The sequence below is a fragment of the Falco biarmicus genome, chromosome 7 (assembly GCF_023638135.1).
Source record: "Falco biarmicus isolate bFalBia1 chromosome 7, bFalBia1.pri, whole genome shotgun sequence".
NCBI lineage: Eukaryota > Metazoa > Chordata > Aves > Falconiformes > Falconidae > Falco > Falco biarmicus.
This window is the reverse complement of record NC_079294.1, coordinates 69,113,930-69,255,547: the sequence shown is the minus strand read 5'-3', so window position 1 is coordinate 69,255,547 and position 141,618 is coordinate 69,113,930. Positions and strand designations below refer to the sequence as shown.

The following is a 141,618-nucleotide window of genomic DNA, read 5'->3' as shown; positions in this document are numbered from 1 at the left end:
TTACCAAGCCACTTCCATCCACTCAGCACCGTTGCTCACGTACCTATGGCATTTCCAGGGACATCTTTGGGCTCTGCCTTAGAGAAAGAGATGATGAAGTTCAGAAGGATGCAGCTCAAAGGCAGGAGGATGCGGAGGGAGCTTCATCTCTCCCCAGACCACAGCACCAGCCCTGGCAGTGGGATGCCACATCCACAGAGCATTGCGTGTCCCAGCCCCACTGCCCACAGCAGCTCATTCCCAGAGCAATGATGTCGGGTGCAAGGCAGCAACTCTCCTGGGACCTACAGCACAAATCCCATCAGCAGTGCCAGCCAGCACTGGTACCAGCACACCAGTTAATACTTCGTTAGGGACTGATCCTGCAAATATGAAGAGGAAAGGAGCAGAAGGTGAGCAGCACCAGCACTCTCGGCACAGGGATGCGGTCACTTCCCACGGCACTGGCTGTTCCTCCCTGCCAGACCATCACTGCTGCAGCCCTCAGGTGCTTCCAGCATCCGTAGACTTAGCCCCCAAGCCATTACTTGCCTTTCCTTTTGTTATTGCCACGATAACATTGCAGGCCAAAACTTGAGGGGACCGTAAACACCGCAGAGAAAAGCTGCTCATGGTAAGGCAGTCATTAAAGGTAGCCACGGCATCACCCACGTCACAGGGAGAGCAACAGAAAGAGACACACATGTGCAGAAACCCTGAGAGACAGCAGTCACACGACTGGAGCGTGAAAGACGATGGTGAGAAATCTGGGCTTTTCCCCTGCTTTGGCCCCCAAAGGGAATATCTAGGACACACTTACTGACTCAGTTTCCCACGTGCATAAAGCTTTCTCGAGGGAGCCCCATTCTCCAGGAGCAAAGGCTGCTCCCACCTCCCACAGGGATCACAGGAGCTTCAGAGCTTGGGTAATGTTCCGTGGGGAGCACAGAAACACCGGTGTAAAAGCATTAACGAGGCCATCATGTTTTTAATAAGAAAGTTAAAGAGTTGGCTTGTGGCTACCTGGGGTAGAAAAAGCTGTGCCAAGCTCCATGCCATGAGCTTCTGCTGCGTTTCGCCCTCAGCTCAGCAGAATCTTGTTCTTGCTGGCAATGCCAGAGTGCTGAGCAAATGGGTCTGGGTTGGGTTTTACATAGCAGAGAGCACTGGCACGGGGCTGCCTCCAGCAGCTGCGAGTGCTGGGTTAGCAAAGCCTCATTGTAATTGATGTGCTGGTTTGGGAACCCACAGCCCTCCAGGGAGCATGTCAAATCCACATCATCTGCCAGGTCTTACTGCTGGATCACTGCCGGGATCGCTGCTCACTTGTTTATCCCCCTGCCCACCAGCTAACCCACCTTGTGGGCTGAGATGGAGTGGTTTGAGGCCATTGCTGGGGAATTTCCACATCCTGTAGGAAACACACATGGACTTTTCTTTGCTTCTTTTGGGATGTCCTTTAAAGGCTGTCAGCCCTTCAAAGTGCCACTTTGCACCGGTTGGTGCAAAGGAGAAGGGCTCTGTACGTCCAGCTCACCAGCTGGGAAGCCATGGACCTCCCAGAAAAAGCCCCAAGGGATCAGGGCAGCTCTCCTGCTGCCATCCAGCTGCCACGTAGCTGGCAGGACATTTGCTTGATGCAGGATGCTGAGTTTTGGGGAGAAGCGCCTTGTTCCTAAGGCTGTCATGTGGATGATGAGCACTACTATAACACCTGAAGCCCTGCAGCCCCTCCAGCACCAACACAATTTCCTTTCCCAGGTCAATGAGATGGTAAACCCATGTTCATCCACATCTGGCAAGCCTCCTCAGGTCTCCGCTCCAGCCCTGGCGACCTGGGATGCAGACATTCACCCATCCCAAAAAGGAGGAAAAAGAAAACACATGCAGGTTTCCACCCCACTGTGTGAAGACGCTTCCTGGCCCCTGCCAGTGCGGGTCCCTTTATAGTGATGCTTCGCTTTGTCTGGAGCTCTTGACAGGTCCAGATGCGCTCCATGTTGACACATCTGGAACGATCTGCACCACCTGGATGGGACTCAAAGGATGGTAACAGTAATTCAGCGTGACGTGGAGATGGGGTCTGGCAAACCCACCCTTACAGCTGCTCATGAGCAGGAAAACAGGTCTGCAAGGAGGGTCCCATTCCCACACCCCCACGGGAGAAGCATCAACACCCCGATTAAACAGCAGCAGCTCACACCTTGGCTGCATTAAGGGAGTGATGGAAAACACGCCTTTACTTCCGAGCACCTGTCCAGCATCCCTGTCTCACCAGGGAGCCTGGGTGTCTCCTGGGATGGTGGACACGAAGCGCAAAGGTTGGTGTTAATGTCCTGGCTGGGCCAGTGCCCTCCCTGCTGTGGGTTGGGAGGCAGCAGGACGAGCAGCCCTTTCTCCTTTTGCTTTTTGCCAGTTTTGTTTCTGCAAGGTGCTGGATTAGCAACCCGAAGCCAGCGAGGACCGGTGACAGGGTGGCAGCTGCCCAGCTCCTGCCTTTCCAGCCGGTGGCTCCCAGCTGCTGACACCTGGCTGTAGGTGATTAGCAGAAACCATCAGCCTTATTTCACACATTTTAGTCAGACGCTGACGACTTGGGGTCACAACCCCTCGCTAATGAGAGGGTTTGTGTGCCTGACCGATGCCCTGAAGCACTTGGTCCCTCACGACGCTTGTTATTTCTACATGAAACTGATGCTGTGTGAGTTTTCTTACTTTTGGCAGAATTTCCTCCCTGTAAATACCAGCATTTACCAAAAGCGTTCCCGAGTGCAATGTACCCAGCATGGCTGCAGCAGCACCTTGAAGGAGAACCAGCATCGCTCGGTCGCAGCTGAGCCGAGATGCCCTGTCTCTTTTCCCTGAAAACACTGGGAGAGATTTTTAGCTCAAACCCCACGACCATGAGCAGCCTCGGTAGTCAGCCACGGAGCCTGAAACCCCTGTGCCAGGGATGGGGCAAGAGCAGCATGGGGGAGAACCCAAACAGCAATGCAGACCCCAACCAGCAATTAGTTATCTCCTTAGGTAGGCTGTGCTTTGCCAGCACTTTTGAGCGTCTCTAACTTTCAGCTAAAACATTGCAACACCTATTTATAAGACTGGGGACTGTAAAAACCTAAATTCAAGCCCTGGAGCAGCTCAGCCAAGGCAACCACTGAATGCATTAGCACCTCCCTCTCAGCCAGACCACACAAACCCGGGCTGGCAGCATCTCCCCAGCCCATAACGCACTGACCACACGCACCACCTGAAAAGGCCACACTGGCTGCAGGATGCGAATCACTCCCCTGTGCTGGGGATGCAGCACCATGAACCCAGGAGCACCCCATGGAGCCTCACACCATCCGTAAGGGACCTGCCACCAAAGGCAGGCTGCAGCAAAGCATCTCTCTGCAGAGGAGAACCATCCTGAGCCATCAAGACCCGGCTGCTGCTCCCGCGCAGAGGGGTCCCTCCAAAGCACAACTCTGCAGGATTTTTTTAGCATGGGGCCACACACTTATTGGCTTGCAGTTTAGATGAGGCTGCGCTCCTTCAATGTCCTTTAAAGCACTTGCCTTCTGATTCGGAAGGGAGACTTGAAATGAAAATTAAAAGGCAAACAAAACCAGTGTCTCCACTTAAAAGCCCTTTAAAGACTTGGAAATGATTAATGTGTTTAAACTATAAACTGTAGTTGTTTTAAGAGGAGATAAATACAAGATCAAGATTTTTGACTGCACAAACAGTGCGAAAGCGTAAGTAAACAGCTGTGACAAGTTTAGCGCTCTCGTGGAGACGGAGTTCTGCAGAGGACGTGTGTGCTCCATGCCACTGCTGCAGGATTTAAAGAGGAAGCATCAGGCTGACATCAAAAAGACTGATGTGCAATTAAGCTTTTCCTTAGCCGGCTGCACTGGGACAGGTCGGAGCACCCGGCTCATCCCGGGGTCTGGGGCAGCAGAGCAGCTGAAGGTAGTTTTCAGAAAGAAGAAAGCAGAGCAGCCACACTCCCACTCTTTGGAAAGGTTGATGACTGGCAGAGCAGAGCTGGCACAGAGCTTCACTATTTGCCTGGGGGAAAGGGTCGATGGAGATGGACAACGTGCAGGGCGGCACCGGCGTGCCTAGCTCAAGGCAGAACAGGCTCCTCTCCCAGCTCCCCAGGGAAAATGTCGCAACACCAAGATTAGTGGAACTTCTGCCCAAAGAGTCATTGCCAGCTTCTCCTTGCAAATCCACCCAAGCAAACACCCTGCTCCAGGTCTTGCCAGCACTAGTTCCACTCAGTCGGGGATAAAACCTGGACCAGGGTGACAGAGGAAAGCCACCTCTGCCTGGCACCTCCTGCCATCACACCAGGGGCATTTGCCTGGCAGGGGCTGGAGGGCAGGAGGTGATGCAGGTAGGCAGCAGCATGTCCCCTCTTTGATGGGAGCATGATGGCAGAGCTGCAACGCGCAGACGCATCGGCACATTCTGCTAAGCAGCTGCCAAGGCTGCTCGTCACCTTCACAATCAAACAAAAGGCACCACAAGCCAGGGAGGTCCAATGGAGGGCTGATGGACTGGAGATGTGGTGGGATGGGACAGGCAGAAGCCCCTGACCAGTGCCACAAGCACAACCCCACGTCCCCAAGAACAAAACACATTCTCAGTGGCACTGGTTGGTCTCTTTTGTATTAAATAGGCACCTGAGACAGAAAAACGTGTGTGTCTCCCACGTAGCCTTGGTGGGACCCCACTGCTCTCCTCCCCAGCCTGGCAAGCAGGAAATATTCCCCCCAGCTCTGGCAGATGGCGAGATATTCCAGGGAAGGAAGAAGGAAAACAAGCAATAACAAAGCCATTTCTGCCACAGTTGAATAAAGACCCCTGAACTCCCTCCAGAAAGGGGCATCGTGTCCTCCAGGCTGGCAGCTGAACTCCGAGCCTGCTCCTGAATCATCTGAATCGCCTCAGCACCAGCTCCCTTGCTGCCTATCTTGTTCCGTAATTGAGAACTGTGCCCTGGAAACTCCGGGATTTACATTCCCGTCTTGCTCAGTATCCTGGCACAGAGATGCTGTTTTGTTCCCGGAGCCGCCGTGCTGAGCTGCTCGCCCTGCTGGGAGCACAGAGGCAGTTTTCCCCTTCAACATCTGAAGAACCCCTCACCCTCTTTTTCCCCCCTCAGGAGAAGCACTAGAGCTGCTCCATTTAGCACAGCCTGCTCCCCACGCCTGCCGTCCAAGCCTCGCCTTCTGGAGGTCCCGGTGTGCTGCGTTCATCCTGAGCTGTACCCAGGCTCTCCGGTTTGTCGTATTCTTGGTGATCCAAGACAGAGCTGCTGGGACAAAGAAAAGGCACAAAACATAAAGACCATCAGGTCTGAGCACAGAGCAACTCCTTTATCAGCTTTATCCTAAAAAGCAGGATGCCGTAGATGAAGACGGAGCCCGTACTGGAAACCCCAGTTTCATATGGGCTTCATCCACGCAGCCCATAGCGACATCCCAAAACGAGACCAGTGGGAACGCTTTTAGGCACCAGAGAATGTGTGCACACACACGGTTGCAGGGAAGGGGCTGAGGCTTGCTGTGCAGCAGGAATAATTGCATGAGCATGGTGCGAAGGAGGTGGCAGTGCCTCAGTGCATGGAGGAAGAGGAAAGCAAACAAACATCAGAGAGCAGGGGAAGCAAAGCGATGCATCGGACTTTTCTGCTGAAAGATTCATGTTGAGTTCAATGGGCCATTTAGCAGGTAACCGTCACTTCAAACAACACGGATTATTCAGACAACAGGAGACAAGCCAGGGTAATGCTGCTCATAATCCTGTGTATGTTCAAACACTTTGACGGCTAGATAAATAGACTATTTAATTAAACCAACAAGTCATCGTTTATTTTCACATCACAATAGGTTAAATGACTTTTTATTCCCATTTTCCATATCAACAGAGCAGACTTTTTGGTAATAAAAGCTAAACTCTAATTAACAGCTGGTGTGGTTGTACTTGGCAGCATTGTGAGTAATTCAGTACAAAGCAAACACATTTACTACAAATGGCTTTTGATTGCAGAGACCAAGGTAATGGATGTTTTGCAAGCGGGTGCCAGCTACCGCCTGGTTATTGTTTCAGAGGCCTTGCGACAGGACGGAGGGTGAGGTCAGAGCGGGCATTGTCCTGGCCAGGAAGATGGAAGTGGGAAAACATCTAAAGAATTTATAAACAGGCCCTGGGACAGGGGCAGCACCCATGGGTGCTGCTGAAACGCCTCTTGGGGAGGGCGGCTAGAGCCGGCTCTGAGCACAGTGGGGTTTCAGGAGCCCCGTGGAAGGGGGCTCCCATTAAGAAGTGAAGACACTAGGACGAGCGATCATCCCAACCTACCCGTGGACACCCAGTGCAGTCTTAATGCCAGCCCCATCCCCTGGGGCTTGGACGGTGCTCACCCAGCAGGCAGGACCACGTCCTCCCTGTCCCTGGGATGCTCCACATCAGCTTTCCGCAGCCAGAGGAACAGCCATGCCTGCCGCTGCTGCTACAAATCAACAAATGCCACTTAGGGATGGGATATAAAATCTGCCCAGCTCATCATTTCCTATCATAACCTTTTTTTTTTTCCTTTTTTTTTTTTTTTAATTTGTTTCTTCCTCCTTTTAAATCAGCGATGCTTTAATAAGCGGCTTGCTGCTGGTAGTGCCAGTGAGGAAGGGGCTGATGCTGTCAGCACAGGAAAATAAATGGTGTGTCAGCAGCTTTACCTGCCAGCAGTGTGATTTGCAGCACCCCACACACCTCTCAACCCCGCCAGCCCTGAGGTTTATTCTAGGCATGCTGTCGGTCACGTCTACCCCTTTTTAATGTTTTTCATTATTTATGCAGAAATATTGACAACAGCTTGAAGTCCCTGGCCATAAAAATTATTTAAAATCAATCTCTCATGCTTCACTTACTGATTTCCCATTTAAACGGTCTCTCTGGTGATTTAAATACCACGTCCTCATCCAGGCCTCTGTATTGATCCGCTGCTCGGATGGAGCGGTCCCTGCACCAGGCAGAGCGTGATTTGTCCCCCCTAAGGTGGCAGCTTTCCTATAAGGTACAAGCAGATTTTCTCAAATTAAAATGGAAGGAAGGTTTATTCAGAGATGTTCTAGCAGGACTTTGACCCCCGAACTGCGGTGCAGGTGTGGAGGAGAGATGGATGCTCCCCAGGGAGCCACGTGTGCTCTCTGAAATGCAGTTTGGGTCACCTCCAGGGTAGCTGCTACATCTTTTTGGCTGGGAAGCTGGTTGAGGGGTGGATTTATTACAGTGCTGGGGAGTCAGCGACGGGGTTTTACCATCCCCTCTTACCCAAAAGCCCGTTCTTCAGCATTGCCGGTGCACTTAGCCAGCTGCGTTTGCTGGAAAGAAACTGGGACCTGACAAAACCAACAGCACTGAGTTAACAGCTATTTGGCTGGATGCAAAATTACGATGCAACAAAAAGAACCAGCATCTGCTTCCAACAGCAGCATGAAAGCAGGGTGGCTGGTGGCCCCGCTCGGTCGGGAGAGGGGGCACGGGGATGCAAAGCCCCTCCAGAACAGCAGCCCCGTGGGAAGGTGCTCCCCGAGGAGCTAAGGTGCGTGGGGAATCCAGGTTCAGCCTGGGAGCGCTTGCTCTTTGCCTTGAGCAATATTCTGAGCATTGCATGAAGAGCAGGAGGGCTTGGTCTGGAGCAGGGTCTCCCACAGGGTCCACGTGCAGGGCTGATCCCCCTTGCACAGAGCACACTGCACTCACGCCATCAGCAGCAGCCCGTCACTGTCGGGCACAGCGATGCCCGGACCCCCACCACCTGCACCCAGGGGGTCGCGCAGCCTCATACCGGGACCTCCTGTGCTCCAAGAGCGCTGCTGGCGTCCACCAGGCCGTCATACCTGGAAAGCATCCAGTGTGCAGGGAACCTGCATATTAAACAAGGGCTTCAGCACGAGCAAATCCTTTCTTTGAAAGCAAGAAAATATGCAATGTTTTCCCTTGTTTTTAAAGGAAACGTGAGCTGATTATTTTGAGCAAGACTAGCCACAGCAACTGCATAGAGCAAAAACCACAGTCTCTAAACCCAAAAACCACTCACAACTGCCGTTCTGAGCAAAGCCAGAGGCAAGCAGCCCAGACCCCAGATGAACCCCCCTTTCCCGTGCTGAGAGCCGCCAGCATGCTTGGACCAGCTCTGGTTTTCCTAGAGGAAACCAGAAAGCTGAGAAAACCTGCAGCAGCTGAAGGGCGGCATTCAGCTGGGACGGCACAGCGTAACCCGATGGAAACCCAGACGCTGTTCCCGGCGGTGGGAATGCTTTCCGGCCCCTGCTGCTCGCTCCCGCTTTGCTGAGAGCTGGAGGAGCAGCCAGGCAGGAGCAGAGCGATAGACCTGCCCACTCCCAGGAGCGCTGCCCTGGCACAGCCTTGGGGCCACCACTCCTGTCACCCAGGCTGGCCAGGGAGATGGCACCGGGCGGGGGGACAAGCCACCGTCTGGCCAAGACTCAGGGCTTGGGCTTTAGGGCACCCAGCCTCGCAGGACCCCCTCCCCATGCAGAGGGCACCGAGGGCGGCTCCGGCTCCCAAGCGCTGCCTTCCCCAGGCACTCGCCCGGCTCTCCCAGTGCCAGCGAGACCCTCCCAAGGCAGCTGCCACGGCCAGACAGCCCTCGCTGGGACCAGGGATCATCCAGGAGACACGTCCCCCTTACTAACAACAGAAAAGTCACCTTGATGTTAAGTGGAAGTCCCGGGGGACTGCGGTAGGGAGAAGCAGCTGCCTGCGTGCATGGAGCGAGCTCTCGGCGCGGGAGCAGGTAACCTTCACGTGGGAAAAGACAAAGGCAGCAAAACAAGCAAATCCACGAAGCCGGCATTACTGACCCACCTTCCATGGAAAGCACAGAAGTGGTGGCAGCCTCAGCTCAGTGTTCCTGGTCCGTTAGGATAAGCCTATACAGCTTCATTAGGGTTATCTTAATTTCTAGTGTACATCTGAGGGGAGAGCGGGGCTCAGCTCCCCGCCCACACAATAATTCCGGCTGTTGGAAGCCCTGGCACAGGCTCATTTTGCTTGTGCCACGTGGGAGGTGGTTGCAGGGGGTGCCCCTCGCCCAGCCACCTGCTCCCCATCCTGGCAGGACACGGGGCTGAGCAGCATCATGGGGACTGCCGGGCAGTGCTCCCCCACCGCTGCAGCCAGGGAGAGAGGGATTCATCTCAGACACCCACCATGGATCATTCCAGATGCTGTATGTCAACCCTTCATGAACTCCGGCACGTCTCCGATAAGCAAAGTGCTTTTGAGCAGAGCATCTTCCACCCCAGCAATAGGTCAGCTCGGTAAAATAACCATTTATTTTCATTTTGGGCCATGCACGCTGGCTGGCAAGCCTGGCTCTGCAAGGGAGAATAACCACTGGGCTCCAGCAGGTTTGCAAGAGGCACGGCCCTGCACATGCACCCGTGCTGATCGCATTTCTGGGTTGCACAGGCTGCTTGCTTTTGCCATCCCCTGCAAAACACGAGCTATAGGAGCGCAGCACAATTCAGGACAACAAGGCATGGATTTTTGCAAAGCCCCATGAGCTTCCAAGTCAGACAAAATGTTATTTGATCGTAAAGCTCCAGTTTCCAACGCTAATGTGGAAGCAGCTGGGTGCAGCGCACACGACACGGCTCGCTGGGTCATACGGGATGGAGCTGCTCCAGGGTGAGTGGATTTGAGGAGCCTCGTTAGGGTATAATAGCAGCTTTGTGGGAAAATGGTTAGAAAGGCATTTGGAGAGCCAGCCCCTGCAGCCGAGCCGCTTGGGCTGTGCACTTGCCAGAGGTAAGCGAGCCAAGAATGCAACGGGCTGTATTAGACTTGTCATCGTGGCTGGTGCTGGGGAGCAACACGCCGTAAAGAGCCATCGCTTTTGGAAACTCTTGTTCCCAGCAGCCTTTTGGGAAAGCGCTACCAGTTCCCCTTTCCAGCCCCGCTCCCAGTCCTTCCCCACACATCGGCATCTGCCTCCACCACCCTCTCGGACCGCACAGTACCCAGCATGTGGGGCAGGGGGTATATGGTGCTGGGTGGGATGTACAGCACCACATCCTGGGATGCTTTTTCCAGGGATGCAGCCACGTAATGGAGATGTGTTCTCCACATCCAGGCCAGTCACCCAGAGAAGGGGTCATGCTCCCATCAGGGCATCTCACCAGTGCTATCCCATAGCCGTGCCCGTAAACACCTGCTGCCCGTTACAGCGGTGTCTTGAAGGATGCAAGATCAGAGGGCAGCTTTAAGCAAAGCAAGAAACCAACAGGCAGCAGCATCAACTCTCAGCGTCCCCAGGAAGAGACAGGGACCCACCGGGAAGCTGCTGCCCTGGGACGGGGCAGGGAGAAACGACCACTTGGGGTTTTTCTGGTTCACTCTCCAGCAACTGGTCCAGTTTCTGCTGACCTTGGAGGCTGCGCAAAGGGGGAATATAATTTTGTGTAGACAGTGTGGATTCCCCCTCTTCCTGCTAAACAAGCTCTTATTTCTCTTGTCACCTTTCATTAGCTCTGTTTGGTTTTGAAAACCTGCCAGGAGAGAATAAGGAGCCGCATTCAGGGCGGATTACCCAACCTCAGAAAAACAAGGCGATGCTTTCAGAGCCACATCCACTCTGCTGATGAAGAAAGGCAAACTGAACGATGAGAGACAACTCAGGGAAAGAAAAAAAAAAAAACAACCACCAACCCACCTGCATTTACTTTGTGTGACCTCGAGCTCCAACTATCGCTGGCGTAGAATAAATACAGAGGGGAGAGAAAAACACCGTGTCCTAAAGCAAACAGCAAGGACAAGCTTGATGAGAGTATTTAAGCGGTTATTAGAGAGCGCTTGATTGCAAACCTTGTAGGAGCCCCACTGAGCATGTGATGTTTGTTTTACCAGCACTTAGCAGCTGTCCTGTTAAGGAAGAGAACAAAGTGTAGGTGTTATAAAGTCAATATTGTTACAAGAAGGCGTGTGACAAAGGGCCACCGAGCTGCAGTTCAATGAAATCACTCTCGTTGGGTTTATACAGCTTAGCTGAAGTTTATATTATTTCCCCTGAATTACTTTTCCAGATGTGTATGACATAAAAGATTAAGATCATAGACCCAACGTGATTATTTCCACGGATGAGATTAATGTGTGGGTTTGGGCTGGTTTCTTTGTTTTGTTTTTGTTTTTAATCTTGACTATAAGATGGGCTTTTTGATTGAATCAAAAATGTATTCCCAAATGGCTTCACAGCCCCCCAAAGCAGCAGCCTCACTTCAGGGGGGGAGCTGCTCTCCCCCTCCCATCCCATTTTTTCCCCAATTATCTTTTAACTTGAAATTTATCCTGTTGGTTGTTGCCAAGAGGTGTATTGAGAAAAAAGGCCTCAATTCCCATTGGCATCCCCCTGAATGGCTGACTCTAAATAGCAACCTTCAGAAAAATTAAAAAAAAAAAATATATATACTTTTTTTGCACCTGGGTCATTAGAGCATTAAAGTTTCTAATTGCCCATATATCCATCCCTGGGGCAGACACCTCTGAGCTGCTAGTCCATGGAGAGGTTTTATTTTAACACTTACTTTTTGATTGCCAAATTTTTGGTGGCCTTTGCCAGAAATGATGAATTGCAGTTAAAAAAAACCCAAACAAACAAACCCCAAAAATATTCACAGTAACACCCATGCCAATAAAATGAATATTTTCCATTATGAAAATAATTCCTTGTAAAATTATGACCCAAATCCCATAGAAAAAGTCCGTCCCCCCAGCACAGCTGTGCTCCCCCCAGGCGAGGCTCCCGCCCCGAAGCCCCCCAGCTCTGCCCCATTCCTGCAGAGGCTCCAGGGTTCCCACGTTTAACCTGGAACCATTGCACAACACCCCTGAAATAAAAAAAACAAAACCACACAGCACACCTGTATTGCCTGCTTCCTTTGCAGGAACTGCTGGGGCAGAGCCCTTCCAGTCTTACATGTTTAAATTCTGCTCCGATGCTGCAGCCCCAGATTGTGCTTTCAGGAGGGAGGATTAACTTTATCCTTATTGCAGCTATTAACCTCTGCCTGCGAGGACACTGGAGGTAAATGAGTAACTTCATTTCTTGGGTAACAAGAAAATATACAATACTGTCACCAACGCACACAGAGAAGTGATTTTCTTCCCATATGTGAGAGTAAACACTTTTTTTTTGTTAAGTACATGCTGGATTTTTTTTTTTTTTTTTAGAATACGCTAGATTTTTTTTTTTTTAAAGGAACTTCCCAGTTTTCAAATTTTCACATTTTTACCAGGCATGTGCATCCTTCTGGGGCTCGGTCTCCACTCCAGATCCACAGCCACATTTTCTAACCCATAACATTTTTTCTCCTTATAAAACCAGAGGTGTCAAACCCCGACCTTGAGAAGAAGGTGGAAATCCAGGCTCGAATCCTAACACTGCAGCCTGACCTCTTCACCTGTGTTTTATACCTCTGGAAATACCATCAGCTAAACCCTGCTTTTCCACTTAAGGACCATTTAAAGATGAAATTATCTCTAAGCTTCACCTAGAATAACACAAAGGCTTTGACATCCCAGCCCAACGTCCTTTGTGCGTGCATCCGAGGCCTCTGGACCACAGGGCTGCAGGGACCGCCCCCCCCCGCCCCGAACAGCAGCAGACAAGAAAACACGGCCCAAGAAACGGATCATTTGTTCTCATCTGAGCTTTGCTGCGTTTTCCTACCGAGCCAGTCCATCCCCCCACCCTGGTCTGCAAATAGCAGCTCTGCCTTGTTTATAAAGGCAATGCTGACATTTTGTTATAAACGGTAATGTCAATTTGATAAAGTTAATTACTTATTATTTGGAATCTAATTTGCATTGAAGGTTGAATTCATTAAAAAGCAGAACTTGTGTTTAAACATGAGGTGTCAGAAGCGGCAGGGGGGTGTGGGAGCGGGCTGGCCCAGCACCAGCACTGGGCACCCCCCACGCGTGCCGGCTCCGGCCGGGGGTGCTCCAGCCCCACTGTCAGAGGGTTTAGTAACACAACAGATGAATGTATTAACGTACCGCAGCTAAAAATTCCCAATGCAATAATGCATTCAAATAGTTCAAGCTCAAGTAAATATTTACTTCGTCTTATTTTTCAACTGAATTTCTCGAAGCAGCTGAGGAATTGTGCTTTCCAACCCTGCTCTGGTTTCAAGTCCACAGCAGATCAGCCTTCCTGCTCATGCTAATTTTAATATTGGTGTTATGTTTAATATACTTTTATTATTGCAACTTTTTCCCCCCATTGGTTCATTCTGAGGGCACATCTTCTAAACCTCAGAAACGCAAACCCTTGCAGAAGGCCCACTCTGCCAACTGTGCACCTTGATTTTCAAGCACTTATCATCCCTCCATCCCATAGCCCTGAAAATACTCAAACCAGTTGATTTTAGCGTATCGCACGCAGAGAGCCAGCATCAGACCTGCTGGCCCCTAATCCAGATCCAAAGCCACACACACGTCACCTGCCTCTCTATCTAGAGGCAAAACCACGTTTCCTAGTGAACAAATTTTCTTCCTAAACCCTCTGTACTGCTCGGACACCGTTCCTGAAGTCCACAGCGCATCCACCAAAACACTTCTCAACACTCATCTCTCCTTACGTGGCTGCCTGGGAGTAAGTTGGGGGATTCCAGCTGGAGGATACAACAAAACCAGAGCAGCCAAGCCCCCCCAAACCCCCACCTCTCCAAAACTCACCAGGCATCTTTGCAGGACCTGATCAAGCTGCCCATCCCCTGGGCTCCAGCCTGCTGCCTGCCCAGCCCTCCCTCCCTTGCCAGACCCCAGGGAGGGCTGGTCCCCCCAGGCTCGGAGCAGGGGAGGATGGAGGTAAGGAACTCCTGGTGCCCCATCACACGACAACCCTCCCCAGCACCCTAGGGCCACGCTGAGCAGCTGCAGCCAGGGTCCTGAGCAGCGGGCAGAGGTCAGGGCTGGGGGAGGCTCATTTCACCCCGAAAGCACCAAAATGCAAACAGTATATGGAAGTTGCACAGCGTGGTAAGCTTTGCAATGCTGACAGTCCACCACCTGCTGCTCCGCGTCCTGCTTTTTCCACCCACAGCCTTTCACCTGCGCACCCAAGGCCGGGGGTGCAGACACCATGGTGTCCCAAGTGCTCTTATCCTCATCACCTTGCACTGGCAGGATCCTAGTCACTGCTGTGCTGGATTTGTTATCAAACTGATTGTCACTAACATTTAAACCATCCGATTTTCCCTTTATCTCCTCCTTTAGCATTGTATCCATTAGTCTGTAACTCCGCACCAAGATCCTTCCACCTCGTATCTTTTAGTCTGTAGCTTGCTAGAGCAAACACAGCCTCACAGGTAATAGTCATTTTAATGCGATAAATACTGCCCAACACTACACATGCATAAGGCTTAACAACCAATTAGTGCCAAACAACCACACTTAATCAGATATATTCCAATCAGTGCTGGTAGCATCATAAAAAAGCCACCAGAAGGGAGCCTGAGCTGGTCTTGAGAAAAGATGCAACCATAGCAGGGAGAAGGCATGAGATGTTCCACAGCATCACCGCCACCACTGGAGCCTGGCCAGGGACCCAGAGGAGGAGGATGCTCATCCAGGGAAGGGACCCCCTGCTTCTCCTCCAGCTGCCCAGTAGAGAGGCTTTCCCTCTCCTTTCTCTCTCCTTGTTCCACCCCACACCCCAGCATGATAGGATGCTCTTTCATCCTGCTGTTACCAGAACAGCCTCCTGCACGCACTTCGTCACTCAGTGTAAAAAAAAAGTCCTTTTTTATTTTTATAAACCAAAGCCAAAGAAGGACTTTTGCAATCATCTTTTCATTCTCGGCAGCATATAAGGATTTTACTAACAGCAGGAATGAAGGCGTGTGTACAGCTTCACGGAAAAGACAGAATAGGGTCATCCCCAAGAGGACAAAAAATACCCCAGGGGTTCAGGGCCGGGGAGCACAGCGAGGGGCTGCCATGGGACCCCAAGCCCCCTGCACTCCCCTCGCCAGGCAGACGCAGCCCGAACAGCTGCCAGGACTTGGAGCAGCGCAAGGAAAAGCCTAAATGGTTTCAAAACATTTCCAAGTACAGCAGAAGGGCCAGTTCGCTTTGAAACACAGTAGGATACAAGATTTACTAGGCAAAGCCGATGCTGCTTACTGTACGTGTTCTCTGTAAAGGTTAAAGCTCTGTGAGCCAATACGGGTTTAGGGACTTCACCGTGACCTGCTGCTCCACATGCTCATTTAATTTAATTTCTCTGGCTTTTGTCTGCAGAACACCTTCTAACCCTTTCAACAGTAAAGAGCCAAAAGCCCAAAGCTAATATTTATGCCTTAGATCTCCTTGATGATGCAATCTAGTAACAAATCACTACTTAAATAATCCAGCCATTTAATCATCCAGAAATGTGTAGAAATAAGAGGATTAGCCTTCTATCCTAGGGAATTGTATTTTACAGGCTCTAGGTTTTTTCCTAATAAAACAACAAGAGCAGCTCGCAGTATTTTAAAAATAAACCCAAGTACTCAAAGCTCCAGAACAACCGAGCTGGTGGGGCAGGAGGAGGCTTCACTACCAGCTAAAACTCCTTGCTCGCTAATTAAAGAGTTTTCATCTGAACCACAGGTTAAGTAATGCGTTTAACTCTTGCACATCCAGTTTCAGGGAGCCAACACGAACTCTTGGTGGGGGCAAACCAGGAATCAGCCTGCCACCTTTCCCTGGGAGCTAGCTCGGGGCGATCCATCCGTGCCAACGCCATCCCTGCCCCTGCAGAGCAGCTCTGACCAAAGCAAAGGACAAACTTACTTCCTACGGAAAACAACTGTGCATCCCCGAGCACCCTTTTACTCATCTTTTTATAGGCACTTCGTCCACAAAGCTGACTATAATCAGAGACAATATAATTTTAGCATGTGGGAGGATTATTTTTAACGGCATCTGAACTCAACATAAATCAAGGCAGACACTGGAGACAAATGCTATTTCTGGGAAGCAAGGAGCAGTTCGTTGGAAAAGATCGTTACTTATATGTCATTCAGGCTGCCGGAGCAGGTCCTGCCTGAAGAAGGAATGGCCACCAGCACTGCTGGGGGATGTCTGCACATAAGCATCTGCCCTGTTTATGAGGAAGGATAAAGCCCCATCCTTTGGATGCAGATGCTGCCAAGCTGTCACAGACACCAGCTGTTTTTCACATCAGCTGCCCTCCCCAGTAAGATCAATGGTTTTGCCTGAAGTAGTAAGGTTCGAGGTGATTTTCATCATCCACAAGCCTTCAGACACTGCTCCCAGCATTGTCCCCACGCAATGCCATCCCGTTCTGCCAACACAGGCTTTGCAGTCTGCCAGCGGTTCATCTGCTGCCACAATTTCGTTAGGGTTGCTTGTGCCTGCCAGGATTACTGCTTATAATTATTCACGCTGTGCCATGAACAGCAAGCCTCTCAGAAGAAAAGCAACTCTAATTTTAATTCCTTTGGGCAAGCAAAAGCTGATTCCTGCAAAAAGTCAGCTTCCAGCCTTCACTTCATACCCAGCCCTTAAGTACCACTCACAGACCATCACGGTGGATGGAGCTGTGGGAAGATGGAAGCCACCCCGCCACGGACCACCCCAGGCCAGCAAGCACTGCCCGCACCACAGAGCCACAACACAGGCCACACACGCTCTGCAATAACCAGGGTCGGACATGAGAGAGAAGACCACAAAAGGGAGTGGAAAATAGAAAACAGTTCACTGGAGAAAGTAGATTAAAAGCAAAAATAATCACTAAAAAGCAAGCATATCCCAAGCAGCCAGCAGTGGCTGTCCTTTGATCCCAGCCTGTATTTTGGGGGATGCAGTGTTCGGAGCCAGATGAATTCCTGCATCCCTGTTATGTGCTGAGCAAGGTCTGACAGAGACGGGGCAGCTGCAGAACCCCAGAGTTGCCCATCACAGGTCAGCGCCTGCCCCTGCAGCCCATCCTGCCTCCCCATCACACAGCCAGGACCAGGCAGCAGCACGGAGAGCCCTGGCTCTCGTCCCTTCGGGCAGCGCCGCTTGGCGAGCACAGCCAACGCATAGATGGTCTGCGATGACTCCGAGGCAGAAGCTGACTCCCAGCCCAGCCAGCCTCCGTTACCCCCTAGACAGTCAGGGGTTTTGGCCATGCCTTTGATCCCTCTCTGCAAATAGCTTCCACCAGGCAACGCAGGAGGATCAGGAGACTGACAGTCCCCGGGTGAGTGGCCAGGCTGAGAACAGCTGTAGCCACGCAGGTCAGGGTCAGAGCATGTCAGCATGCAAGTGTGAAGCACGCACAGGAGCTGCCAGGTCCAAAAGCAAACGGGCTCCTCCATATCAGCTTTTTCCTCCCCTTCCCTCTGGCAGCCTGCCCAGCACACAGCCCGGGTTCAGCCAGAACACTTTTCACAGCAGCAGAGCGCAGGCACTTTTTTTTTTTTTTTTTTTTGTGAGGCACTTGGCAAAAAGAGCAGGCAGGCTAGCGAGGCAGGCGGTAAAACCCCGTTAACTTCACTGGGAAGAGTTCAGCTAATTCTGCAGGCTTCTGGGACTGACATCCTTAGCAGTGATTCACTGCTGCAGACACAGAGAGGCAGAACACGACCTGGAAGATCAGTGTCCTGAACTTTCGTACCCGATCTCAACCCGTTCTCCACCGCGGACTTTGGAACAGCCCCGGATCAAGACCAGCTCCACTCCAGCTCGCTGTATCTACATTTTCAGGGTTGAGCCTGCATATTATTCTTCTGCTTTTCATTACTCAGCAGATGCTGCAGCCAATTAATGCCAAGAACATCCAAGCAACACAGGCAACAGAGTCCAGAGCCTTCACCTTTTGCCAGTAGGAAACTGACAATCTGGAGCTGGCAGGGGGGTCAGGCAGCGTTAACAGCAGACTTCAGCCTTGTGGCTGGAATTGTTACCTCAAAAGGTAAACATGAATTCAGTTCTCTATTCCCGACAAATGCTAAGGAACTAAAACACAAGCAAACTGACTAAGATTCCTGTCACCAGGCTTGCTCACAGAGCAAGCTCATCACCTTCCAGAGAGAAAAGCAGCTGACTGGAAGTGCAGAAATTTTGCAGGCTTCCCTACGTGAAGCAGAAATCACAGAAACGAGCCTCAGAACAGAAGCGCTAAAGCGCTGTTTTCACCAGCGGGCTATGAGCCTTCACAGCACGGCATGATGCATCACACACGAGTATGGTATGATCCTGTTGGCCGACAGGACTGCCGGAAACAAGAAGGACCTGCAATGAACCCTGTTTAAATGAAGAAAATCACTAATCACACGAATTGTCGTGCCTTTACATCACACTGGTTACTTTGTTTGCATGTAGAACTGAACTCTCCTTGGCAACAGGTTCAAACATTCCAGCAGGCAGGCGAGTGGGTGCTGCCACTTCCAAGCCCAGAGCAAACAGATCCTGAGCAAACATCCCTGCTGCCGACAGCGAGACCCCAGGACGCCCTTGGGTGTAGAGCCTCTGTTCTATAAACTGCTACAAGCCCAATAAAGTGCTCTATTATTAGGCAATAAATTCAGAGCTAACTACCCCCCAAAAGCTTGCCCACTAGAAATTTGAACTTTGAGTTACTCCATCGGGCTACTTCCTTACCGGCTCGCAGGAAGCATTAGCTGCAACCAGTGCAAGGCTCAAGGGAATCATAAAGAAAAGTATACATACTCTGCAAAGAAAAAAAAAAAGCTGAATTTCCGAAGATGAAAATTTTTCCCAAAAGCCCACGTGCTTCAGAAAGGCTTTTCCATCCTCACTGACAGCAGACTAGTGGGAGCCGGCCCTGGCCAACATCAAGCAGGCAGCCTCGTTCAGCTATTTCACAGAGGAACGTTGGTACAGGCAACCCTCCTACTGCGTGCTGCTGTTTGTTTTAATGCTTCCCACTGAATGTCGATGGAGACTAAAGAACAAGTACACAAAGATACCCACAATAAATGCCAGTCCTTGTTAGCCGAGTAAATTGTGTGCTTAGCTAAGTCTTGGAGGAATCTTTGCAGAGTAAACACTGCCAGTACTATGTGCGAGAGTAAATATGTGAAGAAGACGCAAAGACATGAGGGATGACTTCAGAGGAATGTGGCTGAGTGGCACCAAACGCAACTCTGCTGATGGAAAAGCATTGCTAGACCTGGGCTAGGAGTGATGGAAAAGCGTTGCTAGACCTGGGCTAGGAGTGATGGAAAAGCGTTGCTAGACCTGGGCTAGGAGTGATGGAAAAGCGTTGCTAGACCTGGGCTAGGAGTGATGGAAAAGCGTTGCTAGACCTGGGCTAGGAGTGATGGAAAAGCGTTGCTAGACCTGGGCTAGGAAGCCGAGCTCGATGGGCACCTCCAGCCCCTCCTGCATTGCTGCCGCAGAGCCCCCCTGCCTCCCCCTCCCCAAGCTAACGGGCTTCACGAGCGGAGCCCCAGCCCCCATCCCAGTCCTGCTTCTCTCCAAACACAAACCCAGGGCAGCTCACAAAGCTCGTTCTCACTCATTAGGTTTCAATCTTTAAAGCTATCTATGGCACTCATCGCAGGAGGGAATAATGGCATTTGAGTAAATAAAGATGTAACCAAGGAAGATGGGAGGGCGTCGCAGCATGGCACACGGGTGGTGACCAGCCAAGACATCAAGCCAGGAGGAGCGGCCCAGCCTTCACCCGGCCCTGAAATTGTGCTCAGAGGCACAAAGCAGCACAGATAGCCCAGCCACAGGCCTCCAGGGCAGCTGAGGCACACCAGAACGAAACATAAGCTCCAGAGTAGTCATTACCATGCTGCCACCTTCCTCACAGCACCGGCAAGGACAGACACCCTCCTTAGCAAGGTCTCCTATTTGCACTTTTGATTAACCTTTATAATAGGACAAAGGGGCTGCAGCAACTATTTCTCTGTGCTTAACGGCTTTCTCCTTCAAAACAAGAAGTTTCTGAGCAAAGCTGTTGCAAAAACATTATGCATCAAAATACAGAACTTGGCAAGGACCGAGAAATAACACTTTGGCCACGCATCCCTTGCCACCAGCGATACAAACCCCAGCATTTTGAAAGCAAATTCAGAATGCCTTTCACATTGCATTCGAAGCAACCCAGTCGAAGCCACATCCTGTAGCTAAATACTTTCCTTTACAAAGTTCTCAGCATCAGTTTCTCATGTCTCCCTCCCAGGTTTCCCCAGTAACACTTTCAGTAAGACTTCACGCTGATGACAGGCTGATTGAATCCAAATCAAAGAGACAATGCATTTGACAGCTGGCTCATCATTAATGGTGAATTATTTTAGTGTATGTGAAGGAGTTAATTTAAATGCCAGAAGTAGGAATACGGCCTTATTTCAGCTTCTTTCGTTATTTCTGTTGGCTGCCCTTTCTATCCCTATCCTCCCATAAAGGCAAAAGGCAGGAAGATGGGTGGCCACAGGGAAGCCACTGCACGGGTTAGGGGTTTCCCAAGGCTCAGCAGCACGGAAAGGAGGAATTCCCCCCCCAGGCGGAGGGCAAAGCCTGCCTCAGCACAGGGCAGGGCAGAGGGCTCAGCCCCAGCCCCGATGGTTATTTCACACCATCTAGTGGCACCAGCTCACCGCGCAGCCACAGCCCTGCCGCTTCCCAGCGCCCCGTCACCAGGCAGCAAGGGATTTGCCCCTTGAGCTCACAGAACCATCGAATCGTACAATCATTACGGCTGGAAAAGACTTTTACCATCACTAAGCCCAACCGTTAACGCAGCACAGCCAAGCCCACCACTAAACCACGTCCCCAAGCGCCACATCCACACGTCTTTTAAACACCTCCAGGGACAGCGACCCCCTCGCTTCCCTGGGCAGCCTGGCCCAACACCAAGTTCACAGAAGGCTCCGTTTCTTCAGGCTTCCCCCCCTCCCCCCAATTTCTTCTTCTGTTTGCCACTTACGACATTAGCCATATTCTAAGACATTGCATTTAACTAGTCGGGCAGTAAATAAAAGCAAAACTGTACTTCACCAGCACCCTGACCACACGTTTAACAGGTGCCTGCCTGCCACGCAGAGCTCTCTGCTCAGAGCTTTCTGAAGCAGCTTTTCTTGTCTCCCAGACTAAAGCAAAAAGCCTCCGAAACCATTAAGCAGCACTGCCTGCTCCAGACAGTAGAATAATGCTCTACCTCACGCTTTCTCAGAGTGATTATGATCAAGCCTGCTCTTAGCGAGGTGAACGCTAAGCCTACCAGGGGCCAGCCATTACTGCCTCTGTACAGCTTTTGCTCCAGCTGTGGGCCTCTGACCTGCAGAAAAGATGGTGTTTCTTTAAGACTATAAACCTCTTCATAGACCGCCTGAAAATACATTTATTTATTTATACCTATAGGTATCAACTACAAGCCACAAACAGGCACTCATGTGCCTCGTGTGCTTAAAAAAACGTCCAAAGCTTCAACACCTTTTAATGAGGCAGTCACTCAAAATGGAACCAGCTACCCTTCAAAAGAAATTTGCAGACATGAAAAAAAGATATGTTTTGGACAACCTTAAACGTCCAAGCAGATTCCTTGGTTTAAAGTTCTGAAGTATCCCAAAAGGTGCATTCATTCACAGGCCTTTGCACAAGACACAGTCAAGATGCTGTGGTGCTTACCTTAGGGGCGTGCTAAGCTACAGAAACTAACTAACAAGAATACACTTAGCAAAAGACATTGAATAAATGTATTTATTTAAACGTGTTTGCAGAGTAACACATAGAAAGCTCTCACCATAACTCTGAGCAAATTACCTTTTACCCCTATCTACAGATGTAAAATGTAATTATTTACTTGCAATACAAAATAAAGTAGGTCTGATGTCATCACCATTACTCATCATATCAGTATTCTTGCTTCATTACTATGAAGGTTTGAAGACTGAAGTGTTTTCACAAGCTGACTTACATATTAAATAATCAAAAGAAACTTCTACAAAGAAATCCGTATTACCAAACTGTTGCTATTTATAATAAAATATGAAATGGCATAGAAACACTCTTAAAGTGCGTTACTCCATCTAAATAAATAGCAGCATTTATGCCTCTTCAGAACAGAGGACCTGTCAAGGAAAGGATAAGTGACCAGAACAGAAGTATTTTGAACTATAAAAAGCTGAAAAAAACACGCAAGGCAAAAGCCTTGTCTCATTAGCCTATAAAGATACAGCTTAATAACAAGGGCTTCATACACACAAGACAGGTGTTCTTCAGAAGTCCGGAGGACACAATGGCAGAACCCCCGTACATCTATTTAAGATATACACACCCACACATATGCTTCTTTGGGACTGCACGGAGTATCTCCCATTTAACCATTGCCTAGCACAGGCCATTATATAAAATATAAGCCTGTAGTAATAACAAAGCAATTTTTATCAAGTTTATCACTGGCAGCAGATATTACATCAGTTTGATAAAATCACGAGGTTTCCAACGCAGTACACTAAGTTCATGGTTTTCTTCGCCTAAAAAAAGGAAAGAAAAAAGCCACAAGCAAGTTTCAGTTTTTACACAGCAGCAGTTTTCCATAACAGTAGTCGGTAGCCTATTTACCTATTCTGCTGTATACGCAAGTCTCACATACCTCCCAAGAAATGCAACGACACAAGAAAACAAAGAGCTTATTTATCAGAAACACTTGTATTTTGCTTTCTTTTTTAGGCAGCCGTGAGCATAAAATAAAGTTTTGTTTAAATTATTAAATAAGTGAAAACAAATACAAGCTCCAACTTGCACAAGCGAACTAAAGGATTCGCTACAACGTTACAAGGCTGTAGGAAGGCTGCAAGTAGCAGTAGCCACCCTGAGCACATTCCAGTTTCTAATGAGATGTAATAAAGTACATGCTAACATGACGAAAGGCAGGTATTTGTCACCTAATCTGAAAGGGGGATTACAGAGTTCAGACACTCCAAAACACCCTTTCACCATAGTTCTAAACTTTTTGGATTCCAAATGCAGTAAGTTTAGTAAGTTAGTTGATTTTGGCTTCACAGAAACCTGTTTACCTCTCCAGCCCTCTCTCCCGCCTGTCAACATGTCTTGCAAACCTGCAAATTTTCTGTCCCTGAGCTGAACAGGTGCTAACAGTGCCATGGAAGTCACCTATCCACAAGAGGCCAAATCTGGATATTGATTTCTGTTCTGCAACACCTAGTTTAACAAAACTATCTTATCTGAAGCATTTCATTTGTCACTGAAGCGTTTTGTTACATGTGAGGCTCAAATATCGGCACTAGCCTTACAAACTGCAGGATCATTTGGGCTTTTTGCTAGAAATTGGGACTTCCAATCTGGTAAAGCTTGCATTTATGTGTGTAGCCGCCACTGATCCTGCCACGTTAGGGAATGATAAGACAGCCCGAAGATTCCACTGTTATCTATGCATTTGAAAAAGAGGCAAATTTCTTCCAGCATGACTAAAGCCCATGCTTCCTTAGTAGATGCCTCGACAATTACACAGCAGGTAGCAGCTTTAATATTAGCAATTCAAGTTATATATGTACATATACGCTCAAGTATACCATTAGGGAGTCCCTATGGTTGCCTTAGTTCCCTACTCCATATTGTAACTTTAATTTAAATTTACCTAAACATACAAAAATGAGTATTCTTTACTACACCAGCATCTAATAACAGCTAGGGGACAGAAGAGGGAATACAGCTTAGTACTTTGTCACTGCCACCCCTCACCCTATTCCACTCTGGACCTATCAGGCATCTTACGGTTCCCAGCTTTCTAGCCAAGATAGCACAAGATCAAACTTGACATTCTTCTCACTGCACTAAATGCCAGATTTCTATCCAGAAGACAAGTTAATAATTCTGCTTATCCATCCTGTCACCAGTTTCCAACACTGAATAAGCCTGCTTATCTTACAGTATTACAGAGGTATGCACACCAAATCTAAAGCGGGAAGGGCAGCAAGGTCAAGGGAGGGAAGAAAAAAAAAGTTCTCTCACTGTAGATGTTATCAGGAAAGAGAATGCAATACCCCAGCTACAAAGGAGAGATGCACTTACTTGGGCTGAGCATGATGCTGATATCCAGGTCCAAGAGCTGACCCTGCCCTCATCTCCAGTGCCACAGAACACTGAGAAGACACAGAAAAATCAGTCTCTGTTGCTAACCCCCAGCCCAGCTATCAGCATTACCCCAAACGCTCATCCCGACCAAGCACAAGATGCCCCCCTTCTTCTGTTTTGGCTTACTCTGGTTTCTACATCAGTGCATTCAGAGTCCGCAGCATCCTCGGGTGGTTCAGGATTGGGAGATGATCTTCGCTTTCGACTGCAAGAGGAGTACCCGGAAAGAGTTACAAGCATCACATACTTTAGCAGATTCTTGTACACAAGAGAATGCATTTTATACTTCCTAAATAAATACTTTGCTCTCAGCAGCAGTCCGGCCTTAAAAGCAGCTACAGTATGTATAAACCTCTCCAAGTTACTTTTGCATGATTTCAAAGTTAGATGCGACAACTTCCTGCTCAATCACATTTGGACCTAAAGCGGTTACACAGGCACTGCTGGAGTTATGCATCTCCAGCAGTGTCAGAACCTGAAATTAAGGCCACAACTCACCCAGTTGGAGATTCTTGCTTCAAAGTCTCTATTTCTGTGAACTGCACAGCCTGTCCACCACCTCTGGTTTTGAACACATCACCCTGAAAAGCAAAAGCAATTAACAAGGTACAGTCACTGGGTTAGTACAATAGCTACAGCACTGGTTTTCACAACTGCCATTTCCTTGCAGGTTAGTAGCCAGCAAGCACGTGTGCAAATACAGCATCCCCCCCATTATATATCTTATTATACACAGGACAATAAAGAGCAAACATCATCTACCCTGATGATCATGCAAGACACCCACAGAGCAGTCTAAGACAAAAATTTCTATATGATATTGACAACTAAGTAATACCACTGAACTGACGTCATAGGCTTAGTTTCAACAGTTCCATTCCACAGCATGAACAGGTACGTTGTCAGCTATGCAAGACTTTGCTTTTGGAAACGTCGCTACCTACAAGGTTACCTTACAGAAGTGAAGGCTTTTTTAAAACTTAAAAAGAAAAAAAGGCAATATTGGAAAAATGAACCAAATCACAAAGAGCTCTCAATTTGCCTTAGATAAATACAGTCAGTGTTTTGGGACACAAACATTGCAAGCATTCAAAGCCTAGGCTGTCTCACCAACTTGCTTGTCAGCTGACTACTAGAAATTATGTCCTGGAGCATTCGAGCATCCATCACTGCAGCACGCTCACCCATACCACTAGTGGAAATCAAATAACATGACTCCAACAAGACTGACTCCACAGGAGCAGCTGCAGCCACAAGTCTATGAAGCTTTCGCTACATGTAGATTATTGCATTTTACTAGAGGAAAGAAACCAACTTAATTACTTTCAAGGAATATGGTGACCAAGATAAACGATTACACGCTTGTTTATATGAAGTAACGATAAAGTTCAAGAACAATATTTTCAGACTCTAAAAGCTCCCTTGAATCCAGCTACACAAAACTTTCAAATGAAATCTCTTAGCAGACCGAGTCAAAGGTACCCTTTTGCAAGTCAGTAAGCCTGTAGCACAAATACATTGCCAGAAATAGGTTTTGACAGGATTATCACAAGTTTACGATGAAGGCGTTTGCTTTACCTTAATTAGTTTTGTTTCAATCTCCCCATCAGAGGCTAGCTCCTGGTGCGTCAGCATATACTTGTCACACTTAGCTAGTGCCTTTTCACTTGCAGCCGCTACTGTGATGGCATGAGGGACATGTGGCTGCATGACTGTTTCAGTGGGCAGGTTAGAAGGTGGCTTATGATCTACCCATCTCTCCCCAGCTGAGCGTGACCGTCTGTGTCTGGGACGAACTGGAGGTGCACTCTGATCAGGGTGGAAGAGAATCAGAAGAAATCAACACGCTGTAAATCTTTCAGAGGGAATCATTAGCAGAAGTAAACTGTGCAGGTCTGGTTAAGATGTATCTGTATGAAGATCAAAGCTTCGCTCCTAAAGTGCTTTCAGAGTGAATCCTGAAAGGCACCCTTACCAAGAGCCTTGCATAAAATTATTAATGGATAATTTCCGTGCCAATTCCTACTTCCTGTAATTTTTAGCTAAGTGTTATCCAATCTGTTGCATTCCATACCCAATAAAGATATCCTCCTTGAGGAAACTTTACATTTGGTAATGCCTCTCCAGAGTTTCCAAATCAAAACAGATTGCTATGAACATATTAACCAACCAGAAAAAAAGATAAATTTATGTTTCCATGGATTCATTCATGAAGCAAAATGTATTTGAGGTAGCAAAGCAAGCAGACCAAGCATGAATTTCCAACATCTCTAAAAGGATGCAAGACCCTGTAACACTCCTGAGTAAACAGAGCAGAGAAAGGATCCCCCGTGCTAGTGCTTCTGAACTCAGCTGCTGGAAATCCATGAGAAACGATTGATGTTCATGTGTTTTTATTTTTCGAACGTGAATGCTATTGTCAGTTGCTCAGGAAAATGAGAACATTCTGAGAACTTGTTCAAAAGCCGGTGTCCCTTCAAGATCTTTGAATGGGCTTTTGAAAGAGTATTTGTAGACCCTCTCTGCTACATTTACACACTAGTTTTTGAGATCTCTGAATCCTGGTGAGGTTACACAACCCAAACTTGGGAACACAAATCCCATCTACTGCATTTTCAGGTGATTAGCACCAATTAGGATTTCTTTCACCAGTAGACATGAGATTGGCTGTACCCTTTACAGGCAAGCCTCTTACAAGTCTAAAGCAGCTCTTAAAAATTAAACATATATAGGGGAAGGTGGCTTTTGCCAAAAATCTTCCATAAAAAAATGAATTTCAATACTTCTCCCCACCTTTTAGCGAGCAAGTACTTATTTTTTTGATGTTTTTTTGAAACAGTTCTGCCAAGGTACCTTAGAAGTTATGTTCTAAGGAGAGGGCACACTACCACCGGTCACATTTTACTGTGGCAGAAACCACACCCCTCGCTCTGCTGACATCGATTCATGTATTAGTTAACTAGAACAGCATTTTCTTAAAAGCATCTCCCTTACTTCTAAGGGCCAGCAGGAAATTTCGAGGACACTCTCCAAAATGAATCATGCCATGACAAGCTTTCCTCCTCCCAAGAAGCTCTCTCAAGAAGCGGGGGTTGTACAATTCTCTTTGATTTACCTGAGCCACTGCAACAGTGCTATAACATGACAGACGCCACCGATAAACATTTGCACGCATTAGTTCAATGAAAAAAACCCCAGTCCCCAACCTGTAAGGAAAGCCCCCAGTTTTAACACAGATGTGAAAATTAGGGAAGAGACTATTCAAAGAGAGTTCAAGTTAACAGTCACATGAGTGAGATGTTTGTCCAAGCGCTATTTCCAGTAGACATTTGCAGATATGGCTGATAAGACCACCTTTTAACCTGCCCAAACAGACTACGGTAAATTGCAGGCTGCAAGACAGATTCAAGGAGACAGACACAAGTTAAATCAAAAGGACATTCATAGCTAGAGAAAAAGTCTAGCTAGGTTCAGAGTTCCTTACAAGCACTATCTACATGCCAGCAAGAAATACACACGCTGCTTTTAAGGAGTTTCTAAACATCGAGTTAAGAAGTCAAGAAAGTAAGCAGCGAGACTCAGTTTGGAAACAGTATTGTCCTATGCAAAACACATTTAGGGGAAAGCTCCAGTCTGCATTAGGTATGCTCAATATAAGAGAGCAGCTCTAATGAGGTTTTGAGCCAGACTACACATCACTACATTTAGCTTTTGACAGGAGCAGCACTAACCCTGCAGCATCGATCCTCTTCTACTTCTAGCTCATCTCTATGCCTCGGAACCTCAATGACTCCAGTCCAGCACACCCCTCGCCTTCTGCTTGAGTTCTTATAGTCTCTACTTTGTTCTGGTTCTTGGTGTCTACTCCTTGCATTAGAAGTGCCACCGGTAATCTTGTACGAAGGGGTTTTCTGCTCCCATTCAATAACACAGGATACCACAGAAATGCTGCTACAAGAATTATAATGCCTATGCACCTGCTGGCTGCTCACGAGCTGCTGGCTGTTAGGGACCTGAGTAGTAAGGTTACTAGAAGGCTAGAGAGAACGGGAAAGAAGTTAGTGAACATACAGAACTGTCAATTTGTAAGGCAATAAAACAATGAACACTGACAATGTGCAAAGTGCCAATTCAGCTATTCAAGCTTAAAGTTTTGGAGAGGTATTGTGTTGCAGTGACAGCATTAAGAATCGGGTATTCTTCCAGCACCAGTAGCCTTAGAAGGTAGAAGCACGAATAAAGATCACCGACTGATAAATACAACAAGAGACAAAGAATTCAAAGCAAGTTTAAGTTACCTAGATTCTGTGCTTGGGAACTAATTTCTAGCCACTAAAAATAAGTAGCCTGCACTTTAGTTTGCTCTTCTAAATATGCTTTTCCCTAAATCAGGAGGTGTTTCAAAGGCCACTTACTGGTACTGGTGAAGGAGACACTGATCTCTGAACAGGCTTCTCTCTGTCTCTCTCCCGCGAAGGCCTCTCTGGCTTTTCATTTTTTGGTTCAGTAACAATGGCCTTCAGTTGCTTCAGTTTTTCATCTTTCACCCAAAGTTTGTTCTGCATTTCCAGCTGCTTTGCTGCTACACGACGCTCCTACAAAGACAAGCAAGGAAAAGTGTGAAGTACCTTACACAAAAGCACAAATAAGTGTGCTGAAAGTTTGAAGAGAATTGTATATTCCACATGGAACGAAATTCCTCCCCACTGAGATAGAAGCTGTTGGAAATAACCACACATCAAGCTAAAGAAAGACTTCCCAGATTATAAAATAATACCATGTTTAATGCCACAATCATTTTGCTTCCTAATTTATGACAAATGGGAACATGTCTAACCAGTTTTATCAATGATCTTGTAGTAGTAAACGGTCCTGCAGTAGTAAAAGGTAATCCTGCAGATTTCCTTCCCTTATCACTTGTCAAGTGCATAGCTGAATAGGAGTTTACATGAGGATAAACGGGAAATTCTGACAGTAGGCTTCCAGAGACAACTGACAGAAGAGAATCACTCCTTAGAGTGCCACAAACCCAAAAGAACAAATTCTACGTATTGAAGTGACACAGTGCTTAAGAGAGCTGCTCTAGCTGCATCAGAAGTCCTTGATGAATTTATCATACCTTACTACATTTATAAAAAGTTAAGTTCAAAATGTCCGTTAAGCCCATAATTAAAAGCTGAACATCTCCATTCTTAACGTTACTACTGTATAAAAACACTCAGGACAAACAAGCTGTCCAGCTTCCCCCAGCACTGCTCCATTACTCATTTCTAATGGATATGGCAGTACACTTACACACTCCTTCTCCCATTTCATGGCTGTTTCTGCCACCACGCCTTGCAATCGTGCCTCCAGCCGACGCTTGTCGGAAGCCTGACGTTGCAATTTCTGGCTCTTGCTTTCTAGTTCTTGCTGAAGATTACGCTTGTCATCTTCATAAATTGTGGTAGTTTTCTCCAAAATCTCAATCTGGAGGAAGAGAGGAAGGAATTGGCTATGCTGCTTAGAAGCGCAACCGTCTAAGCCCAGAATTGCTAGTTATATCTGACTTAACATATACTAGAATATATTAGCTGATGTACAAATATATCCAGGTAAATAGTCCACACTGCAAACAGTTTAAGAGATTTTACAACTTTTTTATAAGTTGTCCTTCTTAATGTTCTAAGAAAATCCTCACCTCGTAAGAAAGCCAAAAAGCTAAGTGTTCAGTAAAGCTCCCCTAAAAATACTACTTTTTTTTAGAATGATTTTAGAAACAAAATCTTGTTTCTAATATTCATCTTGTAAGCAACTTCTGATGTCAAGAAGCTTGCCAAACAGTACATAGAAAATACATTTTGTGCTTAGCTTTAGACAAGGAAAAAACTGACCTTGTATTCCAGAGTTTTAATTTTCTTCTCCAGGCGTTCTAGCTCCATTTTCTGTCCTGCTATTGTTTTTTCTTTTTCAGACAGTTTTCCTTGAATATAGTTTTCCTTGGATACAACACTGGAGTCAAATTCTTGTAGCGCTGTTTTAAATGCAAGCACTGCAAGAGAATTGATATATTTCATCTTCTCACTGCATCTCTGCAATATCAAAAGCAGTTCTGTTTTTATCCTATCAGTTTTACACTACCAGCTATTTCATTACCTCAGAAAAGGTTTTTTAAATGATCAGTCTAGACAACATACTTTTGTGTTGGTAAAGAGATGCTTTGAGTAGTAATAATGACACAAAATATCTAGCTCTGCACTAATGTTCAAATTCTTACCATTTTTGCCAAACTCCTTTAACAACATTTGTCGCATTTTATGGCGTTTTTCCAGGACTTCAATAAGCCTTGGAAGTGTTTGATCATCATTAACATCCAATAATTCACATGAAGGCAACGGTGGAAAGTTCTGCAAAAACATTTCTGTAACAGATTGCTCTTCTGTTTCTGTAAGATTTAGAGCCAAGAAAGTCTGTCAGCAAGCTACAGAACAGAAAAATCCCATTTGACAATGCTCAGTCACAGATCATTCATTCCACAGTATCACGAAGCAGACAGAACTTAAAATAATTAATGAGAACTAGACGTTTTCAGCAGAGATGACAGTCTTGAGAAAAAAATTAAAGGTGACGTTCTCAATTCATTGCTTTATAATAGCTCCAGGCAACTCCCGATTTCTAAAGTAGGCGTTAAGCATTCAAAAACATCAAAGCACCATCCTCAGCACAACTTCCTTTCAGGAGCTGCATTAACAGGACCATGAATTCAACTGATCTCCAATAAGAAAGAATCACTTTGAGACTTACCCAGGCAGGCAACACTGCAGTATGAGCAGAGCAGTACCAGCTGCAGAGAAGGCTCACAACCAACAGTTAAGTGAAGTTCCTTTTGCACATTCAAGCCTCAAATAATTTGTTTCAAAATACCTTACAGGAAAAAACCCCTGTGCTGTAATCACCTAGCATTCCAGTATTTACCTCCATTTTTCGGGCCACCCCGCAGCTCCAATTTCTGCGAGAGCTCCTCCCTGAAGGCCTGATTCCTAAAGCGCCGGCCCGGCGTTAAACCACAGAGTGGTCTGTCCACAGGTCTGGCAACTTCCACTTCCTGGGTCATTTCTGCAAAGCGCATGACTTGCTACAAAAGAACAAAACCAAGTTTAACAAAACTAACCAGACGCAGTCCAATGTAAGTTTAAAAGTGATATTTTAGGTCAATAAAAGTGTTAGAGAAGACATTATCAAGCTATAATCTCTGGTAGTTTCCAACTAGATAGCTTGGGATTCTGAAGTGGAGCATCCAGAAACTTTCCCAGTAAAACCTCCCCAACTTCAGCCCCGAAGGAACTGTGAAACAGACTGTGCAGACAGCTGAAGTTTCTGCAAGTGCTGTCACAGGAGGGATTAAGCACCTAAATAGGACTATTTGGACCTCTGTAAATAAGAGAAACCTTTCTTATTTTACAAGCAGCAGTTGTACTTTTTAAGAATAAAACCCAAGACTTGTAGGGCACATTTGCCCTACAATATTATACTTGATTATCTGAAGTGCACAAGCAACAAAGATTATCATTCCTCTCATCTACTAAAGTACAAGAATTCAGTGACAAACAAACGAAAAAAAAAAAAAAAAAAAAGGAGGGAATGAGGCAAGATCTGCAAGAAAGTTACCAAGCTTTCCTCGTAGTCCTCAGCTTTAGGATTAACGCACACAATCATACGCACTTTTCCTTCACCATCAAAGTAGTTCTTGAAGAGATGAGTCAGTTTGGAATCTCTGTATGGAACCATCTTAAAATAAAGCACACGAAAGATCTAGTAAGCTTTCATTACACCAGATCATCATCAGAAGACAATTAGATAATGGGCTGCATACCTTATTTGTTCCATACATCTGGTTTTCCCGCAGAACTTCAATACATGTTCTTAAAGTCATTAATGACTGATTAATATTACCTTAAAAAAAACCCACAACACAAAAAATTCTGTAAGCAGCCATTTGGATCATGTTCCCAAATTACTTAGCAGTTTACTCAAGAACAAATTGCTTGGACTTAAGTTGTATTTGTTACAGATAACTGCTTTAATGAACTGAAGCATCAGAATAAGTGCTACTAAAAACTTCCAGTTTCCAAACTGGAGGATTTGAGATCATCAAATCAGACAACTGAACACTGTAACAGAACACGTCAGTTCTTCCTATGATAGTCTTTAATACGAGCACGTAGAATTACCAGGCTGTCCAAAGGTGGTACATACCTGCTTCTCGCAGCCTGTTCCCTTCAGCTTTTGTTCTATTTGTTCTTTCACTTCCAGCCAGATCAACTAAAGACAGCTGGCTTAAAGTGATTTGTTCTTTCTCCTGTTAAAGAAAACAAATTATGTTAGGCTAATGATTAGCTCTATGTTCCTTCCAATAGAGTAAAGGGAACACCCCCTGCCCCCCAAACCTAAACCAGCATGCACACTTAAAAATAATGCGCGTTGTGCCTTTCATTTAAAGTCTGACTGCATTTTTACAGCCCTTAATGTAAGAAGCTGTGCACCAACGGCTTTTCTTGTAAGTTTCGCAGATCCCTTGTCTTGGGCCACAAGTTATGTCTGCACTCATTCAGATTCTCCAAGTTTTAGATCTTAAATAGTTTTTGCTCAAAAGCAGCAGAGGCTAAAACCTAAAGGAATAAGCAGCTTCACCCGCCATTTAATGCCCCATTTTCATTATGAAAAGATCAATTCTGAGAAAGACTCAAAAATTTAAATAATTTTAACTTCTGCCAAAGTGAAATTTCTAACCCTCAAGACACAGTAACTGTTTCAGTAGGCCATGCTGTCAGGTTCACCACCTTTTCTAACCTAAATATACATGCTTAACACACACAGCTCTCCTTTAACAGCCGGCCCCACAATTCACCTGTAGCACGTTATCTCCATCTGCATCCAGGGGTGCCTGAGCCAACTTGATTATAAAAACACCATGAGAGCGACTAGATTCTCGATTCAGCTGAGTGTGTGCAATACGCCTCTTCTTTTGACCTGTTCAGAAGAAAAATAATCCCTCCAAAAACCTGTTTTATTTAACAAACTTGCCACCTGGCAAAGACCAATCTGCTTTCAGCATGATAGTGTGAAGAATTACATATCTGTACCAAATTTAAGTAGTTAATTTGAAGATTTACCTCTCCAAAACACTTCAAAAGCTTCTTCTGTAGATTTCACCTCTACTTCTGTGCATCCTGTGACATACATGTTGTGATTCTGGTCTTCGCGAAGCATTTTGGACTGTGGAGGTCTTAAAAGACAAAGGGCAAATGAAAGAAAAAAAAGCCAACAATAAAACTGAGTGGAGTTTTTTGTACAACAATGCATGCCATGCAAATTTTTTTTTGTTTAAGTACAAAATTCAGAATGAATATGTCAATTATCCATACAGCAGATGGAAGAGGAAGTGCAGGTACACGGACACATACTCAGCCAAGATTAGTTACACTTCAGCTACTGCTTTAATTTAGAAGCTACATTTAATTGCAATTCTTACTGGAAATTATGGGTTTGGATGGCAGCTACTGTTTTTCTACATGCATACAGAAGCAAGATGGCTTCAACAGTGTTCTATATTTGCTAGTAAAGCAAGAAGAGAGAGGGAGTTAGTGTCTTTTCTGCTTCTACTAAAAACTTCACTTTTCAATATTGGGAATACTATGCTCATGCACATACATAAAGTCACCATTTCGCACAGGAGTGTTGCAATTGTTCCACCTACCAAAAAACCAGGGTTAAAAAAAAATTAAGTCATTTAGCTCGCGTCTACAATCTTTTCACATATACACTGTAGCTTCCATAAACAGAAATAATCCAAGGTTCCTCATCAGCTGATTTTTGGGTATAAGCACAAACACTAAACCAAATAATTTTACTTTTCTTTAAAAAGCATTCACAGGTATTCAAACCCCTTTTCAAATCAGTACCCTGGAGACAGCTCTTGACATTTCAGAGACAGAGCATGGTTTGCTCTAGTCTTTGCAAATCATCCAGTTCTTTAACACATGTGCTGATGGACAGGCATAGGGCTTTCTTTAATGGATTTAGAGTTTTTTTAAAAAATCTATTCAAAGTCTCATCTGCAGACTTTTTTCTGTCTCAAGATTTACCAATTTTAGACATCAGCCAAATACACACCTTTCTAAAAAATACCCAGAATTTCATTTACGAGACAATTCACTTCTGTTTTCATGGAAACTACTGACATAAGTGAAATAATAGGCAAATTTGCATTAGCTATAAAGCAACAAGAAAACAGCAGCTTTCACCCAATACACTGTTTCCAGGACAAATAATGTCAGCTGTGGAACAGCTTACTCTTCAAGCTATAGTCGCTCTAAGAACAGTACTCACAGAAAAGCATGAACAGACTTAGAATCTCAGTGGGATACAGTAACACAACACACTCCCTAACAAATAAAATATTTGCTTATTAATCTCCCATTATAACGAGGAAGGGAGCATCAAGTCTTAGCAGCAACAAAACCACCACCAGTACTGGGCACACTTAAATACTATAGTCTGGACCCCTTTGCCACCACCTTTTTCACGTGGCTTGTTTAAGTGATTCCCATGAATTGAACTAGACTTGCCAAGATTACAGCTGCAAAGACATATTGCAGTTCCTACAAAAGTGTAACTGAAGTAGCAGTAACGGTATTCATAACACTAACTTTGGTTTTATAGGCTCAAAGGGAGCTTCCTCCAGCAGGTCATATATGTAGTTGTTGTAGATCTCGATATAGGAGACAAAGACACTGTAGACATTATCTTCATCAACCTCTTCCACTTTGCAGTGATCTTGAACATTGATCATATCAGCAAATTCTGGATCTATTTGTCGCCTGTTAAACACACACAGTAAGCGATTGCAGCATCCACAGACAGCTAACACATCAGACAGAGACCACACAGTTAAAAAGCAAATCTACGTACAGATAGTATGATGTGAGTATAGAAATGCTCACACTAGCATTCTACAATTCACACCACAATCAGTCACATTACATTAAAAAAAAGCATTCTGAAAAGTTTAAGCAGATGAAGTTTCATCTGACACCACCGTACTCTGCTGCAGTAAGAAATGCCTCGCAAAATTCCTGCACAGTCAACACTTCTATCCTCCACTCAGCAATCTCACTATTTCACAAAATATCCAAGTTTAACTTCACAGTACTCCTACTCAAAGTCACAGCACTTTACTCATGGGTTAACTGGTACAAAAAATAGACTCCCGTTGCCTGATTTTAAGTCTTCCAATCTAAATACTTAACCATCCGATTGCTCAAACCACATGAAATATACTAACTTTCCATTAATATTTTTCTTTATTTTTTTCAAGGGAAGGATAAAGAGACCATGATTAAGCTAAAACCAAAACAACAGAGTAACATTTATATTAATTAAATTCATTCTGCCTGTTAACAATAGTTACTTACTTGCCAGATGGAATTTTTGGAACAGGCATGGCATCTCTTTTCTGGCGCTCTAATAGAGCATCTACTTCACACTGAACATCCACACCATTCTTGTCATCAAGCTTAAAAACCTGGAGTAGTGAATATATTTGGACAATATAATGACAAAAACTAGAGAACAGAAGGTGTTGGCCAGCAAAACAAATTAGTTGATTAAGCTGTCTGGCGACTAACAAATACCATGCCCCTCACTAACACTTGATCTGCTGGCTAATGCAAAGTAGATCTGACAGAAAACAGATATTTCCAAGAAAACAACATTTTGCAGAAGCTACCAAGCTAGTATGCTACCAAGGAAAAGACTTCCGGTATTATTTCAAATATATTTAGATACCAAAAATCCAGAGATGTTTGACCATGAGGAAAGCCTTGCATCTCCTGTATTATTTTAGATATGGTTTCCTTTGGCTTTTGTATCTTTGGCTAGATCTCATTCCCTAACTCAAAAAAAACCCCAAAAAACCAAGAGAGGAAGCTTCCACAGTAGTTAATTAAAGAATGAGCAACAATTATAAGGATAGCCAAACCATACATCTTCACAAAATGTCCATCCTAGCTACTATGCCTGTGTCCTTGGCCCTGCTCTTCAAATCTCAAGGGGGTGGGTTCTGTTTGGTTGAAGTGCTCCAGCCATATGAGTAGACAGGAGATAAACACTTTGAACAGAACATTTTATCTAGTGGTTTTAGGCTGTTATAAGCAACAGCATGGAGAATTCACTGCAAGACTACTCACAAATCGCTTGGCCTGGAATGGTCCTATGCTGTTGAAGATCATATCCAAACACCGTGGGAGGAGCCCTCCATCACCAGGAGAACCCGTCATGGTGTGAGTTTTCCCGCTGCCTGTCACACCATATGTAAAAAGGAGACCTAGGAGGGACAGGAGATTTATGTAATCATGCTCGCTGTCTCAAAGAAAAGCTCAGTTATAATCACATGCCCTGTCTTTCCTGGGTCAAACATATTTGGAAAAAAACAATGACTCCTTTTGAACAATTAACAGTAAACCATTCCAGCCCATCAAAAGCCACTGCCGTTGCTAGTGTTTGCATCTATCACCAATAGTCGCTTCAACTACAGCTGACAGTAGCTATCATCCTCTCTGGGGAGACTGCATTTGGAAGCCAAAAAATGGAAGGAATTCGCCAAGTCCCAGGTGTAGAGGGCTGATTTGTTACGACTGTTACTCAGGAGTCTGACATAAGCCAGATATTTCAAGGACCATGATATCAAACCCTACATAGTGATTACTGTAGTCAGTCTTTAGGTGGTAATCATCACTTTCTGCAGAAAAAAAGCTTCTCCAGTTAATGGCGTACAAAAAGATTAAACCGTGACACAAGTAACATTCGAGTCATAATGAAGGTAAATAGGTTTAAAAGTAATGAAAGGCAAGAAGAGCTTCCAAGGATGTTGTACAGGGGAGCTGAACCACAACCTTCCATTGCAAACAAGATACACGTTTTTAGTTAGACAAGCTAAGAAACCTTGAAAGACATGAAATCATAGCAATATAAGAAACTGTACAGTAGAGGTGCAGAGAAGTCGTAGAGAACAAAATTGCTTACCATTTTTCCCATGAATGAGATCTTCCACTAGAGGTTTAGCCACCACGTCAAAAAGCTCCTTCTGAGCAACAAGGGTGCCAAACACTTCTTTAAATGAATATTGCGTCTGAAGAAGAGAAGATACATCATCCTAAACCTTAAGTTTGCCTGTCCAGAAGTCCATTGCTTCATCCATTAGAACTGCTTTCTATCGGTTTACCAGAATGATAAAAGATTCTGCTTTAGGATTATACCAGTGTTTGAACCTGGGCAGTTGCTCCAATTTAACTATTCTGAGAATAAGATGTGTATAAAGAAGAGCAACAACAGTCTCATTTTCACAGAGGTTAAGTCCAGAAATAACCAAAACAATCACAAAGCCCAGTTACTAGAGAATATCACAATTTACAGTTTCAAGCTCAAATTTATTTGAGCTCCTACCATAAAATACGCAAGCATTGAGCAAACGGACACCTACAATGGCCAAAGTCAAGTTGTTACGGCATTTAATCATTTTGTTTTAAGCTTGTGTCTTTTTCCAGTCTAGCCTCAATTTCCAGTCATAGGTTTTCAATATGCTTTTTTTTGGGATAAATTTAATCACTTTTCAATCAAAACACCTACTTATGTAAATATTTGAATTTCAAGGTTCTGAGCAAAGGTTTGTTTACCAAATTTTTAGTCAATCTTTGCTTATTTTATTTAAGCCTCACTTTGTATACACAGCCTACAGCTCGGCCCCCGTCCTATACTATAAATAGGGAAACACTGCTTTTTGCCCGACTTCAACCGTTATTTCATCCGTGTCTGGCTTAGCTTAGAGCTGGTGCCTTTCAATCAGTCCTACATGAAGAAGTCCTTCACTCTAAATATTCGCCAGGTTTGCTTTTGCTCCTTTTACCCTCTTCCTCCACCTTGTAGAAGAAGCCTCTTCATATATGAACAATATACTTGATGGCTAAGGAAATGGTGCCTTTTTGCTCTAGATGGGTTTCTGGTTTTGAAAACCCACTTTTCTGAAAGCACAAACCAATTTGCACCCTGCAAGAGACACTGCAAGCCAGGGGAAAACATCGACCGCAGGGAAAAGGCGCCCAGTCCCCGCTTCCAGGCTGGAAGGCAGCCCCTTAGCTGAGCACTGCCCCACGGTGGGCACACGCGTGGATACGGGGCCCCACCGACCCCCAGGCCGTTACCTCCCGGTACTCCCCGTTGCGGAATATCCTGTATCTGTCGGGCGGGTGGATCTGCACGGTGGTCTCGTTGATCACCTCGATGCAGCCCTCCTGGTCCGGGCCGCTGAGCGGCCGCACCCTGCAGTACACCTGCGGGGAGAGGGCGGGCAGCGGGGGGACCGGGCCCGTCACCCCTCAGCGCAGCCCCGGGGGGCGGCGGCGGCGAGCCCAGCCCCCAGGGCCCCCTCCCCGGTGCTCCGGCGCCGCCGGGCCCCGCGCCCCCGCACTCACCCCCACCGGGTCCTTCAGGCTGGGGTGGGACGGCTTCTTCGGCGCCGGGCGCCGCGGCGTCCTGGCTCTACTGGGAGAAGGGGGAGGCGTGAGAGGCGGCCCCGGGCCAGGCCAGGCCGGGCCGGGCCGGGCCGAGCCGGGCGTGTGGGGGAAGCGACTTACACCGCCTTCATGCCGCGTGTGGCCGGGTATCACGATCGAGACGGTCGCGCCCGAGGCAGACGCCACCGCCCGGGCTCCGCGCTGCCTCCAACGAGCGGCCCGCGCGCGCGCGGAGATTCAAATGCAACGTATCAGCGCTCGCAGCCCCGCCGACGTCATCACGCCGCGCGCTGTCGCTGTACGGCGCCGCCGGCCGCCAGCGTTGCCACGGCGACGCCAACGGGCGCGGCCCGGAGCGCCAGCGCCCCCCGGTGGGCCCGGCGGACCCGCACTCGCGGCACGGCGGGACCCGCGCCCGGCGGGAGTGGCCGGAGCCCCGGGGCCTCGCTGAGGCCTGCTGCCATCCCCGGGGGCCGCGCTGGGGGCACTGCCGCCCGGGCGGGCCCAGGGCCGGGCCCGCAGGCTGGGGGCGCGGCGCTGCCGCAGGGAGAAGGCTGAAGCAGCCGCGGGGGCTCTGGGTGCCCCGCGGGGCAGCGGGAAGGCGACCTCCACCCCCGGGGCTGCTTTTCCACCCTCTGCTCGCCTGAGGCAGCTGGGGGCAGCGGGTGGCTGCGGTGCCGGGCCCGGGCTCCAGGCCCGGCCAGGCCACGGCAGCCCCCGCCCGGGAGGCCCGGGATGTGTCTGGTCTCGTATTTGTTTTATCAGCTCGGTTCAAGTAAAGGCTGAGGCTCGGGGAATGCGCTGTAACCCGGCAATTCTGCTGTGCCAGGCCCTCCCTGTTGCAAAGCCGCTACCTGCCTGGAGGTAAATTAGTTAATTCCTGTAGGAGATGCTTAGCGGTGGAAAACAAAGCCTGGAATGTGAAGTTTAGACACCCATGAAAAACCCGGCCAAACAAGTCTATTGAAAGACCTAACTTCCAGACAAGGAAATGCATTTCTAATTCCAGTGGGGAAACTGGGGTGAAGGGTGAAGTAACTGGGGTGTTAACCCTGGGTAGCAGTTCTAGAGGTGTCCAGCGGGTTGAACTCCTCTCTTAAATCACAGACTCCAGTCAAGTCTCAGTTTTAGTGCAAGTTAACCAAATCAAGTAAGCTTATCCTCTTAAGGGAAAAAAAAAAAAAAAAAAAAAAAAGAAGAAAGAAGATCCAGAGAAATCCCAACCCTTTTATTCTTTACTGTGACTGCTATCAGGAGAAGCCAGTGTCCTGGGCCAACCTTAATTTTTGAACAGTGTTTTAAAATACACTGAAACGGAAGAATTTCTTAAGTTCTCATAACATATCAAGGATACAAATGGTCAAGATCAAACGGACCTCCCCAGGAGCAGAAACAGAGACCCACGTGCAGTCCCACTGCCACGGAGCGCCTCGCAAGGCATGACCATCCTCACCCTGCACCCTGAAACTGCTAAGGTGGGGCTGCCACCCTAAAAACCAGACTGAATTCCCAAACAGTGTCTGAAGCTGCACTTCCCACAGCAAAAAACTCCACTCACACTTCCGCTGACTGCCACAGCAGCGGCTTGCTTCTCGTGGATCCCAGACCACTTAGGACTTAAATGAAACCCAGCATACTGATACCCACCTGGAAAATGATACACGCAGGATGGATGATAGGACGGTTCAGTGTCATCGCAGGAGGAGAGGCGTTTTAACAAGCAAGCTAACGATTCGCACACGGGTGCCTTTCCCAAGACTGAAGGTACAGCCAGTCAGACAACAACGCCTGCCTCGACTGGGGAGCTGTTCCGGAAGACAGTCCTAACTCCTGCTACAGTCATGTTCATACCCTCATTCCAGTTTATTTAAAGCCACATTGTGTGTTATAGTTTTCTGGAAACAGACGTGTATTTTGGATTAAGCGTTATTCAGGAATATTCAGATTCACCTTTTACCTTAACCAAGGGAACCTGATAGACCTAAAAATCTGCTGTATCTGCACAGTTCATCAGCGCAGTAAAATCTGCCTGGCTGAAGAGGAGATAAGTGATGATCTCTGGGATTTGGTCATAAAGTTAATGGGTTTGTTTGGGATTTGCTCCAGACTGGGCACAGACACACACTGAAACAACGTGTTTCAACAAATAAATATCCTGTATTATTTATTTGTAACAATTTGACACAGAATTTTTATTTCTTTATGTGAATAAAATTTAGTACATTGAGTAGATTTTTGAAGGCCTGTCTCCAACTGAAGAAGAAATCTGGCTGACCCGTGCTGCTTCGAGGTCATTCACTTGTTCAGTGTGTAAAGTATGTGCCAGACAAAGGGTCCATGCAAGGCACTGCAGGATCCAAAGGGATTATGGTAGTGTATAATATGGTGCTGCATTTTTTTATGTAGTTTTCCTACAAATAATGTCACCTGAGGAAGATGAGAGGAATTCCCAAATTCAAAAGTTAAATGGCCAAGAAGAAAACAATTCATGTAAATTTTACAGACTCTTCAATCATGCTTTGCACGCAGAGCCAGATTCCTTTCTGGTCACACGAGTACACAAGGTAAATAAGCTTTGCAATTATTAGCAATTATCTCCGAAGTGATTAATTTTCACAGACAGTATTTTTATGAAACTATACAAATCAGGTTAGCATATATCAGTGCGATAGTTATATTAGTTTTCTCTTTCAATGAATTAAAACTGTTGAATAAACAATTACGTTCCAGTGCTCATAAATATTAACATAAATCTTGGTCAGCTTTCAAAAGAAAGCTATTTTTCAAAAGACTTATTTGTCCCACAATATATTTAACGAGCCGTTGTATTGTCACTCAAAAGTGCATCAATTATACCTTGACAGAGGCAATTATACACAAAACAAATTATACACCCGTATGATTATCAGGAAGCTTGATAATATTCCCTAGCAGTAATCTTTGCATCACGTGTTCCTGTACCTCCTGCGTGGCGTTGGGTAAATCCAACATGACAGCCTCGTGGCTGGAGCCACCTGCCGAGCTCCCCCACGGGCTGCCTCCCCCTCGCCCGCACCAGGCTGAGGCCTCCAGGCTCTCACCAGGCCTCTCTGCTTCTGCTTCTAAAATCCAGATGCAGCAGCAAGGGAAAGCAAGGTGAGCAGAGGTCTAACTCTGGAAAGGCTTTAAAATTAGAGGTTTTGATCCCCCGTGCATTACCAGCTCAGCTGTTCTGCAATCCTGCCTTTCACCTAACAATGCCCCTGTCCCTACACTGTACAGACTCCCACTTCTTGCTCAGCTGATGTTTTATTCTCCCCAGACACCCCCATCTTATTCACTCATGACAAGAAAAACATTATTCTACTCGAGTGGGACCAGAAAATAGAGAGCTTCAGAGGTGACACATCTACCACCAGTCACACACTCAGACCAAGTGTCCATCTAGCCCAGTATCGTGCCTCCAGGAACACCCGGAAGAGGATGCCTCGGCGTGGCAGTCATGAATTTCTCAGCCACTGCCCTCAACAAGGTGTCAAACACCTTTTCTGAATAGCACGGCTTCACAGCCGTGTTAAACACTTGACACAAAACAGTGCTTTTAAGGAAATCCACGTCATCACCTCGTGGGTGCAGGGAAGATATTTCTTCCTCTGTTTACGTTTGATGCTACAAACAAGTTTAGAGAAGGAGCTCAACTGCGACTGCAGGACGGAGGTGTCTGGTGCAAGGGGGGAAGGACGGTGCCCCCACACCCTGTGCTTGGGGCTGTGTCAGCCACCGAGCACTTGCATCACCCACACAGTCGGGAGCTCAGCTCTTCCATGGGAATTAAAATCCCAGGACTTACCTACGTGAATTGGACCCCAAAAAAAGCTTTTCTGGAGGAATGTCACATGGAGAGTTCTTCCAGAATAACTCCTTCCAGGTAATGATTAAAAATAGCTGAATTTAAAATGTAGGCAAACTCTAGTCTCTCTCAATCCCCATCTGTCAGGCACTTGGGTTTAGCATAAGGCTGTGTAACATGGATATTTGAGGTTTTAAAATAATGCCACTTTCAAGGTGAAAACCTTAGTTAGGGGGCCCCTGGGAGAGCCCTTGCTCGTGCCTTCGCCGAGGAAGCTTGGCTATCGGTCTAAACTGGTGACAAGGACATCTGTGTCACCAGATGACCGGCATTACCCACGTCCACTTGCCTCCCCGATTCCTCTGTAAGGCAGACCTGATGAATGCCTATTGCTTTGGAAAGTATTAGCACTTATCTCCCTTTTACAGAAAAAGTTAAGATTATTTTAAATATTTCTTCTGGTGAAATGGCAACTTGATTAAAAGCATTTCATAATCTGTTCCTAGCTTTAAAGCTAAATGTACAAAAACCAGTGCAATATGTTTTGCTCTTGAGAAAATTTTGAATAAATATTTCCTCAGAGAGCATAGGCAAATAAACTCCTCCTCATCCATACCATACGTGTATTGTTTAGGGTCTTTCTTGTGGAGCAGCATAAATACTATCTAGACCCGAAGCCTAATGCCCGTGTGGTTTTTCTCTCTGCAGAGGCTCTGGCATGAAGCTCAGGGACATCGAGCAGAGCCCGATGACAGCAAGGCTCACGGCCATGCAGATGCCCATCGACCCGAGAGTCTGCAGGGAGGAGGGAAGCAGCGAGGTGGGCAGGAGCCGGTCACGGCGCTCAGACATGTCCATCATGATGGCCTCCATCTGGAAGTGCGTGCCAATGATCCCACAGACGTGGAAAACTTGGTGGCTGTGCCCTGCAACAAAGCCAAAAGCCAAGAAACTCCCTGGGCTTCATTAAACCACCACTGTGAGGGCTCAGCGGACCTTCTGCCTAGCATCCATTGCCTTTAAATATTTATTCTGCTAATTACTGTGGCTTTTATCATTGTACCACCAGAGCCCAGTGATCTTCCTCTCCAAAATGCAGCTGGCTCTAATGGAAATGAGGGATGTGAGCTCGCTGCTGCGGTCCTGGCACAGGCAGCATGCTAAACAGCACCGTGCTTGTGCACAGCGTGGCGAGGGGAACGGGGAAAACCCCGGTGCGGCCAGGACTGCCATCCATCCTCCTTGGTGGCTGCTCCTACAGTGCCCTGACATGGCACTGTGAAGCACCGTTGTGCCACAGGTGAGGGTTTTTTGCATGAGAAATGAGTGCTTTGTGGTCATGAAACCCTCTGTGAAACAATTTGGAAACAGCATGCTTCCGGAGTTGCTCCCACTTTACCTAGGCAGGAGACTGCTGTATCTCGTATGTAAAACTACATTTCAGATTTCCAGCAGGGAATATATTATAACCTCTGGGAGTCACGCATGCATTAATGCGCTTTCTTCCTGAAAATAATGAGAAAACAATGCCAGCTCACCCTTTGGGCACTTACCAATATAATCAAAGTGTCCTGGCGCAAGCCTCTCTGGCAGATGGCTAGCAAAGATGAAGCAAGTGAGGAAGGCAAAGACGGTGTGCTTGTAGTGGACCAGGATCGCAGCCTCTGTGCAGCTCTCCGCCGCGCACAGGTAGAACTGCAGCAGCAGAGAGGGGTCCGCACAGGGTTCCATGCAAGGGAGAGAGGAGAACAACACATTTCTAAAGGAGGCAGCACTGTTCCCTGAGCCCCCATCGCCTCTGGCATCACCCAACAGAAGAGCTGTCGCTTCCATTTCATGCAAATCCAAGCCCCACACCTCCTGCCCTTAGACCTCACTGCAACAAAATTCCCACCCTGTTCCAGTTTAGGAACTAGAAAACTTGCAGCTTTCACAGGCAGTAATATTGCAGCGTGGGCAAAGTTTGAGTGCAGGGCTTTGAAGTGGAAGGAATCTGCCTGTCAATAGGTGCAGGAAAAAATAACCAAATCTCTTTTCCTGCCGGAGTTTGTTTTGCTTTAAAAAAATAAAAGCTGGCATATTTTCCCAAATATTTTCAGACTAAGACAAAGCAGCAGATATTTCCAACCCTGCAGCACACCAATGTCTTGGTGCTGTGAATATGGGCTGTGGGAGGCGTACCCTGTAGAAGAGAGGGATGCTGTCGAAGAGGTACGGGTACACGAAGGCCAGGGTGCGGGAAGCCTTGCTGAACCTGGGCCTCTCCGCCTCCAGAAACCTAGAGGAAAACAGAGAAGGTATCTCACATGGCACGGCACGGCACATTAGGTTAACGTAAGCGCTGAATTCTGTTTGCCAGTTGTCTGCTGGGGACTGTGGATTGCAGAATATAGACTGCACATACATCCTCCCACGGATAACTGTGAATTCAGCCAGAGTAGCGCAGGTTTTGTCTGCTGAGAGTATTAAGGCTGTGACCAACCTCAGCTCACGTGGCTGAACCTTCCCTGACCAAACCTTGAGCCGGGGCAGGAAAGATTTAAGGACCACGCTCCCCTGTCCTATTCTCTGGCTCTCGCAGGTGCATCTCTGCAGCTCTGAGAACAATCTTTTTTATACTGTCCTGGCACGGGTGATTTTGCTTCTTTTACCATTGCTCATTAACTGTTACCCATCAGCAGCTAGGAACAGAGCTGGTCTTTAAACAGCTGCTTCCCCTGCAGTTGTTTTTAACTGAGTTTTCACTCTTGATTTTGAATCCCAGCTTTCTGAGCATGGCAATCAAGGAGAATACATCTGCCTTGGTTTGGAAGGCTTTGTAGGCAATGCAGCACCCAGGCTGTGATTGTCACTGTTTGTTAATTAAGCTGTATTGCAGCTTATGTCTGAAATGCATGAAATGTCGCAGCGTCCTTCTTTTTTACATCCTGCCAAGACTTTGTGATTGTCATTTCAGAGAATGCATGGAGAGAGTTACTGAGATCACAAACTAAATTAATTAAACAAGTTACTTTTTAATGACATCACCATTATAATGGAAGAAGCAGCCTGTTGGTTATAATCACACCGTATATGAGGAGGAAAGTGTATGTCTGGACAGGGAACACTATTCTGCATTTTGTTCCCCAGGAAATCATGCTGCTGAAATGTAGGACATACTTTGCAGCTGAAATCACAAAATAATTGACCATCCAGGTCCCCCAAAAAAACATTCTAAACCCTGGAGCTGCGTCGCAAGCCCTGCACCAAGCCCCAAGCCTGCTCTGGCTGCATGGGGACATGCACAACCCAAACAAAACCTGGAGACGGAAAGCCCAGGAGAGCCTCGAAGAAGCCTAGCAGCACACGCTGGCCTAGCCGCCAGCCATCCTGCCCCATGCAGCATCTCCAGCTGCCCGCAGCAAGACCGGCACAGGCACCATGCCCCACACCAACCCTTGCCCCTCCGGCGTGGGGGCAGCTGCGGGACAGCAAGGTGGGCATCAGGATGGGCCCTACCACGAGGAGGGCTCCAGCAGCAAGCCCATCACCCTGCCCTCCCATTGCAGCCACAGGAGCTCCAAAGTAGGAACAGAAAACTTCTCCCTCCGATGCTTCCCTGCTGGGAAAGACCAACTTTTACAGGGTATTAGCCCACTGTGGAAACAGGGAGATGAACTTGAGCAGAATTACAACAGACCTACCCACAGAGCAGAAGGGCTTTATCAATATGGCCCAAAATACAGGTTGAAACCCCCACAACTCAAGTTATACTCAAGAGCCACTGACTGATAAGGGCTTTCATCTTGCTCGTCCTCAGTTTAGCCATCCACCGTGGCTTGTGGCTTGCTCAGAAGACATCACGATGATGCTGGAGAAGCCTCCTGCTCTATTTTCCCCTGTATTTCTGCATGATTCCTGCTGTATTTTCTGACCATGGTTTCACCTGCCCAGTGCTGTTCTCCCATCCTGCTCACCTGCTGCTGCGCGGTGCTGCGCTCACCCTTGTCACGCATCTTCCTGCTCCTTCGGCCACGCACCGCTCCAACCTGCCCCGCTCTGTTGTCAAAACAGAGCCACCATATCACAGCCTGGGCACGTGGCCAGACGCACGGTGACCCTGGGGACAGTGCCCTATTCACGCAGGATGGCGTGAAGTGTAGCAGAGTTCAAGCATACTCTGTTCTCATCGTGAAAAGCACGTACAGGTTTTTCTGCTTTTGCGGGGATGTCTGCAGGGAGATGCCAAATCCTCAAGAACGAAAGAAACCTTTCGTGCAGCTGCTTATCATCGGGGTGGGGGGATGCAGGCGGATGCTCGCTATTTCAGTGCTACAGGGGTACCTAGCGCTACGTAAAGGATAAACATACTTATTTCAGTCCGTCTGCATGTGTTTCCCTGTATGGCATTTCAGTGTTCTCAGCGCACAGGATGCAAAAACCAACCAACAAAAATCTTACTGTTGACTCATCAACCAGCCATCTAGGATTGGAATTTTTTCCAGTGAATTTGGTAAAACTTGCTGCAGTAGCTTAGCAAATGCCTTTCTTCAGATGCCCCACTGCAAGTCCCTGCCTTCATCATGTTGATGCATCCTCCTCTGCATTAACCCCTGCTCCTGTCGACCTCCATGGGGTGCATCAAGAGGCTGGGCACACTCTGCTGCCGCGTCCGGCCGTGCTGCAGAAGCTCAGCCAGGTTCTGGTAGTGCTGACAGCCTGAGCACGAACCAGCTCCGAACCAGAGAGGTGTGTTGCCAGCCTCTCCCCTCGAGTGGCCGCAGTGCCAGAGAGCCAGTGACCCTCCCGGCTCCTCAAGCCAGCCCTGCCCAGGGTGCGGTTGGCGGAGCAGCCCTGACAGCATTGCCGGGTGGCTGCTGAGCCTGTGCCGGGCTGGGCAGGTCCCCTCCGAGTGCACCTGGCGCGGGAGCATCACCACCCATTGCACAATTCGGTTTCGGGTCCACTCCTGTCCACCCCCCCCACTTGGATGGACATTTTGGCTGGTGTGACTCAGCCGAGGATGACACCAAAGTGAACACAACCAGTGAGCACCACCCTGCGGTGGGAAACAGGGCGGCCCAGGTGCTGGTGGTTTCACAGGGGTCTCAGGGCTGGCCAGCCCTGCTGCCTCCCCATCCCCAACCCACCAGCTGTGGCTCAGGCACCGCGTGGTGCAAGCCAGGTGCAAGCCACTTGTGCAAACCGGGGAAGCACTGTGGCAGAGGCAGGTGCAAAACCATGCACCCTCATCCTCTGCAGCCCCACCAGTCTTGCTCTGCAAGAGAACAGACAGGAGAGGTGGGCGGCTGGGGGCTGCCCACGCAGCTGAGATACTCACAGGTGCGGGCATGTGGAGGGGACACTGGCATCCCAGCCTGCGGGGCACCGTTCCCATGGCTACCGTGGTCCCCAGAGGTGACCCAGCCTGTGCAGGGTGCGGGATGAATTACAGGGGCTCATTCTGTGCTCACCAGCCTGGGGGGTAAACCGGCAGCATTGCTGGCCCACACTGGGACGGTATATTCAGCATTCCTCCTCACCCAGGAATGTTTTCTGGATTTTTTTTTTTTTATTTTTAAGCCTAATTTGATGGATTTACTACTTCTTTAATGAAAATTACTGAGACAACAGGAATTGCTATTCTATCACATAGCGATAGTTGCATGTTTTTCACATACCTTTACTTACAGTTTTGTAGCAGAGAGATGCTGACAATTAAATTTGCAGACCAAGAATTTTTTTTTAAACAATCCAAATTAATCTGGAACTGATCTCAAGTTGCTGATATTTCCTAAATGTTATCTTCAAGTGGTAAGTACTAGGATTAGCACATGGTCAGTGAGCTTCGTTTGCTAAGCCCATCTAATAAGACAATAAAGAGACGCACAGGACAAAAATAAGAGGGGGAAAAGAGACAAAAAGAAAGAGAAAGGAATGAGGAATATAAGGAAAAAATAGCAAGTCCCAGCTGGCATCATCCACTGAGTGAGCCAAGAAAGATCCTTGAGTTTGCATTACTGCTTAGTAATAGCAAGGACAGGTCCAAATCTTCCACCCCAGGGAGTTACTCCAGCGAGTAACCCTCAGATCAAAAGGTGAGTAAATCCCCCCGTACTCAACAGACACTTAAATGAGCCAAATTTGCAGGATCCGTAAGGAATACCGAGAGCTCAGCACTCCCTCTCTCAGGAAGACACGGCGATGCTCAGCTGCATCCCACCCTGTGGCAGCCCCTCTCCTGCAGCAGAGCCAGCCGGGCAGTGTGATTTCTTCCTGCTGTGTTTGTCAGGACATAGGAGAATCTTCCTCCCTGCTGAGGCAGCATCATCAAAACACAGCCCTGTGCCGGGGGGGTCCTGGGGGCTGCCCGGGCCATGCCCAAAGGCCTCCCAGGGTTACGTGATGTCACGACAGGCGACCACATGCCAAAGAGCAACCACATGCTGAAGACACACCAAAATACAAAGACACCCCAAAACAGAAGGAAGGGATAATGCCAAACGATTCACGCTGCTTGTGAAAACAGGAATTGTACATTTTGCAAAGCGAACTGCATGTCGTCGTAATGGCAGACATGAGTGCTTTACAAACACAGCCTTCAGGGAGGTATCTACCATGAGTTAAATAAAAACCAAACCAGCTAGAGATCATGGCATGCATCACTGGAAATCAGCCAAGTGGTTTAAACATTTGAGATATTCCAAACAAATTGTCTAATGCCATTCAGGAACAAAATACAGCACACGCAATGCTGCTCATGCTTTAAAAATTAAGCAATTGACTGCAAGAATGCTGAGGTTCCTCCTCTGCAAATTTGTTGCCCGCACCTATAAACACACACACGCTCGCACACATATAAACACGCACACACAGCACTTAGGCTGATACATGCCTTTGGCACGACCATGCTCATGTATAAACCCAAACACGTGCTTAAATGTTGGGTGCAGAGGAACCCACCCCTTTTTGCAAGTTATGTTAGAAAAAACAATGGCCAAAAAAAGGTGGATATTTTCCTGCCAGGCACGCACCATACAAAATCACCTTTTGAACTTTCAAAAATTAAAGCTACTTCACTTGTTTTGCATTTTTGGTTGTCAAACTCTCCTAGTGCTAACATGCAACATGTTTCCCAAACCAAAAATCCCCTTCTTCCCCTTCCTGAACTTAAGGCTTGTATTGTTACAATACAGAAAGCCTTTATTAATAATACCAATTAATGATTATGCTGTAGCAATCATGGCAGATAAAGCAGAAGCTTACCTGGAATAGCAGGACAGACTGGTGCTAATGACAGTGTTAAAGACTGCAATGGGGACGTAGCAGTGGTGGAAAGTGCTGTTGACCCATTCTGCTGGGAAAATGTACGCTGAGTACGCCAGCGCAGACCCTGGAAATACAGGAGGTGCCCAGTTAGTTCCCGGTCCCACCAGGACCCTCAGCATCCTCCTGGGCCCAGCTGTGAACCTGCGAATTGGCGCTGGGCACTCTTAGGGAAGGGAGATATGAACAAAGGTAGAAGAGCAGCTCAGTTAAGGGGAGCATCGGGCAGACACCCCAACAGCCAGCTCCAGCAGACACCTTTCCATGAGGAACTGGAGGCGTGTTGTGCCATGCTAAGATCCCAGCTGCTGCTACGGCTGCTTACCCTGGGCTTGCTCCCCAGCGAGGTGCCACCAACTTCACTGACAGCACTTGTCTTTAGTGTGGGTTGTTTTCATTATTCTATTTACTACAAAGACTGAAGAGCATCACACAGCCAAGCCTCCATCCCGGGGCTGCCCGGTACCAAACCCAGCCCCAAATTATTATTTATGGTGGTGTTGGAGATGCTTCACAGTCCCTCCCAAGCACCAGGCTGTAGGGAGGAGGAAGAGGAGGCGCGGAAACTACATACAAACAGCCACTGTCCCCACTTGTCCCATGGGTACAAGCCATCTGAGCACCCAGGGTTCAGCCCTGTCCCTGGTGTCACCCTGTGCTTCAGCTCCTGCTGCCCCAGGGAAGTGCCAGCGACTGACACCCCACCAAAACCTCTGCCCGTCCTTACCCAGGCTGTACATGCTGAGAGCTGCGTAATCAAAGAAGTAGCAGATGTGCCGGGCACGGGTGGACATGGTGCTGAAGGTGTGGGCGCAGCTGGAGGCGAGGGGGTAGATGCAGCAAGTCAGCAGGTAAGCGAGGAGGGGCCAGGCGTGGGGGTCCTCCTGGCCCCCCGGCCCTCGCAGCCGCCCCACCAGGGTCCATACGAAGTACCTGTGGGATGGAGGAAGGTGAGCATCGTGCCCTCGCGTGTCCCTCGTCCCTGCTTCCCTAGCCTTGCTCCCCCCTCCTTGCTCCCCTGGCCTTGCTTCTACCACCTTCTCCCGTGGGTGCTAAAGACCCGCAGCACGGTACCTACCAGGCAGGCACAAAATGTGTCCAGATATTCAGGGTCTCGTTGGTCATTTGGAAGACGCTGAGGAGGCAGTCTGCTGCTGAGCTTCTTGGAGGGCGATACCCAAAGAGGATCCCCTGCTCCTGGTAGCCCTGCAAGGCAAGGACTGGCACTGGGGGCAGTCAGAAGAGAAGGAAGGACAGATCGGAGGAGAAGGAAGAACAGATCGGAGGAGAAGGAAGGTTGCCAAAAGGAGGGTGCCCATAATTCAGGACCCAGGACCCTGCTGTGAGGACAGAGTCATGTCCCTTCCATGGGAGGTGATCTCAGGGAAGGGGCGGCCACCCCGACACGCTGCTCCCACTTGTCACCTCCCAAAACCCCACCAAGCCTCGGACTTAGGGAAGAAAAACTCCTCTCTGACCTTAGGCACTTGGTTGATGCTGAGCAGCCGGGGTAACTTCAGGCTCAGCATCGTGTGGGTTGGGGCTCCGGCTCCGAGGGACGTTTTCGGCTCAGCTTCCCTGGGGATGAGCCCCGGCAGTGCCTCACACCCCGCCTGGCCACATCTCACACCCCGCCGGGGAAACGATGGGATGGGGAAGGGGCTGCCCAGTGGCAGCTGAAGCGATGCTCCCTGGGCTCAGGACAGGTGGCCTGGGGGAGACAAGCATTGGTGGGGATGTGGCAGAGTGTCACCATGCAAGGTCCCAGACCCATATGTGCAAACACCTCCTGGGGTGTTCCTGTGGCATGGGGAGGGGAGACAGCATCCACCCCTGCAGGGGATGTTGGGCTCCCTCTCTACCACCCATACCCTAAAGGGCAGGGGGAGAAGGACAGCATGTCCCTGTGTCTACTGCCCAGAGGGACTGAAACTCCCTGTTATCACCCCAATCGAGCTAGGGGTGATGTGGGAACAGCGCTTGTGTCCCCAGAGCACCCCAAGGTTGCACAGAAAGCCCTGAGCATGCGCTGGGGGTCTGTGGGGTACAGGCAGGTCCCCTCAGGGCAGCAGCGAGGACTTGGGGTCCCAGGCAGCACCTGGGCTGGTTCACCTCCGCCTGCTCCCCATCGAACATCCCAGTGCTACAGTGCAGCCCCTCCAGCCCCAGTGTCTCCATCTCTTACCCGCTAACACCTTTGGCAGTGCTGCTTCTCCCCCTCCCCCTCCACCTCTGGTCTGTGAAATTAAGGTGGGAAAAAAAATTATTTCCTGCACCCTCCTGCAAGGGACCGCCTGGCCTGGGGGAAGCAGGGCGGGAGGGGACCCCGAGGCTCGGTGTGCTGGGTCAGCTTGGTCACACAGGCATGTCACTTGGAAACCAGCAGACTGGTCCCCCCACGTTTCTGAGAGATGTCTGCAACCCTCCAGCCCACGGAGCCAGAAGGAAGAGCCTCCGCATCCTCCCGAGAGCCGCTCCCGGGATGGCATTTCGGTTGCCTCAGCCATCCCATAACTTCACACTGAGACACACCAAAATTCAGCCTTCGGCACACATTGCCAGTGCTGACAGACTTGCCAGTCCCATGTAAACCACCTCGCTGCCCTTTCCCAGCCCCCAGCCCCTGGCATTACTCTTTGCCTTCTCCTTCTCTTCCTCCCCGCCCAGACTCCCCCTCCCCGCACGGCCAAGCAGCTCTGGTGCAAACCAACATGGGCAACGCGCCACGGGCCACCGTGCACGGGGAGCGCCCGGAGAGAGGGAGGTGGCTGGGAGGTGGTTAGCAAAAGGGAAAAAATTAACGAGGCAAGAGAGCAATAAACCCAACGTAAAAAAAAAATTGGAAATGGCTTTAGTTAAAGATTAAATCAGAAGCTTTTTCTTGTCTGTTGAACTATAAGCATGCCGCCTCGAAGCTACCCAGAGCCTGCAGCAGCCTTCCTTGATGCCCGTTGGTATTCCTGAACTTCTCTGTGGTGGAAAGGGGACCTGAACCCTGCGGTGGTTTCCAGAGCCTCGGGACCCAGCTGGAGGGCAGGGGGCAAGGGCTGCCCTTGGTTATTTGCATGCTCCAAAAATCAAGGGCAGCCTGGCACCGAGCTCTGACCCCCACACGCCTGATACAAACACAAGTGAGGGCGATGATGGGATGGAACAAAAATAATGTCTCTTATCTCAGTAAAGGCGAGGAAGCCGCACAAGCCCTTCACAGAGGCACACTATGGGGTGTGGGAGCCCTGATTTGCAAAGAGCCTTTGGAGGGGAGCCTGAGCTGGGCGCGCTGGGGTGCAGCCCAGAGGGACCGTGTCCAGAGCCAGGAGCTGGCCCCCTCGTGCCCCGCACCGGGCTGCCTCCGCCGGGGGACGTGGGAAGCACCGGGCCCAGGCTTAACCAAGAACTTGTATTTTTAAGAGCAAAATGAGTCAGCGGAGCTGCAGCGAGCAGCAGCAGCCCGGGCACACCCTGCAGTCCCGTGTTTTCCTCCTCCTCCTTCGGTGGAGTTTTTCCACCCGGGGAGCAGTGCTCCCGTGGCAGTGGCGTGGGACCAGAGGTGGGGGCATGTCACAGCCGTGACCTCTGCAAACGGCTCCTTTGCAAACAGCATGTCACCGACTCCGCAGGCTCACCCGGCTGGCTGCAAACACACCTCTTCCTCCTCCTCCCCCCCCCCCTCCTCCTCCTCCCCCCCCCACGGCCACGCACAGAGCCCCGTGGGGATGCCAGGCACCACAGGCTTCAGGTCCAGCCCGGCAGCCTTTGTTTGTGCCAGGTTCACCCAGGGAAGGTTCCTCCCTGGCACCAGTTTTCACCCTTAAAAGCTGTGGTTTGTCGCTGGTGACAGGAGCCCAGACATGTCCCCTGTCACCCCATCACTGTCCCACCACCACATGCACGGACTGGGCTCCAGCGAGCGCGGCCGCAGCGGCTCTCCCCTCGGCACAGCTCTCCCTGCCAGCACCAGCCAGCAGCCGGTGTCTTTCAATGGAGGGAGAAATATTTTAGCTGTTAATCATTGACTTTTATGACTTTCTTACGGCAGTGCAAGGAGACAGACGAGTTGAACTGCAAAACTAGCAGCTGGGCTCCTTGAGTGCTCAGCACCGGCGTCAGCAGCATGGGACATGCCAAGACCTTTTCCAGCAGAACAACAGAGGCTTTGTAGGAGGTTGTTATTGCTGCGGGTGGCTGCTGGTATCTGCTCGGGATCTGAGACGAGCAGGCAGCTCCAAGCAATACGCAGAAGCTTAAGGCTTTCTGAAATCAGTGTGTCTCAGGCACGTGTTGGAGCTGTTTGCCAGACCCAGCGCTTTTATCCGTCCTCCTTGGGGGACGCCCGCGCCGCTGTGCCTTGTCCCGCTCCTAAACCGCTGCCCAGTAAAACTTCCATAAACTCCACAAACACCCAGCACCGCCACCAGCTGCTGGTGCTGTAGGAGGGCAGTGAAAAAGCAACGGACTGCCGGCCCTGCCGCCCCATCCATCCCTGCCACACGCAGCTCTTCCCCACCTTCATCTTTTCACGGCGCGTGCGAAAGACTCCCAGCCTCCCAGCACGGACCCACGGGCGAGCTCATGCTGTGTAAACCCTCAGCATCCCCGGGGCAGCGATGAAAAGCAGCGAGCCCGACTGATCCAGGGGATAAAGCTGAGCGGCCGGTACTTACGGCGCTGCTCCTGGGAGTGGGGCTGGGTCGGATGCTGCGTTATCGCCGGCGCTGGCTCCGGGTGAACGTATTACTCATCTGTGTACAAACACAGCCCACATGGCTGAGCCTGGCCGGGCGTAGGCAGCCAAGCAAGCGGGCTGGGGCAGGTTTGCCAAAGCTGGCAGGAGGGCAGAGAAGCTCTGCCCAAAGCCCTGCTTGCCCCCCGCACCCGGCAGAATGGGTCCCGCACCCCGGCTGGGCTCGGCGGGAAGGACGCGGCGGAGGTCAGCCCCGCCGGCTGCTTTCCCAGATTAGGAGCAAATTAATTCTGGCTCGTCTTTGAGTGGAACAGGAAAAAGGCAACAAAATAAAACCGGAAATAACTGTGGCCAAACGCTCTCCGATCGTGCTCTGGATTAGCTTCGGCCGGGCTGCAAGGAAGTGGAATAAGGGCAGGAAAAAATATTAACTCACAGACCTCCCTGCGCATCTTCAGCTCCCAGGCCCCACCGGAAAACACCCGAAACTTGCTTAACTGTCTCCACGGAGACTGTAAAGCTCAAACTCTCATGTAGATGAAGAGGGAGGTGCTCCCAAACTGGAGAGAGTTCTTACATCATTCCCAGCTGGACGGAGGACCACAGCTGGCCCGTCATGGGGGTCCCCTCGGTCACCACGGAGCAGGAGCCACTGGCTCTCCCCGCACCTGCACTGGCTGCAAAACCCAGCATTTCCCCTTCTACCCCGCTAAAGCCACCGGTTTTACTGCGACGGTTGGTAAAGTGTTGCACAATATTGGAACAGTGGTAGATCACGAACCACGAGGGATGCACGAGCATTGCTCCTGTATAATTAAGTAGTTGGAGGAACTGGAGCCAGGCGTAATGCGCTGCCCACGGGTCACGGGGAGAAGCACTAAAGGGCATTTGAAATCAGGGCTGGTGAATGTGCAGCACTATCCTGCATTCTAATTGTAAGGGAAAGTCTCTTGACAGCAATTTCTGGGTGTAAGGCTGTTAACCCTTCCCTGCCAGCACTGCAGCACGGCTTCCCCTCGGACAACGGCTTCCCAGGGCTCTGCCGTCTCCTCTGGGGTGCCGTTCCCACCAGGAGGGATGCCCCAGGGCTGAGGTCATGCCCCATTTCCCAGTGTCGGAGCCTTGCTGGCTGACCCCGGGATGGGGGGGGGGGCGGATGTGGGGATTTGCAGCAATGGGCCCAGTAACAGGTTCCTTAACAACGCAACCCCCGTGCAGAGGGTCAGATCCTGCCAGCAAAACCCAGACCCCGTGGTCACGACTTCTGCTACCACGAAATCCAACCCTGGCAGCAAAGAGGAGCTTGCGGTGTTCTTGCCCTGGCAGGGATGAGCTGGGGATGCAGGGATGGATGCAGGGATGGATGTGTGCCACTGGAAGCCAATGCTTACGCTCCAGCGCTAGCCCACGCAGGGCGGGGTTTATAAACATCCCTGCTATTTGGATGAAGAAAATAAAGCCATCCCCAGGCAGTGCAAGGAAGACAATTTCATCACAGCTCTGCTCGGAGGAGGGGCTGCATCATGGATAACCGGGTGCCTCTGGGTCACCCACAGCTCCTGCAACGTTTTTCCTCCCTGCTGGCAAATTGGCACAAAACAATGATTTTGTGGGCATGGGACAGGTGAGGCCGTGGCCGGGCTGGGCACACGCATGTCTGCATCCAGCTGCATGGCAGGGGTCAGCATTGGGAGATTGTCACCAACTTCATTCCCTCGCAGCCCCCGTCCCCGCAGGACTACGGGCCAGGAGAGCAGCGAGCAGGAGGAAAGTGCTGCCTCTCTGCCCACCCCATGCATCTGGCACTGAGCGTGTGTTTTAAACCATCTTGTGGGCTCTTCTTTCCTCCGAACCATTGCCCGCAGAGGCCAAGATGTAGATTTACTCTACTTACCCCCTCGCCTGCACAAGTTTATGAGCTAGAGCCAGTCAAATGAGGTGGAAAGGATGAAGTCTGCTACTGTGCTGTAATAAAACCATGAAAAACTTTAAAATTAGTCCTGATTGTTTTCACACAATCGCTGACACAAACCCATCAAATAATCCATCCACATTTATTTCCACTGGCGGCTTGTGCACCAGCACCAGCTCTGCCTGGCAGCAGCGGAGGAGAGATTTTATACCCAAGTACTTCGACCCTGCTTTGGGCATGACCTCCAGCCCGAGGCAGGACTTTCTTCCCAGTGCCGTGCCCGTGTACAAGCAGCCTGGAAAACCTCGTGTTTCCAAACCCAGTGTTATCAGCGCCTGCGAAGGTTGTGCCAGCCTCATGGTGCCTCCAGTGCAACCGGTGCAATGAGTTTCAAACCAGTGGAAACTTCCCAGCACTGAATGGCTAAAGCCCAGCTACGGTTTTTGCAGCAAAATAGGAACTGAGCTGAAGTACAACCAAGCCAGCAGGATGTCCCGGGGGCCTGGAAACCAGCAGCGAGCACAAATCAGCCAAGAGCTTCTGCTGGCTCTTGCTCCTGGGGTCAAAGCACTGGGAAAAGGCACTTTGGGGAAGCTCCCAGCTGCACGGCTCAGCTGCCCCCCAGGGAGCTGTGCTCTGGGTAAAGGTCTTGCCGGCACGGCACCAAGGCAGTGCGAGGTGGAGGGTGCTGCTGGAGCACCTGCACCTTCAGTGAAGGTCCGTGCAGCCCAAAATCCTGTGGGGTGATGTGCAAGCGGGACATCCAGCCCTGCATCGGTGCGAATGCCCGGGTGGTTCTAACAGGGGAGGCAGAGATGCTGGGCTCAGTATCCCAACCACTCTTCCCGAGCTTCGCCGCTAGCACATGTTTGCCAAGGGCTGACCACAATCCACCCCAGCAGCATCAAGCTCCATCCCAGCATACAGCCTGAAGCCCAGCTCCCCAGCAGCTCTGCTTTTACTGAGGGTGTTAAAAGCCAGAGGATGAAAAATGAAAAATCGGTATGTGAGTGTTGGCCGGATCCTGCTGCCCTGCTCTGTCATTGATGGAGAAGGGCGTGAGCTGCGTGCAGGGAGCACTGCTGATGTGAGGGGGGTCACGGCAGCTCTCGGTGCATGCTGTGGGCAAGGGGTGCCCATGGGAAAGCCCCAGACAGGGTGCCCAGTGCAGATTTTGGGGGGCCCTGCAAGCAACTGCTGGGAACTGGTGGCTGAGCGGTGCCAGCAGAGACGTCCCGTGGCTCACGATAGGGACAGTGCTGGCTCCGCTGCTCTGACACCAGCCCTGGAACACCACACGGCCTGGGGAGCACTGCGCACACACACAGCCCTCCGCATCATCCATCCCCCAAGCTGTGTGCCGACACAGCCCCATGCAGATGTGCACACCCACCCCCAGATGTGCCCTGCACCTCCCCGTGCAGCTGTGAGCATGCAGCCCCTGCACAGCCCAGGGACAGCCTGGGGACAGCCACCACCCAAGGGGCAGGGGATGCTGCTGACCCTCATGCATGGGAGCAGAGCAGAAGCCGTGCCGTAGGTGCCAGCACTCATCCCACCCTCAGTCACAGTGGCGCATGGGTCCGGGCTGCACCCCCTGCACCTGCCAGCACAGCGCACTCTGGTTTTAATCACCCTCCGTTTTTTATTTGACTTACAACTGAGCAGCAAGAGCATAAAGGTGACTTTTCCCAGCTGGCTGTACCCCAGAAACACAACCTCTGTTTGCTGAACTGCAGACAAACATCCGCCCTCAAAAAAACGAATGACTCAGTGGGAGCTGCGGGGCCCAGCGGCGCACCCAGTGCCACCAGTAAAGCCCCTCCAGGCTGGGGAGAGCCAGGGGCACGCTGCAGCCATGGGGCACGCTGCAGCCACGGGCACGCTGCAGCCATGGGGCACGCTGCAGCCACGGGCACGCTGCAGCCATGGGGCACGCTGCAGCCATGGGTACGCTGCAGCCACGGGCATGCTGCAGCCATGGGGCACGCTGCAGCCATGGGGCACGCTGCAGCCACGGGCACGCTGCAGCCATGGGGCACGCTGCAGCCACGGGCACGCTGCAGCCATGGGGCACGCTGCAGCCACGGGCACGCTGCAGCCATGGGGCACGCTGCAGCCATGGGTACGCTGCAGCCACGGGCATGCTGCAGCCATGGGGCACGCTGCAGCCATGGGGCACGCTGCAGCCACAGGCATGCTGCAGCCATGGGGCACGCTGCAGCCACCGGCACGTTGCAGCCACGGGCACGCTGCAGCCACGGGGCACGCTGCAGCCACTGGCACGTTGCAGCCACGGGCACGCTGCAGCCATGGGGCACGCTGCAGCCATGGGGCACGCTGCAGCCACTGGCACGTTGCAGCCACGGGCACGCTGCAGCCATGAGGCACGCTGCAGCCATGGGGCACGCTGCAGCCATGGGGCACGCTGCAGCAACGGGCACGCTGCAGCCATGGGGCACGCTGCAGCCATGGGGCACGCTGCAGCAACGGGCACGATGCAGCCATGGGGCACGCTGCAGCCACGGGCACGCTGCAGCCATGGGGCACGCTGCAGCCACTGGGCACCCCAGCCTCAGGCCTGGAAGCTGCAGCACCCGCAGCAGCCGGGACAGGCAGTCCTGACCTTGCAAAGCTGGGCACGGACGTGTGCGGGGTTGACGGCAATGTGCTCCGAGCAAGTATTCTTTCTGCTTTTTTTTTTTTTTTTTATTATTATTCAAATTAACTCGAGAGTCTGGGTGCAGCCTTTCCCAAAATTTCTGTCGAGGGGTGAAGACCAAGCGCGGGTAGGGTTGCCCCCACCCAGAAACATCCGAGTAGGTGAAAGTCATTGCTGGGCGGACCGAGGAGCATCCCTGGCCCTGCAGGTGCTGTGGGTGGGGCTCAGGACACAGCTCCCCACAGAGCCAGGAGCCAGCATGGACAGAGCCAATCCTCGGAGCCGTCACCCTTCCCCTGCCCAAAGCCTGGTGGCGTGGCCCCATCAGTCCCCCACCATTCCTGGGCAATGGGGTCCACAGTGCCCAGCACGGCAGCGAGCGGGTCCACCAGCTGGTCCTGAGCCCCTGTGCCAGATCCTGGGGGGTCACCGTGGCCAGAGGGAGCCTGGTCTCCTGTTCTCCTACAAAGGGACGGGCCTGGCTCATCCGTCCTCTCTTGGGCAAGTTACCTGGCGAGGAGCCGCTCCCGGAGCCAGGGGACTTCCCAGGCAGCCTCCGAACCCCACAGCACCACCACGGAGCCACTAACAGGAGGTGCAAAGGGAGAACTGGTTAATATTTAATTTAGCCCTAAACCCGCATGTTTAATTGCACACATTTAATTCTTTGCCATGTTATTCATGGTCTACCGCAAGCACCGCCTCTTCAATGCAAACCTCACCAGGAGCCAACCCGGCACATCCAGCTCCCGCAGCCCTGCAGGGCCTGATCCTGCTGTGCCCCAGCACCTGGCGCAGAGCAGCTCAGCACTGTGGACGCCCAAGGAGGACGAGGGCTCCCACCACAACTCTGCCTGCGCTCCGGCAGCAGGATCTTTGCAGCAGGCATGGCTGCTGGCGCTGCTGGACACGACCGTGGTGCAAGCACCAAGGGACAAGTCACAGGGTGATGACTGCGGAATAGGAACGCAACTGTTTATTCTGCTCATCCAAATTGGTTTTTTTTTTCCCTGCCATAAAAGGGAGTTAGTTGGCCATAAAGTTAGTCGTCGTGAGCTGGAGTTACTCTAAATGAAGGCGATCGGTTGTTCCAGACCCTGTGCTAGTTTACGGCGAAGCAGAGCTGAGCTCAGGATGTGCCCAACTTGCAGAACCGTGTCCCACAGCCCCTGCTTCGGCGGGCGTTAATGCCACGTGCTGCCAGCGGGACTCGCACCTGTGAGCGGCTCCCGAGCACGCCACGACCCCGCGGGCAGCACACCTCCGCCTGGCAGAGATGGTTGCAAATGAGAGGGCAGGGTGGGTAAAGGCAGGCGGCACATGCGGGCTGAGCAGCATCCCTGCTCCCTGCTCTGCGACGGGCAGGGAAAGCTGGGCAAGAGCCACGGGGGCTTCGCTGCAGGATGGGGATGCTCCAGGAAAGGTGCTGCACCAGCACTCAAAACCCCAAAACCTTTAGAAAATTTTAAATTCATCCAAATCCCCCTGAACATCAGCTCTGTCTCTGGCAGGGACACAAAGGCTGTACATGGCTGGGGGAGGGGGGGGGGGGGGGGGCAGGTTTGCTCCCCTGCCCGGGGGTCTGCTGTGCTGGGGCAGGCTGGGGAGGGCAGGGGGCCGGGAGTGCTGCCGTGGTGCCATAGGGGGATGGAGGGGACCGTGGGTGCCCTGGAGCCCAGCCACAGCCAAGCGTCACCAGCCCTGCTTGGCTGCTACTTCAATGATAAGATAAATCCTATAAATAAGTGCTGGCGTATCTGCAGGGGCTGGAGGGTCTCACGCCTCCTGGGGCTGCTCCTCCTGGTGCCCCCGGCCCTGCTTTGCACCTCGCTTTCCCCCAGCAGACCGACCCTCCCTTAGCACCCGCTGTGCGAGCGGGAGCGGCCCCGCAGCGCCCTTGGAGACCATCCTGCTCTGCCCTCATCTCCAGGCCCATCGTCTCCCTCTCCGCCCCGAGGAGCTGGGGGGCTCGCAGCAGCCGTGGGGTGGGCTTTGCCCCCCTGCAGAGCAGCTCCGGTGCTTCCTCCCCTCCTGCTCTGCCAGCATCCATTCCCCACCTCCTGCATCCTGGTGGAGACCCCTACATCTGGAAAGCGAAGTGGGGAGCACTGAGGCGGCCGAGCCTGGGTGGGAAAAGGGGGTCTGGCCAAACCCACCACCTGGCAGCGAGCGGGACCCCCTGCCCCCTCCGCCCCCACACACAGCCAGCCCTGGCTGCTGGCACAGCCCAGCTCACACAACACGTTTCTGGCTCCAGCCTGCCTTCGTTAATATTTTTAATTACAAAATGAATATGCTGACACATTCTGCTTACGAGGCATGTGAGATGGAGGAATGTGCCAGTGCTGACGGTACGGTTACATTTTCGGAGGACGTGGGGGTATGGCAGCCCCAGCCGGCAGCAGGGATGCTGGGGGGAGCGGGGAGGGAAGCGGGTGCTGAGGAGGGAGAGGAGCCAGACCCCTGCGGGAGCACTGGGACTCCACAGGGAAAATCACCCCCAGCCCTACCTCACCATCCCCAGCACCAGGTACAAACCTACATTTGGGAAGTGCTTCCTCACACCCTCCTCCTCCTCACTATCCCTTCCCCGGAGCTTGACGCACTGGTCTGCCTGCCTGTGGCACCCGCGGGCACAGCTGGATACACAGCTGGATACGGCCCTGCTCCGCGCAAGCCGGGCCCAGTGCATTACAGAGAGCAATACTCGGTATTAATATTTAATTCTCTCTAAGCAGCTCATCTCCCAGCTGAGCACCCAGCAGCCAGTCCCGCGGTCCCTGGGCACAGGGAAACGGCATTTACCACCAGCTGCTTCTGCTGACATTTGATTGTGCAAACAAGGCCCAGGGAAAACAAAAAGCTACAGTGGAATATCAGAACATTTGATAGGATCTAGCCAAGCCCTGTGAGTGCTTGGGATAAAGACGGGATTTCAACAAAAAGGCTTCTTTATGATCAAATTAAGGGGTTAGTATTCCCCACCCAAGTGATACCAGTTGGATTTTCTTTCCCCCACCCGCTTCCCAGCAATGGGCTTTGCAGAAATGTCTTTGTAGATGCTTCCTGCACACAAGGGGCTGAAGGTGCCACTTGGTGCCTGGGGGGCCCTAGCCGATTCGGTTCCTTGGAGGGCACCGTGCAAAGGGCGGTTCGATATCTCACCTGGAAAACAGCAGGGAAGGGAGGAAACCCCTGGCCCGGGGCCAGTGCCCGCAGGGTCCCTCTGGAGGGGCTGGGGAGCAGGGTGGGGTGCTGGGGGGGAGCGAAGCGGGGCGCTGGGGGGGAGCAGAGCTGGCGGGGGGCAGAGCCGGGTCCTGCATGGCCCTGCCATGGGCTGCAGCCAGCCCTGTGCACACGCGTGCCCGTGCTCACGTAGCCCCGAGCCCTCACAGCATCCTCAGCGTGAGCTGATGCCAGCGCCTGCACGAGCCCCTTCCCAAGCGTCCTCAAAAGCCTCTTTGCACACCCAGAAGGGTTCAGCTGAGATTTTGCTGGCAAACAGGCGCCTGGGCCTGGGGAACGTGTCCATGCACCATTTCTGTCTCCCAGTGCGGGCAGAGAGGCTGCAGCCTCCTTCGCTGGAGCCCAGCTGTGCAGGGAACCCCCATCGGCACAGGGCACAGTCTCTTGTATTTCCTCCTCGGGGTGACAGAAAGCCACTAAAGCGTGATGAATCCATTTCGAAGGGAGTGCCTTAAGGCGACGGCATCGTTTAAGCTCAGGAAGGCAATCAAACTGCGCTTACCAACAGGGACGACTCCCTGGAGCAGTGTTTGTGCTGACAGAGGGGGGCCAGGAGGCACACGGGGCGAGGGATGGAGGGAGGAGGGACAGACCCACAGCGGGATGGTGCACAAGGAAGGCTGTACACGGAACATTCTCCTACTAGAAAATAACAGTAATCTAGCCTTGCTTTGGAGGGGAAACCAAACCAAACCAACAGAGAGACACCTCACCTTCATCACCACCGAGAGCATAACCCGGTACCAGCACCTGCACACGCCGAGGGCAAGAGAGCACCTGAGGAGCTGGAGGCCAGGCCAGTACTCTCGTTTCTTCCCCCCGTTAGCACCAGAAGCCTGACCTTGCTGTAACGAACCGATCACCTGTTTTACATTTCAGCTTAAGCGATGTTGGAAGGAACTTGAACAACCCCTGGGAAGGTGCTCTGCCTCCTTAGGGACATCACCAGCAAGCAGGAACATCTACTGCTCTTCTCCGAGATGGGAAACGCCGGAGCAGCGGTGAGAGCAGGCGCAGAACCCCTCTGCTCCCCACTCCCACCCTCCCCTCGTTAGTGGTTATTACCGTGGCACAAGGCGCTCCGTCCTCTTAATCTTCAGTTCAACTCAACGAGAACTACTCGGCAAGCTGCTAAGAGAGAGAAATTCAACAAGATGAGCTCTTAAAATATTTACTGTCCTAAAGATTCAAGCTGGTGAGTGCCAGGATGTCTTTCAACATTTGCACTTCACCATTGCAGAACTCCACCTTGTTTAATAGGCTGAAACGCCGAGCGCTTGGCATTTAAATAGCTCCTGCCGTTTTTGGAAGAGATTAGTAGAGTATAGAAGCAGCTATTTAACATTCAAGAAGTGCAAGGCATACATGGGAGTTATCAGTCACTCCAGGCAGATGGTAAATGTATCTCCTTTCACCACAAACTGAGCAGCAAACATTCAAATTCATCACCAAGACAACATATTTAAATCTACTTCTATTTTCAATTCGTATGTTTTTAACAAACTGCTAAGTAATGAAAATCAATATTTTCACTCAAGCAGTTGGGAGACAGTCCTGAAGCTCTGCCCGGCTGCAGATTTGCTCTGTGCGTTTCAGTCATGCGAAATTATCCACGACCAAGTCAAACGTGGCATCCTGGGTGCAGGTCACGTTTACAGCCAAGGAGGCACCGACTTTCCATCGTCAAGCTCCGATCTAATGGCACTTCTGCATCAAGGTGGGAAGCATCACTTCAGGCATGGAATGGCTTCGAAAGATGATCTCAATCCCAGAGAATTTTTTGGGGGGAATTTTGATAGGACTTGCAAATTTTTTGCTGAAAACAGGAATTAAGAGAGCGGTGCACTTCTTACACATTACAGGCGACCTCAGCCAAACACCTGTCATCTTGCTTAGGCTATTTTTTAGTGACCAAGCCCTTAAAATTGTTATTTAACAAAAATAATGGAATATCAAAAAAATGAGATGCATTTAGCAGAAATAACTCACACCAGCAACATACTGCGTGAACTTTACTTGAGCAGGCAGAGAATATAGATCTGTGGTCCTTACCTCAAATCGGAAAACTCTTCACTGTTGAAAAAAAAAAAAGAATGTTTCATCCACAACCACACGTAGAGCAGAAGGTACCGACTGAAATAACAAAGACACAATGCCCCATGTTTATCTTAAGATAAAAAAATTTATTTTACAGTCTTATAAAGCAGCTTTACATTAAGCACAAACGTTGATCCATTTACTTTGTATATAAACATAGTAGAACCTTTCCTGCTGCAAAAAGTCATGTCTTGCTGTATATAAAACTAACATGTGCACATTGTGCTTAAACTGCAAAGTCTGTACAGCTTTACAAAGGACTACCCTTTATAAGAGCATCCTGTAAACAATTTATTGCATATTTAACACATGGTGTATATCCCACATGTAAAAAAAACCAAACAACAAACAAACCAAAAAAAGGTAGAAAAAATAAAAGTACAATTACAAGGTGAATGAAACTAGCAGCTTTCAGTGAATGTCTTGCACGATGGCCGAGAAAAAACAGCACTGCCACACTTGTACAGTTGTGCTTGTGTGTCACTGGTTTGCGTATACCCATGCGCACTATGTTTCCGATGAAGTCTATGTACAGTAAGCCCCATGGAAAGATTAAACAGATCTTAATCCCTAAGATCTTTGTCAGCTTGAAGACCAAAAACAAACAAAAAACCCCCAACTTAAGTGAATTTGATGGAGTTATGGGCACCAACATCCAATAATCCTCTTCCATTGCACAACTCAATTAAAAAGAATAACAGGAGAAACCCCACACTAACTCTCTTCGGTTCCACCACCTCGGATGGTGGCTGGTTTAAGTAACGTGTGTGCTAAGGCCAACAAAAATGCAATGGAGATGTCAAGGATAAGGTGGTCTGACAGGACCGACGGCGTTGGCTTGGCCAACCTACGCTTCTGAGCTCACCTATCCAACAGCTGCCGGGCTGGCTCTCACGAAGCATTGGAAGATGAGCGACACTGCAATTTGTTAACTGGCATTAATTAAAAAAAACCAAAACAAACAAGGAGATTGTGGCCTCTGTAAGGCACCGATACCATCTCTTGAGCAGTACCCAGAGAGTCTCTCTAGATTCTCCAAATCCAAAATGGGCAAAAGATGAAGGAAACATGCAGGAGAAAGATGTTTCTGTGTTTGCAGTAAGGACCAGTTGTTTGTAAAGGAAGCACATTTTTCTGAGTTTTGTGTGTGCGTGCGTGTGTGTGTATACACATGTATGTAAAAAAAAATTCACCTCTGCTACCTTTGGTATTGAACTTTCTCCTGTGACTTCCACTTCTCATATTGACATGTTCATAGCATGCGTTTGCAAAGATCAAGTAATTAAAAAGTTGTTTTCAAATAACTGCGAGAAATAGAAAAAGCATCAAAAAATAGAGGAAAAAAAAAAATAATCAAGATGCATATTGTCCTTGTGCCCAGCCTTTTTGTGATTCGAATGAACTTCATCCTCAGTATGAACATCTTAAGCTTAACCCCCACTTACATGTACAACATGTAATAGGATGAGTGGAAAAACCCCAAAGCCAATACGTGTCCTTCCCATGCCGGCGTACGTCGGGAGCTTTCGAGCCTGGGACTCCTGCAGCAAACGCCAGCATGCCTCAGCACAGCTGACAGCCCAGCATTTGCTACGCTACCAAATAAAACACCCCGATCTAATGATGGAATCGGTTGGATTTACATTTCTGGACCACCCCGGATGCCACACGCCAAGCAGGCGGACTGACGGTGGCTGTACAGGACCGATAAACAGGAAAAAGAAGTCGCCTGGTTTCTTCTGCATTACAACAGGACGGTGACAGTGTTGGGGTTTAGACGCGTGTGTTTGGCACCTTTGCTCGCTTGGCAGAGCCACGAAGACAAAGCACACCCAAGAAACCGGTGCTGGAGATGTAACAACCCCTTACACTCTGAGTAAAACAGTAGGCAGAGGTGACACTTGGTATTAAAGCACAGGCGGAGCTGGAAAGCCCTCTGGGGTAATTTTAATTTTTAAAATACTTGATATGCTCAAGCAGGTTAAAAATGAAAACCACCACAGGAAAACGTTAACTACTTCCAATGGAATTTCCTGCATGCTACTCAAAATGAGCTCCGCATCACCCCAGAATTCAAGACAGGTCTCCCAAAGAATGAAATTGCCAAAGCTTAGAGAAACCTCTGAGGTGTAAATAAAAAATACAGTACAAAACATCGGGCTCCACAACAAGATTCCAGCTACCAGGGAGGAAGCAACACCAGCAAACCTGACAGGAGACGGTAAATTGGGCTTTACAAACAGAGGGTGGCATGGCTGCAGGCTTTGTGCAGTCCGTGAGCCCCACCGAGCTGTGCTTACGTGACGTGACTTTGAAGCCTGCGCGCGGTCCACATTTCTTCTGTCCACACGTCTGTAAAGAAACCGTACAGCTAAAGGATCTCCGTACAGAGAACCGGGCGGGGGCAGGGGGAAGTTAAAGTATTTTTCACCCCAAAGAAAAAGAATTCAAATTAAAAAAAAAAACCAACAAAACACCTTTAAAAAGATACACTGTCCACTACCCAGGCTACAAGTAAATATTTACGGCATTACACCACACGATCTGTTATGCTGTTCCAACATAGACACATATAACTCCATTTTAAAAGAGGCCACAGACTAACTTTTCAGGCAAGTGCTGGACTTTAGAGACCTGTATGGCTTCTGCAAATATTTTCCTACAAAAAGGAAAAAAAACCCACCCAACCAACCCAACCAAAAACCATCCTCAAACTCAGGAGCACAAAGGGGTTTTGCTTCGTGCCAAAAGTTTCGCTGTGGAGCACTAAGGACAGGTGAAGTTCCCGAATCGTACCCATCCGACCCGAATGTTTTCACACTGGAATGCAATGATTTCAGGAGATCAGTTTTAAGGATCACTTCTTTGAAAAGGTCCGTAAAAAACTTAGGATGCAACCTTTGAAACCGTACCTCTGCGAGGCAGCAGGACCGAGGGGTTTGGTTGTCAGCTCTAGTTGTGCTTTGCCCGGCCACCTCGCAGGTAGCTCTTCCACCTCTTGACGAACTCTTTGAAGATGGGGGACTCGTCTATCGTGCTGAGGAGCTGGAGCTGGTTGATGTGGGTGGTGTGATAGTCCCACCGGGCCAGGTTGGGAGCGGTGCCGAGCATGAAGTGCCGAAGGTCGTAGATGGTCCCTGAGCCGGTGTCGTAGAGGGGAAGCATGGCCTTCAGGGACTCCATGCCGCGCTCGTAGAGGACCCGCGCCTCCTTCCCCAGCTTCTCCCCAGCTGTTTCCTTTAAATCATACAGCCCGATTAAGGAGTACATGAAACCGTTGAGCACGAAGGAGCTGGGCGAGGTCGGGTACTCCTCGTACCAGTCGTGCCGGTTCATGAAGACGGCTTTCACCCCGCGCTGCTCCGACAGCAGCTTGTACGGCGCCGTGGCCCGCAGAGCCGAGCTGAGGAACGCGTGGTCCTTCGTCAGCAGGTACGCCCGCACCAGCGTCGAGATGGCCTGTCCTTGCGCCATGGCCGAGTACCAGCCCGGGTCCAAGGACTTAAAGCCTTCCCCCAGCTTCCTCGTCACCATGATGGGCCAGCCGCCCCTCTCGTCCTGGTTCCTCACCAGCCAGTTACTGGCAGCAAAAAAAGCCGCCATGTGAGCAGTGGCGGAGATGGTGACGTTATCGAGGAAGCCTCTTCCCTTCGCTACCAGCCTCACCACTCTCTTGGGCATGATTTTGGTCTGCTTCACGGCTTTTGTGTTGGAGAGGCCAACACCTTTCCGCAGGTCGGTCACCAGGTCTCTGGTGAGGGTGCTCCAGCTAGTCCTGGGACCGATGCCGTAGTAGATGTCTCGGTCCTTAAAAGCGATGAGCTGGGTGTTGGAGATGTAGTGCACGGTGAAGAGCTGGTTCTTCTCTGTCGTCTCAAGAACCACAGAAATGCTACCGTTTGTTACAAATTTGAGATCAAAAGAAATAATAAAATCTCGGGCGTTCCCAAGCTGCAGAGATACCCCCTCAGTATTTTCTGCAAAACAAATCAGAAAAGCCTTGTTCAGTGGTAAAGCGCTCACTTCTCCAAAACATTTAAGCGATGAAATGCAGCTTCCAGAGGTAAACCCTCTTACCAGGCAGGATCCAAAAGCTTTTAGGGCAGCCCATCAATAATTGAATCATTTTTTTCTGCACACTATCATATATTATTTAATTAAGCACAAAAGTAAATCTGCGAGTGAAGGCCGGCTCCCGCAGCACCGGGGAGAACTCGTTCGCATCTTACATTAACGCACCGCAGCACTTCGCTGCGGAGCTGAAGTGCCAGGGGCTCCATCGATCCCTTTATCAGGTGCTTCTGGTACCTGGTCGATGGAGGAGTGCAAGGGTAAGGGAAAGGGCCGCCAGCATGGGGGGCTCACTGCCGCTGGGATACGGGGCAGGCAGAGCCGGACTTTTCCTATGGGATGGGGCACAGCAGCCAAGCTGCAAGGATGTAGGTGCTGCGGGATTTTCCTCTTCTGTAATACAAAACGTAAACCGACAACCCCCTTTTTGTTCCAAACTGAAAATTTCACTTGGCAGAAAAGACACCAAAAACGTGGCATCACTGGAGGAGTCGTACTTCTGAATAAAGCTCTGCTTTCAGGAAAAGGAAAAAAAAGAAAAAAAAAAAAAAAGAAAAGAAAGGCTGGGAGTGCCGAGAAGCAGATATTTAGGATCCCCCCGGGACTAATATTTAAATATCCAACTTTTTTCTTTCACAACCTGGCAGTTCCAAAAACCACTGCGCTGTTTATTTTGGGGGGAGGGAAGGAAAGACTATAGAAAGACTAACATGTTAAAGTATTTATTAACCTCTCCATTGGCAAAACCCACTTTAATTACAAAAAAATTTAAATAAAGCTCCTAGGCAATACCACATAATAAAATCCAGTGTCCTCTCGCAAGCTAGATTTTAAAATGTAAAATCAACTTCTCCCCAAACAACCTATGCTAGAAGATCAAAGGGCTAATTAGTTTGTAAGGCTGTGGGCAAATCCTGTAGCTTTGAAGGCACAGAGGGATGATAAACACTTAAAGACAGTCATCTTAAATTAACGGCTTTCCATAGAATAAAATTCTCCCGTGCGAGGCCATTGTTTCCTTTCTGCTACTTCTCGATGTGTGAAATATCCCATAAACGTTTCTACGTGCAACCATCGGGCTGGGTCAGCTGCTTCTGCACAGCAGGGGCTTCTCCCCATCTCCCAAACGAATCTATGGCATTTTGGAACATCTTGTGTTGGAAGGTGCCATCGTACAGTACCTATTATTTAGACTGAATGTCATGTTTTCCAGTATTTTAAAGTAAAAGCTTCACTCCTTTGAGTTTTGGAGATCAGTATCTGCGCTTTGGGAGAAGAAACCCCGCGCTCTGGTACACAAAATTTTGCTCCTGTGAAAAATCTAATTAAAAAACCCCACTTGCAATTCCTGTCAAGGAAGTTCTACAGCTCCTGGTAAATAAATGCTTGTGAGATAACGAAGCAAATTATAATAGAGGGGAAAAAAAAAAAAAAAAAAAAGAGTTTTAAGAAGCAAAGGAGAACTAAAGGCTACCCATCGTTTGCGCTGCCTTAAGCGCCTATAAATCCATTACTTAAGGCCATCGAAGACGACTGGATGCATACCATGGCCTTCGAGCCCCGCAGATTACTCTGCCATCAATAAAGGATGAGGAGAGAATACATAACAGATCTTTTAGCCTTTCCTCTCCCCGTATTTATCTACTACAAAGACACAAGACTGTTCAACATTTTTTTCCCTAGAGACCCAAGCCTAAGGTGCCAACTGAAAATTACTTCATTGTCTTTTTAAGTAAGGGACTCATTAATTCTAATGGGTATTGATTGAGGAAAAATACATTACGTCCTTATTAATGACTCTGTCCTAGCACAAAGGAAACTCTTGCATAAAATAATGAATTTCCCTGCTAAGTACAAAACAGAACACGGTAAATTGAAGAGACGGCAACAAAATGCATCTTGCACATCTGCAGGTGAAGGAGAGTGCCCGTATCCCGCCCCAGACCTTCACCGTCCTCCCCCAGCCCCCCGCAAACACTGACGCAGCACGAGGGCAGCTGCTCTCCCTTGCTGCCGCCTTGTTTAAGGCAACTTGGGTTAACCAGAACCAAGAGCTCAAATGTTGCAAAAATAGTTGCATCCCAATGAAGAGAGAGATCCTGGGTCCAACCGGAGAGCAGCACGTGCTACGCTTGCTCCAGGCTGAAAATAGACCTTATCTATCATCTGTCAACATCTGCTTATCACACGTCAGCGCTATTTCCCAGGCTTCACAACTGGCTCCATTTTTGTGGGGTTTTTTTGGTGGTTTTTTTTTTTTTTCTTCTATTTTGAGACAAAAGCTGAAAGGCTCAGGAAACGTGACTGTAGCTTCTCGCTGCCCTCCGTGCACACAGCCACCCATTTTTTCATTAAAATAGTGTTGAAAAAGCAGTGATGGAGAGAAAACAGAAGAAAAGAAAAACTCCAGAGACACAGAAACGAGCTGACATTCTCAGGTGAGACCTGAAGGACGGGGAGTCACGCAGGACAAATGAAAACACGCTAATCCCAGCCAGTTAAAAGCTCCCCTGGTACCATCTGTGCAAATTAACAGACGTGGCTTAGCTGCCACGCATTTAGCACAACCCACCTGGAGCGACAAACTGTTTGACGCTTGTGAACTTGGCTTTATCGGATACTGTGGAGAGAGAGCAGCCTTTTGGCACCGTCCAGTCCACGGCCCTGCCGCCTTTGTCCTTCTCTTCAGCCGTTTCGTACACCTCGATGTGAGGTGGTTTCTCTGTCAGGTTTTTGCTGTAGTGACTCAGCCCGTACTGTGCAATCTGGATGGGGTAGAAATAGCCTTGAGGTCCCCACTGCGTGGATAACGGCACACCTATGAGAGGGGAAGAAAAGTAGTATTTTATCAGTCTGTTTAAAAAAGCCCCACACCACCAGTGTTTGCAGCTCTGCCTGCTCCTCCTCCATATCCCATCACTCCTTTACTTCTAGCAAATGGTATTTCTAGGCTTCACCATTAGCCAGACTCAAGGAAAGTCCAGTTCGAGGAGTGAATTGCTCCCTTTAACGCTGAGATCCATACCTAGTCAAAACTAAGCAGATGTGAGTGGCAGAGAAGTCCTTATTGGGGTCTTCCATACATTCTCATTTAATTGTTTACTAAAGCATCACACTTATTTTAAAATACATTTTAAATGCCCTAACAGATTTTTTTCTCCCCTACCCCAGAGACCACTAAACCTCCAAACAACATTACATCTAACACAGCCCCTTTAACGCCACATAAATCTTTGCAAATTAAGTGTATATGTTATGACTAGATTTTGGTAAGAGTTATTTGATGCTAAAAGAGCAATTTACCCAGCATCCACAAATCTGCTCCAATTACCCTGGCTCCCCTAAGGGCATTACAAGCGCAGTCTGAAATGATGCCTGCAGAAAGCAGCCGGGCTCTCCACACAAGCCCAGCAGAACGTGCCCCAGTTCTTCTATCCAAAGTGGTCCCCTGTCTTCAGAGCTACTGCTGCAGCCCAGCCGTCCCTGGGATTAACCCTTCACACACAACTTGCTGTTCCAAAAGCTGGGAGCCTTGCAGGAGAGAACATTTCTCGCTCTTAAACTTTGGGTTAAGGCAACTTTAGATTTCAAAGTCTTCACAGACCAGAAGTACACCCTGCAGCAGCACTTCTTTAGAGGATTCAAAGCAGGGACATGGAAGAGTACATCATCTGTGGCCTGACGCATTGCATAACACATCGAATGAGCTCAGACAATGTCACAGAGCTGTCCTCCAGATGTAACTTCCACCCTCCGCGCGATCACTAGCAGAGATGCACCCGCAGGAAACCCTGCCGAGCTCCAGGCTCTCCTCTGCCTGCCCTCCACCAGCTCCCGGGAGCTGCAGCCTCGGGGTTTGGGGGAAAAACCCCTCGTGCCATAAACTGCCTCTTGCACCACGGGCTGTGTGGGAAATGAAAACAAACTGTGCGGAGGAGACCGATATATACCCGTCCCTCCACAAACCAGCAAACACAGGATACTTAGAATACGGATAAAACCAGGGTTCTCCTAAAGTCCTGAATTTTACATGGAACAAACTCCCAACCTCTAAATATGAATACAAATGGGAATAGATCAGTAGGACCCTCTCGCAGGAAACCAAGGATATTTAGGAATGCGCATCTTTGCATGCGCATAAGAAAAGAAAAAAGATGAAAATAAACGAATTGGTGTTTGCACCATTTTCCCCCTTGGCAACGTTATGCTCAGAAACCAATTTCTTCTGAAATCTGGTACGATGAAAAAATTACTTATGCTAAATATAAGAAGATACATTTTCAGACATATTTTGGTGCTTTGTGTTACCAATAAATATTACTGATGGAGATGTGATGGTTTACTGCTGCCAAAAGAGAAAACCATCACAGGAAATATTTAAATACCGCATATTATCTCCTGGAAGCATCTCACTCATTAATGCTAAGCATTTTCAGTTAAGGGTGCATTCATTGAGACTGAAAGACAAAATTAAAAAAAAAAAAAAAAAAGAAGAAAAAAAGAAAAGAAATCTGCTATAAGAGCTTTACTTGAAATGTATATAAGATGACAAGATAAAATTCTCCAGGTCATAGGACATAACACAATAACCTTGCAGAAAAAGAGAAGGCGAAAATGTAACACAAGGCTTTTTTCGTCAGGCAGCAACATGAGAATCTCTAGGGCTGGAATGGTGCAAGGCAAGAGCCTAAAACTGTCTGAAAACGTGTTTTAATATTAAACCCCCTTCCCTACAAACTACAACTATTTATCTCCTCTGACCTGTTCGCTGGGTACCAGTAACTCTATTGCCTTTACAAAACCCAGGCTCTGGCACCCCATTTCATAATGACAGCTCTTACGCTACAAAAAAGCAAGCTTCATAGCTAAATAACCACATTGTTGAGTATTAAACTCACTGGTCTCTCGAGGCTTAAGTAGAGAGCAGCCACGCACAGCACCATGTGTCCCCAGCATGCACATCTGGGGAGGCAAGAGGTGCAGAGTCCCTCCTGGTTCTCAATTAGTTCTTACTGAATTTCAGCTTTTTGCTAAAAAAACATCACAAGAACTGCAGAGTCCAGTTGCAAAGGGCATCTCACCTGTCTTCCTCATTTCATACAAAAACTGGGGGGGCTCTAAGGCACCAAGCACACCCCCAATGACAAGAACAGCACCCATGGCTATTATTCATATTCACAAGCCATATTTAATCAGCAATGTGTGCATCAGTTGGAAAGGAAAGCCATCTCCTCAGCCTCTCACAGTGCACGTAAACCCTGAGCAGGGCAATACTCACACGTAGCGGATGTGTAGTTACCAGGAAGCATTTGAATCTTTAGGAAAGCCCTGAGTTTCAAAGCCCTGTTTCCCTTCCTTGGCAGATGTAATGAGGATGAGAGTTAAACATAACAATAAAAATGTGAGAGCATACTTAAAAAAAACCCAAAAAACCCACGGACATACCCTATGCATTTGTTTACGTGAAGCCTTTCCAGACAAATTCACCATAAGACACGCCAGCTTTCTGCAGTGACCGTATCACGGGAAGAGCTTACATCAACACAGCAGAGCATCACCGATCACTGAGGTGCAGGAAAATTCATATATTTTATTCCTTCAGTGAAAGTTGGTCTTTAATTTATGAGGGGTCACAGTGTCACATTTCATAATAGCTTTATAAAGTCATTAATTCTTGAATATGAAACCCGCCACAAATTTTCCACGATCAAATCTTCACCGAGACGCGGGAAGACCTTGCGTACTAATTACTGATTGCACGGTTTAGCAAAAGCGCAAATTGGAAAGGGTTTACCGTATATTAATTTTATACAGGGACATTCTAGTGGCTGGAGAGTTTTTTGACCCTTCAGCCGTTCTCTGAAACCTCCTGACCTTGCTGCGCAGGATGAGGCCAGGCGATGCCCTGCCTGCCCTGGCTGCAGCAGCGCGGTGATGCCCGTTTACCTGGACCTGTGCAAAGGATGAGCTCTGGCAAGAGCTCACCCCACGCTGCTGAGCAAAATCCTCTCCGCCTGCTCAGCAGCAGCCCAGCGGGGAAGGCTTGACTGCTGTGTCTCCAGCACTGCCCCAGCAAGGCAAGGAGATGGGATATTGTTAAACCTGAAGACAAAACCCCAAATATTCAGCTGCCCGTGAGCAGGTTGCTAGCAGGGCCGTTTGACTCGGAGCGTGGGGCTGTCTCTGTGCCCACAGGGAAGCAGGAGCCTCCTCAGAAAGGAGGGCCAGGCTTTTTTTTTTTTTTTTTTAAATTTTGTATTTTCAAACAGTTATAGCTCCCTGACAGATACAAGCATCCGTGGCAATGCCAGAACCTAACAGCAGCACTGTAGGAGAAGCATCCTGGCACCTCTGCGGTTTGCTACAACCAGTAAAACCCAAGATGCAGGACAGGAGCTGGGAAAACTTGGCATAAAGTGGAGACTGCAGGTGAGTTCTCATATTGAGACTACCATGACAAAACTAACATCACTTTGCATCTCAAACGATGGCAGCAAATTTTAAGAAGCATTTCAACTATTAAAAAGAAATTTAAAATGCTCGATACAAACCTTCAACGCCACTTATGCACTTCACTCTGTCTCGAACCTCTACGTTGTAGCCCTCAAAGGACATGAAGACCCCGTCGGGGTGGTAAGGTGCTCGCTGTGTGTATACTTTGGAGTAGCTATGAGAGAATTCAAACCTGTCATAACCATCGTACTGAGCAATTTTCCCATAAACCTCAAAGTATTTCTCTACCCAGCTGAATGGCAGGAAGACCTCGTTGCCTTCCCTCCTCCCTTTAATGGTGTGCTCGTCATTGATCAGACAGTCAATCTCCTCGTACTTCAGCCCCGGGGCTTTGTTGCTGTTGAAGCCTCCCGCGACGGGGGGAGCCTTCTGCTGCTCCTGGGGCGATGCCTCCTCGCTCTGCTGCCGGGCCGGGTCGCTCTCGGAGGCGGCGGCGGCGGCTCGGCGTTCGGGACCAGCGAGGCTGCGGGGGAACGGGCCAGCTCTGTCGGAGGAGCATCGGTTCCAGAGCAGCACCATCACCAGGGTGAAGAGAGCGCAGATGATGATCAGAGTCTTGTAGTTGACCCGAGCTGCCAAGCAACGCATATTCACACCATACCTGCAACACACAGAGGGGAGAGGTTTTCGAGACGTGGTACTTACAGCTGGAGCTGGTGATTCTGCGAATTCGGAGCACCGGTGCAGCATCGCCACGTCCGTACCATGATGGTGTTCAATAGGAAGGGGGCAGGTGGGGGCACCTGGAAGAGAATTTGGGTTTTTCCAGTCCTCCGTAAGCAAAGAGATCAAATGCACCAAGCCATGGCTCACCTCCCGGCTGCTGCAACAGATTGTTTCACCAAAGGCAAAGGACGCAAAGAAATGGCAGCGATCGCAGGGCAAGCGCTTCTAAATAAAAAGCTCGATGTTAACGAGATGCTCAGCAGCCACCAGGAATCAGCAAACAAACTCTCACCGGCCTCAGCACACAAGGGAAGAGAAATCCTCAGCAGAATATAACTGCCGCCTACCCAGCACCATAAAAGAGGGATTTCCAACAAAACAGCCCTATAATCAAAACCTGGAGCCTAGAAATATTCACAGTTCACACAGCTGAAATCACTGGAGATATCAACATAACAAAGGATGCCTATTTTTGCCTTTTTTTTTTTTTTTTTGTTTAAAGCTATAAACACTTTCTGAGAAGCAGCTCAACGCTGGATCGATTCTTGATGTTACTGCACCTCAAATGCACTTTTAAAACAATAATGTGTATGAGGAGCAGCAAGCGGGCTTGTAATGGAGGACTTTACAGCCAGAGCCCCAGCGGGGATGGTGCCAGCAGCCCCCAGCCAGGAGCCTCCAGAAGAAGCAAAGGAGGAACTGGGAAAGTACAGGACTGCCCCCAGGGACAGGACCTCCATGGACATGCTTGGGGGCTCACGTGTCCTGGTCCCCCAGGAGAAAGCAGGAACTATGTAAACCCTCTCCTGGGATTTCCTTTTATTTATTCTTTTTTTTCCTGCAAGATAAACCTCCTGCTGCATGCAGCATGCTCCACCACCACCGTTACAGCCCCGGCAAGAAGCAAGGCTGAGCAGTGTGGAAATAAAAGCCAGCAGTTGAAGTGCTTCCAGCACATTTGCTCTGAAGACCCTACTTTTGCTGAGGAATGAAGTCGTTCAAACAAATGACACGCGCATTTTCCAAACGTGCAGGAATATTTAAGATACACCTCATAAAATCCTTATTAAACAGAAGTTTAATTTCGACTCCCTAGTAAGCCGCAGTATCAGAGCCGCTGAGTTAAGTTTTAAACCCGTTGCTTAATTGCAGCCCCGTCTGACATCCCCGGGGGCTGCTCGTGGTGCCAGGATGGCACAGCGGTGCTGGGTCTGGCCGGCAGCAATTTCACCAAGGTGCTTCCAGAAACGGCGGCAGATACTGCCAATATTCTGCTGACAGGCAGGAGTTAACCATACAGCAATTAAAAGGAGTTTCACCTCGAGTCTCACCCCACCCCCCTTTTTTAAATGGAAATAATCAATTATCTCTCACCAGTTTTATGCTTCCATACTGTAAGCACCATCTGGTCATTTAAAAATGGACTTTAAAAGCTAAGTGTCTTATTTTCTGAAAGCCCAGTTTACTACAAGCTTTTAGAGAACATAAATTTATATATAATTGTATTTTTATGGAAATGCTAACATAAGAATAAATCCAATTTTCTGCATCAGCAGATAATTTTTAGTGATGATGCTTTCAGGATGACCTCAACAAATATGCTCTGCTCTTTATACACAAAGGGATAATTCACTTTTAAATTTCTGACACACTTCACCCCTACCTATAAAACTCAAAATTAATTAAGCCATCTGGATTACCAGGGGATGGGGAGAGAGGGAAGGGGAACCATCATCACCACACTTTTTACATCCCTATTACCCCATGCCCGTTACTTCATGGTTTTAAACAGATTCCATAGCTGTGAAAAGGTCCTGGCTATGCCATTATACACTGCTTTTATTTTATTTTATTTTTTGTTCTGCTGCCTTGGACAGTAGAGGATTTGGAGTAGTGCAAAGCATTTCCTATGCTTGCCTCGCAACTCCAGGGAAGAGCTGGAGATGCTGCAGGTTGGGTCCAGCTGCATCCACTGCTTCCTGGCAACGCTGCTGAAATACGCAGGTTTTATGAACTATAAATGAACTGAAGAGGACTTGGAAAGAAAAGCGGAGTCTTTTCAGAGAACCGTCACATTACATCTTGCCAGTCACCGAAAAGATCTAGAAATATCAGTGCAGGAGAGAGGCTTATTACATGTTAAATGGATAGATGGATTTTTATTCAACTGCTGAAAAAAAGAATTCAGAATTCCAACAGTAAAAAGAGGTAATTTAAACCCACAAAGGGACCGTGTTAAATCGGTTTATTCCCTTGCTGCTCTTATGAAAAGGATTTCATCATACCATACTTAAAAGATTTAAGGAGTACAACACAGGAAAGTCGTTCTCAGGTATGAAGTAATATATCCACAAGATCCACTTTTGTTTTCTCCTCGTTTTGCTGGATGACATACCCAGCCTCTCCAAGACTGTGCACCGAAACATCTCTCACCCAAATTTTATCAGAAAAAGTTTATCAGAAAAGCCGATCCTTAGCCCTCAAGTAATACCGGAGCTATGGGTTTTAAAGGACAAATACTTCTCAGAAGTCTGGCTAAAATTCCTTTAATTCCTACGCTGAATTACTGGGCTCCAGAAGCTGCTGCAGCAGCGCGATACACTGCTCTTATTAACTGTGGGGCCATCACGCGCGCTAGCCTACAGCGACAGCGCAAACGATCTATAAATGAATACACCTTTAGTTCTACACTGTTTACACTTACACAGTTGCTGTACAAACCATTATACAAATTCTAATTAAAATGCAGTGAAATGGCATTTCTTACAGAGCGAACGACTAGTTTCAAATGTACCCCAAAACAGGGATGTGATTAGAGATGCTGACTTTGCTAATTCAAGTGAGGTGTCAGGCTTCTGAGACACTGTTTTTAATATAAGGAGCAACTGAGTTAAATAAAAATAAAATCTTGATACCGCTGCTTTATTAATGATGCCTGGAAAAAGGACAAATCTTGGTATTCCGTGCTGTGAATTAGTAATTCACAGTCCCAGTTGTGTATCTGAGTGACAGATTCAGTTCTGGTACTCAGTTCTTACATAAAACCAAGTTATTTGCCTTCTAAAAATATGTACGTCTCTCTCTTTCTTACAAAGTCCCTTGTAAGATGGGGTTTTTTGATCTGCAAAACTGTGTTGAATATATTAAAAGTAAGAATTTCTCTGAAGATCAGACTATTGCCAGGTTTCTGTGTACCTGGCACAGGAACCATGCCAGTGCTTTGCTCGTCATTGCTCAGCTTCAAAGCCCAGGACGAAAACGGGAGGCTCCTCTCTCGGATAATAACCATCCATTTAGGCCATTTGTAAATCCAGCAGGCAACGCTGCCGTCTTTCTGTGCATGGTTGTGTTTATAAGCAATAGTTATAACATTATACAATATAAGCTCAGGAAGACCTTGGGGTATTTCCTAGGTGGGAAGATGCAGCTCCTCTGGCTGGGAAGCACCATCTGTGCCTCCAGGGAGGAGGAAAGGAAGGATGCTCTCTGAAAAGCACTTCTGCCTTCCCAGTTTTCATCGATGTGATGTAGCGAAATCATTTCAAAACAAGTGGCATGGAAGCGGGAAACCTGCAGCAATTCTCAGACTTACCATCCCAATCTTGTTTCACAGAGTGAGATTTTGTTTCAGCAGAGGGGTGAGGTTGCAGTGCTGCTGCTGCCCACCTGCCCGGTGAGAGCATCTTCTCTCCAATGCTTGCACAGGTCCTCGCAGGAGCTGGGTTTCCACAACCCGAATGTATCTCAAGTGGAACAGGAAGACTCTGCTGCGAGGAGGACCCTGAAGCAGCGACACGGTCCTGCTGCCCCAAGCCCTTCCAAAAAGCCCACAACTTCAGGTGTTTCTCAAGCCTCCCTGGCATTCAAAGTTAAAAAAGGAAGACTATTAAAAAGTGGCACATGCTGACACTGGCCACAACAGCTTCTGTAAGGGCTGATGCATTTCACCGAGGCTAAAGGGGAGAATTATTTAAAGCTTTCTCACAGCTCCAAGTCCCATCTGTGCAAGCTGCCGGTGACACTGACAGCAGGATGAATGCAGACAGGAACACTGCTGCTGGCCATGTGCTTTTACTTATTTTTAACCGTTCTGCCTGTTTCACCTGGGTGACACAGATACAAACTGCGCTTTCAGATAAGCACGCAATACCAGCCGCCGGTGGCTACTTCAGTGCTGTCATGTTTTTTGCTCACATTGCATGGATCAGCTTTTAATAAACCCGATCAATGATTCTCCAGCCAACAGAGATGACTCGCATTTAACTTGAATTAAAAGCCCCAGAGGATGCATCACGTGCAGCAGGAGCCCGACTTGCACGGTTCTGCAACCACCCTACCAGCATGAGCAAAGAGCACAAAGTGTTTTAAGCTAAGTAAAAATACTAGGCACCTTCCTGAACACATAACTGAGTACGGACTCAAGAAACCACATCACAAAGTATGTTTCCCAAGAACACGGCACTTGGCAGCAAGTTAAAGCACTCACGTTTAAATTCTCTGTGTTTAAACAATAATCAAAAGTAAGTTGCCCGCTGAGTCTCGGAGGTCTTCAAATAGTCCAACACACCAGCTCTGTGTTTGCCCGGTAGGAAGACAGACAGTATTTTTACTTAAGAGCAGGGATTTCTGCCGACTAGCGATAAGCTACCTATTTACTTTGAAGCCTCTACGCCAGACTAAGCTATTTAGTAGAGAGAAAAAAACCCAACCCTGAACAGTGACTGCCAATCTGAGACACATTAAACTCAGTATTTAAAGAAAAGATACACCGTACAATATAACAAAATAAAGCAACGAGACTAGAACTTCATTACATACCCAGATTGAAAAATTATACTGGGCTACACACAGACCTCAGACAGAGTTTTTTTCCCCATTTCCTGTTTGTTACACACAGCAAAATACTATTTAGGCTAGTCATTACAACATTCTATAATAGGAAAAAAAACCAACAAAGAACTTGGGAATTGTTTTCAATAACTGGAAAATTCTTTTTGATAACCAAAATGACACCAAAATTTCAGGTCCTTCGCCAAAGTTTACTCACATCTTAAAATGTGATATTCAGGAATCATCTAACTCCCTGACAGCTCTGCATTTCCCAAACATGTTTTACCTGCATCTTCAATCTGCTCGTGTTGGCTCCTTGGACTTACTTCCTATCACCTGCTTCATTATGCATCTGGTTCCCCACCACGCATACAAACTAGCACTGTTTTGCAAAATGCTAGACCTGAGGAAAAAGCGTTTGAAAATATTCTGGCAATACATACAATTTATCAGAATGCTAACTTGGGCAAGCTGGTTCCAACAGACAAGTCTAGCTTCTAATATTTTATTTATACTTGATTTGCACTGAGCCTGTATTCACTCAGTATTTTAACACACAGCACACTGTCAAGATTGCTTGTTTTTTCCTTAAGTGCTAGGAAATTACAAGACTGTACAAACAGAAACAAATGTATCTACCATAACTGAATCTAGATTACCAGCCTCTCCACTGACTCTTTAGGACAGATTTACTATCTAATCCTCACTGCTTCCAGTGCTCCATCTGTGGATCTAAAATACGAAGCGAAGAAGCTGTATCTAGCAGCTTATCCTAACAGTTTTCCAGTCCAATTAGAGCCTAATACGGTTTTATTTGCATTAACACATCTATTACTAAGGATCACAGTCTGTGGCTACGTAACAGTTAATTCAAAAAGTCAAACTACTCTTCTATGGATACTGATGTAGTGGACTTGGCAGTGTTAATGGTTGGACACGATGATCCTAAGGGTCTTTTCCAACCTAAATGATTCTATGATTTTATGTTGTCATTTTTTATTAGAAACTCAGATTTGTATCTAATTTTAGCATCCGGCGCATTCAGTGCTGGCATCCATGCAGCTACACAATTCGCAAGGTTTCCGAACCGGCTTAGCTGCTGCCTCGAGACACCTGGGATGTGCCTGTGCCCCCTCGCCCCGCTCCCCCCTCCAGCACAATTCTCCACCTGCAAGACAGTTTGCTCTAACTTGCATTAACCATTTCCCCACACAAGAGCACAATTTCAGCGACTCATGGGCCTTTGACTGTCACGCAATCAACAATGGTTTATAATCTAAAATTGGAAAAAAACCCGCTGTAAAATTGGAAGAAACTTACACACTTCATTGCAACCAAGTGGACAAGTTGCTTCAAGACCCGGCAAGGCCCTGGATAACCTTGTCCAAGACCTGCTTTCAACAGGAGGTGGGGCTAGATCATCTCAGATGTCCCCTGCAACCTCAGCTCTTCAGGAATCTACAGTAAGATGCACAACTTTAAGAAGGCACGTTGGTGTAATCAACAGAAAATGCAAGATCTGTTGATGTTGGTCCTACACAGCAAGCACTGGTCGTCTTCCTCCGCTCCCGCATATGCTGCACACATTGAAAAACCTCATCAGCCAATATTAAAAAAAATAATCTAGTACAGCTCAAAGAGTAGTTGTAATCTAAACTAGATAGAACATCGTATTTTTTCTAAGATGCTAGGAGGGTGTTCGCTTGTCCTGCACTGCAAATGATGGCTTTATCTGTGTTTCTTTGCACAACTGCCCAGCACATTTGCATTCAGACGAGCTGGCCAGTCCCAGTCACTGCAAAGGCTCTCAGGCACCAAAGAGATTATCGAGGTGCCTTTGTTTTTCTAGTAAATCTAGTATGGAATATCACTTCAGAACTTTGAAGATGAAGTTACTTGTCTATCATACTTTTGTGCCATATCAGGAAAACCAGTTAATAGGGACTGCTGCTGTAATTATGAGCCCATTTATTGTACAGTCTAATAAATCTACTTGCTTTCCAGATGGATTAAGCTATTAAACCCCTCACTAATGGCACAAACAATAACTCCAAAATCTAGTGCTGCTGCTTGTGGAGGCATTACACTGCCTCTTTCCAAGCTATCGAGTATTATATAGTTACTACGCAGATTAATGAAGCAAAAGATGAAACCATTTCATCAGTCTCCCTTATATTTAGGCTTTGAAAGCAATGCCTGAGCAAGCCTCAAGACAGCAGCCTAAGGGCTCTAACAAGGCCCTCGGGAGGAGCCCTGCAATATTATTTCAGGGAGCTGGGGTCTCTCTTTGGGCAGAAAAGGAAAACCCACTGCATCGCTGGTTTTATAGCACCCCAGTCCCTTCTTCCGTAGCAGTACTCTGGATGGCACTAGCTACGGCTGTGATTTGCCTCTCCTGGATGCCGCTGCTACCGTGTTCAGCTCAAATTGCTTTTCAATTAGCTATACTCTTCTGACAGTGTACCCGACCGCCGAGGAAACGCCAGCTGGCAGGGGAAGGAGGGCAGCATGTGCAGGCATCATCTCAAGCTTCTGCAGGGGTCGGTGGGGGGCTGAGGAGCTCCCACCGAACTGTCCCAGCAAGCCCGGCAAGTTTCAGCAGCTTTAAGCAGCGACTCTATTGCTGGTTCTGCTTTAGAGCAACCCTGAGACCTATGGGGAAAAATAACTGCACCTGCAGACTGTATTTAACTTACAGGCGCTACCACAGGTATGTGCTCTGATCACACTGCCAGGCACAGGCATTAGAGCTGCTCATTTTTCTGCTCAGCCACACATTACTACCTTCTTAGAACAACGTAAAATGCATCATTCCAACTATTTGTCTTCATAAAGTAAAAATACACCACCACCAAACTGAATGGGGAAGCCCTGTATGCCTTTTTCTTCAGTGCTGTTTGGTGAGAAGTGACGAGTGGACTGTCAGGGAAGGTCTCACTGTGGGTTAACCACTCAGAGCAAACAAAAAACCCAAACAGCTAAACAAGCCGGCTGCAGGCAGCATTTGCTGCTTTGTGGACATAGATGTATCATCTAGTCCATCCCGCCGTGCAGCCTGACTGGCAAGTACAAGCAATTGGATTGTTTTGTTCCTCTGGATCATTAGTAGCTTCCTCACAACAAGGCATCTGATCACAGCCCCAAAGAAGAAAAAGCAGATTTCACATCAAGAAAGTAAGAGTGAGCGAGCACACGTCCTTCCTCGCTCTGCCAGAACTCCCACCTCCACCCCCGCAGCAGCCGGCGGGTCCTGGGGAGCTGGGCGCCCGGGGGTGATGCTGCAGCCTCCCCATCCAAGAAGGGTGAGGCACACCGCAGCGGAGGACAGCCAGCCAGGTCGCGCACGAAGCATCCAAACTATCTGAATCCTCAGCTGCAATGAGTACCAGTAATCCAAAAGGTTCATAAGAGTGTGGTGCGACCAGTTATTTACATTAATAAGCAATGTGGTTTTACTTAAGTGAAACACCTCAATTAACAACATTTTTGTCCTTAAAAATAGCCTCCGTGATCCCTCTTGTTACCAGCTTCTCCAGTCCTGCAGTCTCCATACAGGTCACGTTTAATCATCAGCACTGGCAAGCATTACATTATCCTGTCAGCTCCTATTTGTTGCTGACTTATTAAAAAAAAGAGAATCATTTCATACCGATGATGGGGAGCAGTAAAATTTTAAATTAATATAAATCCCCATCCCCTGTCTGCTCTGGCAGCAGTTCTCTCGCGTGTGTGTTATGAAAGTGCGGGCACCTGCTCTCGCTGAACAGTGCTATGGCATTCACTGCAACTATTTGCCTTTCCCAAAATATAAGCATTTGAGCTCACGAGTTATTTTTGTCCAAAAGTTACTTCAAATGCTTATTGGAATGAGTGTGATAGAGAACATTTAAAAGCCACAATTACAGCTGTGATCCTCACCAACACACCACATCCTCAAACACCCACGTACCAGCTGTTAGGCAGAATAATTGTGAAAATATACGAAGTACACACGTGGGTTTGGCAGCACGATCTCTAATGGACGGATATGCTGATTTATATCCTAAGACAACTTTGCTGATAGAAAGCTGCAGTACCTGCCAGCGAGTTAAATCATTATAAGCTTTATTTTAAAAGCGAGAAGGTATTTTACATTCAAGCTACAGTCAAGGCATAGTCAAATCATTAGGAAAAGGAAGATAACACATTTAAACAATAACGGCACATGTTCTCTAAGCAGACAGGTATTGTTCAGCCAGGTATTGAACTGAATGCACAGATCACAGAATCACAGAAGGGTTTGGGTTGGAAGGGACCTTAAAGCCCATCCAGTTCCAACCCCCCTGCCATGGGCAGGGACACCTTCCACCAGCCCAGGTTGCTCCCAGCCCCGTCCCACCTGGCCTTGGGCACTGCCAGGGATAAGGCATTCCAGAGAAGCTGTACCAGCACCTCACACTCTCGCAGTGAAGAATTTCTTCCTAATCTCTAATCTAAATCTACCCTCTTTCACCTTAAAACCATTACCCCTTGTCCTATCATGACATGCCCTTGCAAAAAGTCCAGAAGGGCTGCAAGTGGCACCACTGCTGGATCGCGTTGAACTCCTTGTCCACCAACACCTCCAAGTCCTTCCCCTCAGGGCTGCTCTCAATCCATTCTCCACCCTGCCTGTATTTGTGCTGGGGATGTCCCAGTGTATGCGCCGTAGGGACAGGAGAGCCCAGCTGAAGTCTCTGCCACCCCAGCCACATGGCTATCTGGAAATTCATCACTCAGATCTGAGCTTTCTGCTGGAGGCCAGCCCGTAAGGCCAAATTCCCTTGATGCGGGGACTGATCCAGTACAGCGGCAGTAATTTATATTTTGATCATGCCACTGGAGAGAGGATAAACCACATAAATCATGGTCTATTTAGCCCTGAAAAGTCAGAACATATCTGCCTTGGAAATCCCTTTCTACAGCTCAGCGTTATGCATGTACATCTTTAAGGTTGATAAGGCACACACACAAAGAAAAAAAAAAAAAAAAAAAGAAAAAAAAGAAAAAGCAGTTTCCCCTCCTGCTGCTTTGCTTCCTTTACCACAGCATGGTGAACAGCTATCAAACCTACATACCTGGAATAAGTTTTGGAGGATCTTTAAGAGGAAAAAAACCAAAACCACTTGCTTTTCAAACCACAGACACAGGATTTCCAACCTAATTCTAGGCTGGATTTAGGAATCATACAAAACACAAAAATGGTGTTTAAGACGTGCAGACCACAACAACGCAGGACAAAGCACCTAGCTGTGCATCTCGACGTTATGTATCTCAGCATATCCGTGGCTTACAGCAACAGAACTGAAGTAACAGCATCAACCCTTTGGTTAACAAAGCAGGTTTAACGAAACGAAAAAAGCCACATCTCCTTTTACCCAGCCCAGTACCTTCACCTGCTTCAGGACAAGTTCTGCACATCACACATGGCTACCCTGACCAGACTGTGGGAAATCAGCCGGATCTCTTACTTGGTTCCCTGTCTCTGCAAAAATTGGATGAACAAAAATGCAAAGCCAGAGGCTTGGTTTCCCTCCTATATTTTTTCAAAGACAGGGCAACATCAAAAGCATCCCTCTCCGCCAGACCCGAGGAGCTGCCCAGCTGCGGGCACGGAGCATGGCTTCTGCCACCTGGAAATTAATGGAAAGCAAACACATAAGCTAGGATCAAAATGAGATTTTTCACTATCACTTTACATTTTATTGGCTTATCAGAAATGCTCGAAAGTTGTCTCATGCAGTTATGTACACATTAGTAACTACATTTTGCAACTAAATTAGTTCACCAAATGACATGACACTGTCACCCAGGCATGACACCGAGCCAGCTCACAGTCGAGCTCTCCGTCTCCTTTGCTTTCCTAACGGACTGGGAAATAATGGCTGTAAGTATCGCACAGCCAAAGCAGCACGAGTTTCCTTCATGCTGAAAAAAAACTCGTGTTCATCTATTTTGCTCCCAGCATATGCTCCAAGACCCTTTACATGAAGAGAAAAGGAAAATCTTTTACGCCGGTGCCAACAAAGGCAGCTCAGCTCAGCGACCCTGACCACCTTAGACCTGTTGATTCTTCTTGCTGCTCAGAAAGGTCGAGTTTGCTTTGTGCGTTTCATTTCTTCCCTGCCAGGTTCCCTCCAGGAGTTTCCACTTAAAAATCCCAATTATTTAGAACATCATCATTTTCTTCCTGCCATTAAGCAGCCTGATAAACAATGCACCTTTAGTGGGAAAGACAGAGTGGCGTTTTCTTTCCTGACAGGGTTTCACGGACAGTAACCGAGCGGACAGAGATGCAGGCACTTCTGCTGCCAACTCATTACAACGCCTACAAGAATTCAATACAAAGTGTGCTCCAAATTACAACTCGGACAGCTGGCAAGTATTTGGCGTGCCTGCTCGCATGCAGCCTTCAAATAAAAATAGAAGAACCCTTCTAGTCCGAACACTGCAATCATTTAAAAGGAGCAGGCACGAGACTTTGGAGAGTATGCACACCTCACCCTAAAAATTACATGGTTCCCATCAAGGAGATGATCTTTGAGGACATGAGCTGACATCTTCCCGAGAGCATGGTTTTATCTGGCAATTGCTAGCGAGCTTCATGTCATTTCTGCAGTTAATCATGACTTATCTTCCAGTAAGCAATGGATACACAGAGCCTGCAAACAGCGCTGCAAGAGCCACTGTCACAGCAGTAAATGCATCAGCAGTTCCCTCACACGCTGCTTCTAAGTGCTCCCCTGAAAGCTCCAGTCTCTGGGAAGCCCCAAACTCCCCAGGTTTGTTCCACAGATGTTTACAGTTTATTAATTGGCATGAACCATTCACAATCATATTCTTGTATATTTACTCTGAACGTACAGTTTCATTAATTTCTTTTACTACGCAAAAAACAGAGGTTAAGGAAGTAACACTGCTTATAGCAAAGAAAGAAATAAAATCTGTTTTAAATTAGAGCAACTGGCTAGAAACGCCTCATCTTACTTGCTTAGCAAACCCTGGCACTCTGTACAGATGGTTCTCCAGGAAGGAGTTACTGATGGTAGTTAGTCAATGGCAGAATTAAAGGTTTCAGCAAAATTTTGTTGCTTCACCAACTAAGTATTTCTAAAGGGAATGACCCGGCCATCAGTACGCAATGCTGCTTAAAAACTTTATTAAAGGGATTTTGCCAGGAAATTTGGAAGCTTTGATTATAACTGCTTTCACAGGTATTTTCTCATAGCGTTCACTAAGAAAAAAACCCCTGAAAATACCTCTCCTCCAAATGGTTTTACATATCACGTAATATACTAGTAGCGGCTGAACCTCAACATTGGTAAACACAAGCTAAGCAGCCGCATATAGCGTAAAGTTTTCTATATATGCCGGTTTGAAGGACAAACAGAGAGGACAGAGACCTCCGTGAGAGCCACCTCTGGGTTTCCCAGCCTGGCTTAGACACAGCCTGGAGGGGCACCAGGAGCACCCGACCGATGCTGAAAGACAGCAGCGCCTGCGCACAGCCCCGCTCCTCAGCTACCGCTGTCTGAGGATCAGCCCATGAAAATGCACGCACCAGGTAACGCTGTCCAGGCTGTCGATACTGGGGAACAGGGTCAAGGCAGAAGAGCCAGCACTGGGCAGCGGGGTCTCCGATCCACGAGACGTCTGTTCCTGGGGAGAGGTGCTGCGTTTCCTTCTCCTAATCCTTCAAATCAAGCTCTGTCTGGCACTTCATTCTCCAAATAACAGTCTGTCCCAGCAGAGTTTATGTTTAGACTCTGGCATTAACCCTGGCAAATGTGTTTGGAAACCTTCTGTTTCTAGATTTTTTCATATTCAGCACGCCAGAGATTACTGGAGGCAGCAGCGCTGGGTACTGGGGAGACCAAGATAACGTACAAATCCTGTTTTTATTGAAGTTCACCACAAAGGCTGAGCTAGCTTCTACATAAGGCACAACAGTAACTTTAATTCTGTTTTTCAGAATACAGCCCATGAATGCATATAGGCACGTAATAAGGTATAAGATAGAGATATCCTTTTCTTTTACCTTTTTTTAAATCCTACTTTTCAGCTCCTTAGAAGAGCTGATGAAACAGGAGGGCAGAACAAAATTAGAAGCGATATAAAAGAATGCTGAAAGCTATTTGATAGCAAATAGAAAGCATGCTTTGCCCATGAATTATTTTGTATAGCTATGACAGTGAATTATTTAAGTACAGGAGGTGATTACTATTAAACATCCAACAGAAAAAAAAAAAAAATTACCAGTGAAAGGAAAGGTCAGAACAACTGCTGAGGAAAGATAAAACGTTTTCAGAGGAACCTTCTCTCGTCAGGAAGAGATGCAGGTCAGTAAAGTGCAAAGAACTGTTGCATGGGGAGAGATTAAGTATTTTTGTCCATGGCTCCTGTGCTCTGCTGATTTCCGAGATTCTTTACTTCCAACAAAACTGGGATGCACACCTGCAACTACTATAAACTTACACGTGCGACACAGAACCTAACACAGGCTTGGCAGGATTTATAGCGTTAAAATTTTAGCAAACAAAAAATTTCAGGTTGATCAGTCAAAAAGAGCTTTTCTTAGTAAGAAACAGAATTATAAAATCATCAGACTTCTTATGCAGGGGGACCAGAGCCATGGCACAGGATCAGGGATCAAATGCAGGGACCTGGCCGGGGGATACCATGTGCCTATCTATTCTCCAGTTCCATTCGGGAAGGCCACGTCCAAGTTTAAATAATTTTGCAGTTAGAACAAACAACAGACTTCGTTCTTAGAGACAGCAGGAAATACCAGACATTAAAATTCTACTGTAGCGCCAAATCCTTCGTTTTTGTGACTTTTTTTATGCCTACCCCTGCTTGAAAAATAAATTAACATTTTACAAGCGTTCTAAATGAATATTTTAAGCATCAGGATCACAGTTGTTCTAATATTCGTAGACAGGAGTATTTCATCCATGACTTAAACCTACACTTCTTAAACCTAACACAAACAAGCCTAAGAAACCACTCCACCCCACCAGGAACAAGTCCCAGTGGCGTGTGTTTTTTGATTTAGAGCAGCAATACTGGATTGCGTCAAACTAGATTAACACGCAGCATCTTCATGGGCAAGGCAAGGACAGACGCTGTGCACGAGCAGCTGCTCCAGCCGGTGGGTGCAGAAGGGCCCAGGGAAGCGACAGCTCCCAGAGATCACCAGCTAAAGCATCAAGTGGAAGGGCGCAGAGCATCGTCTTGGGACTTCCCTGTTTCTGGCTGATGTTTTTCACTAACAGTGATTACCGCCTCCATCGTCCAGTTCATCTGCAAAGCTAGGCAAGCGGTGCAAGCACTGTGGAAAAGAGGATGCTTAATAAACTAAGGCAGTGGTCTGGAAAAGAAAAATTCACCAAATGCAAGTTATTCCAACAGGATAACCAACCGCATGATGAGAAGTGAGGTCCCACTAAACAGGATGGCTTTGGGGTTTTTGTTTTGTTGTTTGGTTTTGTGGGGGTTTTTGTGTTTTGGTTTTTTTTTAAAAAAAAAAAACAAAAAAAACTTCAAAAGGTTATACTGCCTTGCAAATTAAACTCCAACAGGCTGTCGTCACAGAAGTCACCACGGGATGGCTATACCCGTGGAAACTGCGTATGTGTTGCAAGACATAAAACCACAAACCACCCTTCTGTTCTGCTCAGCGTTTCTGGAGATGAAGCCAGAACCCAGACCAGCTTTGGGTACCGCTGTGGGACACAGACAATTCAGAGAGCAGCAGCCAGGACAGATCCACACCACCCTCCGTGGAGGCACCTTCAAGGCCAGGTATTATCCATTCTGCATCTCCACAGACACACTCTCTGCTCCGGTGCTTTGATATCAAAACCAGTTGTTACAATCAAAACTGTTTGGTTTTTTTTAATGGAATATTTATGCCATTTCCTGGAGCAGTTGATTTAATTTCATCCCAGTCTAACAGACTTCAGCAAATTTAAGTGGTTTGTCTTTAGGAGAGGCAGCCTTACAGAGCGTGTTCACAGAAACCCTACAGAAACTCCCTTTTGCATGTTATTCAGTAGTAAAGAGGTAATAATTGTATTGAAGTAAGAAAAAAAATTTCACTGTGCTTTACAACATTTAGAAACAGTTAATGGAGGATACATGCTACAATAATGGCTCTATTCAGTGTGTCTAACAGCTTAAAGTGGAAGCTTGTAAAGATGCTTTTTGTACTGTGACAAAAAGAAAGGTCTGCATAGATTCTGGTGGCTACATCTTTCCAGTTTGTGTTTTAGAATTTAGGTTAACTCACACTTAACCTAACAAAAAAGTCCTAACAATCCATTAAACTCTTGAACTCTCTTCCAAAGCAAGCTTCCCTTCTCTAGCTCACCCTCAAGACACAGTAATTCAGTCCTGAACAAGAAAAGAGCCTTAGCCTTTCAAGGAAAAAAAAAAGGGAGAAAAAAAGTTTTACTTCATCTGGATATCACGGAACGTAAGTGGAAGTGAGCAAGCAGTTTCCAAAGCATCAAGTACTTCCTACTGGTCTGTCTCTGGACATCACCCTCTCCTGACTTGCCCTGCCAGCACGTGGATGCTACAAACCTGTTTCTCACTTCTGAGGGAACACAACACAGAGTCAGGTTTTGCTGCCTCCGGCCACCTTCTTGGAACTAGGAGAGGGAGCACTCCACTTCTCCTGCTGGGCTGAGGTACGTTTGGATTTTGCTCTCCTGAGTGGCTGCCCTCAGGGGGTCCTGGAGCCCTCAGGGGGTCCTGGAGCCCCTTGCAAAGAGGGGACTGATGGCTTCTTTGGGCCAGCCCTCCTGGGGGGGTCCCAGGGCAGGAAGCCATGCACCCTCCCACGCACCGGACCTCGATCCCTTGCAGGGAGCTGAAGGCACAGCTGCACTGAATTGCTTCTCACAGGCTAGAAAAATAGATGAAATGACTCCAAACTCCTTGGATTCACAATAGATTCAGATGATGAGGCTTGCATAATTTCCATTTGGATTGAAAAGGCTTTTGATAAAGTTCATGTGCAGAGGAGGCAGCTCTTTGCCTACATGCAAACCCCTCGGTTTGCTAACAAAGATGAGCAGCTTCTCAATGAAGTTTGCGCAGCCCCTCCCATCACACCCTTGCTCTCTATGCGGTAACTGTAACGAGTGCTGGACCAGTTAAGACATGACAATAAAGAGTTCTTAAACCGCAGAAATCATACACTTACACAAATACCCTGACTACACACAACCGTAATTCCATATGAAACGCTGCTCTCCATTAGCCTTTGTAACTAAGACCCCCCCCCCCAGCTTCCACCCCAGTAATTAGGGGACTGAAGACATCTTGACTGCAGTTTTATACTCAGGAAAGAAAAGAATCTATGAAGAGACAATGCCTAGCTCCAAATGTGGATTTACAGGCAATGTTAATCCAGAGAGAGTCTCTCACAATCTTCTTTGGCTCCACAGATTTTAGCTGTTCTTCCTGTTGCAATACACCGAATTATAATCTTATAACAGGATACTCCCCATTCTTTAAGAAGTGGCACTCAAACTTCTTCAACCTCTAAATGCCAAGCAACGCACAGAATAGAAAGCTGCAACCCAAACTTATTACTCTTGACAACATAATCTTTCTGCTTTTCTTCTTGGGATCAGTCTCATGCAAAAAACCCGAGTCAACCACAGTGTCTAGCAAGAGCATTAAACAAAAGCCACGGACGACAGGCACTTCATGTGTTTCAAGGGAAATAACTGGCCGTGGAATAACCTCGATCCTAACAAGCACAGACTGATTTTGGTCTGCAGCTACATGATGGTTTCTATTTCCTCTACAGGCTCTCAGTTTGATTGGATTAACTTTAGCTGCAGGTCCTCCAGCAATATTCCCAGTTGGATTTTCACATTAAATAATATGTGGGATGGGGCTTTTGGAGCTGCTGTTCAGCTGGGATTGCAAGGTTTAATACCTCCAGTGCTACCCAGGACCGACTAAACATCATGTAAGCATTGAGTAAAGATTCTCATGCTCAAGAATGCTGTGATGACCCTGCAGCAACGATTCAGTCTAAACTATTTCAGCATATAAGCAGCTGCTGTCAATAAATTCTCCTAACTAACTCTCCTCCTTAAATGCTTCTGAACATCCCAGATTAGCTGAGCTCACGACCTGCCTGCATGTAATGCTTTTGGATTACGTTTGCACGCATCCAAACCCTTGCACCTATCACACTATTAGCACCTCGCACGTACATGTCATCTCAGGATTGGTAGCCTGGTGCTGAACCTCCTCTGTTTTTTAAAATATCACATATTATGAAAAGGTGAGTAGTGGGGGAGAAAACTAGTGCCTCCTTCAGCCAAAAATACCATTTCACTGGGAGCAGGATTGTGCTCAGCAATGCTCTGCCCTTTTTCCCAGGCAAGCAGGCAGTTTGTTTTAAGAAGAGCCATATTACAGAGCAAACCCTCAAGGAAATCAGCACACATTTTTTAATCTTGACTCTTCAGCTCCATTTATTGTAGACTTTGTATTGGCTTGCAACTTGCCATGCAAGTTAATCAAAATGCTGTGGGATTCTGGTGGAAACACAGTTATGGGAACAGACCAATTTTACCCCCCCGGACTGCAGATGTTCCCGACTTCAGCTAAGTATCTTTGCTTCCCGACTTGTCTCTGCACCACCTCCCAAACCCAGACTTTTTTTTCTTCTCTTCTCTCCTTGCATCTTATTTTACACAAATTAAGCTACAGGAGTTTCGCTACAGACTTCAGGAAGAACACCATTTCACTTCTGGATTGCAAATTTTTACTGTGTGACAGTTGCTACCTGAAGCCTGCGTGTAACTCGCTCATTCCAGCGGGGAATCGAGGTGTCAGCGGCTGTATCCACATAACCAGTACTCCTGCTGAAACCCAGGCAGGCACCAGCCCAGAGCTGCTGCAGACAAAGTCCCTGTCAGTAGGGCAGAAGAGTTAAATTAGACCTTGATACTCACACCGAATACTTTGAGTAGAGCGCCATTTAAATCACTATGATTTAATATGATTAATAAATGATTTAAAAAAATGAGTGCAAAGACACACTCATTATCCTCAGAAGACAGGGCCATTTTCACAGAAGCTGCACAATGTAAATCCTCAGAATCCCAAGGCTTACTTACTACTTCTTATAGAATTCAGTTTCTGAAAAAACCTGCTATTAACATGAAACAAGCAGGATAAAGGCAGCTCTCTTATTCAGTTGTTTTCCTGCAAAAAAGAGGCCACAATTCCCTCCATCTCCCCCGGCACTTCAGGTAAAAGGGAATGATTTGCAATAGTTGCGTGGTCTTTGATCGCTACTCTGAGACTGAATCTAATGGACTGTAAACTACCAGCCTCTCCCATGTCAATAATGTATGAGTACGTATCATACAAACACACACGTATAATGTATTGGGACAGCAAGTCAGAACCAGCAGGGAAATAATCCCTTCTTTTCCAAAAGATCGTCACCACTTTATGCATCCTTTCCTGTTGCTAAAAGAAACAAGTTTTGTGGTTTACCTGTTTTTTTCCAATGCAGGTTCTGCTCTGCAGAAGTAGGAGTTGATTTTTCTATTTTAAATAAACTGCTGTGAAACGTCAACAAGCCCAGTGCCTCCTCACTCCTGCAAAGGTGCAGCATCGCTACCACAAGCTTAATAGCAAGGCGTATTTCAAAGTAAGAAGGAACAAACAGGAAGGATGCAATCAAGTTAGCTATTCTGGGGAGAAGCGAAGCAAACTTCAAGAAGCTTTAAGAACAGCCTAAAGTTTAAGTCCAATATAATTCAGAATTCCTTCTCTACAAAGTATCCCCAAAATGATCAGCATATGCAAAAATTATATTTGCAAGCAAAAAAACCCCTAAGCCAACCCCAAAGCCTTTCACAGTCATTCTGAAGATGAACACAGTTCCAAGGACGCTGCTATGCTTAACTCCAGATCAGCACCCTCGACCTTCCAAGTGTGACGTGTAGCCAGTGAAGTGTCTATGGCTAAACTGATGCTTCCCCCACCCACCCAAAACCACACATTTTCCAAAGGCAAAAAGTGTTAAGACACTGGGGCAGAAACTTCAAACCCACGCAGAGGATATTCTCCATAGCAAAGGCATGAGTTACAAATACTTAAACTAAACAGAAAATACTGACACGGGAAGGTTCGCAAGCAATCCAGTTACAGAGCGAGCACTGACCTCCTCTCTCCTCTCCACACCGACTATTCTACACCGTGAAACATGCAACTCATTGACGGAGGAAGCAGGGAAGAAGAGACGAGTCAATTAAATATTACCTCCTGACCTGAAATACTTTTAATTAGGTTTCCTAGAAGATCTTTTCTTGTTAAAGTGAGAAAGTGCACATTTTGCAGCAGCAGTTCCTACGGTGCTCATCTAAATACAAACCACAGTACTTTTCCCAATTTTTACATTGTCACAATATCTGGTTCTGCTGTACAGATTTCAGCAAAAGATAGTATTTCCAGTTTTAAACTGGCAGTAGAATATTTCGCTATCTTGGTTCAACCCTCTGATGATAGTGTTTTATGTTAACTCCTGCTGATTCACAGTGAACCACTAGCACTCGCTGCTACATCCCAGAACAGCAAAAATTATACTGCTTAGGTCACTAGAAGATACTAGAATAAACCAGAAGTCTATTCTGCAAATAGTTAGAGAGGTTCAATTTTGAAGTGTTTTTAAGATTTGAATAGCTTTGCCTCTTTGAAGGCAGAACGCGTACCAAAATTAAAGTATCTTTACCAAAAATACAAGGAAACAGTTTAATCTCCGCTAAATACATTCAGAATGAAGCCCCCAGCACTCACCAAACTTAAGGACATCTCCACTTGATGAAAACTCGCTCAACAGGTTCCTTTTTAAAGCTTTTGTGAATGTCCTCATAGTTCAGACACTCAGCTCAGTTCCACAAATAGGGAATTCAGACAAGGTACTGGGAAACACCCCGAGCTGACCTTAAATCCTTACTCGTCACTGAATGAAGAGGAAAACTTCAATACCTGAGAAGACTGACCACAGTGAAAGTCACCACACACAGCACCAGTTTATCCTGGTTCCCTGCTTGCCAGCTCGCAAGATGATGAACACAAGAAACACAGAGCTGAAAGAAGAACAACGACGACTTGTTGTAAAGAGGAGAGCTTTATCAATCTATCTATACACAAACATAATGATTGCTTTATAGACAGGTTATGCCTATCCTACAATGACTTCGTTAATCTAATGAAAATATATCAAGAAGAATGTGTTGAGACTGACAATGGTACTATACCTCATCATTAATCTTGACCATATAACTTCGCTACAGGCAAAAGAGCTATTAAGATGAAGACACTTAAATCACACTGCAGATGGAACTCATCAACACCACTGTAAAAATGGTTTATTAGCAATACACTTCAAAGCATTATCTGAAATTTTATAACAAGTTATTTAGTATGTATTTAATATTTGTTGTGGCTTTATTGTTGCATCTTAGTTATTTTGAAAAGTTTGTACTATTAATGATAGGTCTGCCACTGTCAGATGCAGCACTGCAAGCATAATTTACTCACACGTGGGCTCTTTCTGGGGTGTTTTTCTTTTGAGCAACTGGCAATGTCATTGCCAAAAAATTCTGCAAACATGCAAAGATTCAGTTAGCAATTAAGCATTAACAATAGTTTCGCTGATTATACTGTTTATGCTGAACACATTCAGCAATATGCACTGCAGAAAGGGACTGCATATACAGACAGGATAAAGCGATTCATGGCATTTCTGTGCTAGCAGCTTTACTGCAAATTTAAATAAAAAGAATTTTCAAAGTAAACGTTTTAAGCAGAAACGTAAGCATTTAGTATTCTGTGCATATATAAGCATTTCTGTTTTATGCATTATAAGCATTTCTATTCTGCGCAGTATAAGCATTGACTAATAATGCAAACAGAGCATTTTTTACTTCTTTCCTAGCTTCGCTGATAATTTTCAGAAAAGATGGTGCCTGGAAGGTGCCAAGTAAAGGCACAAAAAGCTAAATCTACTGGTTCGTTCTGCCCTTTGCACTGCTGACACCACCAGCTGCCGAGCATTACACAAAGCCAGGTGGGTTCCTGATATTTTAGAGGAGAAGACATCAACACTGTCTTCCCACCACGTCGTACAGCCAGAGGCAGAAAGGGCTGTGGGCTGCCATGCCATCACTCCACCACGGAAAACATGGGGATTGATATACAATTTGTTAACCCTAACCATCAAGATGTGTTAAGCTGACTACCTCCATTAAGGTAACTTCCTGCAGAGCAACAAGTTTGATCCGAAAGTCTTTCCATTTTAGCTGGAGCTAGCCCATGCGTTACAGGAAACACGCTTGTAAGGCTTAATGTTGTTAGATGGACGTGAAGACAAAGTATTTGCTTGTGAGCAAGACATACAAAATGCCATTAGCAAAGCTGCCAGAGAGAATGTTAATGCCGTATTCATCTCAAAGAAACTGTCAGTGGCTGTATCTTCCCGTTTGAGAGGTTGCTAGCTCTTGAGAGTCACCTGCAGAAGACAGGGGAAACCCAATTACGGAAAATAGCAATATCTTTGTCAAAAAACAGCAAGCAATTAAATCTGCCCTACACACAGAAGCATGTATTAAAGCTAATTATTGTACATCGGTCAATGTAATTGCAACTCAAATGCAACATGGTCCACGTAATTAGTTGGCACTAATGGAAATCTCGTAATGCAACAAATGTACTAAAACACTCTGCGTCCAGAAGATTTCCTCGCAGTACCAGGAAGTTGTGCTGCTTCTCTTGTTGAATTTAAGGAGCACTTTGCCAAAGAGAAGATGGATGGATACTACCACCTGCCCCTGCTTCCCTGATATCAACATCTGGAGTTACTGAGGTCTTCACACCTAAAGGAAGGTCCCTCATGCTCCAGCTGCAGCCTGTGCATGCCCCAGCCCGGAGAAAGCTGTTTGGGCTCACCATCGAGCTGCCCGGGACCTGCTGAGAGAGGCTGCAGCAACAGCTGCTCTCAACAACTGGGTTTGGGGACATCAGGTTATCAGCACCGACAGCTTATTAATAGAGACAACCAAAAAATACATTGTTTTCCCTTTTTCTATTTGTGTCAGCTCAGCTTCCTTTTGTTCCATTTTGATATAACCCTTGGGGCTGAGAAACTGCTTACACAACTCCAAGATACTGTCAGAGAGGGCATGGCAACATTTCCCGGCCTTCAGCTGGCTACTGGGCCAGGTTCACTTCGATTTATACTGCTTGGCGATGCTCAGAGACACTTTGCCAAAGTGGGAACAGCAGGAAGACAAAGGAAGATTTGCAGCTGCAGCAAGTGCGGGAGCCGCTCCCGTCAGGACACCCAGAGCGTTATTAACTCCTGGGGCAATGAGGATGCAGTGGCGGAATTGAACAAGCATCTCTGCTGCACCTGGTACCTACTAAAGCACAAGAACCACCACATACTTATGGAAGACCACACCTTACAAAGCCCAAAATGCCAGGCAGAAAACAAACGCTATTTTGTTGCAGGTTTCACAGAATTAGTAATCAACATTAGTTAACTATTAAGTGATTTTACCCCTTCTGCCTGGTGTATTTCTCCAAGGAGGAAAAAACCCATAAAAATAGCTTCACCTTGTGTGAAGGACACTGTTGAAAGACCGTTTTTTGACTGCAATGGGAGATCTTTTTTCCGATGACAGAGGACTAATACTAGGCTGAGTGCAGCATGGAACCATGCCCAACCGGGCAAATAAAAGCCAGCATGCACCTGGTATCATCTCAGTGACCATCAGATGTATATTACCCCACAAGCCAAGTCTGCAAGCAAACAGCACAAGAGAGATTTTATAGAAGAAATGCTGAATTTAGTAGAAAAATTCTTTGTGAGGCAAGTTTTTCTCAGAGGAAAGAGCCATTGCTCTCCCTTCTAAAGGCTGATTATTTACAAGGCTCTAATGGCTGCAGGTCAGTTTAACACCTTTTCTGGTTTTGTTTTAGTTGCAGATACCTGCCCAGTTCCTCTGTATTTTGAGCCTGTAATCTAACATCACCACTTATCCACCAGTGATATGCTCCGGACTAATAAATGAGCGGTTTAACACACATCTAGTGACTTATTTCAAGTAGGTACAAATTAACTAAACCACCTTTTTGCCATCTGCTTGGAGAAGCAAATTCCCACATTAGGTTAACAAAATATGGTGATGTGACATTTCCACAGCAGCTACGGAAAGGTGTGCTTGGGCACAGTCCCCAAAACACAGCCCACCTCACCTCTGCAGGGAAACAACACAAAACACACTGAGCTTGTGGAAATTTCCAAACAGAAGCTGGTCCTCTGGAAAACAAAACAAACAAACCACCCCACCAAGGAAGCGGCTCTGGATATGCCAGTCTAGACTCCACTACGATCATAAAATACAGAGGAGGAAGGGAAAGCTTACGCATCTGTTTCCAGCAAGGGAACTAGGTCACTCGAGAAGCAATTAACAGGCTCGTTGCAATGATCTCCTTGCACCCAGCCATGGTGCATCAGATCCCTGAAGCGCCTGATGAGCTGAGAGGTGACCGCACAGAATAGCCAGAAACACCCCCTCGTCTGAGCAATGTTCAGAACAACCTTCTGAAATGACCGTTTTCCAGATGCTGCAGTTAAAAGTTAGGTGAAGTCTTCATTAACACAAAGCAGAAATATAAAATGGAAAGCTTAAAGTTCTTCTGCAATCCACCTGCACTCTACCAGGGGACTGACAGAGCTAATCTTAAAATTCAGCAGGTGTGCTATAGATGTGCAGACCCACCTATTTAAATATATGATAGGTCAGGCAGCCTAGAAAGACTTCATCCTAATTATGACAGCTGAACACTTACCACTGAAACACGAGTAGATTAAGAAAGCATCACTGAATTACTACAGAAAAAACTAATATAACAACCAGCTTCGGAAACATGAATTGAGGGCATCAACAAGGATGGGAAGACTTCACAGAAGGGTATCAGCCTCCAAAAATAATCTGCAATGCCCTTGGCTGCTTTGGAAAGGTAATACTGACCTGGAGGTGTTACATGAAAGACTGACGCAGAAGTCAAAGACACGACCTGGTATCCACAGGCACATTCACCACGAGGGTGCAGCCAGTGGGTTGCTCCTGCCTGTAGTAGCCTGGTGCCCCTAGCAGTGAGTGAGATGAGGGAACGTACAGGCAAAGCATTCTGTTTTCACCAGTATTGTAAAAGTTTCTTCAAGAAGTTGTACCTGCACGCCCCCACACTCCCCACTGCCAGGAACAGATTATTCACCTAGTTTCTGGCCAACGGCTGTTCAACATTTAAGCGTAAAAATAAAATTAATACTAACCTGTTTTCTTCTGGATGCTACAGGGTCCCTTCTTGATCTAGAAGTTCAATGCATTCACTCTTTATTCTCTTTCAACCCCACTGACAACCTATAAATTATTACTTTATATGGCAGGGCACTCACAGGCTCCAGCCAGGCCAAAACAATGTGCTAGAATAGAGACACTAGCTCCAGAAAGCTTCTCAGCCCTGGTCTATCAAAATCCCTTTTTAACAGATGCTAAAATGCTCCTGTTTGTATAAAATAAACTGTTCAGTCTATGTCAATAGCTTCTCTGCTGCTCTTCCCCCCGGTAGATTAATTATCAGTCCACCCAGATCTTCTCCTTCACCAAATTAACTGATGCAATATCGTTTAAAACATATTAAATACAGCAATATACCAAACTTGAACATTTGAATAATTCATGAAGGAAAAAAAAAAAAAGAGAGAAGGTCTACACAAAGCCTAGGAAATTTTGCAAACATCATTCTTTCATCTACCAGCCTTCCCTGTATTTTTTTAAACCAATACTGAACTTGGGGGCAATTAACATCTGATACAGTTCTAACAGCAGCAAAATAATTTTTAGCATCTCCTTCAAACCACTGTTTCATACCATCCATCACTTACAGGAAAACATGATCAAGACAGGAGCCTATGAATAACTCTGCTTTTTCTCCAGGATTCAATCTAGACTGCTTCTAAATATGTATAATGCCTAGACTACATTAACACATTAAAGCTTTGTAGATTGCCATCAGTGCTTCTGCAGCTTAATTTCATCTGTCCCTCACAATTCAGATCTTCAACTACTTTCATCCTAAAGAAAAAAAAAAAAAAATCATTCCACTTTAAATGTAAAAACTCATGATGCTCACATAAGCAGATTGCTAAGCATGTTTAAGAGCATATATATTTAAAACCTGGCAGCAAAACTTTATTCCCCTACTAAACAGGAGTATTCTCTCAGATTCTATTGCCTCAATGTTAATAAAAAGCACATTCTACAATCAGTTAAGCTTGAAAAAGTCTGGGAAGGATGATGAGTTTGACAAGTCAAACAATTCAGGAGTAGACTTGGAGAATATAGCAAGTGATAGAAGAGTGAACATTATAAGCAGCTGAAAAAAAAAAAAACCCAAAAAACAAAACACCACAAGGGACTCAGCATGTTTGTTTTTTACTCCAGCTGCACAGAGGATAGAAAGGCACGATGCAGTAACACAAAATGGATGCTTTTTTGCAAACACCACCCTAATTTCCAAACAAGTTTGCCTGTCCAGTTAAAAATTAATTTCCTACTTCTGGCTGAAGATTTTAATTGCTAACACAGATGCTCTTTTCTGCTCATTCAAAAGTAACACGAGAATTTAAAACATTCTGCGCCCGAGACAGTCCTGCTGCACAAAGTAATTGGAAATGACAGATCACATACACCAGTGCAGGCCTGACATTTGTACATCGAGTTCTGAAATAAACCTCGGCAGATTCACAGGAGTACTCACCCCAAGCTGAACAAATTCAGCAGCAAAAGCCTGAAAAATAAAGCTTACCGATTTCAGATTAAGCACACAAGAGCAGCATGTATTAATTATTGGGCAGAAGTTTAAAGTTTCCTTTAATCATGTTGAAATGCTCTGAAACCACTTGTCTGGTCTAGCAGCACTGAAAGAGCTTTTATCTTTCAGCTGTAACACAGGAGGCACGCTGGAAACCCCAGACAAGATTTTCTACCTTCTAGTTTTGGCATCTCTCCTTTTGAATTAGGTTTCCTGAAGTTGTGCACAGTGAGATATAGCACAACTAGTAAAGAAACCGTTTAAGCACAAAAAATAACAAGAGGAGAAACTTCACTCGAAAATCAGTCATGGAGAGCCAAGCTTCAGTTTTAATACGTGCATTTTATGTAGTCTTCCAAAGCCTCGATGCAAGTACAACAGGTTAAAAAAGCCTGCCTCTCCTGTGCTACCGAGCTCATGCTTACAGCATGGATAATTATATACAACATACAAAAGGCGGCAATTAACATACTTCTCACATAAAAACAAACAGCCAGGCTAACAGCATGCAGACCTGTTCTCACGCACCACCTTACCCGGAATAATTCACCATTGATACTTATAAGCATTCACACTGGAGTAATTTATGGATGCCATGGTAACGTAAGTACAGCTCACCAAGACTCACCTTTCATGAAATTCACCCAACTACTACCTCTCGGAGGTAAGATTTTTCACCACTCCACCCTATTTCCCTCCCCAGCATCCTTCAGAAGTTACCGAGCTTACTCACCGTCCAAACCGGGAAGATAAAAACCTCCGAAAATGAGCTTTTAGGCAAGAGAGCCCTTCAGCTGTACAACAAACCCCAGCAGCTCATCTCTGGCCGAGCAGCACTGACAGGGTGGTGGAGTCCCCGCGCCAGGCTGCCTGCTTCCCCTCCGCTGGGCAGGCTGGACCTGGGGCTCGCCACCACCTCCTGTAAACACACAGCCATATGCCTTCCGCAGCTGCAAGTTATTAAATCCCACGCACGTTAACCATTTCGGCATCGACAGCAGGCTAAACATTTTGAAACACATTACAGGAACTCCAGCCCCGGAGTTAACTGAACATAGATATTTATTAAGGAGGGAACAGGAAGAATCTGCTCCTTTCTTACCTTAAGCAAAGGGAGGTCGCTGAACTCTAATGCATCTCAGATTTTTCAGCTTCAAAAATGTATCGGTTGGTGATTTAAAGCGATTTCCCTCTCCGATTTCCTACAGGGGAGATGTGAAAAGGAGAAAAAAAAAAAAAGGAAAAATTTGAAGTACTTAAGGATCTGCAACAGCCGGTGGAGTTGAATTTTTTCCCCTCTATCTGTAAAAATCCTCTTATTCAGTCCTGTCTGCTCTTAAGACAGCACTGCTGACGAATTTCAAGGCACAGCTCTTGACATGCAGAATCACTGAAGGATCAAGAGCATAAATGTCACTTCCTCGAGGCAGCACATCAACTGCAAAGGAGCCTAATCTGCTCTCCCCACCACAATCCTCCCCAACTGAAGAGTAAATCCTGACATCTGCCTCATGCAGAGCTTTCATTAAACGTTTCTGAAGAATTCCAATTTAAAGCCCCTATCTAAAGGATCCCAGTTTTAACTAAACCATTATGTAGTTTGACTTGAGAAACTGCACAAGTGGAAGAATATAAACTGAAAAGCTAATAAAACAGAAGTCAAAGACTAACCTTGAAACAAATTACAGCTGGCTACATCTGAGCGGTAGCAGAGCCTCTGGAATTATTAAATGAGCTTCAGAAGAGATTTAACTAACCAAATTCCACTGCAATGCTTTATTTATGGTATGTGTACCAGTCCCAAAATATTTGCTAAGGTTTTTTCCATCTCCTTTATTGCTTTTGCATATTTCCTAATCAAATCCAACAGGCACAAACCCTATGGAAGCCGGAAGATTTTTATTATTTTTTTTGACAGTATTTCATAACGCGGTGGCCTGAAGTTCCTTAAAATAGAAATTAGATGCCATGAACACAACATCCTAAACAAACGCTATATGTGGATTTAACAGAAATCGGAACACCAGCATCGACTTGAAACACCATATAATTAACTCCTAAAATGGCATTTTAATGGTCTCTGCCCTTCCTCAACTTGGCAATAGCATGTATAATTACTCTCTTATTAGCTCTCTGCATCCTTCCCTTGCATTCCCAATTTAAAATTAAACAAACACTCTTCTGTTGGAGTTTGCCTTCAAGAAGTCTTGTTTTAAAAGGATTACCCGTCGCTAAAAGCAAACTGGGTGCCATAAAAGGAGGCTTATTCGTGCACTTCAAGTCTATTTCTTTATGTATCTAACACACACCTGGATCTTTTAAAAATCTATTTGAATTTTCTTACTGAATTAGCTCAATAATCTTATCACCCATTAAAATTTACGCCAACACAACCTGAGCCTGCACAGTATTTCTTCCTATAATCCTCTCGATGGAGGCTCAATTTAATAAACAAAGGCAGCTCTAATAATTCAAATCTTACTTTCAAAGATGTGATGTGCCTGTCAGAAGCTTTCTGCAACAGCGTCAGTACATTTCTTCAGTCTCTCTCCAAGGCTTTGCATATGTTTAAGCCTGCGTCTTGCTTTTTGAATGCTGATCACTACCGTGTTTCTTTTCTCTCCTTTAAAGGATTAAACGCAACCACACAGACATTTTTATTAGTGCATCATGCACCATTAAATTGTCAGCTTGTCTTCCACAATTCTCTTTAAAAAAAATAAAAATAAATACATGGCCTTGAAAACATCTTTACAACAAAATACTAATTTTCTTGGCACTTCTTTATAAGCTGAAGCAAACAAAGCCAAAATTCGACCAACAAAGCATCACATGTATTTTCCTTACAGCCAGGTTGCAAATGACGAGAACCACTCCACACACAACATGTATTTTTAAAGACCGCTCTCTCCGCTCACATAACATCTACCAGAAAGCCCTTCATTTGGCTCCCCCAAGAGATTTATTTTTATTATTTAAGAGTTCACCCTATTGCCTTCAAGAGTTAAGGCCAGAACTCCCACATTTTGCACTCTGGTCATAAGGGAACAACTCCCAGAGAAGAAATACAAGTTTTTAACAGGAGAAAGCAGTGATATTTTCATCCGTGATCGTCTTCCATACACAAAGGATGGTGCCAACACATGTGCTGTATGTCCCGTGCCAAGAAGATGATGGCTTAGGATTCCCTGCATCTATAAAACTTCCTAAGGGTGCTCTGGATTTTTAATACCTCCCTTATTTTTTGTCAATGATTCTACCTGGGAGTGGATTGGCTCTTTTTCATACACTGCAGCTTCCTTCTCTCAAATTCTAATCTACTGATGAAGGTGCCCAAAATTTCCTTCAACAAGCTGTGCCGTGGCACAACTTTCAACTAGACCTGCAGCCCTAACTTGGAAAAAAAAACCAGCCAGCGCTGCAGAAATTCAGTTCCTGCTCAAATCGAACCCGTTTAGAGGATTCTGCCCATACAAATCTTTTACCTTGTGTCTCACTAACAAGTTTAAAAGCATTTGAGATATTTGACTTCAAAGGTACAAGACTCACTGACGCTTTAGATTTGAACATTCCTTCTGTTTTTCAGCACAGGCAGCAGAATTATCCCTGCACTTCCTCATCAAGGAGAACTCCTCTCTCAAATACTAGTAAAATTCCAGAAACCACTGTAGTCTTGTTCCCTGCTGCTGCAGAGATCAGTGCTGGGCAAAGGTGCCCTTGCTCCCTGCTGTCCCCAGGCAGGCAGGACCAGGCGGGTTTGTTACAACAGGTCAGAAGAGAATAAACAAGGAGCATCCCTGCAACAGCTTGGACACAGTCAGGAGAGTCAATCTGGCCAAGTTATGTTTCTTTCTGCTCCTGGCTTGTGGAAAGAACAGCTGCAGAGCCTGGAAATAAACCCTGGAGATTGCCTGAAGGCTGAGCATGAAGCATCCAAGCAGGTGCATTACCCCCGTTTCTCTTGCAAGGCGAGAGGCAGCTCATGCAAACAGCTTGCACCGGGGGCTGGAGGGCATCGCTCCAACAGCGAAGAAATCCCTGGGGGAACCTTCAGAAGAGGAATCGAGATCTCAGCACAGGCAGACATTGAGCCAGCTTCACAAGGACTGCAGTAGGTGGAGGGCGAGAGGACAGAAACCCAGCAGGAGAAGGCACAAGTGACACTTCACACAGCCCCGAGGCACGGAGAGCGGCTCTCCTCTGTTCCCAGGAGCCCAAAGCCCCACTGGCAGCAGCAGCCCAACGTGCCAGCACCTCCGCAGAAAACCAGCTAACTTGCAGGTTGAAGGTAAACCCCCCCCACACACAGTTGCGCATTTAATCAAGAGCTCTTACGAATACACGCATAAAAGGAGAGAGATTTCTAACCATCAGCAGAGACAAGTTTTTGCTCTCTGCTCCAAGCCATCTGCTTTGTTTGAAGCTTTGCTCCACTCAGCTTCACTTCTCCCAACTCGGCTTCAGCGCCGAAATGAAGCTTTGGATTCCTGTTATATTTCTGAAATTACAGTGATTCCAGCACAGTTTGGTAGGTCATTAATACATGTTACTGGGCGATTAGAACCCTTTGCTTGCAACCTGCAATTTCAGTGCAACCACAGCAGTGTTATCAGATAATGTGTTAATAACCTGCTGTGTCTAAATACGGTGTTACAGAGATAGGCATGTGCTGGTTTCGGAACAACAAAACAAATAGCCAAGCACACAGATTTTACACAACCAGTTCCAAACTCCCGACTGAAGATGAAATCCTGTTTCTAGATACAGGCTAACACTTTATAAAACACGGCAGGAACTCAGTACCCTCAAACACAATTAAAACAGCAAGGACTTAGTGTACCCTTCTTTTTTAAAAAAAATATTAAAAAGAAGTAAAGAAAAAAGGACTACTCGTAACTGCCCACAGCTTGCCATAGGAGGTACAGCCTTTACAGCAGCATGGGAAGGCTGGACAACAACGTAACTCCAGCTTTGGTATAAAGTTTTAAGATGCTCTCTGGAGGAAGCCTCACATAAAAAGAACAAGACTTTTCCACCTTTGATAACAAAAGTTTTGACTGCAGGCAAAGCTAACAGAGGGGACAGGTTAACTGTTAACAGGTTAGCTCTATAGCTAATAAAAGCTATAGAGGAGGTAAGTACTCAGCCTCACCAGGAAAGACTTCCAATAGCAGAAGCAAGAGAATCTCGTCCTAAGGCCAGTAGGATACATCCCGAAGACATGGTCCAAAACCAGTTTAACTAATTTCGTTCATATTACTCTCATGAATCCATAAAAAATAAAGTCCTCCTATCTGGGCGTCAAGAAGAAATGTTATCTTGTTTCTATTAAACAGAACAGTAAGACCTCCTATCTTACTTCAGTGATCTACAAACCAGAATTTGTTGATTCTAAAGCCCAAGATTATTAAGAGGAAAAAAACCCATCATCTCTACTCCACTCCCAGCTGTTGCAGATTTCTGACACTGAGCCACAGGCACAGGCAGGACGCCCAATTTCTTCTCTGAGCTGCGTTTTAACATTTTTCCTATCTGAATCAAGAATCCCACAGGTTCAAATTACACAGTTCAGATCAAGCATCTGACGTGGCCATAAAGCCCAAGATCTGAATTTCTGCTTTCATACAATGCCCGTTGTCAACGTGGCTCCTCTAAATGTGTCGTGCCCATCCATCAAGACAGAGATGGATGTCTTTTCCATAACCCAGCGCTTCTGGTGGTACGCGCAGCCACGAGAGCAACGTGGAAGCTGCAACCCGACGTCTCTGCTAAGATGCCAAAGGCCAGCGAAGACTGACGGGCTTAACGTTATGTACTGACCTGCTAGAAGAGAGCGGAGGAGAAAAGGTGCAGGCACAGCAGCCTGCTTTCAGTGCACCGAACACACCGTGTTTCACACCGACATTTGTCTTTTATTAAGAGCGCTTTTCAATTTCAATAAGGTGGTTAAAGTGATAGCACCCAATTAACTGCTCAGTAGGAGGACAGCATTAATATTCATGAAACATTCAAAGCAGACGTGGTATTCTTAATTGTCTGAACCACCACACAACAAAGCAGCACTAATACTGTACCATCTCTCCAAAATATATTTTAAAAAAATAATCAATATTCATTTCAGTAGCTGATTTGGGTTCCATTCTGATTTTTGCCCATTTAAACACCAGTGTTCAGCTCTACCAAACTCTGTTCCTAGTGAAAGAGGAATTTTTAGTCCCATAGAAAGAGGAACCAGCCTAATTCAAGCCCACGGGGTTAAACCTGTCTAACCCAGGTGCTGGCTGCTGCAGCAAGTCCCTTAATTTGAGCTACTGAGGCAGTAAAACTGTCCCTCCCCAGTGCTACCAGTGTTCAGTCCCAACACAGCCGGGTTTTCTGACTGCAATGTAGTGCAAAGTGGTTAGAGTAACAAAAAGAAAAAAGAAAAAAAAAAGGAAAAAAAGTGCCCATTTAAGATTGCTGTTCTTGTCCTACAAGGTGGGGGCTCTGTTGGGTTATAAGAAATACGATTACAAAAAACACACTCAGACTAACTTCTTTTGTAGACAGTTCTGGGTTAAACACGAAGGACCTGCCTGCCTCCAGTCACCGAAGCCGAGCAGGAGCTCCTGCAGCTTCCCGAGCAAAGCAAACCTCTGCTGAACAGCGGCAGCACTGTACACTTTGCTCTTGCAGCTGCATGGGTTTGTTTTATCGACGTCTCATTTTTCCATCCTCATCAAGACTCCTAAGCCTCCCCCAGGCAGCTCCGGCCAGGAGGAGCAGGGTGCCAGGGGCTCTGTGCAAACCGCTGCTCCCCAGCCTGGCAAAAGTTAAGCTTGCAACACAGAACGGTGGAATTAATTTTTTTTTTTTTTAAGCGCGTCCCAAGAGAAATAATCGTAAATAGCAGGACGCTGAATCATACTTGGGTACCAAGGGGACCAAACTGTACTCGGGTACCAAGGGGAGGGGGTTTGCGATGCGCAGAAGTGACATCAAACACGGTGCAGGACCTGCTGCAACCCGCCCCGGGAAGCAGTGCCGGCAGGGGGCGCTCGGGTGCCGAGCGAGAACGAACCCGCGCAGGCTGGGGCTGGCTCTGCCCCCGCTCCGCAAACGGGGGCGACCAGTTTCGCCCCCAGTCCTCGCGCTGCTGCAAATGCAACCTGTTCGATCCAAAGGCTCATTTGGGGCTCTCTTCCAGCCCCAGCAAAACGGCTCTGCTGCCCCGTTTCAAAGGGTCTCTGCAATCCCACGCACTGGCCGCAGGTGGGTTTGCTTTGACAGCAGAGACCAGAGAGTAAGAAATCCCGCTCCGGTCCCCAGGGAGTCCTTCCACTTTGGGAAACTGTTTAAGGGGAAACGTGCACTACCGTCAGTCACGCCAGCTGTTAAAATAAGGAGAAAGCAATGTCACAAGTCAAGCCAAGCGTCTTGTTAGATATTTTTTATGCTGCAACATTTTGCAAAGAAAGCTTAAATCTTCTTGGAGAAGTAGACAACTTTATAGCAGCGCAACTTGAAATTCACTGTCAGCACGCAGGGACCTTGTTAACAGTCCTGCGAGTATTAAAACGCAGTGCATCACAAGTTGTATCTTGGCAAGATAACCTCCGAGTGCTCACGTGGAAACTGAATGTAAGGGCTGCAACCGCTAGGAGCCATTTCGATTGTACAACTTGCCCCACCTAAGTAACTACTGGTCATCAACAGTCCTTCTGGAGCAAGAAACATTTTACCACATGTTATAGATGATCATTTGGAAGTAGCTGTCACCACAAGGATTAAGCCTACAGTTACAGCACATGTCTCCAGGCAAACGTAATGAGCTGTGCACCTTGGATTGTACACAGCATAAAATATGCAGGGTGAGAACTGCACGCTGTGTCACCCATGGCAGGGAAAACGCAAGGAAGGGGAAGACTGATAGTTGTATTTTTGCCATTTACATCAAGTTAATAACTTCTATGTCAGACAGGTTTTTAGGATCGCACAGGTAGATTTAAGGCAAAATCAAAATACGTGATTGACAAGAGCCTGCAAAACCAAAATCCTGTGTGCTGCTCCACCATCGCAAGAACATGCACCTTGCAAGCACTGCACCCCTAGCAAACGTTGAGGGCGTAAAGCTGGCTGTCCCAGGGATTGAACACCTAGCTTTTCCAGGCACTGAACAGATCGACTTTTGACCTCCCGGTACCGTGCCCTTTTTGTAAACACACATCAGGAACAAGCAATTTAGTAAGCGTCAGAGAAACACAGCATCACCTTAAATCTTCTATAAAATGAAAAACAGCCATTAAAATGTGGCGGATCTGCAAGTGATCTGCAAGCTTTTATTTTCCCAAGCCACCAATGCCATAAAAAAGTTTTGTTGTTTTTTTTTAAAAAAAAGCATTTAGGTAAGAGACTTAAGAATTATATCTTTAAAAAGGTGAAAAGCTGATAAATCTCACTCCTGCAAGAAAGCCAATTTTTGCATATAGCTAAAAAGTGTCACAATTATGCATTACTATACAGCCTGCAGTGTTGTGGCAGCCCATTTGCATATCTATTACTCTATAAATTTTACAGTCCACAAATACCAAGAATACTTTACTGTTACTGAATGCCGATGCCAAGATTTGCCTTTCTAAGAAAACTCAGAACTGTGTGAAATCCTTTGTCTAAAGCATAATATTCATTGCTGGTGTTTACTGCAATTCTCAGTTCTGCGACCCACATAGCTTAAGGTTTAAGAACAAATTCACCTTCTATATATGTAATGCTTCTGTAAGATATAAGACACCAAAAATTTACTTCTAGATGTAGTTCAAAGATCAAATACGAGTTTAAGGACTAGATGTGCGTTGTGACCAACTTTCTCCACGTTATACAAATAGGGATACATAACCTCCTGCCCAGAGCAGTAATAAACCACACACTCAGCAATAAAAAAGCCCTCTACTGAAACATTTAGTGGAATAAGACCAGTGACTATTGAGGAAAGCATCTGACAGACATTAAATCCAAAAGCACATCTTGCATCTGTCCATTCTCACCTCGCAGCAAGGTGCCGATCCCACTCCTACCAATGAGCATTCAAGGTTTTTGATACCGCATGTCAAAAATGTGTTTGTGTGAATGCCTAACTTAGTTAGATATAGGGTAATTCCCCCATCAGAGATAACCAAATATATGTCTTCAGTAACTTCAGCGGGTTAAAAGCTGGGGCATGAATGTACCTCCCCTCTTTTTATTCCAGTGTGATGTTATTTTGTATATTATGCAACGAAGTCCAAGTGTTGCATTAAGTTTTCCATAATTCTTCACTTTCTGTGATAATGTAATAGAAACAGTTCTGTTAAAAGTCTAATTCCCGGCAGGCTTAATATGAACATTCTTTGAGAGTGCTGCTCATGCTTAAAAACAGGCATTAAACAGCTAAAACATTTGATGTTTGGAAACAAAGTTACCCATCTGCCAAGGGTTTTGGAAGCATTACATACCAGGAAAGATTTTCTGTTCTAAAACCATTTCATGTTAAAGAAAAATCTCCAGACGTGCAAAGCTTAAAGCTTAAAAATAATCCCTTCCACTTACTTCTAGCTCTCCCTTGCAAAAACATTTGTTCACTGCAAAGCACCACTTTCTTGTTGCAAACAGCCACCCATCGCATAAGATTGAGCACTTAGATTTACCTTACTTCTACAAAATAATGGCTTTTATAAATTAATCATAACACTTAAAAATAACTGACCTACTTTGCTTGGCCACCTAGGATTCGCTGCGCACAAGCATCCAAGCTACGAATTACCACCGTGCCAACGGAAGTGTGAAGGTACTGCGCACCAAGCTGAGATTTCATGGCAAGTCGCTGCACAACCTGCGCTGTCTGCAAGCTTAGCTGCCTTCAGATCGCTGCTGCGGGGGCTCGCCAAGCCTCCCAGCATGTCACTCCAGGTACTTCCATCAGGTCTCCTCAAACAGAAACGCTACAGCGCGGCTGACGCTGGCATCAGTGGCGTGCTCCTACCCACTGGAAGTACTTGAAGCGACAGAGCAGGGAATGGCAGAAAACCCCGTCTGCTGAGGGAAGCACTGAAAATAGCTTAAAAGAAGAAAAACAACGCATCTCTTGGTTGTAAAGCACCCACGAGGCTAGGGACAGGCTTCCAAGCAGAGCGGCTGGAAGACAAGCCCAAGAGCAAGTGGCAGGGAGCACCCTTGCTGGGAGACAAAGGCAGGGTGCTTGGGGTGAGAAACAGCCTGGGGCTCGCAAGGCCACTGCCAGCAAGGAGCATCTTTGCAAGCTGAAGGGCTGCGGTACATCTGTAACCGCACACACCGAGTGCTGGGGCTCTGGTCTGTCCGGGCTGTGGAGGTGACCGAATTCTTACCCTTTTTGAATCCTAAATCTCTGCCTCCTGCTTTAAGTTAGCATTAACATATGGTTGAACAGGATGAAGCTGTTCCTCCCACCTACCCAAAGGCAAGTAGCTTTTCTGAGAGTTTATCTGCCTGGGAAATTGAGATTTTTCTGGAAGAATACTCAGGGCATGAAAAATATGGCAAAACCCACTAACATGTGGAGGAAGGTGGCTGTCATTGTACAAAGCACACAGATCTCCAACACCTCAGTTGTGGGAATGGCATATAATGGAGATTTTATTTAAATTCACCTTCTGCATGGCAGCTCCAGTGCAAATTTATCATGTGGGCAAGGAGAAAAAAAAAACAACACTCAAAATCAGTTATAGTGTGAAACAGAGGTGCACAACTAAGAATAATAAAAAAAATAATCGTAGCAACTCCAATTATAACATCTTCCAATTATAGCATCTTCCCTGTTCTTCCGCTGACGCCTCATCCTTCATTTTCCTTGTCTGTGGAGCAACCATAATGCTGTTCGTGTTCTTCACTATGTTTTGATTATCAGTAGAAAACCTTGCAAGCTGAGGGAAAGTTCTTTCCAGCAGTTTCCATGGCTGTGTTTCCATGGTTGGGATAGCTGCTCGCAGCCAGCAGCACCACGGCGAACCCCAGCCACACGCCCACAGAGATGACAGGCTCCCGGGCCGGCACAGGCAGCCCCAACTGCAGATGTGTTTTCCCTTTGACTACAACCAGATGGTCCCAGAGCAGCCAGTAGATCCCACTGGCAACCACGCATCACTGAAACGCTCTCCTTCTTCGGGCTATGAAGTATGTGATCTATTTTGGTTTCTCAGCTACATGGAGAAACAGTATACGTATATAAAAAAGAAACCACACTGAGAAAATTACTTCTCCCTTACTGCAGCAGAAGATGCTCTGATCTCATTTGTTGACATTTATCATTAGGAAGAGAGACATCTGAAAGCCCTGCTAGGAGAGGAAAGCTTCTTAGGGTTTTTAAGAAAGCCTACATTAAACAGCACGGCTAGCAAGAGCCGATTAGTCCTTCAGCTTGAGATACACAGTACAGTTAACACAATTTGATTTTTTTTAGGAGAACGTAAAATCAGCTAAGACAACAAAACCAGCAGTCTTCTGTACTCAACTTCCTATTCAGGTACCTTTTTAACAGGAGATCTTGATGAATAAATATGCCTTGAAGTCATAGCTCAACTCCCCCAAAATCAAAGTCAACATTTTTAACAATATATGCTAAAGAAATTTTTATTTTTCCTGCTTATCAAAAAGCCAAAGCGCAAGTCAGATGGACACAGACCAAAAAAAAAAAAAAAAAAAAGAGTATTTTCAAAGGCCCCGCCGCTTCAAACCACAAGCCAGAATCCTATTTTCAGAAAAGCACATTGTTATGACAGAGGCTTCTGCAGGTGTACGACATCCTCTCTCTCCAACATCTTGAGGCACTCAGCAACTAAACACATCCTAAGCCCACTAACTCGGCTTTGCTCGCTTATGACAACCAGTTGCAAACGCAAAGCATGCTCTTAAACAGTCAGCTCCCTAAGCAATTTAACAATTAATCCTTGTATCTGTTCAAATGCTGCTTAAAACAAATCATTAGAAAGAAAATTAAGCCAGCAGACATCCCTTATTTCTTACTCAGTCGAAACACTATCTAGCCCCCTCGTAAAACATCAAACTAAACAAGGCAATCCAAGAGCTTTTCAGGGAAAATATGAATGCAAAAAAAAAAATTATTATCAAATATTGTGCAAATGTTACCTAACTGGATAACCTTCAGGTCCATTTAAACAATTGAACTCTATCTCTAAAACTGTGGCAAATACCACAAGCATTCAGCAAAACGGACGTACCAACCACGCAGGTTAGGAAGCCTGCAGCTCCAAAAGCTTCAGGTACTCCACGGGAACGTATCCCACCATAAGCAACGAGAACTGCACTTGTAGGGCTTGATTTTTAAAGATGGTTTTGTTGCCACAGCTACCTTTGCAGCCTGGATGGCACTGAACGCCGGTAGCCAAGCCAACGGGCTGTTAACGAAGCAGGGTGGGAAGCGTGGTTGATGTTCACCCATTTTGAGTGACCAATAGAAGCAATTTTTTATTTCTTCTTCAAGTGTTTTTTGCAGGAATTAATTGGTATCTTTTGGTATGTCCAAGAATATTTCCATGGGAAATTCAAATATTCATTAAACATAATAACTGGTAAAATAAGCTCATTCTGTTCAGATTTAGATGTCCTTTTTTCTATAAAGGCAGGAAAACAGCAAAAATACTCCCTCAGGAAAACCACACCCAGGAAGAAACAGGGAAATCATTTCACTTTCAAGATGAAAATCACAGTTTAAGAGGAACAAAACTGCCTTTTCAAGCACGAGGCACACTTACTGAGGGTGAGGTCAACCTTTGGTAACTCCGAGACCGAGAAGCACAAATAAAAATCCTGAGCTTTCACCTCCAAGGGAAGCCCCATGGCCTCACTGGTTCTAAGAGCTCCTGATAAACTGCTTTTGTTTGAGAGCTTTCTGGAATTTCCTGCATACCTTAATGCAATGAAAAAGAGGAAAAGAAATGCACCAACACCCCATTTCCTGCGCTAGACCCGCTCAGGGACGCGCCTCTCAAACTTGCCTGTTCAGAAGGCTTCTCACAAACGCACAGCCCAAACAAAGTAAACCCACCAGCACCCTACAAGGGGCACAGAAAAAGTTCTAATACTCAGGAACCGACTTGGATTTTCATGGCAAGAAGCAAGGCAGAAAACGCTGAGCTTGAACGAAGCTGCTTTAGAAGCCAAACCAAGCGTTAACCTTCCTCGGTGCCACCACATACAAGAAGATCAAGTGCTCTGCCACCAAGTCGAGCTCATTTTAGCCTCACTCACTTCAGCTCTGCGCTTACCTTGCTTTGTTGTGGGTCTGCATTAGCCCTAAAAGCCAGCAGAGGTGGGTCACCACCACTCCTGCTTGCAAACCAGCATACCTCCCCAGCGCCTTCTCCAGGGAACATCCAGAACACAAAACACTGGACCCTGCTCGGCACGGAAACCCTTTCCTCAAGTGAGCTTCATCAGGCAGACTTTGCTCCTTAATCCAGCCCATCTGTGCATGTCTCTCAACCTGGTTCCAAACCACACGCACACTTGCTGAAGTTTAAAAGTCTTACCTGCTATTTCACATATTCTTAAACTAATACTGCTGTGGAAAGCCCATTTGTAAATAACCTTAATCAAATAGAAACCTTACTGTTCTCAACCTTACCAAGGTCAGAAGGAGACACGTGTTAAAGTTCAAGCTAGAAGGGTTTTGGGGTTGTGGGGCTTTTTGGGGGGGTGTTGTTTGGTTTTTTGTTTGATATTTTTTTTGAGTGGCTGACCTTCCTGCTTAACATTTACAGTTGTTTCAGGAAATTCTGTGTTAAGGTTTTTATTCCAATGAAACAGAGATAGATTATTCCTGAAACAGCTGAGATTCAGTGCTCCAGAGTCTCTATCTATACAGTAGAGATTGCATAGGCAGCAACACAGGTATTCCCCAAACATCTTAATTTCCAAGTGTGACTTCAGACCACAATAAACTCTAACTCCTGAAAACATGGCCAAACTAATTTATTCTGTGATCAACAAGCTACGTGTAATCAAGAGTCTGTAAATCAGATTTTATAAAGTGACATGAGCCAACTGGTTCCTATGTCAGGAGACACCAGCTGATCTTTAACAATACAAGCAATATAAATGAGGGAAAAAGAAAAGGTGGCATACTTGAGATAAGACACTAATTAAAAGCTCATTTCCTTTGGAATTAGCAGTGAGCCTTCTTTAGAAGGATCTTATTACCTTGCATTTTATCTGTCACCTCCAATATTTCAAATTCAATATTAACATTTAAAACACAGCTGAGAAGCTACATGTGGTTTTCATGTAAACTTTGTTAAATACTAGCTAGATCATTACAAAGTCTTTCTATCCTGCTGCAGGTTTGCACACTGCTTCACACAGATTAAAAGCAAGTGCCAAGGCTCACCTGTGGCTCTGTCGCCAAGTACGGCACAAATTTCAGCGGCAAGGAGGGATTAAAAAGCCAGCAGCCCACTCATCACACAGAGGATGTGCCATGTTCCAGCGCTGACAAGACACTGAGAAGGAGCAGGAAGCAAAAACGATGCCAAGAGGAGATGAGGTGAAAAAACAGAAGCTGCAACTGTGGAGCACAGCAGAGGGAGTCAAGAGAATAGCGAGTGCTGATAGGAAAGCAAATTTACATTTTGTTCTTGAAATGCCAAGTGAAAATCCAGCATAACTACAGAAAAGCTGAAGTTGCACTAGGCTTACTTGCATGAGCAAACAGTCCCCAAATACAAGCGTTCGTTCCCAAATTTTATTTAGAAGCATCAGAGTTTTAGCATTAGGGGGGAAAAAAAGAGGAAAAATCACAAAATGGCAATATTGTAAAAGGGGAACAACTTCCGACATTTTAGGTCTGCAGCACAAGGCTAAACTGATGAGTCAACTTGCTTTGAAAACCTGCAGAAATTAAAAGTTTTGACTGTGGCTCTGACATGAAAGCTAGTTCATTAAAAACATACCCAAATACTAAAGTAACCAGTTTAAGAAATACCTCATTAAAAACGTACCTTAAAACTAAAGTAACCAGTTTAAGAAACACTGCCAAGTAGAAGCCTTTTAATCTTAGGGCTCAATTAAATGTTCAGAGAAAGAGAGCTACTTTAAATGTAACCTCAGTGAAATCCAACGTATTATTTCCCTTCTCTTACCAAAGGGGTAGAGATCCTGAACAGAAAAGAAAGAAGAAAACCACTGAAGACCATTAGGTAAAAAAAACCACAAAGCAGCAGTTTTGATTCTCACCTACTTACGCTACAATGGTACCATAGGTGACCACTGCCACTCCTGCCAAATATTATTTTTAGGGGATCGGGGTTTTCTTTTGTGGTGGGTTTTCTGTTTTGGTTGGCTGGGTTTTGTTTTTTAACACATTCTACCTGTTTCTCTGAAGCAGTCACCCAAGACCTCTTTGTTTACCGCAGCATGTGCGCTAGCAAGTGACTAGCACACCTCTTGTTTTTCCTGCTGGAGTAGCACTATAGACTCAGCATTACAAATGGAAGCACTATTGTTAAAGAATCAATTGGACAATGAAAGAGCTGAGGACACTTGTCTTACAGAAAATTACTGTCAAATGTTGCCAGACCCAGCCTTCCCTCTTTCTGGGCCACCAGCCAGATACTAATCATTTCAGGTCCCTACTAATTTTTAGCTGTGTGACACACTGCGTGATACAAAAAGGGCAGCTTCGTCCAGGCTGTGCTTTAGGATACTTCTATTGATTATTAAAAAAAAATAAATAGCTACTTATCCTAAATGTAGACAGTGACATTATTAGCTCATGAAAAGTTAAAGGACTTCCTGTGGCACCATCTGAAGGGACACTCTGTATCTCCTTATTAAATTAACTCTTCCTACCTTATTAGAGCACAATGGCAAAAGCCATTCCACAAGGTGGGCAGACAAAATAGTCGTGGAAGTTACACTGTATCTTGGTAAGAAGGGATTCACTCTTTTTAAAAAGGTACAAAGAGCACCTGGATAATCGAGATGCCTTTGACCTCAATTATATTTATCGATCACCAACTGTATCAGAAGGGTTAGCAGTCCACTGAAGTGAAAACAATGCCTTTAAATAAACAGAGCACAGTATTTCACCCAGATTTCACAACTATGCCAAAGAACATCTTAGTAGGGCAGGATGCCTCTACAGATATATTGAATATTGTTAAGGCTCATTACAACTGGCCAAGTTTAAAGCACATAATGACCTTAAAAACCTTTCTTACTTGGCCAGCTCTAACTAGAGAACTATTAACTATTGGCAACTCCTGCGTCTAATGGAACAAGCCAAAAGGCTCAAGTTCCTAACAGTCAAAAGAATAAAAACAGCCCCGAGCCCCCACAATTTTTGGGCTGTGCTCCCCTGAAGCCAACAAGCATCAAGTGGAAGAACCAGAAGATCACACTCCTGTATGCACACGGATCCTCTTCCACTACCTGGGAAGCTGTGAAGTATTTGCTTTTGCAACATTGAAATCTTGCTTAAAGGCAGAATATATTAGCTAAAACTTTGCATCATAATACTACGATCGTGCATCTTTCTTATGCTACTCAAAGCAGGCAGAAGCAGAACAGCCCACAGACACTCAAACCTATCTGCAGCTACAGCATGAGCACACCTTATTTGTGTTCTCGTGACTCTGCCTTACAATAAAGTGCCCAAAATCTCTTGCATTACAAGATATCTTCAACAGTTTCATGCACGAGGTCTGTAGCAGCTGATCTGCATGTTGTATTCTGAACGAAGCCACAAATCCTGGAAGGTACTGTCCTCATCATTTGAGCACTCACCTGCACTCCCTCTAGCTCTTACAAAACCCATGGGTATTTCTTTAGCATTCCCTTTCCCAGAGAGTGCGTCGATCAGGTTTTCTCCTCTTCACACTCTTCGAGTGGGTGTGAATTCCAAGAGGCACAATGAAGAACACATATAGGCCACGTCTCTTTGCATTAAGTCTCGCTGAGGAGGGTGACTGTTCCCATACTAACATACCTCCAGCACAAAACCCACTTCGCCGCAGCCTTGCTAACAAAGCTGACTGCATCTCGTTATGCCTGCTCCAGCGCTCGCTCGGAGCACGCCGCAATCCTTCACGTAAATAGGTTTACAGGTGGCTTTTACTTCACCGGTTCCAGAAGCACGGGGAAACCTGCAGTTTGCTGGTACAGAAGCACTTTCTGAGCTTGGTTTGACAAAGCCTGACACACCTTAAGCTCCCAGTGAAAAACCACGTAAGAAAGCTCTCCGAGTTGAGTTTAGCTTTCCAGACACCCAACTCGGCATCTCAGCCTTACTGCAAGCGCCTTGGTGTGGGCTTTGTTACACTTTGACATCTCGGGTACAGACGCAAACACGCGCAAAATGCCTTGATGGAGCCAAAGAGCACCCACAGCTGAGCAGGGGCAACCCTGCACCCCGCCGGGCCACAGCAGTGCTTCCCCTAGGGGTATGTGATGTATTTATTACCATATGTACAGAGAGAAGCTGCCTGAGGAGCGCCTGCCATCCCTTACCCGGAGGGGCCCTGCGAGACCCCTCAGGCCCCTCTCACCCAGCAGAAGCTAAGTTGCACGACATGTTCGCACCGCTCCTGACGACGGCAGGGCCCGCGGGCACAACCCGCCCGGTGATCCCCGCTGAGGCCCAGGAGGCAGCTCTGCCTCCCCCTGAACAAACCCACCGGGTTCTACCGGGACCCGGAGGCCTCAGTTAGCACAATTTCCCCTGCTAGAGTTCGGTGCGCCTTAAGCCGCTGGGTGTTTTCCAGGCAGCTGAAATCCCACCGGGTGGAGAACAGCGGGTGCCCCCGCGGGTCCCCCCCCGGGCTCTGGGAAATGCCGAGCCCCCCAGCCTGGCCCAAGCACGCCCGGGCACCGGCGGCGCGGGGCGAGTCCGGTGGGCCCCGGCTCCCCCCAGTTCCCCGAGCAGCCGCCAGGCCGCTGGATGATACAACCGGCCGCTCCGAGCCCCCGGGCCGCCAGCACCGACCGCCCGCTGAGGGAAGAAGCGGCCGCGGGGGCCCGCCTCGGGGCTGAGGGGCCGCGGCGGCTGCGAAGAGGCTGAGCGAGGCCTGCCGGGGGAAGCGGAGGGAAGCGGAGGGGCGGCGGGCCCCCCGCGGGGCGGGGGCGGCGCGGCCGGGGGCGGCGGGAGGCCGGCCCGGTGCCTACCTGCGGGGGCGCGGGCCTCGCTGCCGGCGGAACCCCAGCGCCGGGCAGGCGGGGCCGCACGGAGGAGCCGCACCCCGCCTTCCCGCCGCGCCGCCAAATGGGGAGCGCGGCGGGCGGGGCGCGCCGAAGGTGTTGGCCAATGGGAGGGCGCGGCGCGGGGCGCGCCGTGACAGCGGCGCCGGCGGGGCGGGGAACGGTGGGCGGGAGGGGCCGCCGCACCGGGGACAGCGCGGGGCCGTTCCCACCGCCCTCAGCCCGGCCCAGCCGCACGGCGGGCGGCCCCTACGCCGCCCCCACCGCGCTCCCCCCTCAGTCGCGGCCTCGCCCCGCCCCAGCCACCGGCGCACCCCTACCTGCGCGGTGCCTGCGGCATGGGTTACGGGGGCGGGCGGCGGGACCTCCCGGGCAGCGGCGGCGCTCGGCGGCCGCGGCTGAACCCCAGCAGAACCCCAGCGCCGGGGCGGGCGGGGGGAGCGGAGCGGGCGGCCCGGCCCCGCCCCTACTTCCCGCGAGAACGGCCGGTAGGGGCGGGGCCTGCCGCCGGCCAATGGCGTGAGCAGGGACGCAGGCGGGCACTCCGGGAAGGGGCCACTGCCTATTGGCTGCGCTGTGCCACGCCCCTTGGCAGCGCGCACGTGGAGGGGCGCGGGGCGGGACCGCCCTTTAGTGAGGGGGCGAGGCGGGCGCCGGGGCGGCTGCCGGGTGGGGCCACTAAAATAACGTGTGAGGGGGGGTTATTATTTTACTAAAGTAATCTGTGAGGGTTTTTTAATTTAAAATAATGTGTGAAGTTTTTTTTTATTTAAAATAATGTCTGAAAGTTGGGGTTTTTTACTAAAATAATGTCTGAGGGGTTTCTTCTATTTAAAATAATGTGTGAGGGTTTTTTTACTAAAGTAATCCGTGAGGAGTTTTTGTTTGAAGTAATGCACGAGGGTCTTTTCATAATATAATGCCTGAGAGTGTTGTTTTGGGTTTTTTTCTAAGATAATGTGTGAGGGTTTGCTTTTTTTTTTTACTAAGGTGATGTGTGAGGGTGCGGTTTTTTTGCACAGATAACGCATGAGGGTTTGGTTTTTTTACAAAGATAAGTTGTGACTTTTCTTTACTAAGCTAGGGTGTGAGGGTCTGGGGTTTTTGGCTGAGGTGACGTGTGAGGGGGTCGGCAATCCTGTACAAAACGCTTCCCTGCAGCAGGGCGTGTGTCTGCCCGCTGGGGATCCGGCCCCCGCCCCCCCCGCTGGGGTGCCAAGGGGTCCCCAAGGGGTCGCCCCCGGCTCTGCCCCTTCCCGGTGCCAGCTCCCACCATAAGGCCCGCTGGGCCGCAGCCGCCCCATGGTTTCCCGAGCCATGGCAAACTGCACCTTTCACAGATTTTACTGTACTTTTTTTGTCTAATTCTCTGTTGACGTCTCTGTTGCCAGGAAAACTGAATTTTACCTGTTCCTGCTCAGTGCACAGAAATCTCCTCCTTAGCCCTCTGCTGTAATGTGGGGTGACACATCGAGGCGCAGGGCACCGTCCTCCATGCTGGTGGCGATACCCAAGCCGGAGACACCCAAACTCTTCCCCCCACAAACAAACCACGTCCCTGCGCAGGGGCAGGCGCCGAGTTCCCCTGTAGCGCTTCCAGCTCTTGCCCCAGCTCCTGCAGAGCCACTTTGCTCAGCCGAGCAGGAGCAGCGTTCAGCTGCCCCAGGGGGTTTGCTGCCTGCTGCTGCTTGCAAAACCCCCTTTAGTGTTTCGCAGCCTTGCCCGCCCCACACCCCGGCCCCCTGGGCTGGCTTCCACCTAAGCTCACCCACCAGCTCCAAAAAAGCCTTTGCCGGGTGCCGGTGCAGATCTGGGAGCAGGGTGCTGTGGGGAGTGTGGGCTGAGTGTGGCGGGGGGCCCTTGGCATGTCCCGGCTGGATGGACCCTCGCAGCCCGGTTTGTGTGTGGGCTGCACGGAGGTGGCGGTGATTCGCCCCGCACCACCCGAGCCCACCTGCCTGCCGGTCTTTGATACCAACAGCCTCTCCGTGCTAAAATCCAGGTTTGGCGCGCTCCAGCTGGAAAAGGTGGCTTGACCTTCCACTGATTTTAAATTAACCAAGTAAGGCGGCACTCAGCAAGTGTCTTAATTACAGTGTTATCTTCATTACTCATTAGCAGACCCAGGAAGGTGCTCACTGGAGGTGAGGGCTCGGCATTGCCGTGCCACCTTCACCCTGTGGCAGCAGAGCACGGCCTTTCCATCTTATCTTCAGCACCCGCAGCGCGGCAGCGGTGGGAGCAGGGTGCATGTGTCACTTGGCACCTTACCGGGGCGCGCTGCAGTAAACAAGGACGTGTATAAAAAGCACAGATCTGGGTGTTGACCTTTGGTTGTGTTGCATAAGCTGGTGAAGGTCGTAGGCTGCAGGGACCTCTCAAACACTGGGAGTCTGGTGGCTTTGCAAAGCAGGAATAGTCTTAAAAGTATTGTTCTCTTAGCTTGGCCCAAAGATTGTTCCCATGGCAATAACCACACATCCACACCCCGCTCCGTTGTCTAAGTTATTCGTTAGTCTTATTTGTCACACACCATGAAAACAAAATCACAGGGTAAAATGCAAAGTGATTTACAGATAATGAAAGGTTATTGCCTTCTGCTGTTCCTCTTTGTGCGCAGAGGGAGCGTGCGGCCGGAGCCAGCCACGCTGAGAAATCTCCATTGCAAATCAGTGCAAAATCCCACTGATGCTTTTACATTTGCCAGATGTAATAGGTCGAGCAGAATACATCTTTCTGCTTTCATGTAACAAGTTCTTGAAGTGCTGTACAGGAGGTACCTTTAAATGAAAAAGAAAAAAGGAGGGGGGAAAAAAAACCAACCCAAAACCCAGTTTATTTCATCAAAATGCAAGATTAAAAATAAGGTGTCCAAGTAAAACTTGAGGGCCCCTTTCTGCCTGACGTGACAGCACAGCGGCTGTCCCGGCTTGTTTAAGTGCTCTTAGGAGTCTATCTAAAAGCAAATAGTGTCCTCAAAGTGTATTGTAAAGAAATATTGCAGGTGCTTTTGTTCCAGCACGGGATAAGGGATTTCAGCACAGGCCTCATCTACTGTAATGCATTTAAATAGAGCTTAAAAGATGCGGTTCGCATGCTAGCATAAAAAAAATTTACATTGCAATTATTATCTTGTTCCAGATTAGCTGCTGTGCCCTGTCTGCGAAATCCTTTCTTTCCGCCAGCCCGATACCAAGCTCGGTTATTCTCCTTTCAGCCTCCTCCTACACTGGGCTCTAAGCTGATGATTCATGTATTAATATGTGGTTATTTGATGACTCCTCTACCTCCACTGCTGCTATCTGTCTCTAGCAATGGAAGGAGGAAATGAATTCTTAAAACCTCAGGAACAAATAGTCCATGCACGGAGATCAATCCTGCTCCCGCTGACGTCAATGGAAACATTTCCATCGGCTTCAATAGGGGCAGAATTAGTCCTATATATCAGATATTAGCTTGATTTATAACCTCGCAAAACTCCGTGTGGCTGAAGGGGGAAAGCTGTATCTGTTAAAAATAACTTGTGGGAATTAAGTGACTGTCAAAAATATTTCTCTTTCGAGGGGGAAACCAGCTCTTGGGGCTGTTGGTTCTGAATGGGGGGCTGCCTGTGGGGAGCATCCCAGCCCTGCTCAGCTGCGGCCAGTGCCGAGACCCCCAGCTCTTCAGACAGGGCTGTGATGAGTTACTGCTCTTTAATTAACTTCTCCATCCCATCCATCTCCGTTCCGAAAGCTGGATGGCTGCAGCAGAGCCGCTCGATGCCCCCTGCCGCGGGGCAGTCCCCGACCCTCGTCCCTGCAGGGAATCACCCGCTTTCAAAACAGTTTTTACTGCCCGAAAATAAGAACTTAATTTAATTCCAGAATTACCACTGTGGCCACACACAGTGCACCGAAGCAGCCGTGCTGGGCGTTAGCAGCGGGCAGAAGGAAAAGCCCCAAATATCCTCTTCTTACTGGGGCACGAGGGATGAACGCTGCCTCGGCTCACCCCTGGCACCCCCCGCTCCTCAGTCCCCAGCTCCACCAGTCTGGGACCAGTGGTGCTGGGGACAGTAGGGACAGGTCACGTCCCCTCCCTGTACAAAATCTCACACCCAAACTCCCAGCTCTGGAGCATCTCCCTCCCCAGCCCTGCCAGGCAGAGGGAACAAGAAGACCCAGAAATCATCACCGGTCCTTCGTTTCCCTAATTAGAAGCCACCAGCTAATGAGATATCATCCAAGCAAAATATTAGGAGTCGCATAATAATTATATCAATGAAATCAACAACAATTTAACAGCAAAGGTTAATTACATTTATTTAAAAACCTGATAGACAAAATGATGCTCAAACAGTTGGGCAGACTAATTGAAAGCTAATGTTGCTCTTAAATTGAATTTCAAATGAATTTTACATCCATAGTTCATTTTGCTAATTTCATTCCTTGTATCCTGTAATTTGTTGGCAGTGATTGATTACTTAAGTGAATAATATCTATGTACCAGGACCACTTAGTAATAGAATATGCCAAGTGTGATCATACTGTTAATAAATACAGTTTCTTCAAGGTTTCTCTGTCTGGATTTCAGAGGAGCAGGGATGCGGTGCCGGGGGGGTTGGCCAGCTGTAAGCTCCTACTTGTAGTTTCTTTTTAACAACAGGTTGCAAAAACCTTCCTATGCTGATGGCAGCTGCCCCCCGCAGCCCTCCGGCAGCACTGATGCACGGCAGCACTTCATCACCTCTCAAATCCTCATTTTCATTTGCCAATGGATGAAAATTTATAAATTGAGGGGTTGTCAGGGAATATTCTGCACACAATATTCTGTGCAAGAAGTGCCGCAGCCAGCCTTCTCCTCTCCAACCTGAAACTGCGGACCCCTGATGTCCCAACACCGAGACCCCATGTCCCAAGGCTCAACCATCACTCTCAACCCCATCAACTAAAGCAGAACCCCAACAAGCGCTGCTGCCTCTTCTTGGCCTCTTTGAAGCATCCGCTGCTGCAAAATGAATGCAATTATATCTTAATAAAATTTTAATACAGGGAATTATGCACTTTGCATCCAACCAACAATTAGCTGTTGCTATGCTACAGCCAGAGTGTAATCACAATAATGAAGGCAGCCAAGGGAAGGCATTAATCAGGAGGTGTATCATTATCCGGCCTCACCCCCTGCCTCCCCAGCTCCTGATACGGAGCCTCCTGTTGCTTTAACATGAAAAACAACCCCAAAACAAAGTGGACCCTGGGCTTGGAGGGAGCAGCCCCTCTCTGGGCACCATTTCGCATCCCAGCTGTGCCTTGGTTTGGCCAAGGAGCCGAGGCTGCCTGCACCCCACTGCTCCGGCTCCGTGCCCACTCCAGCGCTGAAACCCCACGAGCAGCAGTGATCCCCCCTCCCCAACTTTCACGTCTTTTAATCATTTATTCCTTGGATCCAAAGGAAACATCCGATGAACCGGAGATGTGGGGGAAAACGGCAGCTGACGGAGCTTCTGCGGATGGAAGGGGAAGAAATTCATTAATTTTTCATCGCCATGGCTGGGACGTGAGCAGCTCAGTATTCATCATGTCAGCAGTGACCTTGATGCTGCCTCCATCCTCCCTTGGAGAGCGGTTCCCCACCATCTGCTGAGCATCAGCCTGCCCTCCTGCCCGCCAGCGATGGAAAACACCCCGGGGTGGGAGCGAGCGCCGGCAGGCGGGTACCACTGCTGGCATGAGCAGGCAGGGAGCAGGCAGCTGAAAGCCTGCAAGATGCTTGCATGCTCTGGAGCAGCAAAACTACCTCCTGCAACATGCCGAGGGGGTGCAAGCCGGCACGTTGCAAGCCCTAAAACAGGAGGAGCAACCAAATTCCTCCCGACGAACCATATGCACGGCTGCAAAAGGCCGGCGGTGTGCGTGCTGGCGGGCAGGCTGCCAGCCGCAGAGCGGACATGCTATGTTGCGGTGTCCCCAAACACCGACGCCTTCCTCTAAAGGAAAAATAAAACCCAAAGCCCACCTGGCTTGCAAGACCCTCCTACCCTTCAGAAGCACAGCTGAGTGCTTCTCATCAGGGTGGTATCCCCATTTCTTGGGTGTTTTGCAGGATTTTCCCCCAAACCCCCTCTGCTTTGGGTACCCTGGTGCCACGATGCTGAAAAAGAGCTAAATTTGCTTTTTTTTTTTTTGTTTTGTTTTGTTTGGAGATGCTGCAAGCGTCGGAGCGCTTCAGCACCCTGCAATTCAGTGGGGATGTGGAATGAAAATGATTATCAGCAGACGCATAATGATTCATTCTGTTTATAATTGCTTCAAAACGTAGGGAGAGTGGGGAGATGTAATTAACTCTTCTTTATGATTGAGATGAGTGTGTTTTCCTCGGCCATGTGATGCTGCCACATACAGCCACAATTTTTTTCTGGTGCATAGATGTATGCATGTGAATGGAGTCAATCTGGGAGTGTAGCTGAAATATATCCCTAAAACACCATAGCTCCACATGCAGGAGGAGTATGTATTTCCCTGCAAGCCCCAGGAGGCTGCGGCTGTCCTGATTTTCCCTTGGATGTGGTGAGCAGGATCTTACATCATCCCCTGATTGAAACAGTCCCCTTAGTGATGGCGCGTGGGCTGCCATCGCAGCGATGCTGGTAAAGGGGCACCCTGGTCCATGCCCCAGAGGATCAGCCCAGGGGTTTGGGGTCACATCCAGGTTCCGTTTCGCAGCGTGGGTCTCTAGCAAAGACGCTGAGCAGGTTTGGTTTCCTCGGCTGAAGCTTGGAATGGACGCAGAGCTGCGATGGGGAGTGCAGAGCTGAGGAGAGCCTGTGCAGAGCAAGCTGGAGCTGGAGGAAATGCCACCAGGGGATGCGGTGGGATGGAGAGGGAAGGGGAGCTCCTTTGCCACGTGGACACCGCTAACAGAGCTCCGTTCAGCGAGCTGCCTTCCATTTCCATCCTGCCACTAATCGAGGAGGCAAGGAGCCCACATTAGGCAAGGTTAAAAGAAAGTAACACTTGACTTTGGGATCTTCACCTTGTGCTGTGTGTTCATGGGGCACCGAGAGCCCACTGTCATCTGTCCATCCATCACGTCAGCCCTGGCCATAACCCAGAGGGGATCGTTACCCAGCCCATCTATCGTGCTGCCTGAAGCAGATTTGGCCACGGGGTTTGTGTCACGGCCCCATGTCAAATGATTTCTCCTCTCTAGCTCCAGATTTCCCAACATGCTGGAGCCGATTGCACAGCCCACATCCTCGCTGCCTCCCCAGTCACCTGCTGATTTAGGCTAAAGTGATGAAACCAGCGTCCCAGCCATTCTGGGATGAGGCTGGTGGAGTGGACTGCCAGCATGGCACGAGGGTCCCAGGTGTCACCCCAGGAAGCCCTGCCACCTCCCTGCAGCATGCCTGCCCTGTCACCTCCAACAGGAGGGACGGGGGCAGGGGCTCGCTGGGGTTGCAAGAAAAACAAAAGCAGGAAGGTGTATGTCCCAGTGTTGGGGGGTTCTGCCTCCCTCGCCATGCCTGCAAAGGGCAGTGGTGGGGCAGCTCCCAGTGCTGGGCTGGCACTGGGGACAAGGGGGCTCAGCACCTGCTGCTGCTTCGGGCCTCTGGCCACATTGGTGCCTTCCTGCAGCTGCCATGGCTAGGGCAAGGCTTTTTAGGAGGCCAAAGTATTCACAGGCAGACACACAGGCAAAAGAAGGAGCATTGGATGCAATGACCCAGGACGGGGCTGGATGCTGTGTCAGCTTCAGAAAGCAGCGGGGTTTGAGCATCACATCCCAGCTCCAGCAGTAGGAGGGAGGGAGCAGAGGGGAAGCAAAGCTGTGGATGGGGTTGGTACCGAGAGGCAGAGCAAGGCACCGCATAGCTCTACAGCCCAGGGCATGCCAGCAGCCACCCCAGCCACGTTCAGCTCTTGTGCCCTTCCAGCAACATGCCAACAGCACCCATTCTGCACAGCGCGATGGCCCAGGGACCATCGCACCGGGGGTGCAATCCTGCCCCGCGGCACAGCTGGGTCCCTGGGCACCCGTGTTGTGCCCAGGGTGCGCAGGCAAAGCGGGATGCCTGGGAGCACACCATGCCGTCCCCACGGGTGCCTTTGCCATCAGATGCATGTCTCATCCACATTAATCCTTCCTTTTTCTTTTCTTTTTTTATTTTTCACACAACAGCATCAGTGTGCTGCCCAGGTGGCCTCTAACAGGCCCCGTAAATCTCCGCGGGGGGGGGGGGGGGGGGGGGGCGGGGGGCAGCTCCAGTCCAGGTTGTTTTGAGCATCGATGGGCCACTGCGGCTCCCAGCATGCTGGCCAGGCACGGTGACACCCCGCACCCCGGGGACCCCGGGTTTCAGCAGCCGCCCCGTCCCACCAGCCATACCCAGGCCGGGGGACGTGCTGCCCACCCCCCTCACCCCAACTGCTGGGATAATCTTGTTTTCCTAGTGCAAAAAAAATGAAAAAAAACCTCTTCTGCGCTGCAAGCCAGGGCTGGGACAGGGCGAGGCGGCTGCTAAGGTATATTGTTACAAATATATAATATTTCTTTAAAGAAAAACGTTGGGTGCTTTCTGGAAAGGAGCCGGGAGGGGGGCCGGGGGGCCAGGCCAGCACGCCCCGGCCCCGGGCGGCGGCACGGCCCCGGTTACCGAGGCTGCAGTGCCCTCCTGTGGGCACCGCTCCGCCGGCACCGCCGCCCCGCCCCGCCAGGGGATGGGGACCCCATCCCTCCGTCCCACCGTCCAGCAAAGTGATGCAGGACCCCATCCCTCCATCCCACAGCCGGACAAGGGGATGGGGACCCTGGCCCCTCTGCCCCAAAGCCCTCAAAAGCGCTTCAGGACCCTGTCCCCCCCGTCCCAGAGTGTCCTGGGGCACTGGTTCTTTTCTCCTCAAAACCCCAGCACGGATATTCCAGGACACCCACCTCCTCCACCCCACATAGCCCCAGGACCCCGTCCCCTCCACCCCAAAGCCCCGTGGCTCAGCCCAGCCCCTTCCCCTTGCTGTCCCTTGCTCGCTGTGCATCCCACTCTCCCCAGCTCTGACCGAGCGGCAGCCGGGAGCCAACATGGGCAGTGCAGCAGGATCCAGCTGCCAGAGCCCATCATCCCACATCAGTGCTGGCAGGGGCAGGCAGGGAGGCAAGGGCTGTGGGTTAGAAGTTTTCTTTGAAGAATTGGAAGCCGAAGCGCTCACAGTGCCTCCTGATGACTTTGGCAAGTGCTGGTGAGCCACAGAAGAAGACCTGGACTTTCCCTCTCCTCTCGTCTGCCACCTTCCCAAACACCTAGGGCACAGGCGAAAGGAGAAGAGGTGGTGGCACAGCTCGCTCCCACCCCAGCGAGGGCAGGATCCCTGCCTGCTTTGGCAGCTGCTGCCCAGCACAACTCAGCCTCCCCACAGCACTCACTTTCCCACGGGAAGGAGAGCCTTCCCCAGGTCTGGATATCCCAGTGCATCCTCCCACTATGAAGTGGGGCTCTCCCTAGCATCCCCCCTGAACGAGCAGGTTCGGGGGACATGGCTCCCTTCCCATGAGCAGGATTTTGGCAGTGAGGCAGGGCCAGCCCTCACCCTGCTCCAGTCTGGGCGGCCGGGCTGGGTCCTGGTCCGCAGCCCTGTGATCAAGTCCCTCTGCTCCTTGGCGGCCAGCAGGTCCAGGGCCATCTGCAGCCCGATGGCCTTCATGTCATTCTTGCTGAGGGCCGACGTCATGTACAGATGCATCTCCAAAAACCGCCCTGGATGTTTAAGGGGAGCTCGGCTGCAGATGGGGGGTCCTGCCCCACATCGTGTCCCCGTGGGTGGGGTTGGGTTCCCCTGGGAGTGATGCCAGGGATGGGGCTGGGCACCCCCAGGTCTGGGGGCTGTGCTGGCCAGCCCCTGCCTCCCGCTCACCTCCCAGTTCCTGCTCAGCCTGCTCCATTTCCAGCTTGGTTAGTAGGCTGACGAACCACTCAAAGTGCTTCTGGTCCCTGTTTATCCAGATGAAGTCAACCTGGAAGGACGCAGAAGTCTCTGCTTCGGAGCTGGCAGGTAGCGTGGGGGCCAAATCCAGCGGCCTCCTGCCCCACACCTCCCGGACCGGGCAGGATGCTCATGGGCTCTCCACCACCAGGAGCCTGTAGCCCTCCTGCCCCGTCCCCAGGGCAAACCTTGGTCCTGTGTCTCCCTCCACCTGCCCCTACCTTCCTGAGCGTCATCTCCTCGTCCCGCAGGTCCTCACACCACGAGTAGTGGCAGCTGGGGCAGCTCTGCTTTCGCTGGCGGTACCTGCGTGGGCAGCCACAGCCCTGCCTGCCCCACTGCTCGCACCCCTCAGACCTTTGCAGAGGGACCCCAAGCACCCGTTCCTCACTAGCTCTGGTGCATGCCCATGGCCAACCTCCTACCAGCAGGTTTCCCACAGGAGAAATCCCCGGGGGGAAGCCTAACACTGAGGGAAGACCCAGCTGTGGGTCTGGTGGCCACAAGTCCCAAGGTTAGAAGTGAGGAGGGTCAACCAAGAGGTGTGGGAGGACAGGTCTACCACAGCAGACATCACGCCTTGTGCCTCCCGAAGCCACGTCGGGGCTCATCAGGGATCGCAGAGCTCCACCGGCACGACCGCAGCCTGAGCCGCTGCCTCAGCACCAACCTGTACATGATGCTCTGCAAAATGGAGGCAAAGGGGGTGATGCCAATGCCCGCGCCGATGAGGACGGCGTGCTCCGAGGTGAAGATCCTCCGTGTTGAGGTCCCATAGGGGCCATCTATGTAGCACTAGGAGAGATGAGAAACCCAGGGAGAGACCCAGCAGCCTTTAGGTGCTAAAACAACTCTTAGGTTGCAGGCAAATGCAGGCTTATAGAGCCCAGATAGAATCTGGGGTCTGTTATAAGAGTTTTATGGGAGCAAGGGAAAAGGAGGACAGAGTGGGCAGGAGCATGAAGCCCTCCAGCAGTGCAGGGTTTCATCGGCCCCAGATGGGACCATCCGTGCACAGAGGCACACGTGTGGAGTGGCTGGGCACATGCATGGCTCCCCCCAGGGATGCTGAGCCCAGCCCTGCTCGCTGGAGCCAGGGAAGGACCAGGGCATCCCTCACCTTGATGCTGCAGAGCCGATGGGTCTCACCCAGCCCAATGGAGACCTGCGAGGTAAAGAGGGCAGTGACCATCTCCTTCCCACCTCTAATCCCTGCATGTCAGGTAACACTAAACCTGCTCGTTCCCCAGGTTTGGGGGTTGGGTGGGTTTTTTCCCAGCTGGGTTTATCCGGGCTGCGCACCCGCTTCCAGCCCCATCCCTCGGTCAGGCCCCAGGCACTGCTCAAGCCACTCACACGTTTCTGGTGGGACATCCCACCAATATCCAGAGCCAGGAACTTGTCACCTGATGATATCTGGATTGTACCCGGTTTGAGTACTGATAAAAAGGCGATTACCCAAATCCCCACACAAGTTGGGTGGTAAGAGATTTACAGCCACCATGATGGCCGGAGCAGGCACGGGGAACCTCTGCTCACCAAGGGACAGGTAAGAGCAAAAGGGTGATAGGCAAAGAAACACATTAAAACCGGTGCATGTAAGTGCTTTATCTGCAAGGACTGCTCCTCCAGCCCAGACAGAATCAATATCCTGAGAGCTCTTCACGGCAGGGGATAAAAGCTGCTAACGGTGGCTCTCAGCACCCTGGCATTGCCATGTTTTATAGCAGAGAAGTTTCTTTAAAAAGGGGCTTTTTAATGAGCTTTGGCTCATTTGGGGTGGAAGTGATGCTTCCCCTCGTTTCTCCAGGTTGGTCCTCCAGCCACCGCTGTGCTGACGAGAGCAGGGACCCCCTCCCTGCCCCGCCAGCACCAGGGGCTCCCCCGCTGCTCCCTGGGGAGTGCAGGTGTCTTGGCAGTGTGTGCTTACCCCCCCCGCCGGTGGGTGCTCCTCTCCTGGGGCAGCAGCGCCGGTGGCTTTGTACGATGTCAGCTGAATGGCTCCATCCCCGTCAGCGGCCACACACCCTCGCCCTGAGCCGGCCCTGCTGCAGAGACCTTCCTGGAAGCCAAAGGCCACGGCATCACCGGCTGCGATGCTCACAGGTATCCAGTGCCCCATCCAGCGGGGTCATACAGCCTCAGGGTGGGACATGACACCCTCCAAGGCTGCACAAGCTCCTCGCAGGGGACATGCTCCACGAGAGGTACCCCCAGCGCCCAGCTTGGTGCTGCACGGGTGGCTGAGAGCTGGGGTGACCCCAGCAGGAGCCACTCGGCAGAGCACATTCTCCTTTGCGTTTATGGAGCTGGCTGGGGGACTGACCATCCGGAGAGCCATCCACACGTGCCAAATGAAGACGTCACCTTGAGAAACCCACGGACACACCAGGGGGTCCCCAGCTCGGCAAAGCCACTGCCAGCAGCGGTTTAAGGTCTAACCTCTGTGTTTGCCTAAACCTGAGCCCTGTCTGACCAACCTGCGCCCAGCGCCGGCATCTCTTCTCCCTCAGCCTCCTGCTGAGCGGTTTTGGCTCCGGGCTGGGCAATTGGGGCTGCTGGAAGTATTCATACAGCTTGTTGGTCCACTGGCCCAGCGACCTGATGTGCAGCCAAAGGGTCTCTGCAGGATGAAGCAGAGCAGCGGGTGGGCATCCCATGTAAGGAACTGCCCTGCAGCCCCAGCACCATGGGTACTGCACAGCTCTGGGCTCGGGAACCCAGCAGCAATCCCCACCGATGTCCTGCATGTCAGCCCCGGGCTTGCAGCAGGGGACTGGGTTTGCTCTAACAGCCAGGTGAAGCCCAAATCCCAAACCTTGGGCAGCCGTGGAATCAGGCAGGGCATCTGGGTGCCATTCAGTCCCCACACCTTGCTTGAAATAACCCCAGTATCTGTTTTTATACAGGACTTATGTCCAGGCAGAGATGGAGGCGGGTGAGTTGAGGTGTGCATGAGCGCACGCTGCCCAGCTCCATGGGCATGGGCACCTCCCTGACCCCCAGGGGGGATCCGACCACCCAGACAGGGCTCATGCGATGCAAAACATCATCCCTGTGATGCAAAGCCGGCGAAGGATTGGCAATCACCTTGCTGCTCGGGAGCACTGCTGATGGTGAAGGGATGCCACTCGTAGGTGGCGATGGCCGGGATGTTCAGGTAGATGTAGTCTCCGGGCTTGTAGTGGAAAAACTGTGGTCTCTCGATCACCAGGTGAGTCACCTGGAGGAAAAGGAGACCAGAAAAGCTGGGAGCATCACACTGGTCAGTCTCTGCGGGGATGGTCTTTCTGCAGCCCATGAGCACCCAGGTTTGTGCCTCCCATTTTAAACAGTGGCCAGCACGAGACGAACTTACAGAAGTGACCTAAGAAATGAGTATGTTTTCCTATTCGCTACGCGGCTTCACTATCAAGCAAAAATCTCAGGGCTGGCCTCAAACCATTTTTTTGAGGAAACTAAGAGTCAAGGAAGTTGTCACTGATTTTTTTCATCATTTTCCTGATTTCTTCCATGTCCCACTGCTCCTCCTTTTCCCCTGTGTCAAATAACCAGTCTGGTCACTTGCAAAGTGCTTTTCCCCAAATTATAAACCACTTAGCAAATATTAAAGGTATTTCTGCAAGCCACAGCACCTCTATCCCCACTATCACAGGAGGAGGGGCCCAGGGGGGCCAGGAGGGAGGTGGGAAGGGGTGCAGAGACCCCCGCAGGTGCAGACCTTGGAGGGAAGCAGGTTGACCTCCACGATGCGCAGCCCCCCAGCACGCCACCAAGCCAAGCCAAGCCCCTTCTCCAGCGCGAAGAGGCAGCCAGGAACCACAAACCACTTCCAGAAGTGGGGGCCGTGGAGGATGAGGAGGGTCCAGACGGAGATGTAGGAGAGGTGGGTCCAGTAGAAGACCTGCAGGCAGGGAGTGGAGGGACCAAGCATGAATCAAAAGCAGTGGAGTTAAATGGCGCTTCACGGTGAGGCTGTGCTGGGACATCCCGCAGGCAAAGGCAGCCCAAATGATGACGAAAAGCACGGAAACCCTAAAACTGCGAATCTGAGGAGCCTGGGGGTGTCCAAGAGTGATATCGGGGGGCACCACACCAGCTCATGAGCTTCTCCCCCACCCATGGGGCAGCACCTGGAGGGGCACCCACCCACCAGACCCTCACCCCGGTTCCCCCGCTCCCCAAGACAGAGCAGCTTGGGCACCGCAGTCGCACGGGGCCGCGGCAGGACCCACCTCGAAGTGGCCGCTCCGCCGGACGCAGGGGCTGGAGAAGGCGAGCATGGCGGCCAGCAGCCCCTGGAGCGCCAGCCCCGTCTGCGAGGCCGTGCCACCCAGGCCCCCCACACCGGGCCGGGCCGAGAAGAGGTACTCGGTGAGGGCATGGCGCCCGTCCCGCCGCGCCAGCCTGCCTGCGCACACCCACGGTCACGACGGGGAGCGGGGCACCCCAGACCTGCCCGCTCTGCACCCAGATTTTTGCTGCACTCGCCAAACTGTTGCCAATTTTTTTTTTAATTTTTTTTTTTTTTGTTTTCCTTTTTAAACCAAACAGCACCCAAGTGCTTTGCTCGAACCTACTGAAAATGCCCCGTTTCTCCTCTCCAGAGCCCGCACGCGGCTCAGCGCCGCTGCCAGGAGGGCGTTTTGCTCCAGGGGGGCAGGTGCGAGCAGACGTGCTCCCCCGATGTGCAGAGCACGCAGCCCTGGCACCCTGCCACGGGGCCGAGGGGCGCACAGCGGGGGGGTGCAGGGCTGTGGGGCGCAGACCCCTCTCGGGAGCTGCGTGGGGGAGGGGGAGCCCTTCCCTGCCCGGCTGGGAAGCCACTAGAGGGGGACAACAGACAGCGCACAGGCAGCGCAGCACCGCGCACACCCTCCGGCCGCCTGCACCCTGCCTGCGGCCTCGCAGCACCCCTGGACATCTGCACCCTCTCTCCAGGCCCTGCACCGCCCTCCCTGGGACACGGGCAAGCCCCAGGGCACGTGCATCCCCTCCACGGAGCATGCGCATCCCCCCCCCCCCCCCCCCAGGACACACGCATCCCTGCCCTGGGACATCAGCATCCCTCTAGGACACCTGCATCCCCTCCCCAGGACATCTGCATCCCTCTGGGTCATGAGCATCCCCTCCCCGGGACATCTGCACCCCTCTGGGACATGAGCATCCCACCTCAGGACTCAGTCCAGTTCCCTGCAGCTTTTCGTCAGTGCAGTGTGGGTGATGTCCCCTGCACCGAGGGGCATTTTCCACTTTAGCAGCAGGACTGGAATGGGGGGACCCACTGCAGGGTTGATGTGGTGCGTTAGAGCAGGTGTTGCCCAAGATAAACCCATGGCCATGGCAGCTGAAGGGCTTCCCCTGCCCCCGAGCTGCTACTTACTGAAGTTGGCAACGTGGGCGCCCGTGTGAACAGCTGCCAGCGCCAGCACCACGTACCCCACGAGCTGGTGGAAAACAACGTGCTGGTCCAGAGGCAAAACCTTGGCGATGGGGGTAGCTCGCAACCAGGTTAGGCACCTCCGCAGCATCAGCACCTCCGGGAGAGGGGCAATCGGAGATGCTGGGGGGCTCAGCCAGGGGCTGGTTCCCTGGGGCTCCAGAGCCAGCTCCCTGCTAATACAGGGTGTCAGCCTGGAGAGCACCCAGAGGCACAAATCAAAGATGCATCTGCACGGTGCCATGAGCGCCCTTGTCCCAAAAAGCTCGCAACCTCCCTAACCTGTTATTTATATTCAATTATTTAGAGGAGATGGCCCTGTCCCACAACTGCAAAAGTCCAAGGGCACCCTCCAAAGAGCCCCTGGCACAGGGATAAGGTCCCAGCATGAATGTGACTGTAAATAGCCCGGGTAACCATCACCCCGCACCCCCCGCGAGCTCAGCATCCCTCCCGGGACCCAGCACTCACTGCGAGGAAGGTGCAGTTGAAGTTCAGGCACTGCCCACAGCCCCGGGCCACCACCACCCACCCGCCGAGGCCGGTGTGCCGCAGGGCGGCCAGGGTAAAGAGCAGGAGGTTGAGGCCAACGTAGCCCCCCAGGAAGGCAAGCTTGCTGCGGTGGTTGTGCCAGTACGCCCGGGTCAGGCAGCGTGGCCAGCAGCTCTTCTCTGCAGGTGGTGGGGGCTTCAGCCAGCTCGCTGCACTGGGAGCAAAGGCATCGATTCCTCCTTGCCCGGAGGAAGGGGGAAGCTGGGGTGCTCCTGCACCCAAGTCCCGCATCCAGGGTGAGGCCATCCCTGCACCTATCCCAACACCATCCCCACACCCATCCTAGCACCTACACCTTCATCCAAGACCAGCACCCAGCTTGGCACCATCCCTGCATCCGAGCCCTGCACCCAGCTTGGCGCCACAAGGTGCTTGTGTTGCTTCTAGTGCTGGAAGCACCCCATAGCCTGGGCACCCCACGAGAGCCTTAACAAGAGCATAAATCCCACAAGGTGCTCCCAAGGGAACCAGCAGCCCTGCGGGACTGCCGGAGGGACCCACCAACACAGCTACCTGATGGTCAGGTTCTCCATGACCTCTGGGAAACCCTCCAGCTCCTCCCTGAGCTCCTCGAAAGTGATGGAGCCGCTGTGGTCCTTGTCGGCAGCCTCGAACAGGGCCAAGGTGAGGTCGCCCAGCCGCTCCTCGGGCAGGGCTATCGCGCTCTCCCGCAGGCACCACCGCAGCACCACGCGCAGCTCGTCCGGGTCGATGGAGCCGCTGCCTGCGTGGGGTGAGCAGGCACCGTGGTGGGTCATTGCAGGGACCCCCATACACCACAGCACCCTGACAACCCTATGGTTTTACCTTCCTCTCACACCTTTAATGCGGAAATTGCCACCCTTCATTGCAGGCACAGGAGGAAACCGTGCCCAGCCAGACCAAGACCATGCCTTTGCTTATACATCAGCTGGTTTTAAAAACAGAAGTGACCTAACCAGGCATTTAGCTGCAGCAGCCACGCTGTCGCTTGGCTGGCAGAGCTCGGCGCGAGCAAAGCGATGCAGACACGCTTATCTGGCAGCCAGGCATGAGAGCAAACCAGCCAGGCAAGAGGCTCGGCTCTCGGCTCCTCGGCCAGCACTTTGTGCCCTAACAAGGCAGGGCAGGAAAAGCAACTCAAGAACTTTGTTTTTTTTATTCCCAGCTTTCCCAGCCGGTGGAGGAGGAAGAAGAGAGCGTGCTGGGATGCACAAATATCAGCGGGACAGAGAGCTGGTATTTGAGTGGAGCGGACACTGCTCCTCTCCACGTCTGAGGGTGAAAGCACGTTGTGGGAAATCCCAACATGTGGCCGGTTTAATTGTTGGCTTTCAAGATGGATTTTTGATGCATCCATCATGGGGTGAAGGCAGCGGCGTTATGCCAGGTAGACGCTTACCTTTAATGAAGATCCAGCAGTGAAGACCCATCTGCCCCGTTACCCAGCTGTACATAACCTAAGTGGGGACATGGCCCCAGCCCTGCAGCTGAGCGGCGATGCCCGTGCCTGGATGTTCAGAGGACAGCTGGGCTGCCTTGCAAATTGCAACTTTGCTCAAATAAAAAACCAGCCAGCTTCATCTATTTTTCATCACCTTACCATCCACATCATAAACCTGGAAGAGGAATCTCAGCTTGTCCATCTCGCTGCCGTGTACGAGCAGGCTCAGGGCTTTCAGCAGCTCCTCCAGACTAATGGTCCCGCTCCCGTCTGCATCAAACAGCGCAAAGAACCTCTCGGCGAAGAAGGACTGCAGGGAGGAGGGCAAACGCTCTCACGCAGCAGTGGGATGCTCTCCACTGGTCAAATCCTGATGCTACGAAGCAAGCTGCTGCTGCCAGCAATGGGAATTGCCTGGCAAAAGCTGGCAGCCATGGGACAGCCCGAATACAGGAGGGGGAAGGAAGGCTGCTTTTTGCAGGGGTGTATTGGCACCACAGCCAGAGGTGGCTGCCCGGCAGAGGGAGGGAGCGCCTGGGAATGCAGGGATGGACGGGGCAGCAGGGAGGGAATATTCCTTGGGAATAGCCAAGTGTGTTCAAAGGCAGACTGTGGATATCCAGTTGATTTTGCATTCTGGATGATTAATCCATGTTTTCCATTCCCGCTTGCTGCAGCGTACTGCTAGGTTTCTCTCTCTCTCTCTCTCTCAACATCATGCAATTCTATTTTTAAACTTAATTTTCTCTAAGCACAATGAGAGGCCACAGCTGGGTGTCAGGCTGCCAGTGCTGCCCGGCAGAAGGGACTCCATGCCCCAGCTCCCTGCAGCGGCACTCACCTCCTTCACTTGGAGAGCGCTTTTGAACTCTTCCAAGTTGATTTCTTTGTCCGCCCCCGCGATGCTCCCAAACTGCTTCGTCACCCACTGCAGCCACTCGGCATCCTCAGCCGCACTCATGGTGCAGGGACCTGCGGGAAGGGTGCAGTGCAGAATGGGCAGCAGCCCCTAGTAACCCCCATAGCCTTCAAAATCTGCTTTTTTTTACTGTTCCTGCCACGCTTTCACCGCCCACAGGCTCCCTGCAGCCTCGTGCTGGAGCGGCTGCTCTGCCTGGCTCGCTGGAGCATCCCTGGCTGATGGCCCTGAGCTGGGTCCCACAGCAGCTACCCTGGCACTCGGGCAGCCACGACAGCTGCAGCGATGACAGATGTCTGCAGAGCACGTGGGTGCTGCATCACATGCAACCTCAAATTTCCATGTACTGAAGAAATGAGCTGCTGAGTCCTCTTTGTACCTGCCACGCTACTGAACACCACCGTGAAGGTGCTGGCAGCGGTGTGAGCACCAACGAGGGGCAACTCCTTCCTTCTTGACCTTTCCTCCCAAGGCAAGCCGAAAGATGCAGCTGTCTGAGCCACCCCATGCCTGCATGCCCTGTGTGAGACTCTTGGTTGCTTTTACAGACCTGACTTAGCAAGCACCAACACACAAGAGGAGAAGATCTAATGCATTTGCACAGCGAGGAGCTGGGCTGCCCCTGCCAAGCATCTGGCACCTCCCAGGTCTTGCTTTGCCCTTGCAGGAGCAGACATCCCCGCAGGGGCCGTGCAGCTGATGGCCAGAAGAGAAAAAGAACCTCCTTAAACCAATCTGCAGCTGCCTGTGCAGCATTGGGACCACAGGCACACATGGCCACCCCAACCTGCCGGCTGCCGTGGGAGCAGAGCATCCCTGGGGGGGTCAGCCCATGGCCAGGCATTGTGCTCCCACTCCCCTCCAGTGCTGGTGGCCCAGCCCCAAAGGGGCTGTGGGGGAAGGAAGGTTTCCTGCTTGCTTCCTGGCAGTCCTGCGCAGTCTCCTCTTTCATCTCCTGCTCTCAAGCCTCTGTAGCTTGTCTGTCAGGTTAACCAGGTACAGCAGGTGCAAGTCCCAGTGCTGCCCCATCCCTTTAATCACCCGAGTGTGAGCAGCGTTGCACAGCCCGACGTGTTTCACAGCATGTGTCACGCCCACACCTTGATCCTACAATCTCCCTATAACTTTTGAGAGCTCATTTTCACAGACTGAACCATTCCCAGACCCTTTCAGCACCCAGTGGTAGGGAGGTGCCGCCCCTCTGTTGAGCTGGCGTGAAAGGAGGGATGCTCTGGGGTTTCCCTTTGCCAAAAAAAGACACAAACAAAAAAACCCAAAACAACAAAAACCAACCCAAAACCCAAACTATAGAGCAGAGAGATGGAAAACTTTGCTCCCCGCAGGCACTTGGCCCGTGCTCCCCTTCCCTCTCCTCTCCTGGATGGTCCTCGCCTCCATCCTCCTGCTCCATCCCATTTGGTCCCTGCCTTCTCGCCTCCCTGTCACCCTCTCCATCTCCTTCGCCAGACCTCCGCGCTTCCTTGAATCCTCCATCCTTCTGTCAGATCTGTCAGCAGCTCGCCAACAGAGTCCAAAATTACCACAGGCTCTCATTATCTTGGGAAAGCAAAAAAGAAATCAAGCACAGAGTTGCTGCATTCAACGAACCTTTTTACAACTCTGACCCAGTCTATGCTGCATTACCCCAGCCCGCTCCTGTGGGATGTAAAACGGGGGTCTCAGCAGGAGGACCCGGTGTTCCTGGGGAAAACAGGCAGTGACAGAGCAAGTTTGGGCAATGCAGCTGGGAGCAAGGCACAGGCTCCTGCTCACACGCAGGGAGGTCACTCCCGAGCCCTCTCCTGTTTCACACCGGTTTTAATTTATCGTTTCTCCTATCTTACAATCACGCCCAGTTTTGTCATCGGGTCTGTAGCTGCAACCTGGTTCTTCTGTCGCTGCATAATATTTAAAATGTAGCTGATCACAGCTGCTGTACGTTACTCTTTTAATTTCCTTTATTTTATATTTCTTGCACCATTAGGCAGTGTAACCTTGGGAAGCGCGCGCCCTGCCAGATCCAATAAAGGGCTTGTATCCACCTGGTGCTTCAACCCGTATTTACCGGCCGTCAGGAACACACGGGGAAGTGTCTTTTTCATACTGCAACCTTTATTCCTTTTTGAACAAATCCTACTTGTACGGCACTAAACTGTGACTAAACTGGGGAGGAGGTTGCCATGGGAATGTCAGAACCAGAAACCAGGTAGTAAACCATTTCGGCTTTACTACTCTGGCTGATGTCACGGGTGCTCCAGGCAGTAAACAAGCGGGGAAGCAGGGAGATGTTTTGTACGCTAAGCGGCAGAGTTTCGCTTCATCACCAGAGCTGAGGCAGTCGATCCCAGCTGGAAAGCTCCCTTAGTCTACCTACTTACTTGTTTACTGGAAAGTTTGCCGAGCTTTGTACAAAAATCCCCCTCGGACTCCAGGGAACTGCAGACGTGGCTCAGGTCTCCAATGGAAACACTGCCCAGGGCTCCCGGCTTGTGCTGCGCGCAGACCTGATGTCCGGAGCACCCACCGCCTCACCGCTCCTCGCTTTCCATCCCAGTGTCACCGTGGTGTCTGTCCCACAGATTGGATGGCAAAAAGCAGGGAGAAACGTGGAAAAGCCAGCAGAGTCCAACCAAACTTACAGGAAAGCCCTGTACCTGCCCTGCAGTCAGCACCTTTTCCCTCCAGACTCAGTATCATGACAGAAACACAAATACATCAGGCAAGAAGCACCTCCTTGAGTCACGACTGAGTTGTTCCTCGTATAAGGGCTTATCTCCCTAACCACAATAAGGCTTTAATTTGCACTGATGCTGAAACATATTACAGTAAGCAGATTTTAAGAAAGTACAAAAAAGATATATTTCAACCCAACCAAGAGCTGAGAAATAGGTGCTATAGACGCTGCATCCTACCGAGCTTCGCTGCAAAGTAACACAGCTTCGAGGGGGTTGTTCTCCCTGTTTCTCAGTGCAGCCGTATTTCTTCTCAACTGTGTGTATTTTACACAGAGTTGCAGCTTTCCCTACTGGGATCCAGCAGAAACCAAGCACACATTCTGAACTAACACTGCCAATTCACACTCCAGGAGAATTTATTTTAAACCTGTGGCAATCCAAGGTCACAAAACCGTTTACTAGGGAAAGGGGAGAGCGAAACAGGAATCACCATCAAGTATGTGCTGGATCACACAGTCACAAGCCCCCATTTATGCTCAGAGCATCTCCACTACACCAGCGTACTGTAGATATCTAGAATAAAAGAGACCTTAAGCTTGCTAATATTATTTAATAAATTGTGGTCTGGCTGCCACAAAAAGAACACACGACAATGCCTTCAGACACCGGCCAACTGCACGGAGTGGGTACCCGAATATTTACTCCCCTTGGAGCTGGCACATGTACCAGCGCAAGTCTGTTTTATTTCAGTTCTTAAATTCCTCATCTAAGTTTATGAAAATAAGCCTGATGAGTCCATTTCTTAAGAAAAGCACTTCTGTTTTCTGTGCCTGCAGAGATTCCCCTCTCGGGCTTTCAAAGATGACCACAAACCCGGAATTCTGGCACGGCGCCGGGCTGTACGAGGGCAACCCATGCCGCGCAAGGTAGCCTGAAGGCAACGGACCCGGTTCTACCAACACCCAGAGCAGGCTTAGAGAAAGCTTAAGAGCCCCAGTGCAGGTTGC

At 48.6% G+C, this 141,618-nt stretch overlaps 4 protein-coding genes and 1 long non-coding RNA gene across 23 annotated transcripts; all 5 read right to left on the bottom strand.

Annotated features, from left to right (window-relative positions):
• Positions 1-21,715: 21,715 nt before the first annotated feature.
• Positions 21,716-38,933, bottom strand: KIF23 (kinesin family member 23). Of its 5 annotated transcripts, XM_056346879.1 has the most exons (24): positions 38,796-38,913; positions 38,634-38,703; positions 38,364-38,492; positions 37,189-37,294; positions 36,354-36,490; positions 35,580-35,689; positions 34,815-34,985; positions 33,817-33,858; positions 33,279-33,391; positions 33,014-33,135; positions 32,362-32,464; positions 31,979-32,058; positions 31,774-31,893; positions 31,081-31,240; positions 30,383-30,550; positions 30,000-30,157; positions 29,422-29,595; positions 28,548-28,721; positions 27,858-28,163; positions 25,705-25,935; positions 24,625-24,707; positions 24,253-24,331; positions 24,064-24,134; positions 21,716-22,505 (listed from the first exon to the last, which is right to left on the bottom strand). In XM_056346879.1, exons 1-24 carry the CDS (start codon positions 38,804-38,806, stop codon positions 22,490-22,492), a joined length of 2,934 nt encoding a protein of 977 aa, XP_056202854.1. In that variant the 5' UTR covers positions 38,807-38,913; the 3' UTR covers positions 21,716-22,489. The 5 variants fall into 5 exon arrangements, with proteins under 5 accessions (XP_056202854.1, XP_056202851.1, XP_056202850.1 ...); XM_056346876.1 differs by lacking the exon at positions 27,858-28,163 and having other exon boundaries at positions 28,542-28,721; positions 38,634-38,700; positions 38,796-38,933; XM_056346875.1 differs by lacking the exon at positions 27,858-28,163 and having other exon boundaries at positions 28,542-28,721; positions 38,796-38,910.
• Positions 38,934-41,166: 2,233 nt separating this feature from the next.
• Positions 41,167-55,281, bottom strand: PAQR5 (progestin and adipoQ receptor family member 5). Of its 7 annotated transcripts, none has more exons than XM_056347346.1 (9): positions 54,934-55,281; positions 54,474-54,551; positions 51,288-51,520; positions 50,888-51,015; positions 50,537-50,742; positions 49,750-49,876; positions 44,686-44,782; positions 44,058-44,199; positions 41,167-43,430 (listed from the first exon to the last, which is right to left on the bottom strand). In XM_056347346.1, the coding sequence occupies exons 3-9, from the start codon at positions 51,336-51,338 to the stop codon at positions 43,183-43,185; spliced, it is 999 nt and encodes a 332-aa protein (XP_056203321.1). In that variant the 5' UTR covers positions 51,339-51,520; positions 54,474-54,551; positions 54,934-55,281; the 3' UTR covers positions 41,167-43,182. The 7 variants fall into 7 exon arrangements, with proteins under 7 accessions (XP_056203321.1, XP_056203324.1, XP_056203320.1 ...); XM_056347349.1 differs by having other exon boundaries at positions 55,071-55,281; XM_056347345.1 differs by having other exon boundaries at positions 54,474-55,281.
• A 9,192-nt stretch (positions 55,282-64,473) lies between these two features.
• Positions 64,474-120,100, bottom strand: GLCE (glucuronic acid epimerase). 9 transcript variants are annotated; one of them, XM_056346262.1, is made up of 6 exons: positions 119,964-120,095; positions 103,922-104,062; positions 102,542-102,641; positions 75,033-75,595; positions 71,054-71,299; positions 64,474-68,387 (listed from the first exon to the last, which is right to left on the bottom strand). In XM_056346262.1, exons 4-6 carry the CDS (start codon positions 75,580-75,582, stop codon positions 67,363-67,365), a joined length of 1,821 nt encoding a protein of 606 aa, XP_056202237.1. In that variant the 5' UTR covers positions 75,583-75,595; positions 102,542-102,641; positions 103,922-104,062; positions 119,964-120,095; the 3' UTR covers positions 64,474-67,362. The 9 variants fall into 9 exon arrangements, with proteins under 9 accessions (XP_056202237.1, XP_056202236.1, XP_056202240.1 ...); XM_056346261.1 differs by lacking the exon at positions 119,964-120,095 and adding an exon at positions 119,611-119,667; XM_056346265.1 differs by lacking the exon at positions 119,964-120,095 and adding an exon at positions 102,173-102,358 and having other exon boundaries at positions 103,922-106,637.
• LOC130152541 (uncharacterized) lies at positions 95,900-99,119 on the bottom strand. Its single transcript, XR_008823000.1, has 2 exons — positions 98,173-99,119; positions 95,900-97,066 (listed from the first exon to the last, which is right to left on the bottom strand). It is a non-coding gene; the product is annotated as an uncharacterized LOC130152541 (long non-coding RNA).
• Positions 120,101-128,638: 8,538 nt separating the features above from the next.
• Positions 128,639-137,981, bottom strand: NOX5 (NADPH oxidase 5). Its single transcript, XM_056346679.1, has 15 exons — positions 137,859-137,981; positions 137,177-137,327; positions 136,108-136,318; positions 135,514-135,748; positions 134,986-135,139; positions 133,838-134,013; positions 133,324-133,506; positions 132,693-132,825; positions 132,083-132,225; positions 130,723-130,767; positions 130,273-130,397; positions 129,824-129,908; positions 129,534-129,633; positions 129,210-129,376; positions 128,639-128,922 (listed from the first exon to the last, which is right to left on the bottom strand). Exons 1-15 carry the CDS (start codon positions 137,976-137,978, stop codon positions 128,791-128,793), a joined length of 2,160 nt encoding a protein of 719 aa, XP_056202654.1. The 5' UTR covers positions 137,979-137,981; the 3' UTR covers positions 128,639-128,790.
• Positions 137,982-141,618: the final 3,637 nt, after the last annotated feature.

Excerpts from the sequence above, each read along its gene's own strand:
- GLCE (XM_056346258.1), bottom strand. The coding sequence starts at position 119,983 with ATGCCGCAGGCACCGCGCAG. Across the intron at positions 71,300-75,032 it reads GTGCATAAGTGGCGTTGAAG|GTGTGCCGTTATCCACGCAG; the intron begins GTTTGTATCGAG and ends CCCCTCTCATAG. Across the intron at positions 68,388-71,053 it reads CAAACAGTTTGTCGCTCCAG|AAAATACTGAGGGGGTATCT; the intron begins GTGGGTTGTGCT and ends TTTGTTTTGCAG.
- NOX5 (XM_056346679.1), bottom strand. The coding sequence starts at position 137,978 with ATGAGTGCGGCTGAGGATGCCGAGTGGCTGCAGTGGGTGACGAAGCAG. Across the intron at positions 132,826-133,323 it reads TCAACCTGCTTCCCTCCAAG|GTGACTCACCTGGTGATCGA; the intron begins GTCTGCACCTGC and ends CTTTTCCTCCAG. Across the intron at positions 129,909-130,272 it reads TTGCAGAGCATCATGTACAG|GTACCGCCAGCGAAAGCAGA; the intron begins GTTGGTGCTGAG and ends CTGCCCACGCAG.
- PAQR5 (XM_056347345.1), bottom strand. The coding sequence starts at position 51,338 with ATGCTGAGCCTGAAGTTACCCCGGCTGCTCAGCATCAACCAAGTGCCT. Across the intron at positions 50,743-50,887 it reads ACACATTTTGTGCCTGCCTG|GTACTTCGTATGGACCCTGG; the intron begins GTAGGTACCGTG and ends TCCATCCCACAG. Across the intron at positions 44,783-49,749 it reads AGTCTGTCCTGCTATTCCAG|GTTTCTGGAGGCGGAGAGGC; the intron begins GTAAGCTTCTGC and ends GTTTTCCTCTAG.
- KIF23 (XM_056346879.1), bottom strand. Across the intron at positions 35,690-36,353 it reads CATTCCAGGCCAAGCGATTT|GTTTTTAAGCTTGATGACAA; the intron begins GTGAGTAGTCTT and ends TCACTACTCCAG. Across the intron at positions 34,986-35,579 it reads CCAAAAATTCCATCTGGCAA|GCGACAAATAGATCCAGAAT; the intron begins GTAAGTAACTAT and ends TGTGTTTAACAG.